The sequence below is a fragment of the Scardinius erythrophthalmus genome, assembly GCF_964197995.2.
Source record: "Scardinius erythrophthalmus genome assembly, chromosome: 4".
Classification (NCBI taxonomy): Eukaryota; Metazoa; Chordata; class Actinopteri; order Cypriniformes; family Leuciscidae; genus Scardinius; species Scardinius erythrophthalmus.
In genome coordinates this window covers 9,411,938-9,519,490 of record NC_138224.1, presented here as the reverse complement: position 1 = coordinate 9,519,490, position 107,553 = coordinate 9,411,938, and the positions used below count along the sequence as shown (strand labels likewise).

The 107,553-nt window shown below is 38.6% G+C and overlaps 5 protein-coding genes across 8 annotated transcripts; all 5 read right to left on the bottom strand.

Moving 5' to 3' along the window:
* Window positions 1-27,777: 27,777 nt before the first annotated feature.
* Window positions 27,778-33,885, bottom strand: asb13a.2 (ankyrin repeat and SOCS box containing 13a, tandem duplicate 2). Of its 2 annotated transcripts, XM_081363118.1 has the most exons (7): window positions 33,841-33,885; window positions 33,697-33,754; window positions 33,107-33,294; window positions 32,845-33,001; window positions 31,887-32,021; window positions 31,498-31,689; window positions 27,778-29,182 (listed from the first exon to the last, which is right to left on the bottom strand). In XM_081363118.1, the coding sequence occupies exons 2-7, from the start codon at window positions 33,737-33,739 to the stop codon at window positions 29,055-29,057; spliced, it is 843 nt and encodes a 280-aa protein (XP_081219244.1). In that variant the 5' UTR covers window positions 33,740-33,754; window positions 33,841-33,885; the 3' UTR covers window positions 27,778-29,054. The 2 variants fall into 2 exon arrangements, with proteins under 2 accessions (XP_081219244.1, XP_081219243.1); XM_081363117.1 differs by having other exon boundaries at window positions 33,697-33,841.
* Window positions 33,886-33,907: 22 nt separating this feature from the next.
* asb13a.1 (ankyrin repeat and SOCS box containing 13a, tandem duplicate 1) lies at window positions 33,908-36,316 on the bottom strand. Its single transcript, XM_081363119.1, has 6 exons — window positions 36,080-36,316; window positions 35,735-35,922; window positions 35,080-35,236; window positions 34,869-35,003; window positions 34,596-34,787; window positions 33,908-34,516 (listed from the first exon to the last, which is right to left on the bottom strand). Exons 1-6 carry the CDS (start codon window positions 36,120-36,122, stop codon window positions 34,389-34,391), a joined length of 843 nt encoding a protein of 280 aa, XP_081219245.1. The 5' UTR covers window positions 36,123-36,316; the 3' UTR covers window positions 33,908-34,388.
* Window positions 36,317-36,561: 245 nt separating this feature from the next.
* On the bottom strand, window positions 36,562-45,548 carry gdi2 (GDP dissociation inhibitor 2). The gene is made up of 11 exons (XM_081363558.1): window positions 45,287-45,548; window positions 41,025-41,132; window positions 40,843-40,942; window positions 40,448-40,582; window positions 39,673-39,871; window positions 39,440-39,571; window positions 39,197-39,296; window positions 38,943-39,114; window positions 38,115-38,259; window positions 37,952-38,006; window positions 36,562-37,868 (listed from the first exon to the last, which is right to left on the bottom strand). The coding sequence occupies exons 1-11, from the start codon at window positions 45,329-45,331 to the stop codon at window positions 37,713-37,715; spliced, it is 1,347 nt and encodes a 448-aa protein (XP_081219684.1). The 5' UTR covers window positions 45,332-45,548; the 3' UTR covers window positions 36,562-37,712.
* A 998-nt stretch (window positions 45,549-46,546) lies between these two features.
* On the bottom strand, window positions 46,547-49,257 carry ankrd16 (ankyrin repeat domain 16). Its single transcript, XM_081364516.1, has 7 exons — window positions 48,790-49,257; window positions 47,657-47,877; window positions 47,528-47,570; window positions 47,338-47,446; window positions 47,086-47,247; window positions 46,909-46,987; window positions 46,547-46,794 (listed from the first exon to the last, which is right to left on the bottom strand). Exons 1-7 carry the CDS (start codon window positions 49,122-49,124, stop codon window positions 46,640-46,642), a joined length of 1,104 nt encoding a protein of 367 aa, XP_081220642.1. The 5' UTR covers window positions 49,125-49,257; the 3' UTR covers window positions 46,547-46,639.
* A 352-nt stretch (window positions 49,258-49,609) lies between these two features.
* pcloa (piccolo presynaptic cytomatrix protein a) lies at window positions 49,610-100,667 on the bottom strand. Of its 3 annotated transcripts, XM_081364491.1 has the most exons (26): window positions 100,570-100,667; window positions 96,484-97,588; window positions 94,240-95,316; window positions 83,000-83,323; window positions 75,882-80,124; window positions 74,038-75,590; window positions 71,293-73,345; window positions 69,865-69,933; window positions 68,738-68,826; window positions 68,571-68,646; window positions 66,870-66,995; window positions 64,598-64,706; window positions 64,283-64,344; window positions 63,995-64,188; window positions 63,841-63,891; window positions 63,377-63,507; window positions 60,579-60,672; window positions 59,160-59,231; window positions 58,721-58,970; window positions 58,047-58,235; window positions 56,726-56,887; window positions 54,577-54,718; window positions 54,354-54,409; window positions 53,504-53,638; window positions 52,663-52,808; window positions 49,610-52,571 (listed from the first exon to the last, which is right to left on the bottom strand). In XM_081364491.1, exons 1-26 carry the CDS (start codon window positions 100,623-100,625, stop codon window positions 52,428-52,430), a joined length of 12,708 nt encoding a protein of 4,235 aa, XP_081220617.1. In that variant the 5' UTR covers window positions 100,626-100,667; the 3' UTR covers window positions 49,610-52,427. The 3 variants fall into 3 exon arrangements, with proteins under 3 accessions (XP_081220617.1, XP_081220615.1, XP_081220616.1); XM_081364489.1 differs by lacking the exons at window positions 49,610-52,571; window positions 52,663-52,808; window positions 53,504-53,638; ... (9 more) ...; window positions 63,995-64,188; window positions 64,283-64,344 and adding an exon at window positions 64,933-65,019; XM_081364490.1 differs by lacking the exons at window positions 49,610-52,571; window positions 52,663-52,808; window positions 53,504-53,638; ... (10 more) ...; window positions 64,283-64,344; window positions 69,865-69,933 and adding an exon at window positions 64,933-65,019.
* Window positions 100,668-107,553: the final 6,886 nt, after the last annotated feature.

Sequence of the window (107,553 nt, the reverse complement as noted above, 5' to 3'; positions counted from 1 at the left end):
CATCATTACTACAGCAGAAGGCAGAATAAATGTAGTTTTAAAGATCAGTCTCCACAATCAGGCAGTCAGGTGCAGATCACTATCATCACAATTACAATGGAATGAGTAATCTAGTTTTTAAGACCGAGGTGATAGAGAGCACTGTATGCTCCCTCTAGCAGAGGACTTTTAACAGCTCAAGTCATTCACACACACTCACACATGTCTGGTTCCAGCTGTTTCAGTAACAGCTGGCGAGTGCATTACTGCCATCACAGACACAACAAGATCGAAGAGTAGCACAGGAAGCCCTCGATTAAAGCACTTCCTGTCTCGCTGCCTGGAGCATTGTGGTATTTGCGGTGTCGTTTTTCTTCAAGTGTGAGAGTATGTCGCCAGATTAACTTCCTCATGTAGTTTATTAGAGTAATATGAAACCAGTTCTTCTTAGGCCACGTAGAAGCAATGATGTAGAAACACTGCAAATATCAGCTCTTTAAGCCCAGTGCACAGACCAAGGGTTATTGCTGTATATGAAAACAGAGGAAAACTATTGTTTAAAGCGAGACGCTAGTAAGGCTAATCACACTGATAACAGATGGAGATAAATATATGAAAAGTCAGTGGCCGTGGGCATCACATGAGTGTGACGACTCCATACATTTTCTGAAAATTAAACTGCTATTGTGTATTCAAAAGTTCTGACTGTTATGCAGCATGAATAAATATATAATTTTAAGTTAGTTTATACTTCTACAAGTAGAAGATAAATCGATTTGATACGTTGTTTTCTTTGTAGGCCTATTTATCAAAATCAGTCATGGCTTCCTATTTTGGATTTAAACTCTGGCCATGTTCTATTTGGTTCCTCAAATTATGAATTACTACAACTAAAGTGTTTCTTTAAAGTAACATCGCCAACTACTGGCCATGAATAATACAGCGTTTTTATTCGTTTTCGCATAATCCGTGTAAACAGGGACCGTTTTGACAATGTTGTCGTTTTTACGCAAAACTTTTCAAAAACGCAAAGGTGAATACTCGATTCTGATTGGCTGCAGGGTGTCCGTTAAAAAGTGATAATGTACACCTAGGAAAGGCGTCCCGTCAATTTGCCTGATGACAGTTCTAAATGATTGCGCTGGCTCAAACTCACTGATCAACTGCTGCGGTCGGGTCGCTGTGGCCACGTTGCTTGGCAACGCCTGTATACGGGAGATATTAAATAGTGCGCTCGACTTAATAAATAAAAACCCTCACGATTTTTACTCTATAACACATTAGAGTATTATTAATTGATTAAATATTTCTTTCTTTCGTAAGTGACCATGGTATAACCGGGTTAATGCCCTTCGAGGTGTCCATTGTCAGGTATTAATGGACTTCGGCGGAGGCAACCGTCCGACGCGCACGCCTCGCCGTCGTCCATTAATACCTGATAATGGACACCTCGTCGGGCATTAACCCTTACGTAAACACCCAAATACTTAAACTAAAATGATAAAATTGTTTTAAAAAAAAGTCAATCATTCAAATCAATCATTTAATAAACCAATGCATCACAAAACCTACTGAACTAAAACATTTAAACATTAAAATAAAGCATTAAAATAAACCTTACTGCAAACTGAAAGTGTTTTTAAAGATAAAGGATTCAATTGAAATGTCTGTGGAAAGAGCGGTGTCAGTTTAAAAAGGGGGAAACAGTAAATTGGATTCAAATGCAACCTGAAAGGCGCCTGAAACCATATAAATGTCATGTCATAATGTGGTGTTCTAGGCGTTGGACTGCAGCCAGCATCGTCTTTGTCTTGACTGTACGAGGAGCAGAACATCTGGGGAGTCTCGGTCTACTTTATAGTGGTGTCTGTTTTACATTTTGAGTCATTGTCAGATCAGCAGATGTTATCGCAGTAGTGACTCAAAATCTATATCATAATGTCTGCCAGGCAGGAAACCTCTGTCTCTGTTTCTACACAGAGGAATTGCTGGTGTGATCAACTAAATGACTCTTCCCTGTCACTCTCTTTTTTCCTTTCACAGCCTCACAACATTGTCTTACTCAATCCCACTCTATAGATAACTTCATAATTAGTTGAGCTTCTTGCAGTAAGATAAACAATATTAACATATCTGGGCTTTTCACTTTTAAGATTAACAGTCCTGTTATCTTGTCAGTGTTTTATATACTTCAACCCAGATTTGCAGTCTGACATCTTTAATCCCGACTACCTAAAGTGATATTAGACAAATATAGGTGACTTTATTTTGATAGTCCACTTTAGACATAAACTTTGCAAGTACATGTCATCTACCAGCCATCAGAGTATTAGTAGTAACACTTGATTGCTCCCCAACAGACATTCTACTGACTAAGTAGGTTGAAAGTAGGCCTACATGTCAACTTATTCTACTAAGACAAACCTAACAGTCTATTGATACTCTAGTTAGTCGACATGTAGTTGTTATTCAAGTTACTCATAGTTAGTAAAATGTCTAAAGTGGACTCAGTGTAGCCCAAAAATATGCAACTGCTTGTTCATGTGAAAATGTCTCCACAAAATGTTTACTCTGGCTGTATTAAGTCTACTGAAATGCACAAAAACAAATAAGTCTGCCTTTGGATATTTTCACTCGTCTCAGACACTGGAATCAAGCTGCATGCAGAAGTTTCTGTGGCTGTACAAACCTCATGAATATTTAATGAGCTAAATGCTGATGCAGTTTCTGATTGGTTGTCTGACCTCCTTTCAAAGTCTGCTGTTTTAAAAGACCCAAGGTTGAACGTAGTGAGAACCTTGAAGGGACAAAGCCTGTTGATTCACTACAAGGCTCAGTATTGACAATACTGGGTCATGTTTATTTTATCTGAGGGAAAGCTGAAGCCTTGCATTTTGTAACCAGACTGCTCTGTTATTACTTACCAGAGCTTTCTAGGACTCAAACACTGTTAAATAACAGATCTAACCCTGCCATACTCTACCCGCTGTCAATACATCACAGCAACAGAGAGCGAGACAAAGATATTGATGTATTGAAATTGCCTCATTTTGGAAATGAGGTCACATTGGTTTATTTAGACGCGCATTACATGATCATGTCTGGGTCTGTGCTAGGTTGCAGTGCCGTAGGCCTAATTCTAGCCAGCCACTACAGCTGTTCCAGTAAAGTCATCTTAGGTGAATCAGAAATATAATCCATAACCAATTTCAGCTCCCCATGAACCACCTTTGGCACACATATCCGAGCAGAAAGTCTACTAAAAAAAAAAATCCACCCCCCACCCCAGCGATTGGATCTTTGTTTAGATTAATTCTCTCCGTAACAAGCAGGCGACAGAGATGTGCGCTTTATCTGTTTTGACAGTTTCACCGTCATGACATCATACTTTGTTCTCGGCCGGTTTGGTCACCCGACAGGATGCGCCAATGGGTTTTCCTTCCAACTTTGTACGCCTTTCTCTCTGTTTACTATCACTTAATCTTTCTGCTGTCTGGCACACAACAATGAGCAGTTTTTTTGCCTGTATTTTAGCACATACCACTGGGGCCGGTGGACCTGCGGACCGCTTTGTTCCAGGTTTAGCCCTCATCACTGAATGTTCAGAAAGATACAGCAAACAATAGGGCTAGTGAGAAAAGACTGTTAAAGTTGTGTGTCAGTTCTGATCTAACAGACAAAACGCTTGTTAGCCAATTTGTTATTTGAACATGATAGTCAGATACGACACTTGTATATACAAAGGTTTGCTAACCTGCTTCTCCTGTTTGGAGTACAAACAAGATTTACAAGACTGAAGAAGCTAGCATTAAAAACCATCAAAACACATCAAAGTTTGTGGTTTGCATTTGCCTTTTCTTTTGGTTCATATACCTAGCAGGAACATATAGGCTCACTGGAAAAACGTGCCTCTACCTATATTTACCTATAACTCCAAAAACACACCTAGAGACAATTCATTGCAGATTCCAGCCGTCCATAAACTCCACAGTTACAACTGTAAAGAGGAGCATTTTGATAAATATATAAACTATATTCTTCAATATTTAATGTATATTTGAATAAATGCATCATGAAATGAACTTTGTCAACTAACTCTAATGTAGTATTAGGGAAGCTGACGTACTTGCAAACCTACTTATGGTCAGTAGAATTGTTTAAAAGTTCTCTCACACACACACACAAATCTGTTAATACCCAGCCTTATTATCAATTGTTAATAAATACTTATTTTTGCAGAGTTCTTTGCAAAATATATGTGACCTAAAAACACATTTCTAAACTAATACATTGACATTTTTCAAGTAATGTCTTTGCTGTCAAATTATGAGTATGTCGTCTTAGTCTCATCTCTACCTGTCAGTAGGGGTTGCACGACTACTGATTTCTACTAGTCGATTTCTTATCAAAACAATACTCGAGTTACTCGACTACTCGTCGTTTATGCTACTGTATATGAAAAGACATGAAATAGCTAGATCTTATCAATAAACATTTATTAATTCATAGCCTAATGCAACAATTACATAAGTAAACTCTCAAAACGTTATAATTATGACATTTCATTTTTAAATTTTCATGTAACAGTCTAAAGCCAAATAAATAGCCGTTCTTGCCTTTCATTTCAGACGTCTACTTCTAGGGGCCGTTCACATATCGCGTCTTTTCCGCGCTCAAGGTCGTTATTTCAAATGTAGGCGCGCGGCGAGCGCGCTCATAATGAAAGCAACGGACGTGGTGCGCTAGTTTGTCCAGTCGGGTTTTTCCTTCTCATCTCCAGAAATATATCTAGTAGTAAAGCTAATGCAAGGGCTAGAAATAAATTAATCCTTTGCTGAATGATACTTCTTCGTCATCATGTAGAGCGCAGTTTGGTTGCATAGCAACGACAGACGCCACGGGAGCGCAAGCGCTTGTAGGAGACAGCGGCACGGCCGCGCGCGCTTTCCACACGTTTTTAGAAGCAATATGTGAACGGCCTCTTGCAGAGTTGGCCAAATTACAATATTTTTGTCATCCTTGATGCAGTTCCTCCACACATCTGACGCGTGGTGTCTGTTGGTGGCGTTCGCCATTTTTAATTCATTTATGTTTAGGCTAATGGACGCTCGAGTAGTCGATTGTTTCCGACAGCGTCGACTACTGGTTGAAGTAGTCGATCTATCGACTACTCGACTAGTCTATGCAAGCCCTACCTGTCAGGCACTTTCATTTAAACTAACGCGGTAAGATCCAACAACTTCATTGAACTTCTTTCTGCCTCTATACCTGCATGTGACATCCAGTCTGCATGAAGCAATTGTAAACATTATCAGTATGTAAGAACAAACAAAAACACAAAGCGAAATTGAATTTGTTTTCATACAATACAGTACAGCATGCAACTGTAAAAAAAAAAAAAAAAAAAAAAAAAAATGTATAGACCAATAAGAGATTCAGCCTTGCTTACACAGCATCTGACAGACATGACAATGTAGAACAATTTAATTGCTAGATGTTGTTAGCTCAGGTGACAGAAAGTGGACCAACAGACAATGGCAAAGCAGATGGTCTGATCTTTCTTCCACATTTCATGTTGAACTTCATGATTATGGAGTGATGATTAGATATAAAGAACATGAAGGAAAGGGACAGTTGTCCAACAGTTTGTTACATCCTGTTCATCGCCGCATGATAGATGCGATAAGATCAGTGCTGGGTAGTAACCAGCTACAATTACAGAAGATAACTACATTTTATACAGATTGTCCAGTCTGTCTAAAAAGAAACGATTTGTGGCAAAATATGTTGTCGACTTAATTGTATTGTAGGGTTTGTTTTGACGAATTTAAGGAATCTTATTATCTTTGGAAATCTAATGATGATATTGGAATCATTAATGTACTTTTACTTAAATTATATAATTTAACAGTTTTAAGAATATAGTGCTTTAAATCGTTTCAAAGTAGTTAGCTACACTGTTTTAGTAGGAGCTGAAAGTATAGCTTGGCAAACTGAAGTAACTTCCCCCACTGAACTGTGGTTTACCGTAAATGCAGACTTCATGCACATTTGTCGACTTTTCTGTGCACACACACACACTCCACTGGCACATAATCACACTAAAACTCCAGTTCCCAGGCAAGGTCTTGGGAAACAAATGCACATACACATACACAAAAGCAGTAATTTGCATTTATCGAAATCTCCCATGCAAACTGATGGTATTGTGGCAGGACTTCCCTAACAGTGCTCATATCACACGTGTCTTTGTCACACGTGTCCCACACTACAGTTACATGGATCAAGGCTTATGTTTGGCCCGGTCACCTCTGTCATCAGTAACCCAACACTGCTGCTGGTCTGCAAATGGAAAACACACATGCCAGTCTTCTGAATGTTTGCCTTCCATCTTTTGTGTGTGTGTGTTTGACGGGATGTTGTTCGATCTGTTTTTGTTTCATATTTGACTTATAGTTTGAATGAAGGGTTTGCTTTCAATAATTTGAAATTTGTATGTGTATGTATGTGTATGTATGTTTAGAGTCTCATGTCAACTTCACAAGGTATTGAAAGTCCCACTTGAGCATTATTTGTGAAAATGAATCCGCAAAATCTGTTTTTTTTTTTTTTTCAAAATTCTTTCAAAAAAAAGAAAAACTAATACCCATTGAGGAACGGCTTCAGAGCATTAGGTCACATTCATGCACTCACACCAAAAGATGTATTCCTGATTCGCTGCAGTCACACACACAAGAGTGATGTCATTCATGTGTGGTGTGCGTGTTTGCTTGAACAAAGACACTTTTGTGCAGCTGCGAACATTCGCTTACACAGCTCACGTGCCAAAAGACCTGAATAAACACGTTTTCAAATCAGAATTGGATTTATGATTGTATGATGAGCTACTTTTGTTTAGCTAAATGAGTTTTATTTTTTATGAATTGAACAAATCCCTATAGTATCTAGGATTGTATGTATTCATGATTTCCTCCAAAGCCTTTTCATGACTGGATCCCTGATACCTTTTCTGTTACGCAATAATATGGCTTACTTTAAGCCAATTAAAAAGATATAATAAAAACAAATAATAATATTGATGACATTAATATGTACTATTATTAACATGCTAATCATAAGCTGTAATGAAAAATAAATAAATACACATACACATATATACACACACATACACATTTCCTTGTTAGCTGCTGTCCTGGAAACTCACGATCTCAAACAGTAAGTGAGACCTTTGAACCAGTTACTCAGCCAATGTGATATGGTTTAGTGTTATCACCATATCACACCATAACACTTGATTATTATGGTGTACTCAGCGTTACGTGCCATCAAGCACATACAAAAACTCGATGTGCCCTTGTATTTATGTTAACATTGATGCATTACGCGTTATGTTTGGTTCTGCAAGTCACTTCAGATAAGTGCAGACAGAACATTGAGGAGCAGCCAGTCAATGCACATTTATCAGGACCCTTGTACACAAACCCTGAAAGACAAAAGACCCGACAGACGCCTGCGAGCGACTCTTGATGATTACTAGAGGCTGATTCAATAATGATCGAAGACTCGTGAGAAACTTAATTTAATAGTATTTCACGCTTTAGTAAATAGATGAGGGCATGAGGTTGGACTCCAAGAGATATTCAGCATTGGCCCACGCAAGGAATAAGTCAGAGTTGTTGTGGCCTCGGAAGGCCAAGACAGATGTGGCGTCACTATATGAGAATGTCTGTGTGTGTGTGTGTGTGTGTGTGTGTGTGTGTGTGTGTGTGTGTGTGTGTGTATACGTGCCAAAGTGTGCAAATGAAGAAGAGATTATACAGGCTCCATTACATGCTAATTTAACTTAACCTGCTGCTCAGGAGATGGACGTATGCAACAAAGAGAAAGCGCTCTGGGTGTCAATAGAGTTTGGCAGATGCCCAATAAAAAAGAATAAAGATGTTTTACATTACACCTCTTTTCAACTGTCAACTGTCAAAAGTGTTAAATGATAAATGATGCATTAAATTAATGCAATGTATAGTTATTCAGTTAGAAAATGACCGCACTTAAGAGAGTCTCAAAAATAAGTTGAGTAAATAAAGCATATAAAACCGTTAAACTTAATTTCATGGGGTTTTTTTTAGTGTATAGTTTAAAACAAGTGCGATTGACACCTTATTTGAGAGATTGCTTGCTTGTTGGTGACTGAATTAGTAAACCTGAGTTTCTCTTTAAACAATGTTTCAAGCTGTTTTGAAAAGTCTTTTTGTAGTTATAACATTCAATATGGAGAAGGCGAGTTCAAACAGCATCATCTTAGAAAGAAAAGGAACAACTGACGTCACTTGTCCTCATTGGGCCAAAGTACAGAATAATATCCATTATCCGTTTCCTTAAAAGGTGTCATCATTGCAGTTCCCAAACAACCTCAAGCATTTTGCACTGAGATCATATGTTTATTGACTGATTGTACATTAACTCAAGAAGCTCAAAGCATTCATACCTTCATACTCACAACCACAAGACTTCTACTGATCCTTAACCACACAGATCGAGGAACCTAAAATCATAAATGTCATGAACTCTCATATTATGACCGGTGTGTCAATAACACTTTTCCCAAGTGTGTCAGTGTTTGCAAATAAAAGATTTTTATATGCATGTTTGTTTAAAAAGATTAAGTATTTTGTAGCTCTGGGTTGAGCACCTGAGGCTCATAAAGTTCACATCATGCCTGTACCTGCGTCTGTGACAGTGTTGGAAGTTCATTGTTCTGAAAGGGAAATGCTTTCATGATTTCATAAATCATGGCTAATATGCAGCCAAAAAAAATTGTAAACATAGTTCTATTTTTACATAACATTATAAATAAATAACTTAAAAGTAATAAAAAACAAAGTGTAAAAAATAAATACAAGCATTAAAAAGCATCAATAATAAATAAAAAGCATAAAGGATTAAATAAGCATACATGCATAATTAAGAAGCATAAATAAATAAAAGCATATAAAGTACAAATAAAAGCATAAATAAAAGCATAAATAAAAGCATGAATAAAAGCATAAATATAAAGCACGTATAAAAGCATAAATAAAAACAAAGCATAAAAACAAAAAACAGGAATAAAGGAAAGTATAAAGCATAAAAGCGTAAATAATTAAAAGCATAAATAAAAGCATAAATAAATAAATAATTGGACAGAGTTTGCTAGATTAATGGGGCCGACACAGGTTACCCACAAAGCGCCATTCTGAAGTGTTGGTCTGAGCTCTCTGTATTTTCAGCATGAGCTTTTGTCATGTGATTGGAAAAGATAGAGCGATCTGACGTTTTTGTTATGCGTGATAGTAATAGCACTGTACAGCCAACTGTGAGAGTCTAAATGCAGTAGTCACAGTGCTAATGCCACATGACGGCAGGCTGTTTGTTTCTGGCCTAATAGAGCCTGCACTGTTAGCTAAACATGGACACGTCCTGCGGCATCTCAGAGGACAGTGGTTTGGCTTGAGGGTGAGAACAGTTACTTAATACCACACTAATCTAGAACCCACTACGCCAAACACAGGATGACAAGAACAAATGGGTGACTGAACAAATTTATCGCCACATGCAGCAGGGAATTATGGGAGATGCTAAATACATGATCTGTGCATGTGATAGACTTTGCATGCTTATTAAAGTGTGGTATCGTGTTGCAGTAACTTGCCCTTTTAGGGGTCCCTGCTGCTCTCCATAAGCCCTCATTGTTATGTCCAGTCATGTCAACCCAAAAGGACATCCTTCTCTCCTTCAAGTGTCTAGAGTTTAAACAGGGGATGATAAAAGAGAGAGAGAGGAGTAGAGAGAGAGAGATGATTTTTGATGTTGAACTCATGAAATCCAAGCTCCCCTGAGGATCAAACTCATAAGCCGCTGGCCTGAACTTAACCGGTCGCTCCGACTGACTTTAAACACAGCCAGAGTGGTTTTGCAGCCCTCATAAAGAACAAAGCCACCCATGAAGGATGGTTTGTTTTCATGGTGCTTTTAAACATGGGCAATAGAAGTTGTTTTTTTACCCTCTCCTGGACACGAAACAGAGACCAGACACTGTCATGACAAGGGTTTCCCTCTTTCTCCAACTCTGTCTCAAAAGCACCAGACAATTCACCGCCCAAAATGAATTTTACAGTCAGAGATATGGACAGATTAGTTTTTGCAAAAATAAAATAAAAAATACAAAATAATAAAATAAAATAAAATAAAATAAAATAAAATAAAATAAAATAAAATAAATGTATAAATAAATTAAAACTATTCATAAATAACATTTCTATTATGAAAATATAAAATAAACAAATTTGTACTTATAAAATAATAAATAAAATGTAATAATTAAAATTGTATAATAGGTGAATTTGCATTAAAAAATAAAAATAGTATAATGTTATGTACTAAAATGATAAAATCATAAAAAGTGGCAAAGAAATAAAAAGTGCATTTACTAATCAAATGGTATAATAAGTGAATTTGTATTTATACAATTTGTATAGTAGCCTAAAGCTATACAATAAAACCATATTTAATTTGGATTTACAAATTAAATTGTATAATAAGTGACTTTGTATTTATAAATAATATTTGTATAATAAAAGTATAAATTATAATAAAACCATAAAAAGTGGCAACAAAATAAAATTTGTATTTACAAGTTAAATTGTATAATAAGTGAATTTGCATTTAAAAAATACAATTTGTATAAAAATTGTATATTTACATTTGTAAAATTTTTAAATAAATACATTTATAGATACAATTCTAAATTATAATAAAATCATGAAAAAAATTATATAGTAGCCACCTGCAAAGGGTCAGATGTCCCGAGTCCAGTGGTACCAAAGATGCAAATTTTCATTTTCTATTTCTGTAAAAACCTAACTGATCAAAAATCCTGCAACACAAACATATGTTAAATATCAGATATGTTCTGATTGGCTTTGGAGCGTCACATTGCTGTAAATTTCACGCATTGCATCTGATATAGGACACAGTTTAAGTTGTTTTCTAGGGATGCACCAATATGAACATTTTGGCCAATACCGATAACCGATAATTCTTTATATCTGAAAGCCAATAACCGATATATTGGCCGATAAATCTAAATCCAAATTTTACGTAATTTTTGAGAGCCTTATTACAAAAACAACTTTCATCATCATAATCCATGTCTAAAACACACAATTATATATAATTTTATGTAGCCGATATGACAGACTTGTGCTTCACATGTTGCACTTAACTGTATTTTTCTTTTATTTAAGTGACTCCAATCATATTATTTCAAGCAATTCAAAACCATCATGTTGAACAGTGCACATCTGAAGTGTCTCAGCTGAAGGAAATAACACATTATTTATTAGCTTTAATATATCTGACACATTTTCTTATCAGGCCGATAACAATAACATTAAAAATGAACATATATCAGCCGATACCGATATGGTGGCCGATATATTGTGCATCCCTATAGTTTTCTTATTACTGAAGCGTACAACACCATATTTATTAACTGATCTGGGTCAGATAGAAAAAACAAAAACGAAGAAAAAGATTCTGTACTTTCTGTACAGAGGAAAATATAAACTTGCTGAATCCAAAAGAGGGGAAAACTCAACCTCATCACTCTTTCTCCTGTTCTCACACTCTCTGTAACAGGGAGTCACCTCATATGTTTGTAGAGTAACCTGTGGGCTGTGATCGCTCACCACAAGGTTCATTTGTGCTCGAGGCTGAAAGTGTGAGCTGAACAAGTCTTTGATGGGCGTTCATGAGGAAAGGCTGGTCCCTCTGCAACCCATCTGTCATGGCCACTATTAACACTTCATCTCTGTCCATTGCCCTCATTTTTTCACTCCCTCGTTCGATCTTTTCCCTCAACGAAGCCGTTTCCTCAGGAAAGGAGGGGTGAGGAGGGTTTTCCCCCCTGTTTTTTTTCCTGGCACGTTAATGAGGCTATATGAGGCCCAGGACTGTTCTTAGATTACACCGTTCCAGACAGAACCAATACTGGCTAGACCAGTCTCTTAAAAACGCTAGAGACTGAGAAACACTTCTAAAAAGACTAATATCCATTTCCAAAATTAAACAACAATGACATTAAAAATATACTGTACACTATCACTCAAAATGATGGAATCAATTCATTAAAAAAACTGATACTTTTATTCAGTAAGGATGCATAAATTTGATCAAAAATGAAAGTAAAAGCATGGATAATATTACCAAAGGTTTCGATTCATCAAAGAACGCATCACTGTTTCCACAAAAATATTAAGCTGCACAACTGTTTACAATTCTGGTAAAAATAAGAAATGTTTCTTGAGCAGCAAATGAGCATATTTGATTGATTTCTGAAGGATCATGTGACACTGAGCAATGGAGTAATGATGCTGAAAATTCTGCTTTGACCACAGGAATAAATTACATTTTAAAATATATTAAAATAGAAAATAAAAAATATTTAAAAATGAAATATTATATTTAAATAAATGTTGCATTGGTGAACATGAGACTATTAAATAAATCTTTTTAAAAACTTTTGAATGGCAGTGTATATCTAAAACATTATGTGTAAAAGTTCTTTAGTTAACATCTAACATTTTGCATTTCACATTACACGCACACACACAAAACATTTAAACTGATTGCCATATATCAATCCTGTCTGCAATTGGCTGAACAAACATAGTCCCCGCCCCAAAAATCACACCATTGGTTGACCCAGTGTTGCAATGTTGTTCCTTTGACTGACTAAAACAGTTTTATGCTCTTCTCAAGGTTGCAACCTTCCACATGATACATCATTTGTGGAGTCAAGGTTGTGAACTTTTGTGTAGAGTTTTTTTTCTTCTTCTGATTTATCCCCGTTTAACGCTCATATTACTTTGAATGGTGTCAATTACAAAACCTAGAAGAACAAGGTTCCTCGGGCATAACAGGGCCTTACCAGACCTGTAAAACGGGAACCACGTCTGATCATAACGTCATTCTCTGCTCTGCTAGGCTTAAGTGTAATTACCTGTCATCAAACGCCAAGCTTAGCTCAGTCTCACTTAATCTCCCTCTAATACTCATAAACGCTGCTCTAGTTTTTGATGGAAAGGCTGAAATTATGCGTTGTGATGGTTTTTTTTTTAGGTTAGGAAACAGTTTGTAGCTTAAAAAGTTTTTATGCATGTGCCAATTCAGTGCTTGCAAAATGGAGTTACAACATGAGGCAGTAAGTGTCTGTATCAATCCACTTTTCTTATCAGATCAATATGTGCTACATTACACCCTGCTTACATCATAACTATCCGCTTATCTCTTGCTTATTACAAGTCTATCTTAGCATTTAGCTGTCAAACTTGGCTGCGTTTCATTTGACTTATAGGCTAACTCTGTGCAAGTACAAATCATGCGTCAATGAGAAAGACTTTGTGCCTAGGGACAAAAGGTGTCATCGTAGGGTCACCGTTGGACAGATAGCAAAGCTGTTAGCGAAGCTATTTACTACATTTCTAAGTAGCAAAGTGGTAACAGTTTTTAAATCAAGCTTTTCAGCAGTGAAGCTATTTTATAAAGATAGTGTTGACAGTGTTACACTGTCCCTGAGAAAATTTCAGAAATTAAGTTTCAATTATTTCAATTATGATATTAGAATATCATATATTATATGATACTATTGATAGTATCAAGTATCGGTAGTAGACAAGCATCCTGTATTTTTAGAACTATCATGCCTGATTCACAAATGAATCACTGAGCAAAAACAATGGTTCACTATTCAGACAACCTACTTATACACTGAATCGTTTGGATTTCTTACCCAATAAAATATTAATTTTAATGTAATATGAAGTAATACATAGCAGCTGAAATTGTCATAGGCCTACAGCAAGCATTGTAACTAGCTACTTCTGAAAGCAAAAAATAAAACTAAATTTTTTTTTTATTTTTTTTTTTATCTAAAAACAAATATTGTATAAAAAAAGTGCTTAAATTAAAATAATATTATAAAGGGTCAGGTGACAAAAAAAAAATTTGTCCTAACCCTATCCCTAAACATAACCCGACCCATAACGTATTCCTAAATTCAGAGAGATGACAAGTAAATAATACTGTAGCAGCGCCTAACCCTGGTTGTAAGCCAAAACTTGACAAACTGTAAACTTGTCCCTCAACTCTGATTGGTTGATTGGAATGTTGTTCCATGATCAACAAAGTTGTTGATCCAGGAACATGTTGCATTTGGTTCATCGCTTTGCAAGCAGTCTGCTTCTTCAGGATATGCAAAACTTCTCCAGGTTTTCCCTTTTGCAACTCTCTCCATCAATTTTGCTTTAACATTTCTTCACACACCAGTAAAAAAAAGAAAGAAAAGAAAGTACACTCAACTACCGTTGGCCTGATTCCTGCCCCCCCCGCAGTACAGCGAGTACAGCTCATGGAAGAAACAACAATATCTGGCGCCCACCAATCCCGCTCTAGTTAGCTGGACGTGATGCTAACAGTAGGTGAAATGTGTCTAAGCGCTCCCAGCCGACTACTGTTTACTAGGCAGGAAATGGGAGATATGGGGTGAAAAGAATGGAGAAATGGTCCAGCGGCCTCCTGCTGACATGGCCAATGCTAGTGGGCATTATGATCACGCCGGTGTGGAATTCACACTCTGGGCTTTATTGCGCTTGGACTTGGACAACAACAGTATAACACCTCGACAGAAACTCTCAACTCTCATTTTTGTTTTAAATCATTCCGAACTCAACATAACGTGCGCACTCACACGTGCACACTATAGTTCATGCACACTGTTAAGGTCAGTTCTGTGGGTACGGGCTGCTTTGGTTGGATTGGCGGTTTGCCTGAGCGCTGGTCCCTGTTTGCTGCTGATGGCTGCAGTTTTCCTTGCGCTCTTTGTTTTCTTTAGCACTGTGTCACTCGCTGTACAAACAACACTAAAACGGCCCACTTTAATTACTCTTCATTTCCTCTGCTGCACCCACAAAACAGATGATTATCCCAATTTATGAGAACTCACACTGAAACTTGTACACGCGAGGACCTCCAATAGGCTTTCCATAGGACAGAAAAAAAATCACAAAGGAGATTCTAAATGCTTTCTCCTAGACTGCAATGTGACTAAATAGAGATCAAATTGAGACTTTTGCACCTCGGCTTTTTTTCCCTTCTGAAAACCCGTGAAATGTTAGCTTGTTCATGAGTCTTTTATTTCTCCTGAGGAATTTTAAGACAAAGACAAAGATGATCTATAACTACTTTGGCTCCTGAGCTATAAAAGAGCAACTTTTGAGAAACAAATTGCTCCATTCGGTTTGGTTTCATCTTAACAACACCAGCACCACCCAAACAATAAATCAGAGGTAATTAACAAACCGAGGTCTAGATCTAGACCCAAGATAAGTTTCACCGGGACCACAAATCATTCCTAGCAAATTAATGTAATTATAGATTGCAGTTGAATGTCTGTGTGGAGAAAAATGCTAAGGCAACACAAAAGCTGAATCAATATATAAAGATAAAGGTTTTTTTGTAGTAAAGTATTATACATGAATCACACCTTTCTTTCTTTCTTATACCCCTAAAAATCTATATTTTTATTATTATTATTATTATTTATTATTTATGTTGAAAAATAACTAATAATAATAATAATAATTATAATAATAATAATAATCAAAAATAATATACATTTATTGTAATCATTCAATTAATCTTAACAGTTTTGGTATTTATAATTGTATTATACATTTTAAATAGTAATAATAATAGTAATAATAGTAATAATAATAATAATAATAATAATAATATCAAAAATAATATACATTTATTGTAATCATTCAATTAAGCTTAACATTAGTTATAGCTATAATAATAATAATAATAATAATAATAATAAACAATATTATTGTAATTAATTGAACATGTTTTGAACATTAATTGAACATGTATACTAATAATAATAATAATAATAATAATAATAATAATAATAATAATAATAATAAATTTATTTAACATTAAAATTGACACCTAATATTAAACGCTTAATTAATTAATTACAATTAAATTCTGAACCAACTAAATTCAGACGTAGATTTAACACACGTGTATATCTGGCCACTGAACGAGTAAGTCCACACTGAATGAGATGGTGGCAGCACTGGGTGAATCTAGCTGAAATGCTTCTAACAGATGTTTTTAAATTGTCAGCGAGGCCAGCCACAGATGGTTTGGGCTTACGGGCAGACATTAAAAAGAGCAATTTTTTTTCCTAGGGAATGCTCAGTTTTCCGTCTGTTGGCTCGCTGCTTCGGTACAGGCACAGACGTGTAATGGGTCTCTGTGCGCTGGCACATCACGCGTGGTGATCAGCTCACTTATAGCAGTGGCCCTCACGCTTTCTTGCCTTCAGTTTTTTCCGAGAAGCGGTTAACCCCAATCACTTGGCCCTGAAGTCTCTCTTCCTTGGAGCAGCTTGGATGCAGACCTTCGAGGCCTCATGTGCACTTTTCTGTGCTCGGCTAGTTAACAAAAGTGCTTTATTGCTCTAACATTTCTAAAACCTCCATGTTATTTTGCTAATGCAAATGCTCCGCTCTCCATGTTCTAAAGAGCAGCATGTATTTTGTCACAATCAAGGTTGTTTTAAAGAGAAGCAAAAATACACTGCAACAAGTTAGATTGTAGGCCAGCGATAGGTTAATATTCAATGATATGAAAATCAAATAAACAATATCGCACTTAAAAGTACCTATTTTGTCCTTCTCAACAGGACTAATCGTATTTGTACTAGTATTTAACCACTGGATTTATTTGCATTTACCAGTTTGCTTTCTAAGGTTTTTCTCACAGTCAAAACTCTTCCCATTTACACAGAATAGCTGAAGAACAAAGTCAAACTTTATGGTAGGCTATGCTGATTTTTGTTATGGGACCAAAGACCGTCTGGCAGTCAGAATTGAAAACTGATGTCACAGTGAAAGGCTTCTTTGTCTGAAAGTTGCCGACGTAGGAGCCCGGACACGGAGTTTGGTCTGAGAGCATGTGTGTGTGACGCAACAGCTGAAATTGAATGTCTAGCCATAGCAGATGTCAGGAGTAAAACGAAGGCAGGCCAGCCATAAATCCAACAAATTACAGTCTACTAGTATATTACAGCAAGTCAGCGGTACTGCCGTGGTCTCCACACCAGCAGCAATACAGATTTTTGTTTTTTTAAATTGGTCCCATAACCCATTTAGCCTTTAATGAATGGACAAAAAGTACAACTATACATGTTATAATGCCAACTAGCACACATAAGTATTGTTTCTGTGCCAGAAATGTTATGTAATACAATTGAATATAAACATCCAGAGAAATCTGAAATCATGTCTAGATTTGGTTGGAGTAACACAGGCTGTGACTTTTTACTGCATTTTCAAGTTAGAAATCTTATGGCTATACTGAATGTGTATCATTAGTCATATGATTAGGTCCCTCCCTCATCATGTGTCTTTTAAAAGACATGAAAAGATCAATATCCAGATCTTGTGGTACTGCAAAAACACAAGTATCATTAAGTGCAGGCCAATGTATGCTGGTAACAGACAACTGCAAATGAACCAAAAGGCACTGATGGGAGAGAAAAGAGAGTCAAGGGTTCTTGGAGTACTATCTAAATGTTCAGCCTTAATGAGAAAAACATGATGTGCGAAGAACATGGTGGCTTACTGTAATTAACCAATTATAAAATTACTTAACACTAGTTAACCGCATCAGAAAGCTCTAAGAACATTTTTCAGTTTCATCATCACTATAAATGCTCTCTCAAAACACTTAATTTATCTATCTTCAGGACATCTCTGGGCCAATTTACAATTTTCACACAACAGTTTTTTCTGTAAATACATGTCTTATAACAGAAACATAATGCTGAAATGCTAGAGTCCTTGGGAAAATGTATAGATACTGTATATATAGGCCACACACACACACACACAATACTGATCATTACAAAACATTACAAAATGGCTGGTAGTTGATTTTTTACAGTTTACGAGTATGGAAAAGTTTACAAAGTGTGAGGGAACTTTGACTAGCGTATTATGGGAGGTCTACATTTGCTAAACCTAACTTTCATATATTTACATATAAGTTCTGGTCTGGCTAATTGTTTAACTAGCAAAGCCATGTGATTCAAACAAAAGAGCTAGTGAAGCTCAACCAGCATGGTGATAACGGTTTACAAAAGTGGTTTATCTCACAGGTTATGGTAGTTAATCTGCCCTGAAGAGAAAAAAACCTGTTTGTCGGTTTTATATGCGTTGAAATATATTACATTAAAAAACTATCATGTAGGCCTACATGAAAACATGTTCAACTCTCTTCATCTGGATGACGTGCACAAAACAAAGAAAGAGGTAAATGGAAGGAGCTGGTGACAGTTGAATTAAACTGTAAAAAACTAGAATACCTTAGTAGTAGTTACACATGTAGTCGAAAATATTCAGCCAGTTTGAATTTAATTATTGACTATTCACTATAAAGCAGTGACAACAACAGCAACAACAACACAAAGTCCGGACACAGCAAACAATAATCATATAACAGTAACCGCATAATTAATCGTTATTGCATACTGAGAACATTCAAAACCCTTAACAAATCAGCCACATTCTCCAATGTGATATTGTTCAGACAACAACATTTGAAGGCATATTGTAATACACCTGTCTTAGTGATTTAAAAAGGCCTTTTGATGCAATTACATTTTTAGAGAGTGGCCAGCTGTCAACAATGAGAAGCCTGAATGACAGGTACCAATCTAATTACCCACTATGAATTGAATTATTTCAACCAAAACAACATCTGCTCAGTTCATATAAAGTATCAGGTGAAACATCCATCCAACAGTAGACGACTACAGCTGCGACTGACTGACACATAGTATGTTAATCAGCCTGGATACACTTAGACATGTTTGATTAAGAGTCCATTATCAGAGTCCGACCTGGAATTTAGATGGTTGGTTTGAAGGAGTGGAAACGGGGTTACATAAGAAGACGACCAAAAGAGATGAAGTGAAGGGGAAAACAACATGGCACTCTCATCAGCTGTGAAATCCGAGATCAGAGCATCAAAAAGCATCATTACCTTGAAGAACAGTGATGAATGGGGAGTGAGATTCATTGGCTTCGCTAATACAGCCTTACATACAAAACGCAGTGCTTCACTGATGGTAACAGACTGTAAAGGCATTAAGGTTATGTTAAAATATTGTTTCCTGGAGATTAGACCTAGTCTAGACTGGCGCTGTTTTTTTTTTTTTTTTGAGTGTACCAGCACGAGCGATGTATTTTTAAGAACGTTTAATTGTCAAAAGCACAGAGACCGCTGCGTTCAACCTCATTCTATGGAAAAGTGTTGATGGAAAGTACAACTCATTCAGATGGTTCATGATGCACATGAACTGATTCAAAAATGTAAGTGACAGTAAAAATTGAGTGCCATTTTGGTTTTTAGTTTATATTTCTTATAGTTAATGTTATCACCCCATTTAAAATGTATTCAGATGGTTATATATTAACGCATTTATCTATTTTTAGCTGGTGGCTTATAGTGTTGCTAACTACAGTTTCAAAGTGAAGCTTGACTATAGTTTACCGGATTTAAATGAAAAGTAAGTTATAGCTTACAAAGCTACATTTCCAAACAGTGATCTGATCAAAGATGAACCAGTTAAGATGAAAGAACTTAAATTTGGGGTCTCCAGGTTAACCCATCATCTGGTCATAATGGTCAGAGGTCAATGCAGAAAGTGCCATGTTTGCACCTTTAAACCTGCTGCTGAAATGGCCACACACCTGACCGCTTCATTCACAGCTCAGCCTCTGACCTCTGGTTACCGTTTCTGAAAGCATAAAAGAGTCACACCTGCCCCAGTTTCAAGGCCATGCGCCCACCCGCATGAGCTCATACACACACACACACACACACACACACACACACACACACACACACACACACACACACACACACACACACAAACAAACAATCTCTGTCATCAGTATCATTGTGTGAGTAAGCGTGTAAAACATTAAGGTGAAACCAGAAAAATCTCTGACTGCCCATTTGGGCACACACATTTAATAGCAATCTGTCAGGAATATTTTAACAGTCTCTGTTAAATATTTACTTGAAACTTCCCACCTAAAAACTTTTAGCCGGGAGCCCCTCAGGCTAAGACAGCGAGCTTGCCCATGCTAACATGGCAGAAGTCTTAAAATGGCATTTTTAAGTCCACACACACACACACACACACACACACACGAATATCTACTTACAGTTGTCTGGTTTGCTGACATGTTCAGTTGATGCAGGCAGAGTGCCTGCTATGAAAAAAAGGAGAATCCTTTTTTATATTTTCACACTTTGGATCCAGAGAATATGATTCCTCTCACTAATATGACATTTATTTTTCACAAAGGCAGCATATGTACATTTTCTCCCCAACCACAACGCGAGCGGCCCAGACATTACGCAAGTGTGTGCCTTGAAACCAAAAGAAGCTATGTTGTAAATCAGCCAAGATGTCAGTCAGTCATTTGGAAAAGTTTACAAAATGTGAGGGAACGCTCCAATAGTATTCATAGTATAAGAGATTTACATGCTAACAACTTATATTTACAGATAAGTACTGGTCTGGCTGAGCGGCTAACTAGCATAGCCATGCGCAATTCACCAACAAAAGATCTAGTGAAACTCGACAGCATGATCTTTCTGTAGATAACAGTTTACAGAAGTGATTTATCCCACGTGTTATGATGGTTAAGATGCCTGAAGAGAAAACCAGCACATTAACATCTCACGCTAAGCGCTAATGACCAGTATTATTGCAGAATGAAGGTATTTACAACTAATGACAGGGGTCAAAGCGGTTTAAGTAAAGTCTAATGCTTTTATTCTTGAACAATAGTAAAAAACTGAGCTTAATCTTTCAAATTTGCAATCTGAAACGGCTTGATTTTATTAGGATCTTGTAAGGAGAGACAACAGTTTAACGTTAGCTCTTTGAAGATTATATTACAGAGGGGGATAGATGTTCAAAGCGAGAAGAAAAGCCATGGTTTGATCGTACCATATGTCTGCTTTTACGAGAAGGTTTCGAATTGATCTCAGGGTGCATGCATGCTAATGCTAAAGGGCTAACACATGGAGAAAGCAGGTTTACAAGGGTCATGTCCCCAAGGTATGTTCTAGGTGACCTCTGGGCCATTGTGAGACTTCAGAAATTAAAAGAATGTGGGGTGGTGTCCTAAAGCGTGACGGGATGGCTAGTGATGGGCCCAGCAGCTGTGTCAAGCAACCGTTCGGCTGTTTGTCAATGCATATCAGACTAGGCGCATACCAATTCGCATACTTGCGCACTATTCTACGTAGCAAGTGTGTTCACACTGAAAATTTCAAAAAGAAAGTGCACTTTAAATACCCAAATGATACACTTAATTATGAAAAAAATTACTGTCATAGCTTAATTACAAAGCAGAAAGGGAGGGGCTGGAATGGTCAAATAACCTTATAGAATTCATACACTACACAGTTGAGTACACAATGCATAGCATGAGTGCATAGTGTATAGTGCATCACAACTAATGATTCAAAGCCAAACAATAAAACAAAAACTTCAGCAGTACAAAAGTGCAGACAGGTTAAACTGATACAGGATTTGTTATATTGGTGAGGACAGATGAAGTATGGGAGGTGTAAGGTCCTCTCTGGGTCAGTTTTGAGACAGAACAGATCCACAAAGCCTTAAAAGAGCACTGAATATTGCACTAAAAGCCATTCCAAGACCCACGATGCAAACAAAAGTACAGACAAATGACTCATGACTCCATTAATGTGAATGCAGCACTTAAATAAGAGGCATACGCTGCAAACACGTGCCTTCTGAGTCTAACAAACCTGGACAGCACAGACATACACTCATAAAGCAGCCAAAGGACAAAAATGCTTTATTCACCCCATAGTTGATTGTTTGATTTAGCTGACTTAAACTGAGCCAGAGAAAGAAGGTGAGCTGTGAGGAGAAGAATGGATGCAATGAAATCTGGAATTACCATCTCTGAATACATTAAGTGCAGCATTGGCTTATGCACATAAACATTAAAATACATGCACATGTACACTCTGCTACACTATCATGCTGGCCTATTAGATCATATATAAAAAGCGTGCTGCAGTCCAGACTGAGAGCGCGGCATGGCCTTTCTCAGGTGGACTTATTTCTTGCCAGCTTGGCATCAAACAGCGTTTTATAGAAATCTCTTATCTCAGTGCTAATCCAACTTTTAAACAACCCTGTGCCATGCACACAGCACGACATTGATTCAAGCCGATTTGGTTTATGCTAAATCAACTTGTTGGTGTGCATGTTTTGGCAGGCATGCATGCATGAAGTCCAGTATAATACAAACATTGAGAGATAGCTCTCTCTATCCCTATCTCTGACTGTATTTTTAAATCATAAACAGTTTCTTGTGGATGCCAAAGGGTTTATTTATTTTCTAATTATTTGTTTAAATCTCCACAACAACATAAAACTTTATAGGGTGATGTCTGGGGGTCTGGTAATATTTACCTTGAGATGAATTGGTACCGTGTTCATGCCAAACTTCATCAGTACGCTGATGCAGCAGCCAACAAGTCTACAAAGTGTCATTTCCACATAGACAGCACAACACCTGATTCAGATTAGCATGACTCTGCTAATCAGTAGGCCAAGAAAAAAAAAAAAAACTACAGCTATGTTCAGAATTGCTATCTTACTACTTACTGTCCATTAAAATAAACTGAAATTAAGAAAAACACACTATTGCTGTGTACTATGTACTTTAAAATGTTTTTTTTTTTTTACAGCACTTTTTTTTGTCAGCATCAGCTGTTATATGTGCTTTAGAAATGTAAAAAAATTTGCTTAAATCACCTCTTAGAGTTTAGAGGTAATTTATAACACATTCGTTTTTGATCACATGATAGCCTACTATCGCCAAATGTCAAACAAACAAAAATAATTTTTGAACTTATTTTGTAACAGGTAGCAAAAACATATTGTTGAACACTTTGTCTCACCTCCGCCTCAATTTATTGCTAAAAAAGAACGGGTGAACTCGAAAAGCCAGATCTGGAGGACATGGCTTGGGGCGAGAACGCAATCTCAAACCTTAAAACTACTCAACCTGCTGACACACCTTGTCATTACTGCGGAGGCCAAACGACTAGTCGGTTTGGCGGAGTGAGAAGAAGCTACCTGGAGCACACAGTGTTCTTGTTTTGTCTTTCGGCATGCGATCCACAATAAAAAAGTCTACAGTGGAGCCTGTGGCAAATATGACCTCGAAACTGCTTATGCAACCAAATAGCTGTGCTCTGCAGTGGCATCAGAGTGCTAATAGACTCCGCTATCATTCCTCTGCCATCACACAAACATTTGCCTTCAAGCATCCATACTTAAGCAGTTCAAATTACTGCATATGTTTTTAGAAAGCCTGAATCCTTGTTTACATTTGAATGTGTGCTAATTTACCTTGCGTGCATGGAGAACTAAATGTAAAACATGTAAGTGGTTAGGCATGCCTTTGTAGATGGTACTTGCGTTGCCTTTTCATGCCTCAAGAAAAGAAATCCCCCAAAATATGTTGACTACAAAGCAAGCTTGTAATTGAGGGTTGATGCAAAAATGATAGACTGAGATTTAGGCCACAAAGAAAACAAGAACACAGACAAAAGCCAGCGAGTTATACACAGTGAAAAACAACTGGTGTGCAACACACAAAGAATGATATTATAATGAAGTACATTTAATTTAGATCAAATAAGAATGTGCAGTCAGGTGATTGCTGCCCTCAAATTATTTTAACCAGTGTAATTCATTTTCAGTGAAAGATCAAAAGAGAAATCATGCATGTGTCTATGTGAGGCCTTTGTTCTCAGTATGACATGTGCTGTGACCCCTGAAGCCATGAGGAAACGCTTAATCAGATTTACGCTATGGAGCCACAGTATTTTTCTTCAAAAGGCACTGGCCACATTATAACCAACGTGTGTGATGTCAAATAACCATATCAGAAAAAAAGATCATATGGGGCTATCAGTTGATTAAGGATATGAAAAATTCATTATTGGCTTCATAAATAAATATAGTGTTCATTTTAAAATGTGAATCACTGGTACACAATCCATAAAATTAGCCATTGAAATGAATGGTAAAAAAATTACATTCAAATTAAATAAAATGGCTTAAGAAGTTAAAATATTGCTCAATGTAATATGTGAATCACTGGTGTTCAATCCATAAAACCAGTCATTGAAATGTGAGGTAAAAAACATTAAAATAAAATAAAATAATAAAATAAAATAATTGTCTTTACAAGTCAATATGTTGTTCATTTTAAAAATGTGAATCAGTGGTATACAATCCATAAAACCAGCCATTGAAATGAATGGTAAAATAAAAAATGAATGGCTTTAGAAATCAATATTATCGTTAAAATCAGCCAAGCAACTGCCACTGAAATGAATGGAAATGCTAATGAATAAAATTAAATAATAAAATTAATATATATGTTTTTATATAATATATATATAGTGACAGAGAGGAGCTAATATAGAAAGTTGCTGAGGCCTCTAAGTTGTGTATTGCCTAAATATCCAATAGGGAGTCCCTTTAAAAAAAGAAAAGAAAAGAAAATCACATGCACATGCACAGATGGTACGATCATTTAGAGGGAGAAGGGGAAACAAAGACAGATGACGTGTATATGTGTAGTCTATCCTACGCTGCTTCTACTCTCAGCTGGACAAAAAACAAAACACATATTTCTGACTAGACATACAGTATACAATGACTTTGAATGAGTCTTGTCTACTGTCTCAACTCTGAACAGTTCTGTAGACAGTGCATTAAAAACAGACGAGTGGCCTAGTGGTTAAAGTTTGATTTTAGATAGGGGCAAGACAAACTCCAGGTGAAGTACTTAACCCCGTGTTGCTCCAGGCGGGCTGTGTCTGCAATTACTGACTTGTAAGTCACTTCATGCTACATGACAACCAAGATAAAAAAAGATTCAGGCCCTTTTCTGTCCTAGCCCTTTGGCTTTCTACAAACATGACATGTGATTTACTCCAATATGAAGATTCTGAGTAGTTTTTCATAATAAAATACAGTGATAGAATAGTAAGTAACATCACCAGATCATGTAAATGTTTCACGGGCACAAAACGATGCATCACAACTATAAGTTTGTCTTAAGCAAGACTGCAGCGTACAGTTTTCCAGCTGAGCTTGTCTTTCATGGCTGCGCTTCGTACACACACATCTGTTTCTCATTGAGACGGAATTCCTGAGTGGATCTGAGGTGATTTGTGCCTGGGAGACACTAAAGACAAGAAGCGGACCGTCTCAGAACCAGAATCTGCTTCCTTCCAACTTTGGGTTACAATCTTTTTCTTCAAGTACGTTTGTTTTTACAACTTTCTGAAGCCAGTCTCTGGCAGAACAGCAGACCTTTGTTCCAGCACAAAAGCTGCTCACTTGTGTAATCAGGCATGTGCTATTTTTCTTGAATGACAAGGTTCAGTGTCAACATGCAGTAGCACAGCAGCAACCAGCAGAAGTCATAATACTAATGAACGGTCTCCTTTCAATTATGGGATGCTCAGGGGTCAATAGTCAGTGAGACATTCACCAGAGTGTGATCAGGTGCTTTTAATCAGAAAGAAGCATACTTTCAGTCACAAAGAAGCAAGACTGTCTAGAAACAAAGAGAAACAGACTAATGGCTCATATATAAAAACTGCAGAGCCCCCTTGTTGCAATAAAGAGAAATGCAACTGAGAAATAAGTGAAAACATGAAGTTTTTAGCCAAAATTAGATGTTAAAATATGATTAATACAATATCCTTGTCAGTTCTGTTGTTTTCTTAATGAGGAAGAATGATTATGTTATTTCGGAAAGAAATTAATAGAAAGTTCAAAAGAACAGCATTTATTTGAAATAGAAATCTTTTGTAGCATTATAAATGTTTTTTTTTTACTGTCACTTTTGATCAATTTAATACAATATCGCTTAATAAAAGTATTAATTTCTTTCAAAAACAAAACATGATCCCCGAACCCAAACAGTATAGTGTACATGCAGCAATTTATCTGCATATGCAATTCATAAATAGGCCTGTGAAGTAATTATAGATATTCATGAGGGAAATTATAAGATATTAAAACAATATCCTTGTTTGTTGTTTTCTCAATGAGGAAGAATTATAATTGTTTTATGGCTTATTACTGAATATCTTGATGGAAGACAACAGGATGTAATAAAAAAAAACTTTCTGTAAATATTTACTTCACAACTTAAATAATAATAACCAGCAACAGTATTAAAACCTTATAGCACCAAATATTTTAAGCTTGTGTATTCATGTCGTGGAATAACCCATCAAAAAAAACCAAGGAACGTTGGCATATCCAAATTTAGGTTATCTAGTACAGGACATCCATGAATTTCAAACAATTAAGACTGGTGAAGATAAATCAACAATCCTTTAAAGGCTGTTTTAAGATGAGAGTCGGATAAGAAGAAAAAAGAGCAGCATTCTTTTAATAGCAGCTGTCCTGTTTCTGTAAGCTTAATATCAGAAAAGGGTAAGCACTCTAATAACAACATTCCTGCCGTGCCTCCATCCCGCTCTGCTTCAGGTCAGATCTAGTGCTCACGGGCTCGGGAAGAGGAACTCAGTGCTTGGACCTTGATCTATTTCTGGTCTGGCTGCTATTTATAGAACATTCGGTACTTTATAAGAGGAGGCCGGAGGAGGAACGTGGGATGTGAAGGGATCAGATGGATAAAGAGAACTTGGGAGAACTGTGGGTCAAACTCACAAAACTAATCCTGACACCCTTTAAATGAATTAAGGGAAGGAGCAGCTGAGCGAGAAATCAATGGAACAAATCACCGAATCGCTTTGGCTAAAAATAAAACTGTTTGGTAATGATAAATTGAAACTTAATAACAGTTTTCTCTCTTATAGTGACAACATGAAATCTGTCTTTTTCGTGTATATTTTATATACATGCAATACTGTTCAAAAGTTTGGGTCAGTAAGATTTTATTTAATGTTTTTGAAAGAAGTCTCTTATGCTCACGAAGGATGCATTTATTTAATAAAAAATACAGTAAAACAGTAATATTGTGACATACTGTATAATTGTTTCTATATTAATATATTTTAAAATGTAATTGATTGCAAAGGTGAATTTTCAGCATCATCACTTCAGTCTTCAGTGTCACATGATCCTTCTAATATGCTGGTTTGCTGCTCAAGAAACATTTCTATTATCATCAATGTTCAAAAACAGTTGAGCTGCCTAATATTTTTGTTTTCAGGATTCTCTGATGAATAGAAAGTTCAAAAGAACATCATTTATTTGAAATATATATCTTCTGTACCATTATAAATGTCTTTACTGTCACTTTTTATCAATTTAATGCATCCTTGCTGAATTGAAGTATTAATTTCTTTCAAAAATAAGCTTCTATGAAAATATTACTTTACCTCTGAAATATATTTAATTTCTTTGTGAGGTATCCTAATTCAGGAAAAATACAATTAATAACTAAAAAAAATTACATTTCATGATCCATTCAAATCCTGATGGATCATATCAAGTCCAGCCTAATGGAATATTCTGATTAATTACATTTTTTTTACATTATGGCACTTCAATAAAAGTCGTTTCATGTTCTCTTTAATATCTTTTCCTCACTTCAGACAAAATCTGACCTGTAAGAACACCAATTAAGAATATATACAGATTATAGCAAATCCTTTAGAGGGAATTTGAAATATAATTTTCGGTGTACTAATACAACGGTACTAAAATACAACACGACTTAAACTGGTTTCTGTCAGTGTCAGCGTGGCGCCACTATAACGGAACACAGACAACGAATGTGGCAGAGCGGTGGTATAACTCAAGCTGCTCATGTCATAATATGAATGCCCATGCTTCCCTCAGGCCTGTGCAGGAACACTTTGTTCAAGCCGTTGTGTTCCCCTATGAATCTCTAAAAAGATCATGAGGATGTTCACACGCTACTATCCAGCAATCCAGCAAAGCATAGTGACTAAATATGCTGCTGTTTCCCTGGACTTCATTTAATGGCCAGAGGAGTTCCTGAATGTAGACAGCTGCCAGATTAAGTGTTTCCTCTTTTTCTGTGTCTCCGTCTCCCGCTCTTTCTCTATGGCAATATCTTGCATGCATTTAATGGTTTACATCAGTCCTAAATTGACCTCACACACAATAAGACAACATATTTTACAGCCAAGGCCAGAGTGTTGTGATGAGAAGTGCTATAATAAAGTGCTCCGTATTTACTGTAATCCGCTGTGCTTCTGTTCATTAAAAAGGACAGTCCACCAAAAACTGAAAATTCTGTCATCATTTACTCCCTAAAAAGATATTGTTTAAAATTTGTTTTTATCTCTCCATATAATGAAAGTCAATAGGGACCAAAGGTTATTTTGTGCCCCATTGACTCTCATTGTATGGACAAAAACATTAAGAAAAAAAGAAAAGAAAATGACTTTATTTCTTTATGTTATACAGGTTTGGAACGAGTTAATAATGACAGAATTTTATTTTTGAGTGAACTATTCTTTTAAAGGTGAAGTGTGTCATTTATGTGCCAATAGTTGCACCGTACAAAATTGTAAGAATAATTGTAAGACTTTTCTTCCCTATTGTGATGTGAAATGGCTTCACAAACAAGAAAAAATGCAGAGCAGGCCTTGAATTTATCCATCGGGATTTGATTGGATCGTTGGATGGTTGTGGTTTGCTATTGGTCGATCTCATGTGAGTGACAGGTTACACACTTCACCTTTAATGCTCGACAGTACTGATATAACTCATATTTGTTGTTGGAGAGTTCTTAATGTTTCAAGTTTTTGTACATTTGAGGTAAAAAGTCCATCTTTCCACTGCATCTGCGGACCTCTACGGAAGGAGCTCATTGGTATAAGAGATAACGGATAATACGGTTGGGAATATCCAGTTTGGTCACCACGTCCACAGCTTTGGTGCCCAGGACGGTCCTCAGGGTGATACGGCTCAGCTGCTGCAGGGAAAGAGGGTTACCTGCAAAAACACACAATGCAATGCAACATTTAACACTTACATCAATAACATTTCAACGCAATACCAGAGAATGTCTAATAAGGGGAGAAGTTCCACTCTCAGTAAACTTCCGGCTTCTGAACTGGTTGCAGTTCCACTCTGATTCCATAAGAGGGTGCTCACAGGACGAGTGCAGAATGAATGGAGGTCTATGGCGCTATACCCCTCAAAATCCACTTTTCTCAGGATATCATTTTTTGTCTAGTAATTTGAATGTTGTATTCGAAAGGAGATGCAAAGAAATTACACATTGCTGGGTGTTAGATTTTTTAGAGTCACTTATTTGCTTTAAAAAGTCTTTTAAAATGTCAATGACGTCATACACATCGTACGACCAGAGATACTGCTTTACGGCAATCCTTCAGTCACTCTGGTGCGTTCGCGCTCTGCACTTTCTTTTCTCTCGAGGCATCGACAACACAGCTGACACAGGTAAACACACGTGCTAGACGAGTTTTTGTTTTGTTTGTTTCTGGTCCCGCTTCGGATGCCACGATGCCATCAAGTGGTATCTCTGGTCGTAATCAGTCCTTCACTGACCAATCAGCGTTCATTAGCAGAATGCTAGCGTGTTATGGGCAACAACAACTCAACCTGTAAGAAATCGAAAGGACATAAGTACTCGTTCATTCAACTTTTGACCTATAACCCATGTTGAACTTGCAAAACCTACAATCAAATCTGAGATTTCTCAACGGCAATCGGGTGAAAGAGACAAATTTAGCCGTCCAGCTCCATAGACTCCCATTCATTTTGCACTCATGGGCGATTGCCCCCAGTGGAACTCTGGTGGAACTACAACCAAAATTCAGTACAATAGGACTTAATAGGGAGTGGCCAGGCTCTCTGTAGACGGGCTCTGGCAATACCATTCATTTACACATGAAGAAGGTTTCGAACATCATGAGCGTGAGTAAATAATGATAGACCCTTTTAGGGTGAATATAATATTGGGTGGCAACCCTTTCACAACCACATAACATCCCCTGTATGTTGACATTGCCCTCCATAGAAACCAAACAAAAACAGACAGATGAAAGAGAGCATTCTAGAAGATAAAACCTTGCTTGATAACATTCAAAATCAGGACCTCCTGTCATATCATTTCTGAATGTTTGCATTCTCAAATTCTTTTATTTCAGTCTCTAAGTGGCCAGGAAAATATTTATATGCTCCTAGGCCACGGATTCTCATTAATGTGGTTTACATTCTGAAGAGGGGCAATGGCATGTCGTGTATGGACGGAGTTGCGGATGAACCTTGCGGATGAGACTAATGATGGATTCCAGGCCAACACCAGAATCCAACTTTTAATCTCATCATCATAAACTTCATGTATTTGTTTACATCACACACCAAAAACATCCTGAGCAGCACCTAGGCAGCAGACCTGGCAGTGGATCACTGGATCCACAACACTTAACATTAACATAACAGATTTTATTTTTAGGCACATTTTAAAGATCATTGAAAGCATAGTGAACATACCAAACTAATAAACTTTGAATTGATTCCTCATGCAACACAAAGGCAGTTTTTGCTTTTATATTAAGCCATGAGCACCATCTGCTGGTCACTTTCACTACTGGTTTTATTTTGCCTTTAAAAAAAAATCACATCTACTATATAATAACATATATATAGTGACCAGAATAGAGCAGAATATTACATTTTATGTCAAAACATTTTGTTTTTTTATTTGTAAATTTATACATTTTAAGTTTTATTTCCATATTTATTCTTTTTTTTTTTCAATCCTGTATATTCAGTCAGCCTGTCTTATAAAGTAATGAATGTAAACCATATAACATATCCTACAACAAATGTAATCCATTTCAAAATGCAATTTGAAGTGCCCCTATTATGCTTTTTCAGATATTACCTTTCATGTAATGTGTAATATAGCTGTTTGTGAAAGTAAAAGGTCTGCAGAAGTTTCAAATGGAGTTAAAATAGTCTCCCAGATGGAGACAATTTAAATGGTAAATGGAGTTATTGTCTCCCAAAAGAAAGAACCTATTCTGAACTGCCAGTCTTACTTACTGCTTGAACCCAAGTATGTTTGCAACAAATTTGCATAATGCCAGGGTATGGTCTTTATTGGCTGCCCATGAACAAGGATGCCATTGTTACTGTTTGTATCACAGCTTCAGGGGCTTAAAATCAGATACGGTAATGGGTGTTTCGTTTCTGACACATGCTGTAGGTGGTCAACCAATCACAACAGACCTGAACCTTCAAAATAGCATACAATAGCTGTTTTGATTTGAACTCACTCTCATAAAGCTGAAGGCACTGCGCTGAGGGCGTATCTGGGCTTGTGTAGTCGACTGGCTTCCTATCATATTTGTCTCTGGCATAAATGTTGGCTCCGAACTCCACCAGCAGCTCAATCATGTCCACATTGTTGGACTTGGCGGCGTGATGCAGAGGCGTCTTGTGTAGCCTAGCGGCGTTCACTCGCACACCTGCACACAGGCATATCATACAGGACGGCTCTTCTGACTTTTTTCATAAAGATTTCAACACACCACACCACTGTTCATGAAAAGCCTCACTTTGGTGATGTCAGATTTAAACTACCTTCTATAGTAGCACATTCTTCAATGTTTGCACACATGACAGAGCTCTTCACAGTCTCACAGCTCATGGGATCTGGTTTTACCTGCATTCAGTAGCACCTTGACACACTCCAGGTGTTGCTTGGCACACGCCACATGTAGAGGAGTACCATAGTACAGGTCATAAGCCTCCAGACTGGCTCCTTTCGCAATCATTAACCTCACACAATCTGCATTACCTGCAAAATACAGAATATTCTTACGTTATATGATGCATAGACAATTATATCACTAAGAAAGTTTAGTTTATCAAAACAATTCTTCCTCTGTGAATGTATAAAATTATCTTAATGATTCTTTGATACTACATAAATAGTAAAAGGTCAATATAATATATCAAATTATATATAAGCAAATCATATATATTATATAATATATATGAGGGCATTATTTTGATGATATATATATATATATATATATATATATATATATATATATATATATCATCAAAAACATCACAATAATGCTGGAATAATTCACGTTTTAAAGTCTCTTAATACCAAGGCTGTATTTATTTGATCAAAAATATAGTAAAAACAGTAAGGTTGTGAAATATTTTTAGATTTTAAAACAACTGTTGTTTATATTGTATTTATATTTTAAAATATTTTTTAAATGTCATTTATTTCTCTGATGGCAAAGCTATCCTTCAGAAATCATTCTAACATGAGACTTTCAAAAACATTAAAAGTACAAATTATTCCAAACGTTTGACAGGTAGTGTTTAAAATGACTTTACACATTCTGTAATACTACAGAGATTATATATAAGGTCAATAAAATACAATTTAAAGTTAAAAATGTAAAAAAAAAAAAATAATAATAATAATATCGACTTACTCTATGAATTTGTGAAATTACCTGACAGATTCTGCAGTAATACTACAGAAAAAAAGTCAAAATCTAATATAAAAATGTTTTTGATAGTCAGAACTATACACTTTAAAATAAAATATAAATGAAATGAAATAAACTTTAAATACACTACAATTCACACCAAACCTCCCATGCAGGCCTCATGTAGAGGGGAGGTGGTACGTGAGGTAAGGGTGGGGTTGATTTTTGCTCCATACTCCAAAAGAAGCATCACACACTCGAAGTTCCCGATAGAGCAAGCATCACATAAAGGAGTGCTACCATCCACGTTCCTTGCATCAACCTGCAACACAACCCCAGACAGAGGAACCTTTCAGATGGCAGTACTTACAATACACCTGTTTGTCTCCCAGGCCTTCAATAAGAACTGTATGTGTGTGCCTGGTACCTGAGCCCCTGCATCCAGCAGCAATCTCACACACTGGGTCTGTCCTCGTGCAGCTGCCTCATGGAGGGGAGTGATGGAGTCCACAGCCACAATATTCACTGAAGCTCCACTCTGAATCAAACTCTGCAGCACTGACACCTGACCCTGATACGCAGCCTTATGAACCTCTGTCCTCTCTGCCCAGAAACCTATAGATCCACACACATGTATCAAATAAAGCTGTTACGAGTCAAGTCACTCAACAGATCTCTTCAACTCTCATATTCTATTGATGGATGATATATTGATATGGTACTAATTTCAGTTTATGTGCTAAAACTTAAATATTAAGCATTAATATGTTGGTCATATGGAGAAAAAACATGACAGGTGAACTGGTGTGACATGGCTCAATAATCAAGATATTCATTCCTTAAATTCTTACTAATATATATATATATATATATATATATATATATATATATATATATATATATATATATATATATATCTCAAGAATAACACTACGGTGTAAAATAAATATAATAATTGTCAACAGGACGACAGGCTGTATGGACATTGCGGCATACACGCTTTCCTTGTGGACTTACCGATGTCACCGAAAAAATATGGTCGTGCTGTCTCCACTTCCATCTCTGCTTTAGTACACTGGTGGACAGTAAAATTTAAACTTAACAGTTCGCTAGTCATCAAATTAAAGCAGGAATCATGCTGTTTAGAAATGCGGCACATACATCACGTGGTCTGTTCTGTTTTGGCACTTGCTGTGACGTTTTACTGTGAATGCTGGGAGTTGTAGTTCAGTGTAAATGTAGAGGGCCCACAAAAGTATTTGCACACAAATGTATCAATGTCTGTTCATTAGAACATGAGTTTTTAACCTTTACAGACCAAGGGGCACGGCATACCAGATAACACTTTACAATAATTAAGAACATTAACAATGCTTATTAGACAGAAATGAATAGCTAAAGGTTTTAATGGGATCCACTTTCAGGGGCCCTGGTTGATAATCGAAGGCAATATGACTATATTAATAGTACATTTACATTTCAAAATATTTCAAGGCAATGTAGCACATTCATCATTATTAACACAATTAGACTTAGACACACATACACACACACACACACACACACACACACACACACACACACACACACACACACACACACACATAAAGTTAAATGCGTCACTCAATTCACGAACTTAAGACTTTTCAAACAACAGTCCATTATAGGCTTTTTTTTTTAATAAAATGGGTCTCTGGGGAATATATTTATTATTTATAAGTGAGGTAATCAATGATGCGCTGTGAAATGTCCAGTTTGGTGACCAGCTCTAGAGCTCTGGTGCCCAACACAGTCCTCAAGACGATACGGCACAGCTGCTGCAGAGACAGAGGGTTACCTGCAGAAACACAGAGAACAGCAGATTAACAATATGATATAACAACAGTCATATAATGTCTATGCAGATTGTTACATACTCTCATAGTGCAGCAGACAGAGATTAGCAGGAGATTCGTGTTTTGTGTAGTCTCTAGGTTTGTGACCAATGTTATCGCTTATGTTGACATCTCCACCGAACTCCACCAGCAGCTCCACCAGGTCCTCTCTCTCGGCTCTCGCCGCATGATGCAGTGCCGTCTCATGGAACTTGGTGGCATTCACCTTTGCACCTTTAAGAGTTTGAAAAAATAACCATGCTGAATGATCTAAAATTGTGCAAAATAAAATAAACCAATAAAAAAGAGCCTCACCTGCATTGAGCAACAGTAGGGCACAGTCGAAGTGAGCTTTAGCACAGGCAGCATGTAATGGCGTCCCAAAATAAATGTCAAAGGCCTCCAGCAGTGCTCCCTTAGCTATCATAAGCTTCACACAGTCTGGGTTACCTGCACAGAGATACACTCTCCGTAACCATCATGACAAAACACACAAGTCTAAACACAAAGCAATCCTCCTCCTGACCTCGAATACAGGCCTCATGGAGGGGGGAAGCCGTGAGGGCGGTGAGGGAAGGGTTGACAGACGCTCCGTGATCTACCAGTATCTTGACACTTTCTATGCTGCCAGCAGCGCAGGCGTGACAGAGAGGAGTACTTCCATGGATGGTGCGCACATCCACCTACACACACACACATGCTTTTATGTGGCTAAATGCTACACTTTTTTATAATTATTTTAAAAGTTAATTTTAATTCCTATAAATGTAAGCCTATCAGTAAAAGAAAACTTTAGCATTTTTAGAATTCAAATAGATAAATAAATAAATAAATAAGGAAGCTTATTGTGTAATTGTTTATGAATCGTTTTTCCAAATAAGGGCATGCCCGGATATACATGCGCTCATTAAAATACACCTGTGGTTAATCTATAAAAAGTTAGTGAATATAAATAAATGTTGGAGTGATATTAGGTGTTTTCTAGCTGACTGTTTGGTAAAAAATAAAAACAAAACAGTTAATTTTCCACAAGTTAACATGTTTATTTCGCAGTACCGAAACCATTTGAGCCCCATCCGTCGAGCATTTGTTTTTAAAACATTGGTGCCATTTTAATTAATAAATACAATTTAAACAAACACACAGCTGTATCGTTTTCTGGAAATTGGAGCTCAACCCACCTGAGCTCCTGCCTCCAGCAGTATTTGAACACAGTTTGGATGGGCTTGGATGCAAGCATCGTGCAGAGGTGTGAAGTTATCCACAGTTACGATATTAACTAATGCTCCTGCTTCTATCAGCTGCTTTAACTGCAGAGCTCGACCCAGAGACGCAGCCTCATGTACCGGCGTACGGTCAGCCCAGTGACCTAGACATGCACTTCGTTGTCATTTATTTTACCTTAGGTGTGTCAATAGATCTTATAGTAAATATAATTTCACACTCTATTACAAAAAAATGTAAGCAATTACAAGGACAAGGACTAAGTTATGTGTCAGACGCAATATTATACGACACATACTCACCGATGTCACCATAGAACGTTGATCTGGCAGCGGTAATTTCCATAATTGCATAAACTTACCTGAAATTCAACAAATATTATTTATAAAGCAGGCGAACAACACGCTGACAAGGTAAAACTTGAGCTATATTTAGAGAAGCCGCATCTGTGGTTTATTATGATTTGCGACACTACGCATCGAATACGGCAAATAATGCTGGGAGATGTAGTTCCGCCACCGTTACCACTCACTCCGTCCCATAAAATAGCATTAACTCGATATAAGGTAATACTTTTTGACCTCTTCTGCAATGTCTTTAATATTAATTAAAAAGGCTCACAAAAACCCTTACATTTTATATCATTATTCTTCGCATGCTTTTTGAAATGTTTTTTACCATTAATTTTTATAAAAAATAAAACTATTAATGAATATAATGGATTTTGGAGTGATATTAGGTATTTTGCTTCATGATGTATTTGGTAACAATAAAAACACACAGTCAGTTTTCCACAAGTTAACATTTTTACTTCGCAGTACAGAAATCATTTGAGCCCCATCCGTTGAGCATTTGTTTGTTTTTTTAAAACATTGGTGACATTTTGCACAGGGCCCCGGTCATGTCAATACTGCCATAGACATTTTGGTCCTTGCTAACATGTCAGAGCCGTTGAGAAGAACTCAGCAGACACTGGCACTGCTCCTCTCTCTGCTCTGAAGTGAGGGAGAAGGAGAGCTCCCTAACACACACTAGACAAGCAGATTCCAGACTTACAGTTAAGCAGCTTTTCCTGCTGATGTGTGATAACCTCCGTGTAGTGGCCTTAGAATCACGGATAACCCATCAGAAAAGAGATGCAAGGCAAAGCTGAAAGAAAACCCGGGCCTTCCAACAAGTAGCACAATTTACAGCTAATGGGGGGTCAGTTATGTCAAATCACATGAGCATATTGCAAAACGAATACTGTGTGGTTGGACACGGATTACATAAAAGATTATCTAAACTTTGTGTGCTTGATACTTCCCTTCGATCTGTAAACACAGGAAATTGGAGAAATATAGCCAACTCAGGATACTAATATAAGCACCAGTTGTAATTTGTAGGAAAATAGAATAATGAATAATCCCTGGAAGTTATCTCAGAAGTAAATAGCTTCTTTTAAAAGTAAAAACGTGCTGTTAAACCGGACCAAACTCGAAACAGATCAATTCGCAATTTTGCAAACCCAGTCCCCCCTCTGCTTTAAGGTTATCTTCTTTACAGCCAACACCAATACATTTTAAAAATATGCATTTCTTCATCACTTGAATACATCTGTTAATTTGGCATCTTTGGACTTTTCATATCCCATGTCTAAGCAGGTTGATAAAGATCACATGATGGAATCTAAATACAGGGCATTGATAAACAATCAGTGCAAAATGGATCTTGCTTCCTGATTATAAAAAGCAGACTGGCAGAACCTTCCCCCCCTTCTCCCCCCAAAAACGCTAAATTTGTATAACAGTTTACATGAAATTCCATTATGGGCAAAACATACAGTTGTATAGCCAGCTCGCCCAATTTGGTTGCCATTTTTTTCTTTTCTTTTTTTTTTAACATTAAGATAATGATCATCTGAATATCTGATATTCAAGAGCAGCTGGAGCTAGTTTACTGGTCAGCAGCGTCACCGAAGATGTCATTCTTCTTGCGCTCCATTTCAGCAAAGTCAAACTCTGTGCCCGTCATTCGCTTGTAGATGTCTTTGATATCGTCACAGGTCGTCTCGAAGTGAGTCGTAGCATCGTAGGAGCGAGAGATGAAGACCTGGGTGCAGATAAATACAAATGTATCTTCAAAGTACTGTAATCACTCTTCGTATATAAAGTGAGCACAATGTAAACACTTACCTGGCTGTCAGATCCCAAGTCAGTTGGTGCATACTGATCACTAATGCTCACAAATCTGCAAAAAGATCACATACAGCAAAATTATTATTTTTTATCTGATTGCTTTTACATCAAAAGTAAGCTTTAGATGTCAGCGAGCGCACGCAGACTCATGCAAACGTACTTCTGCTCAACTGGTTCCAAAAGGTCCAGGGCTGGTTTGATCTCTTTCTCAGGGTCGTTGGTCTCCACAGTGGTGCTGACGATGGCTACGTATTTACCCTGGGCTGCCACGTTGTGTGCGTAAGAGATCATGCACACATAGATATCTAAAAGAAGAATTTAAATGTACAATAATTTATTGTTTAATGTTTGAAGTCAGTCATTTTTATTCTCACCAAGACGCCATTTGATCAAAAACAGTAAATTTATTAGTACAATTTAAAATAACTTGTCAATTTCAAATATATGTTAAAATGTAATTGATTCATATGCTGACAAAGCAGAATTATCAGCATCATTACTCCAGTCTTCAAATCACATGATCCTGCAAAAATCATTCTAATGTGCCGATTTGTTGCTTAAGAAACATTTCTTATTATTAATGTTGAAAACAGTTGTGCTGAGTAATATTTTTGTGGGAACTTTGAAACTTTTTTCAGGATGCTTTTATGAATAGAAAAATTATAACATTTATTTGAAATAGAAGTGTATAAAATGTCTTTACTATGAATTTTTTATGTCAATTCATTTATTTTAAGAAAAAGTGCATTAGGCCTTTTATAAATGCACTTACTTCATTCTTTGTTTCTTGTTTTTTTAATTAATTGGAAAAAAATACATTTTTACTTAACACATTTTTGAACGCTGCATGCCATCATTTTAAATTCGGTAATATCTTAATAAATGTCACTTTTAAACTAAAAAACCGTTCACACCAGAATCTTTTTTTAATTGTGGAAATAAAATTGCTTTGAAAAATACAGAAATTGAGGCTTCCTGTCAGACTAACCGTGCTTCCTGTTGACCTGGTTCTGAGGGATGATGATCTGGCAGGAGTTAGCGTCGCTGGTGTTCTTGATTGGGTGGTTCATGATGCAGATGACCCGCATCACCTGACCCACCTTGTTGACTCGGTCCATGACATAGCTGGGGTCGCAAATCAGCTGCTTGCAGCGAGCGATCTGACCGTGAAAAACAAACAACATTAAGTCATAGAACATTTTAAAGATAAATAAGATATCACACAACTTGCAACAGACTCACCTCTCCCTCGGATTTGACGCCCACCACTTTGCCGTTCTCTACAACAATTTCCTCAATGGGTTTGTTCAGCATGTAGGTTCCTCCATAAATGGCACTTAATCTGTGAGTGACAAAAATAAACTACTAGTGCACGTACAGAGTAATCTAAGCACACTACACACAGACACATTTACAATGCTGTGAATCTATTAATGAAAATTAGTGAAAATATCAGTGGTAGAATAAGTAGTTGGAGAAACTCACCTGGCGAAGCCTTGGGGCAGCTCTCCCAGGCCATAGAGAGGGTACAGATATGGACTCTTTCCATACCTCGCCAAAGACTCACTGTACAACTTGATCCTGTTTATCGTCTCCATGCAGGGCTGATCCAGGTAGCTGGACAGATAGGAAGCACAAACACCACAGCTTTAACTTCAAGGGACAAACAGTGTTGTAAGTGAACTTTCGGCAAAAAGAAAGATGAGTTTTTGACTCACTCGTCTGTGCGGTAGAGTGCGAGAGCGTGGCCGGTGAAGTCGACAACATCCTGTCCGAGGTCGAACTTTTTGTACACATCTCGCATGGTGGTCTTTTTAGGGTCAACTCCCTCCAAGGTCTTTGGGTCGTTTTCATCGAAGTTGGCAACGAACACGAGGAACTTCCTGAATCGCCTTTTCTCGAAAAGCCCCATGAGGCCTGAGAGAATTAATACGTGTTAAAATATTTTTATATAAAAAAATAAACATTTCTCCATCAGCTCCATGACAGCACACACTATGTTTGGGTGGATGAAAAACATGCTAGCATCTCTCAGTTTTGCAAAAATTTAAGAGGAACTACAGAATTGTTATACACCCTACAATTACATCATGGTTTAAAATTAATTAAAAGGGAAGTAGGGCGAGACACCCAAAATCTGCACTTCACTGCAATTCCTCTTGCACTTATATTAACACCATGTCATCCATTCAGGCCACGGTGGTTTGGTTCAGATAATAAAACACTCCAGCCCAGTTGGCTATAGTCTCTGCCTCAGACGGCAGGACCATGGGCCGCCCACAGCCTGTTCACTGACCATCGGATGAACATTGAATACAAAAATGGCAAGAGCTGGCTTAAAATCACCAGTTTAAATGGGATCCTTTTGGCAGTCAAACAGGAAAAAAGAAGAAAACCCAGAAGAAAAATCTCTGCTGCATTTGCAAAGTATTGGGCCTTAAATCTTATTTGTTCTTAGCATTAGATTATCAGAACCGTACAAATGTCACTTACTCGATGCCAGAGCTTCAGTCTCAGTGGAGGGCACTTTATAGATGCTGCCCTTTTTGTAGACAAAGCTGCCCTCAATCACTTTGAAGTCTAGGTAACGTGTCACCTGTGTGATCAGCAGCATACGCACCAGCTGACCTATGAATGCAAAAAAGACACAAATGGCAAACAAACTGATCAAAACGGCAATGCTGACTTCTTTCCATTCATTGATGTTTTGTATTCTTGAGGTATTTCAAGAGAGACAGAAAACTGCTAAGCAACAGGATAAGTGTGGCCGAGGGATCCAGCAGCGCCTGGTGCAGAGCGATCCAGAACGTGCTGTGTATTTGGCCGAGATTACAGATTCCAAGAAGTGAAGCGTAAATTTAGAGTGGGATGTTGTTGTTGCTTCTTACCGTTGGCCATTAGAAACTTGGGAATGAGGTCCACGTTCCAGTCACGGCCCTTTCCCATGGACTCAGGTGGGCTGCCAGGAAGGCTGAAACGCTTGTACAACTGCGAGCAAACCAAGAGAAATGTTAGCATCTGTGGAGATATAGAAAAGAGCTGTGGGTTCAGAGGTCAAACGGCGACTTACATCCTCCAGAGGGGTGATGGAGGCACTATCCCCTCCATAGTAGGAGTTCCTGTCCATGTGCAGCACCTTCTTCCCCTTCACGGACATGATCCCGGACAGGATGCATTCCTAGAGGAAACGCATGAATGCAGCTTCAGTACAACACATCTCAGACATGACACCACAATGACCCCAGGCATTTCAAAATGTAGTCATGGTTTTCCTAATATAATGAATAGCAGTATTCTAGTGGTTTTGAAGCAGGCTGTATCTCCATATTAAATAAAAACATAAATTACTATCCATCTTTCTTAGACAAAGCGTGCATTATTTGTTTTACAGAACCAATCCAAGCAGGTCAACATCCAGTAGACATGCCTTTAAAACAAGCCTTTACTTCTTTTCAGTGGCAGTGTGGAGTAGGTGAAAGGGACAACAGAGGAACCTAAGCTTTACAAGAATTCCACAACTGGAACAGACAGCTTTACTCAACATAAACTGTAGAACACGTTTGCAAAAACAACTTAACCTAGTTACAGCAGTATAAATTACACAGAAGTGTAGAAATAAACTGAGCAGCTCCCAGTGAACACTCCCAACAAATAAGATTTGAGCTATTTACAACAGGATAAACATCTACCCATTTAAGGGTTGCTATTTTGGTATTATGTTTATATTATTACAATATTTATAAAAAAATTTAATTAGCTTTTATTTTTCATTTCATTTGATTTAAATTTTAGAAGTTTTATGTACTTTTGAATGTTACATACTTTTTATATATTTCTATTTGTTTAGTTTTTCCAGTTTTAGTTCAAGTAATTTTAGTAAGTCAACTTTAAATTATTTTAGTTAGTTGTCAAGACTACATTTTTAATTCTCATTTAGGTCCTTCATCTAATATTTTTTATTTCAGCTTTATTTCAAGTTCCGTAAAAAGTTATCAATAATAACACTGTTCACAACATCTTAACAACGCACATCACATAGAGCTTTGTATAGAGAAATATTATAGAAAGATGACAAACATGGAGGTTTAAGATATGCTAAAACATTTTTCTCCCAAAGGCCATTTAGAAGCAGCGAACCAACGGATCATGTGATGGTGTGGACTTTACCCGCAACGCAGGCCAATGAATGACAGTTGACAATGACATGTACTCTCAAGACGATTAACAACAGTAACTCATTTTCTGGCAAGCAATAACATTGTTTTCTTCATTACGAGCTACAAATAATTTGACTTCAAATGTCCTGATGTTGCATGAGAGACCTATCCGAGCCAAGGTCTTAGCGTTACAAATATGCAAGCAAATACCTAGACAACGGTTGCTCTGCATCAGGCTGCTAAGACAGGTTAGGATGGGCTACACACAATAGGACCTAGCTAATCAAAGTAGTTGAATACATGATGGCATTATACTACTAGATGCAGAAAACGTTTATGTAATGTTTACATCATTTTTAATTCACAAACCCCTTGCTCTATGAAGTAAAATGCATGCCTGACACAAACCCTAACTAGCAAATATGTCTTCGGACATCACCCGGTCAGTGCACGCCAAGATAGTTGTTAAAAAAGGCTTGCTTTTCAGCTTTTTTTTGGTCTTGGAGGGTATCAAAAATGCTGTTTAACACAAAAGGCAGTTTCTCATGCCCACAAAATCAATGTCCATGACTCAACTGCTCTCAGCTCAAGGGATGAGTCATTTAAAAAGGAAAATCTTAAAACAAAATGACTTTAAGCAGCAGTAAGGGTTAAATGTTAACATCCACTGTAAAGTGTACGGTTCAGCCGCATGAGTGAACACCTTCTCCTTACTAAAGAATCAGGCTGCAGTCACATGAAAGGCCCTAAGAAACCCTCATAACATTTTTATTGCATCCCTCTTTCATGGCGTTGAACACCTGCTGGGATCCAGCATTCTGGCTTTAGATAACGCTGTTATCATTTTAAAAATCATCACGCTCCAGTTAAACACTTCTCCCACTATTCCTGCAAAAGCAAACTCAATCATCCAGTAATTGATGTCCCTTTTGTTTGCCGCCTTTGCCAGTAAATCCACTGTAGATGATTCATCACAATTGATTTAGCAGAGAAAGATGTGTCTACACAATATGAGACAGTATAGCTGCCAATAACAAGAGAAGAAAACAGTGACAAAATGTAACAAGTGTTTTACTATAAATCTACTATTACAATAAGACGCCGGTATAAGAATTCCTATTATTGCATGCGATAAAATGGACAAGAACCTTGTGACATTTGTTCTATTAAATCTCGGAGCGGTTTAAGCATCAACGCTCCTAACTTCCAGCCACTACACCGGCCTGCTCAGGCTAAATGGATTATGCAATAAGCCATGTAATACCAGAGCTGTACTGTGCTCAGAGACTGTAGCCACAGGAACTGAGAGGAATTCCTTATAAAACATCCGAGACGGGAGCATTGTTGCTTTTTTATCGCTCACATGCACCCTCAGCTTACCATCCGTGTCTGATTTGCAGAACTTAAACATACGAGGTCAGTCTCAGTTCCTCTACAAAGCAAACCAACGCCTATCTGTTGCTTTACTGATAGCCTAAAGCACCTCTGAACAAAAACGTCCTCTGTTCACTTCCTATATTTCCTGTTTTAGGGGAACCACTTTAAACTCATTACACGAATCCAAACCAATAAAATGTGCATATTCAATATCCACAATCAATAAATCTTTTTTTTGTGCACACTTGAGTCTGGCAGGATTAGTATGGATGGATCACAGTTCAAAATCAATACAAACTTAATGAGACTACAAAATTAACTGAAGGCATGAAACAGAAGATGCCCCTTTATTGCCCATTGTGACGTATATTAAATTGACATGGCTTATCGAACAAGAAAAAAAATGTATGGTGGGACTTGAATTAGTTTATAGGGAATTAATTGGATTGTTGTGGTTTGGTATTGCAGTGATCTCATGTGAGTGACAGGTTGTTGCACCAAAAACATCATTAGAAAAGAGATGTCACTGTGAGGGAACGTTATTTTGATTCATGAATACAAAGGCACAGGAATAAACAAATTGTGTGAACTGTATGGCTAAATCATATAGAAATTGTCAATTTTTATTTCATGGTGACTTTAAGAAGCGAAATAAACAAAACGGTTTACTTGATCTTGCTTAAACCAAAAGGAAGCAAAATATTCAGGTACAGTCCCACCAAACAATCATTTTCATCCTGAGTTTTCCCCCTGATGAACAATATCTAGATAATTGTTTACAACAATGTATACTATGAATAGTGTAATTTTGCAGCTAATAGCGTAGCAGATCTGTTTTATCATAAGCATGCATCATGTCGTCTGTGTTATAAGCATAAAATAACTTCCTGAAGAATAAACAGGCCTTTAAAGCGTTGTAATTGAATATGCAATAAGAGTTTTCTGTTTGACTTGAGGGTGTGGTTGTTTACTGACCATTATTGACTCAATAAGTAATCCCAAACTCGGTTTATTCTGTCATTTCATTTCGAAGGAAAATATGAAATAACCCTCAACCCTTAAAATAAACCATGAAGTCAACCTCGTGTAAAAAAATAACACCTCAACATTGAGGAAGCCATTGGTAACATCATACGCTACGTTTTGAAAAGTAGAGGAAAATACTTCATGCAAACTATTTTCTATTACCTTAAAAGAATGATAAAAACACTCTACATAAGTAATTAGTGATCATTTATTAGCTAGACACAGCGCAAGCTGTCTTGTTGGCACTGTCAAAACATGAAAGCCTCAATACAAGCACGCTATCTGGTCTCAAATATCACACTAAAATAACAAAACACAAGAAGAATCTTGGTGCGTTATTTGCATGATATAAAATAACATTAAAAGTGATATAAAATACTCTTGTGTAGTCACAAGCCACCGTCAAATTTGTAACGTTAACCGAGGCCTGTGAGATAGCATTAGCCGCGGCTCTGACCGAGCGCCAATGGACAACTATAACTGATGCTAAAGTTAGCATAGAAGCAGATAAGCACATCACGCACAGTTCTAATGAATGTCTCTTAGCTCGAGGCTAACATTAGCGGTGTAGCTAATTAGCATATCCGATAGAACAAGACTGGCTGCTGATTAGCATGAAGCTAATTTTAGCATGTTAGTAATTAGCCTCCTAAAGTGAGCGGTACATTCAGAGCAACGCCTAGCAAGATCGAAACAGACTCTGATTGTTGCTTTTCTACACATCTTTACATCAAGTAAGCGTGCGTATTTGGATAAGATGATATTCTGATACCGTTAGCCCGGTTCCCAACACGATAACGTCGTATTCTTCATTCATTTTTCCTCGTCTTTAATCCCCTTTTCCTATGCGTCGGCGCGAAGAAAATGGAGATCTTGCAAAGCTGGAAATGAAAGAAGTGCGCTGTCACGTCACTCACAGAGGGTGTGGCTGAAGTGGGCAGGGCGTGCGAGTTTACGCGTTCTGAGATGCGATTGGTGGACTGTGTTGTCAATCACCGAGAGTGAAAGCGCGCCCCTGATCATCACAGTGACTCGAATCTTTTGATACGTTCACAAAAATATATCACATACGTAAAGTAAAATATATTTCAATTGTACCAGGCATTTGATTGTTTTCTATTGACTTATGTTAATAAAGCTAAGACAATAAATTCACGATATCTTGTTGTAGTAAAATATAAGAGGCATAAGATTATGCGAATATGGATGTATATGTTTTATAACTTCCCTTGTTGAAAACTCATTAAAAATATCGTTACGCCAGTAGGTGACGACTACTTGGCGTTTGAGTGAGTCATGAAATCGTTCATTTATAAATGAAACAAAAGTTACCATAATGTGTAAATTAAGGCTACCAAATAGCTGTAAAGCCAAGTTCATAGGTTTCATGTCATATGAAAAGGCACAAATAAATAATTAAAATACCACATGACTTGATAGGTCAAATTCAACCTATATTTAACCAAATTTAAATTTCTAATAATTTTAGGTTTATTAGAAATTCTTTATCAAATGAGGCTGCAAAGATATATTTTCACTCAATGATTCTTTCTCGTTTCACATATTGTTTGACAAGCTGGTCTAATACACATTTCATAGCTCTAAAACAATATTATACAAACAAGCACTTAAACATTTTAAATAATAGCTTACTTGGCTGGGAAAACCTCATTAAGTTGGGTGTTTGTTCATAAGTAGTTCATAAGATTATGTATGGTTTAGCTCCTCCTCCTCTGGCTGATTTTATTCATTTTAAAACTATTGAAAACAGAGTAACTAGAAGTGCAACTAGAGCGGATTGCATAATTCAATGTAGGAAAACTTCTTTGGTCAAGCTGTTTTTTTTCATTCAGAGCATCACATCAGTGGAATCCTACACCACAATCAATTAGAGTTTGAGTTGGTTGCTACCTCTATTATTAAAACTGATAATTTCATTTTTATTATTATTTAATCCATAACAATACCTTGTCTTTTTTTATTTTCATATAGATTATTGTACACTGTCCCTTTTTAAAATAAATAAATCAATGACTTTCATAAAAAGCATTTATTTTGTAACTTTGTATCTCCACTTTTGCTTAATATTCATTCAAAGCAATTATTTATTTAATTGACACAGCGATTACATTTCAAGACTTTCAAACACTTCTTTAATGTTAGTTTTTATGGCATACTGTCTTGCTGTACTGCCGGTGTTGTCTTCAGTATCTCTGAGTCCCAGCTGCAGTAGTGTCTTAACGGCGTCCGCATGCTGGCCAATGCAGGCCACATGTAGAGCTGCAAACATTTCAAAAATATTTTCACTATGCTTTCTAATTAAAAAGATCCCAATTATGGCATCTCCTTAAGGTGGCATGCAGTGGAATACACTGTAAAGTGTCCTCCTCCTACCTGATCTTCCTTTAGTGTCCCTTGCATGAAGATCAGCGCCCAGGGAAAGCAGTGTTTTTATGGTGCTTGTGTGACCTTCCTGAAAAGTGAGCATCGAGATTAAAGCCAGATCAGAAGAGGAAGCTTTCTGAAAGTGTTATCTTAACTGTGGTTCATGTTTAATGCAACCGATACAACCTTAGCAGCATAGTGCAATGCAGTCAGATCCAGTTTTGTGGCTCTTGAGTTTATATCCATACCAAGGTGACGCACAAGGAAAGAAAGTGCTTCTTCTTGAGCAGTAACAGAGGCCTGGTGAAGGGGCTGCGCTCCGAGAATATCTCCTGCTGAGGGACATACCTAAACCAGATAAACCAGTACAAAAACATGCTCACTTCTAATAAAGGAAAAACGACATGAGTTAATGATATGTGCAAAATATGTGCGTACCTGGTGGTTCTCAAGGAGCAATTTCGCAATAGCTATGTGTCCATTCCTTATGGCATCCATAAATGGTGTGACTCCACAACTGTCCTTCCCATCAGGCTCATAGCAACAACTGAATTAACAATGCAAACCATGTGAGCTACAGTATAAAATAAGGACCTGTGCTATTCACAAAACACAGACTCAATGTTACCTTTTAAGCAGGATCTTCACTGCATCCTCACAGCCGTGCATAGCTTGGGTGAGAAAATGGCATGGAAAAAAGATACATAAATGCATCATATGGCAATTTGAAAACACATTAATTCCTGTGCTTCCATACCAGCCGTGTGGAGGGGCGTCCTGCCAGTCTTGCTCTTTGTCTTCCAGACCTCAGGTTTGGCCAGTAGGAGGTGGTGTATGATGGCTGGATCTCCTTCTCTGCATGCAATGTGGAATGAGTTCCATCCATCCTTATTCTGCAGCATTGGGTCAGCACCGTGAGCCAGCAGCTCCAGGACGACCTCAAGGTTTCGTCGGGTACAAGCCATCATAAGAGGGGTCCTAGAGAGGTTAAAAGTCAGTTTTGTTCAAACTCAGCAAAGCTGAACAAGAACAAAGAGCAGTGTTGTTATTGTTAACTAAAATTAAAACTACCGTAAAACTATTAAAAAAAGTTGAAATTAAGATGAAATAATAATAAATAATACATATTAGATAAAAACTTCAACTTAAAAAACAGATGAAAATGAGAAACGAGAAACTGCTCAAATTTAAAATATAAATAAATACTACAATATAAATAATACTAAAATAATACTGATGTACATGTAAAGAGTATAAAAATAATCACTCAAAAATAGACTTCACTGCCCATAAATATATGTGCTCTAAACAATTTATACTTTAAGTGCAAATTTACAAAAACAGTTATTATAATTCATTTATTTATTTACTTTTCATTTTTGGACACATTTTAGCTATTCTTTAAATCTAAAAACTGCATATTCCTTAAGTAGCCTACTTTTCATTGTATATTTCATTTAATTGAATCTGTTTAAAATAAAAATAGATACAATCAAATATTTATATTTTACTATAGTAATTTTATATTTTAGCTTTGATTTTAAATTTTAGAAATTTAGGAATATGCTTTTGTAAACATTTCTACTTAGCTTTCATTTATTTTTATTTCAATTTTAGTATACTTCAACGTATTTTTTTTATAATACATTCTAATTGTTATACTTCATTGTGTACTTTACATGTGTTTTGTGAATTAGGATAAAAACATATCCTTCGAGCCGGATTCGAACCAGCGACCTAAGGATGACAGCATTTAACCTCTACAGTCCTCCGCTCTACCAACTGAGCTATCGAAGGCGTTGAGATCTATGCAGTTTCCTGATTCGATATTACATACACTCCTACATGCAAATTCGCGCATTTTTTTTTTTTATTTTTTATTTGACGTACCAGTCTGCTTTCTTCAAACTGTCTATTTTCGCTCCCCTGGCAATGAGATACCGCACACACTCACAATGACCCATGGAAGAAGCCTCATGCAGAGCTCTCTTGTAGTCGTTATTGTACACATCAATGTCCATGTTGAGCTCCTCGACCAAATAACGCAAAATGTCCATGTGTCCATTTCTGGCAGCATAGTGCAGCAAAGTATCTCCAGATTTTCCAAAATGAGTACAGATGACAGACTGCTTGTTTACGTGCTCATTGAGTTGCTGTTTAACTGTGCACAGCTCTCCATGTTGAATTGCTTTGATTAAGTGTTTTAATGTGCTTTCTTCCTCCATTTGGCTCAATCAAATCCTGTTAAATAGACTACTTTAAAGGTTAAAAATACACACGACAGTGATTAATTAATGTTGAAATGATAACAACAGAGACCTCCAGCGTGATTACTGCGTGGTCGGTCGGTTAAATTGTGACGAGACGAACATTGACATTTTCTTCAAAATAAAAGTCCCTTTATTTATATTTTTTAAAATGTTGTTTTTATCTTTGTAAAATACAATATTCGCACAGATCTCATAAAACAAGAAAAATATAAAGTACAATAGCAAAGCATTGTGACTGATAGATAGAAAGATAGATAGATAGACAGACAGACAGATCGATAAAGACAGACAAGCATATAGATAGATAGACAGACAGATAGAGACAGGCAGACGGACAGAATTATGTGATAGAAAGATAAAAAGGTGTGAAAGTGGCTTACAAATGAATTCACCTCCAGGATAATTGTACATATAGTATTTAATATTTTGACTTGGGGCATTAGCCTTTTATTACAGCACAATTTGCATAATTTATCAATACCGTTTGTGTACAACCACAAAAACCATGACAGTTTGATTTTTTTTTTCATCAGTTTACATTAAGTGGAAAACCAGATGGATTATACAAGCATATCTTTGTACAGTCAGCATACATATTTAGATTTGATTAATTTTTCATAATCTTTTTCTCTTTTTGTAAATAGAATCTGGACACAAAAATAGTATGAACAAACCACCAACAAAACATGCAACATCCAAAGTGAAAACACCATACGTTTCCTGATTCTACTTTTGAGTCAGTAAGGTCAACATCTGTTCTATATTATACAGGGTTAAACTGGTGTCTGTTGTGCAGGTCAAATCCAGTCCATCAGAGGCAAGCATGGGGAAAGCTTTTACCTTAGTGCATGTACAACATGTAACACACAGATCAAAACACAATCGCTCTGCTCCTTTCCCTCACACATGCTCTTCGTTGAACCAGAAAACTAATACAAGATCATATTTGTACAAAAAGAAAATTATTATTTTTATTTACATGGCTTCTTTTTGTTTATTTTTCTTTGTTTTGCAGAGGTGAAAGAGTTAGTGTGGCGACGTGAAATTAAGAGCATGCATGAATTATTCAAAGGAGGCTGCGTATGAATTCATGTGACAATTTGTTATATGATGCTTTTTTTTTTCTCATCTAATTTGTAAACATATATATATAATAAAAAAACACACACACATTCTGGGAGATCAGAATATGTAATGAAAGCTGAGTATTGTATATAAAGCTGAGTGCAGTGAGATAGTTGTGTTTCCAGACACTGTGTTTGAAGGGACGAGAATGACATACCAGTCTGCTATGATCTTGTAAACACGTACATAGCATGTACATAACTAGCAGTTAAATAGTTGAGTAGGATAACTACCCTAGGTTTTTGCAAACTCATTGTTACATGACCTCAATATAGCATAAAAAAATGAATAAAACAAGCATCAAGCAAAAGATACAACCAATATATTATTATTATTATATATAAACAAACATATTTACCATGTGAAAAAAAACATACAAAAATAAAAAAGTCCTCATTCGTAATGCTTTATCTGTCCTCCGACCACTAAACAATAAGTACACCAGATGCATTTTCGGTTGCATAGAATAACATACACAGAACCTGCGGATTTTGGTAGTTTGGCACAGGTTAAAGGTCGACTTAACCCTTAACGCTGGACGTTTGAGTGAAATATCTGTAAGTGCTCGACCTGTAAAATGGCTGGGTTATGTGTTGTAAAGGTTGTATCCACATATCGTAAGTTTCAAGGCATAAAAACATAAAAACAACATATAAATAACACTAATGGCATTTGATTTAAGTGTCTGCATTGCGAGGTGGCCACACTTTTCTGAAAGTACAAGATGGTGCGCTCAGCGTCTCAATGTCTCCTGTTAGACATGTAAACCGAGAAGATAATTGCAGTTAGCCAAAATGATCAGTAAAATTAAAAATGAACAGTTTGTGATATCATCACCCTGATCCTCATTGTTATCGCCTTAAGCTGAACTTACTTGATCAAAGATAAGTCAATAACATTTAAGCAAGGCCTTTTCATCGAAAACCTGAGTGTTAAGGAGTTTTTAAATTTTTTTAAATAAAACATAATATCAGCATTGTATCAGCAATATGATGACTTCAACATCTGGACAGACACTACATTGACCCATTCAAACTCTAATCCTCGAGTAATCAAGAGAGACCGATGCGTACGTGTTTGTGCGGGGGGTTGACAGTGTTTTTACTGCTGTAAATGGCAGGATGTTCCGCTTTTTTGACGAAAACTCAGAAAAAAACGATCAACCTACATTCGTAAAATGCTAGACACAAAGTGCAAATCATATAACAGTGCTGGATTTGACATTTTCAACTGATGCTGCTGCATATTGGTGATATTTCGTCTTGAAACATTCATCAAATGAGCAAATCATAAAAATCAGCAAACACTTTCTATTCATTTCTGTGTGAGTCATTAGAGACCGGCAGTTTTCTTAAACATTTAAATGCTTTGTTATTATCCACTTTTTGATTCATAGAGTCTTTCTGTATTTCTGAATTCAGTGTCGCACAGCGAAAGACAAAAGTGTTACTTCTGTGAGTGGAAATAACCTTACTGACACAACGAGTCATCACAACACCCAATAAATCCTATTTCATTCATTTCATTCTGTCTATAATATACCATAAAATACTCTTCTAATCCATCGATAATATGCTTTAAATATCAGTTCTTTCAACACATAATAATATCTGGGAGGGAATGTAAAATAACGATAAATATCTAAACTGAATTCGTCTTTATCGTACAAAAATAATGTATATGATATCTATCTGTAAATAATCATAATGTTCTCATATGAATAATGCACAAACGGGAAAGTTACTGGAAATGTTCACTCTATCAACTAACTGTCTGTTGTGGACCAATGTACACATATTATTATACATACACCAGTATAAATATGTGTGAGTGATTGTGAAAGTGCATGTACTCATACACGTATGAACATTGTGTCAATCTCCTGCTCAATTTTTTGAGCTTTTCCCAACATAGAGATCTGCATCTTGTCACAAAAGGTCAGATCTTTCCTGTAAACACCATTATACACCTGTTTCTCCTTGGCTTGGGTTAACACAATCACACGTGCCAGTGCAATCGGGAAGCTCCCTGTGTAGGCCCTCCAAATTCAGCTCAGTTTAGTCCCAAAGAGTGTGGCAGAGATGTGCGACTCCACTGCCTGTTATGTCCTCGCGCCTCATCTGACCGCCGTCTTTAGGAGTGTATCTGAGCTGTGCTGGCCAGCAGCTTGTGCCAGCTCACCACCCGTTTCCGCAGGTCTACCTTATCCAGCCACACGTAGGCTTCGCCAATTAGGGTCTTCTTTACGAACTTGCCTCCATTTGAAACAAGAAATAGCTGCAAGGATGGGAATAAACATGAATTACGATTCATTACTTTAAGTTGGATAACATTTTATGCATGTGCACAGGGTGCATCGATGCCGTACCTGAATGGAATGACCTGTGGGGTTCATGCAGAAGCGGAAAGTTTCGTTGAAAGACGGTTCGCGATCATGACGACACACTCTGGTCTTCTTCTTGATGATTCTTTTCTGAGTGGCCACATTCACCACATATAGTTTCACATACAGGTCTGTAAAAGAACATCAACAGTAAGTACTGAGCTTTCATTACATCTATGAATGCTTATTTCTTTATTATAAAGTGGTAATTTATAATCATAATGCATTGTGACATCTCTAAAGTGCAAGGGAAGCTGTCCTTTAGAACGTAAAAGGATAAGTTCAAACAATTTCAACCCAAAATATAAGAAACGGTTAATTGTACTGTATAATCAAGCAAATGATACTTTGAGATTAAACAAATGCCTGCAGGACTGCATTAAAATCTGCATCCAAAATTTACTCTAAACTTCAGAAATTGGGTTAATTCTGACAGAAATTAAATTCCTGCCTGTTAGCTTTGAGGCCAATGCTATTATGTAGCATCATGCTAGTATATTCCCCAACAAAATAAATATTATGTAAATATGCAGAGGGAAAATGGGCCAAACATACTGACGACTCATGTTGCACCCACAGGCGTTGACAAGTTTTTGTCCAATCAGATGCTCACTAGGGTTAGTCAGTCCCTCCCCCTAATGCCATCAGCTATCGATAAGCAATAGCAAGTAGCAAATGTAGTTTTTGCTGGGCTATGGTGTAAACTAAAGCCTAGTTTAGTTTATTTCAAGTTTATATCAATGAAGAAATGCGTATATCAACTGTATATCAAATCGATGTTATAATAAGCGTGAGTGAACGTGTTTGCTGTTATGTGTCTTGTTACCCGGGAGGTGGTCGGGAGATTTAAATTTGTAGGTGATGTTTCTGCACTGAAGGATCTCAAGCACCAGGTGTTCTCCCTCTGTCTTCATCTCCTTCTTCAGGGCGATCTTTATTTCCCCCATCACCTGAGTCTTACCTAAGCGCACACATACACAGACACGTCAATATCTCAGTTCTTCTTCCCATTTCTTATCTCTGTATCTTTTCTTTCCACATTCTGTGAATAAATAACACGGCATAGGAAATAGATTAAGCCACGAGGAACTATATTATTCTACACTTAGATAAGGCATAGATAAAATAATAATATAATACAATATAATGTAATGCTATTCAAAAGTTTGGGGCCAGTAAGATTTTTTGTTACATTTAAATTAATAAATTAATACTTTTGCTCAGCAATGATCCAATAAATTGATCAAAAGTGTCAGTAAAGCATTAATAATGTTACAAAAGATTTTATTTAAAAAGTTCTGTTCTCATCACAGTAATAAACTCCATTTTAAAATATATTAAAATAGAAAACAAATCATTTTTGAAAGATCATTTAAGATTTTGATTAAATAAATAATAAAATACAGCCTTGGTGCGCAAAAGAGGCTTCTTTCTAAATTTAAAAAAAAAATGTACAGACCCTAAAACTCTTGAACTGTAGTTTACATAAAACTATAATATAATATGATTTAAAACAATCTAATATATATATATATATATAATTATTATTATTATTATATATAATATAGAAGTAATTAAATTTCTTTGCTGCAGTATTATAGGCTCAAATATACTGCTATTGATACAAACATGCACAAATAATCTCCAAACCACACAACATCCCATGCAAACATTACCCTCTGTATCTCCATGAGCAGATTTCCCAGCTTCTGTGCCATTTGGAATCTTTCCACTAAATAATAAACAACATCAGGTCAGAGTACACATGGAGTGATTCATAAAATTCATAAATAAAAGTGCTCTAGATATACTGCAAATTAAAACCAAGAAATTAGATTTTCTTAAACAAAACTTGATCGATTAGCAATTATTATAAGAGTCATACAGAAAAGCACTCACAATCTTGGAACCTGGAAGATGGCGCTATCCACTGCATTGGTCCCGCCCTCTTCATCCAATAGGCTAAAGGCACTGCCACTCAGACCGCTGTCCAATGAGGCTGCAGTAACAGGAGCATCACCAGATCTATGGCTGCGGGATGCTGTTTTTGAAGTGGACTATGTGAGTTGCACAAGTCACATACACTACTTACGACTGGCAACTATCAATTATGGGGTAGATGTCCACATATCCACTCAAAAACATACTCACACATACACACAAATATATACTGGCACTGCTGGCAACATTTAAAGAAAGCATGACAGCACTCCATAAATGAAAGGAAATATCACAGACAGAGATATGCTAAGCAGACATCAGATGACAGAAGCAAAAGCACAGACAGAACAAATTAAACTGTTCATTAGTAAACTGTGTGTTTGAGTTTTGCACATTAAGTATTTTGCCTGAGTAACTACATTATGCTAATTCTGTTAGCGTTATGCTAAGTTTATTTTAATAGTTACTTCCATTTAATCAAATTCGATTCTTTTACTGTTGTTGCATTTCGGAGTGTTTGACTGAGAGTGATGGCGATGGTGTGACGTGGGATGCATGATTTTGGCACGTAATTCATGCACACAGTCTTTTTCAAACAGATTCAGCAACGGTAACGCTAACACCAGGCATCTTACGAGACTCTTTAGGGATGGTCAGGGGGTCAGTGCTCCTTTCTAGAGTTTCCCATCACAGTCGACGCTACTGTTTTGTCCCCTGGTTTTAGGGAAGCACGTTGCTGAACTGTTGAATGAGACTGAGACTCGCTGCATGAATTTCCTGTGAAGTGGCAAAGGGCGAATTCCAGTCGGAAGTGAGCATCACTAGGCCCTACTCACTCTGAAAGCCTGTTCACCAACAGAAATGTTTGGTACAAAAATTTGGTCAGATTTTCACATGCGATTTGTCTGTTCAGACCAGTGTTGTCCATGGTTTTCACACAGAATTGGGCTACTTTTAAGTTCTTGTCATAGGTAAACGCTCCCACACCCCCAAAACTCCCCCCAGACGTACAAATTCAGTGGAGAATTCGGCCGCCCGACAAAGAAAATCGCATTGGGCAATTTTTGGGATACTTTTGACTGGCCATTGGGCTACTTTTGTTGCACAGACCTGGCAAACCTGGTTTAGACAAATACGGAAAAATAAAAATAGAAATTAACGGCAGACAGGTTGAATGAAAGTGCAATTTCACTCTCTGGCAGTAGATGGCGCTTACGGAAAAGCTTTTTTATTAATATTCTTTTGTTTGTCTCAGTATTTGATTTCTTATTTGCAACTTTTCATTTCTGACACCCACTTGTCACAGAGAAGAAACAAGTCAAACAGCAGTTACATGTTTTTAAACAGCCGTTCAGATTTTGTATGCGCTATGATGTTAATAAACGACATCAAATACAAAAGTAAAGAGAGCAGGGTCCGGATTCTTACACTGCTATTTACAGCAGCATCTCCAAGCAAATGGAGAAAATGAACTCTTATTGGTTGGCCAATTTTATTCAAAGTGCAAATGAAAAGGGATCAGAACACCTCTCCATAAAAATGTTCCAGGTAAATGTTCATGACGATCTGAATAGATGAATTACCTGCTGTTTATTGAATGCAGCATTCATCTTGGTGTGAATAGGGTTTTAACTTGATAAAAAATGCTAATGTCTGTTAAGATTGCTGATAAAACCTCAAATACTGTTACTTTGTGTCTTTAATTCAAATGTATATTTTTCGACTTGTGTGCTATAAAACCTCTACTTAAATATGTAAAGAAATATTTAGTCCTGGGGTGTCTGAGAGCAACTGAGGGTTTTAAAATAAATACATTTCTTCAGGTTTCAAAACAAATCGTAAAAGATGCACCACCAAGGTTCACGTTATCATAAACTGCAAATTAACGGTGTTGTGTAAAGGGATCCAGCTGCTCACTTTCGTTCGGAACGGCCCTTCGGATAGCGTTTCCTTCCCGCAGTGCCTTTTGCTGGCTCAAATAGGCTACGCCCTTTTCTATTTTCAGTGTCCTCAGCTAGTTCCTCTAGTTAGATGTGCGTTAGTAACTCAACATCCTCTCGCTCTCTCTCTCTTGCTGTTATTGGCAATCATACGAGACAACTCTCACCTCCGTCCGGCTGTGGCCTCTCTTCAGACATGGCTTTCCTGAGGGTCAGGTGTCGGCCTTCAGGGATCTCATTGGCCGGCGACTCGGACGGGGCTCTCTGAATGGTGAGCACACCAATTACGCTGTGCCGGTGGTGCCTCGGGTCGAGGCGGCCATTTTGGGCTGGGGCCATATATCAGCCATGGGGTGGGGGGGGGGCAAGAAGGAGGGGAGGTTTGAAGAGGGGAGAAGGGGGGCGAGATGGAGACTCAGAGTATGAACTCGTCACAACATGGACACCACCAGCTTTTACTGTAGGTCATAGTCACATGCAGCCACAGTGCGCACGGCCCGGCTCGGGCTTACAGCGTCGACTGAGGTGCAGTGTAGGCCAGCGAGAGACGCAGAGAGAGTGGAGGCAGGGTGGGATGGTGCTTTAAGGAGCGGGCAGCCACATGCACGGCCATCTTGGTGGACTGGGGTAGCTGCTGAAAAGCCGGCCGTCTGGGACAGAAAACAACTCAATGGGATAAATAAAAGAGGAGTTAAAAGAAAGGTTGTTGGGCTGCCGTGAAGGGCTCAAGTGGGCAAAACATGGTGCTATGTGTTGATCAGGGATGATTATTTGCTCTCTAACTTTAATAAAGTGGTAAGTTAAGTCAGTTTTACCTAAAATAACCCCAGAAGCAAGGTTCTAGCTTGTCCCTGTGGGGTAAATGGACAAGTCTACATGACTAGGTGCCTGACGTGTGCAGTCAGATCTCCTCACAGTGATTGACAGGTCTTAGTAATCTTAGTTGTTTTTGTTTTTGTCCCTTTACTTTTTTAAGCTGGACTCTACATTATTTTATGCATATGCATATTGTGTTTCCTGGCAATCAAACATGACCTTGGCTAGCACCATGCTAGATGCACTGCAGGAACACTTTCAAGGTTTAAAGCATCCATTTTAAGGATGCTATAGAAAAATATATTTTTTATTTCACATATATTTACCAATAGATGGTTTATAGTTTAGCTCTGTTACTTAAAATTATTATATACTTATATACCTCTATTTATTATTTAAAACACTAAGTTGTTAAAAGTGTTAAAAAAACTTGGAAAAAGAATAATACTGTTCCTATATAATTGTGTGTACGACGTGACGTGTTCCCAACACACTGGTGAGGAAGTGAAGTGACAGACTGTGACCACAAGGGGACCAGAAAAATAAAAAAGGGAGAAACCAGAAAACAACAAAGGGAGGAAAAAACAAAAGAGGGCAATGAAAAAGAACAGGAGGAGGAACAGATGAGAGCGAAGGCAGCCATGCTGTGGAGGTTTTATTTGCGTCGTTTACTTGGTTGGAGACGGGGCTGCTGGCCGGCAGCTTCGGCCGTTGATGAGGCATCGTCAAGGTGTGCCCGGGCCGTGCCACTTTTGCCATGAGCACGAGGGCCTCCGTGGGGGCGGGATTGGCCCTCGGAGAGGGACGGCTTCGACGTGCTGGGGCTACTGTGAGATTTCTCAATAGTGGGGACCTGCGTGTCTAAAACAACCAAAACCAAATTACCATTTCATTCCCTACTTTTGCCTATTTACTCATTTTAATTCTCCAAAAACCCATTCTTATTTAAATTCTACATAAACTACAATTATTATTTTGTTAGGTTACTTGTGTCCTACTGACACAACTTATGTGATACTTAAGGTCCAACTATTGTGCCCTAGTTAGCATCTAAGCAGGCTGCTTCCTGTCTGAGCGGCCCTGTCACACCCTGCGTGAGGTGGCTGGAGTGAAGCGCTGGTGAGCTCAGCGCCGTTGTGAACTGAACACATATATATGGAGAGCAAGAAGCCAAAGCTAGGAAGCTCGAGAAATACAGGATGGAAAGATCAAGTGAAAGCAAGAACAATACAGAGAGAGGAAGAGAAGACAGAATGTATAGAAGTGACAGCAATAGAAGAATGGAAAAGACATCACGACTGGAAATGAAAGAAGTGGCAGAAGTGGCATGCGGCTTGCGGTCCTACCCTTGGCAGGGTCAGGGAAGATTCCGTGACTACGGCTCTTGATGACCGAGGATTTGGGTGAGTCCTCCTTGCTGTGGCCGGAGGTTTTTGGGGAATGCTGGGTCCCGTGTCCTCCGTGGGGTTTGGGCGAGTGCTGGCGGCCCTGTCCCGAGTGAGAACGCCGGTGATGCTCGCCCTCGCTCTGCTCCTTTAGAGGCAGCCAGCGTGGGACGTTGTCCAGTTGGGCCGTATTGGACAGGTCCATTAGTACCTAGCCCCATACATGCATAATTTCATTATTTATTTATTTTTTGCACCAGATATTCACACCTGAAACATTTTTTTAAAGTTCAGACACCTGAATATACAGTATATATATACACACTTCTGTATCGTTTAGACACACTGAACCTGGTGTTTAATTTTTCAAAGTGTGTTTAAAGAACTTGTAGCTCCTCACCTCTCCCAAGAAGTCATTGGCAGAGCTCTTGTCGTAGTCCCACACACTGACCTCCAGTGTCTTCTTTCTTAGCTAAACACACACCACATAAACACAGAGTGGAAGATTAGATTGAGCAGATTCAGTGGCAAGATGATTTATTTTGTGACTCTATCACTATACATTATTTTAATGTTGTAATTCTATGGAACTCTATAACTCCCATTGATCTCTAGATTAGGGGAAGGAGACACCTCATAAACACTCCAAAAATATTTTCTACATTAGTATTTTGCCATGTTTTCCAGTAAAAACATATTTTAAAGATCCTTAAACAAGATACACTTTCATGAGAATCAATATTTCATTTAAACGTGGGGTCAATACAATTTTCTTTTTTTAAAGAAATTTATACTTTTATTCAGCAAGGATTATAAAATTGATCAAATGTGATTTTTTATTTTTTTTTATCAAAAAAGACATTTATAATGTTACAAAAATATATATTTTTAAGTAAAAATGTATAATGGTTTCCACAAAAATATTAAGCAGCACAAGGTTTTGCATCTGACAAAAATATGTCTCTTGAGCACCAAATCAGAATATTAGAAAGATTTCTGAAGAATCATCATATGACACTGAAGACTGGAGTAATGATGCTGAAAATTCAGCTTTGTCATTTTTAAATATATGAAAATAGAAAATATTCCCCAAAATTACTGCTTTGACTGTATTTTTGATTAGATAAATGCAGCCTTGGTCAGCATAAGAAACTTCTTTCAAAAACATACAAAAATCTTACAGACCTCAATCTTCTGCATGGTAGTATATTAAAATATATACAATTCATAACATATTCACTTGTTTTAGGTATGGATTTAACTACATTTCATACAAATAAAGTCAGTTTGTTCAGAAAAATAAACTGAACTTTGCTTCTGAAGTAAATTGATTTTGTTTTTAGATATTTTTACTGGAAAGCAAAACAAAAATACTGACTAATAAAATATATCTTTTCTGTTAAACCAGCAAACACATCAAACACGATATGCAGCACTACAGCATTTAATCCAGATGGTTTTCAATACAAGCCTCACCTCCCTACATTCTTCCTTTCTCTCTCAATTAAGAGCTGTTTGCCTTGCTTCAATAGTCCAGTAAAAACATATCAATCACATCTGTCAGCAGCTGCCTCAGAGAGCTCAACAAACTCAAGAAGCTCTTTGGTCTTAATTAGACTAAAGTACTTCTGGGAGACAACAGACTTTTCGCTGTTTGCACCTAAAGCCCGAGATTCTCTCTGAAGAGCTTTCATATAATTGAAATCTCAAAACTGACATGGCATATTCCATTAAAGTAAAATCAGATTTTTCTTTTGGTTTTTCAGACATCTGAAACGCAACCTAGATGTATGCAAATGCCTGCGAGTTTGTAGTTCACCTGTTCAAGGTGGATATTTTTGTAGATGACAGTCTGGTTCCACTCTGGGTTCAGGGTCTTCTGAACGTGTTTGGACCTTCTTTTGTTTTCAGCACTACAATTAGATAACATACCACAAGGGGTCACCATGAGGTACAGTTATATCAGTGTGGCACAAACCATCAGTGACCGAAACATGAAACAACCCACACTGGTGACAAATGGTTTGCACAATGGAGGACATCTAGTATAGGTCAACTTGTGTTGCTGCTGTGACCACATACTACATTGAGAAAATGATCAAATGAGCAACAATGATAAAAATGTAAAAAGAGCAAAACCCTACATTATTAAGCCATTCATGTCCAAGCATGGCCAAGTCTTGTATAATGTTCTGTAGGAAAGAATCACATACCTGGCATTCTGCACAACCATGACCTGACTGTGAAGATCCAGCATGCAGCAAAAACAGACAACAATCAGTGATGAGTGCAAGATTGCAAAAGTGTGTGTGTTTGTTTGTGTTTTTGTAGTAGCTCATGCATTCATGCCCATATGGAGCAGAGAAATGGAGAGCTCCTGTTTCTGTAGGTTCAATCCAAGTACTGCATGATCAGATGAGAGCCAGAAATGATCCGATGCACACACACACACACACACACACACACACACTCCAACCTACAACCATCAATCAGCGCTATCATTTTACACACAAATTGAGCTGCCATTGATTTTCCTCTTTTGCTGAGTCACTTACTGCACTCATAAATGCGTTGACAAACACACACACACGCACACACACAAAATCATTTTTTTAAAAACAGCTAAAAACTAGGGCTTACAGAATATGCATAATCCTTTCCAGGTCTTTCCCATGGACCTGGTGCTAATCACAGCTGGATAAGTGATTTTCTGTTTCGTTAACTCTTTGAAAGTAGCAGCTAGGATTGAATAACAGCTCTAGGAGTCTTAATTTCCAGTGCCAAGGGTGAAAAAGGAATTTATCTAGTTTAAGTCAAGAATCCAGGTATTAAATTAACACTTTCTGTCGTCTCACATACTGTAGCTATATAGGCAGGCCGACTGAATGACATGTAAAGTGACCAATTACAGTTGTGTGTTAGTTTTTTAAGAGTAGCTACTGTCTTTTTCTCCGTTAAAAGGTGCGCTTAATGAATTCGTTATACATGTCTCACTAAGAGAAACAAATGGACTGCAAATACATTACCAACCAAACAAAAACACTTATTATTTCAATGAGTGTTGTTGCGAGTCGCTCTCTTGCTGATATACCTGATGATCAGTAGCGGTCCACTAAATAAAATAATTTAATAAATGCCATTTTACAATAAGCACTTAACTCAAATAACTATTAAATAATCAAATATATAACAAGAGGACTGAATTTGTACATGGAATTATTCAACATACAGAGATGGATCCTTAAAGGGTTAGTTCACCCAAAAATTAAAATTCTGTCAGTAATTACTCACCCTCATGTTGTTCCAACCGCGTAAGACCTTCGTTCATCTTCGGAACACAAATTAAGATATTTTTGATGAAATCTGAGCCATGTTTCACTCCTCCATAGGCTTCTATGTGACCGAAACTTGCTGGCCCAGAAAAGTTATTAAAGAGATTGTTAATATAGTCCAAGTGACTCCAGTGGCTCAATCTTAAGTATATCAAGCGACGAGAATACTTTCTGTGCGCAAAAACAAATAAAAATAACGACTTTATTCCACTTTTCATTTCCTTCTCTCTGGGCCTCTAGTTGGTTCGCGTAGTGTTTTTGCGCACAATGCGTAGCGCGTCTGTGTTACACGTCACCACGTAGGCTCACTATTGGCCGACGCCGGTCATGTGTGTGTTGCGTGATGACGTGCAACACAGACGCGCAGCGCAAAAACACTACGAGGCCCAGAGAGAAGGAAATGAAAAGTGGAATAAAGTCGTTATTTTTGTTTGTTTTTGCGCACAAAAAGTATTCTCGTCGCATGGTAAACTTAATGTAGTGCCACTGTAGTTACTTGGACTATTTTAACGATGTTTTAATAACTATTCTGGGCCGGTGAGTTTCGGTCACACTGGAAGCCTATGGAGGAGTCAAAATTCTGTCAGATTTCATCAAAAATATCTTAATTTGTGTTCTGAAGATGAACGAAAGACTTACATGGTTGGAACAACATGAGGGTGAGTAATTACTGACAGAATTTTCATTTTTGGGTGAACTAACCCTTTAATTTCTTTACAATTTAAAAGTGTTATTTCATCAGTCAGTCTTGGAAGTCTGATCGTTGATAGCTTCTGGCAACATTAAATCCAGGAGACGAGAATTCTAGAGAAAGAGCACGTAGAGATTCGCAAGTGCGCGTGACAAAGTTTGAGCATGTATGCTCATCAGCAATCACTGCTGATGATTATAGAGTAAATTACTTAAAATGCAATTTATCATTGTGCAAAAAACAAACAGAAAGCACAAGCTTTTGTGTCAGGTTGTTATGTTGCAAGGCTAAATATAACGGTAGAATTGTGTGTATTACGACCTGCTGGAACCCGATGTGAGATCCACCAATCAGAGGTTTTCAAATCTCAATCAGAGAGGTTCTCAAATCTCAATCGATTTTTTAATTGGTTAAAATAAAATGAAAATGTATTTATTATTTATTTATATTATATGAAATCTCATGTTTTTTGTAGGTGCTCGACCATTTCGAGCCCCCGAGCACCCACGGAATCAGAGCCTAATGGTTCACACTGAGGCTGAATCCATGAGAGACAACTCAGTTCCAGTTAGTTGAGTTTTACAAGCTACTTACCCTCTACCCGGCAGCAAGTAAACTTTAACGAATGGATCCGAGTAGCCGTTATTGTCCCGGGGTGCCAGATTTCGAGCTTGAAGAACATGGACGATGAGATTTCCCAGCTGTTTGTCGTAATTTATTTGAAGCTGCAAAATTGAAGCAAGAAAGAAATGGTTGTTCTACTTTTTACTACTGAAAAGGTGAATGAATATGGCATAAATACATTTTGTTAATTAATAAGCAGGGTTTTGACACGATTCGCACGATTTTGCCGATCTTTTTATAGAGATCGCACTTATAAAGAGCAATTTCTAGCTGATGAAATTTTTTAGAGCATAAGTAGAAAAGGTCATACTGACTATGGAAATTTCCACATTTGCAGGTCTGTAAATCGCAATTTTAAAATTCCCTGGTTTTCAGGTTTTCCGTGGCCTGGATAAGCTACTCATATAGCTGAGTTAATGAGAGCTGAAATCTACCTGGATCTCTCCTGACACTGGGTGGGACTGAGTTTTTGCAGCCTCAGAGGTCTAAGAAACAAAACATCAGCAGTAAGAAAATACATAGTTTTGCATTTGACTCTTTGTACACAAAATAATAGTGTGTGTGTGTGTGTGCATGACATACACATACCTTGCTGTGGCGTTTCTTGCTGACAGAGGGTGAACCAGGCTGGCCAGGGCTGGGAACTGCACTGGAGCCAGCGGACGCTGAGGCTTTATCCAGTGTTGACGCAGAGGAGGACGGCAGCTGCTGCTGGGACACTTTCTGCAGCTCCGCAGCCAGTTGCTTAGGGTCTACACCTGGTGACCGCGGAGGTCTGTCTCCTAAATAATAAGTGCAAGTTAGTGGTCAAGTGTCTTTGAGGTTAATTAGGACATTATCATTTGATTGTCTTCTCCACTGACTGATGGTTCCCACCTTTGTTCTGGTCTTGAAGGTCTAGGTGGGAGCTTTCAGAATCAGACAGCATATTTAGGTCTCTGAAAATGACAGATAAGAGATAAATTATGGTCAAAGGACAAAAAGTTCAGTTAAGCCAGCATGGAATCAAAATGTACCCCATTTGCTTGCTTAATGTACATTCCTGGACTTAATGTTCCTTTGAAAAATGTACTTTTTTGGCTCTCCTATTTGGTTAAAGTCACAAACCCTTCCTAGTTTTTCTTTAATTGTACATCTTTCTAGATAGATAGTAAAAGTAAAAATTAGTAGCTATGCAAATCTGGCACTCACAGTCTGATACATAACTCCGCCTCTCCAACCTGGTGACCAACCAGACCCTGCACTTCCTCGTACGTCTTACCAGTCAAGCAAACGCTGTTCCACTCCAGAACTTGCATTCCTATGAAAACACACACACACACAGACACACAAAATCAGCCACTGGATACATTTTATTCACTATCTGAGAGACCAAATACGCTGTAAACAACACTGCAATGACACACGTGATCTCTTTCAATTAAACGAACCGTGCTGTAGAAACCCTGTGAGAAAGGAGAGGAACACATGCAGCAGAGTTCACTCCAAGTCACAGCAAACTGAAACCACTCTGTTGGTGCACTTACACAGATGAAAGCGTGTCTTCAGGTAGGCCAGGTATGCCCTCTTTGGGCGTTTCGAAGTTCCCACTTTACGGTGGATGCTTGGGGTCCCTGGAGGTGAATGTGTGCTCAATCATGCCATGTACTGTATATGTACACACTCACAGATTTTATACTTTAATATGAGAAGGCTGAACAGCAGACTCGCATTACTCCACTGCTTAACACCAGCATGTTCTGTTGGTGTTACTACGTGTGTGCTTTCACACTGCTTTTGTAACCATGCCGACCGCATTCATAATCACATTTACGCCATAGAAACATTTGACATTTCTCCCTTAAGAAGCTTCATCTGCTAGTGGGGCATTATGTTGGAAAGAGACAATACAATACGATACAATACGAGAAGAGAAGAAGAGACAAGATGAGACGAGACAAAACAAGGAGACTATGACACCCGAAGCGATGAGAAGAGACGAGATGAGATGAGAAGAGAAAATGTGAGATGAAAAAAAGAAAAGAGTAGAGACATGATAAGATGGAATGAAAGAGTAGATACAGGAATAAAGAAGATCAGAAGAGATTAGATGAGACTAAATGAAATGAGATTGATATGAGAAGAGATAAGATGGAAAGAGAAGAGAAAAAGTGAGCTGAGATGAGACAAAAAAGAATAGGGAAGAGAAGAAAAGGGAAAATGAGAGTAGAGACAAGAAGAAATAAGATCAGAAGAGGAGAGATGAGAAGATGATTCTAGAAGAGACTAAATTTCATGAGATAAGAGTTCGACATGAGAAGACAAGATCAACAGAGAAGAGAAAGGACAAGATTAAAGAGAAAAGGTGAGATGAGACAAAACAAGAAGAAAGTAGAGGCATGTTAAGATAAAAAGAGAGAGTAGATACAAGAAGAAACAAAAAGAGAAGAGAAGAGAAGAAAAGAGTAGAGGACACAGCTAAGTAATCAGATGTCTAAATACAAAGTTATATTTGATCGAGTGTGAGAGAAGGAGGAGGAAGAAGACAGATGCGAAGTGTCAGTCCCAGTCAAAGCTCAGAATGTTCTTTCACAAGGCCCAGCTGTAGTATATAGCCTCATAAATAAGCCTGTGCACAGACAGATCCACTCCCTCCGGCTTCACTCTCCCCCTCGCCACCTATTCTGGCCCCTCGTAAATTATGACCGCGAGAAAGCAGCACAAAAGCCGGAGCCCAAGCAGACCTAATTTACAATGTTCCGTGCTCACCCTCATCCCTGGAGAAAGAGAAAGCATTAACGTCTCAGTCACAACTGAGATCAATAGGGCTTGTAAAATTCAGCTCCATCAAATTGGCTGAAATAGTCCATCAAGACAGTCCAAAGCAGTCATAATATTCTGATTTCACTCTGGGTTTTATTTCAAAAGTCTGTGAGGATTCTTCCAAGTCAACGAGAAACTCTAGCCTTCAGCAATCACTGGGCAAATCTGTCACAATGAGGTCAATTCTGACTGTGTAAAGAGCACATTAACATAACTGCACTGAAAAAAAATTAAATAAACTGTGTTAAAGCAGTAAAACCTCAAACTTTTTTCAGCTGAACTCTCCAGAGACATCTCAGTCAAAGTTTCGATGTAAATTTAACATTCAACTCTCATTTGATCTGCACAACACCTACGCCGCCGGTGTACACCGCAGAGGAATCACAGTCATGAACCTGAAACTTCAACTTCATTTTCTTCTGTTCTATCTTTATCTCTCACATCAAGAATGAGTCATTCCCGGAGCTTGGAGGCGAAGAACCGTGCAGATTAGCATCATTTGTTTTTCCTGTCTCCTATCACGTCACTTTGTGCCCTTTAACGCCAACAGATGTGTGTCTCTCCCTGCTCTAAGAGACAGTGAACATTGATACACCTCTTCAGCTTAACCAAACCAGTGAACCCACTCAGAGACAGGACTTAAAGCAGTAACCGTGCCTACCTTCCACAATCTTCCCCGTCTGTTCTGCAGCTCCTCCTGGTAACACTTTGGCAACATACGCACCAATGTCCCCATTGCTTCCCGGGACCTCTTTTCCTCCAACCACACGGATGCCCAGTCCGTTTCCTGTGAGGAAAGAGTTTTGTATTAACATAAGGTGGCACAAACACCAACACTAGAGGATAACAAGCCTGGAAGACTGGCTCATTTTATTACAATTTATTTCAAATCAATACATCTCCATTTGTTTCTGACGTACCAATCTTTGGAATGGGGCTAGCTGTCACACGGGTTATATCCCAGTAACGTTACTCAAAAATGTGTACATATTGCATATTGTTTTCCAGACCCTCTCCTCATTTGAAAACTCTTTTATATTACACTCCTAAAAATAAAGGTTTCAAAAGGGGGTTTCACAGCAATGCCATAGAAAAACCATTTTGGGATCCCCTAAGAATGATTTAGTGTAACAAAAATTAAATAATTCTTAGTGTGAAGAACATTTTAATAATCTGAAGAACTTCTGAAGAATGATTTTTCCTCTATAAACCTTTTGTGCAATGGAAAGGTTCCATGGATGTTAAAGGATCTTCTAGGAACCATAGATGCCATTAAAGAATCTTTGATTTTAAGAGTGTAAAATAATTATTGTGAACCTAATCAAACTAAAATACCAATATCATCACATTCTGCTATATATGTTGGGTAAAAAAGTCAGTAAAATAAAAGCCACACTTCAAATCATGGTTATGATGTGACTTATGATGTCTACACAGAAACTGGCATTCAAAAATAAAACTACCCTAAGAAATATTCACTGGAGCAAAACGTGACGACTAGACCCTCTTTAATAACCACAGAAACTTCAATAGCTTTTAAAAGGATAGTTTATCCAAAAATGAAAACATTTAATATTTTTTGAGTGAACTATCCCTTTAAGATTGTATTAATTTGTATTGCAACTCCCAATTTTACATTTCCTTAAATTTCCAATCTTTCTAGGACAGCATTTGTTCTGTGACATACATCCCGTATTCAGAATCACAGACCCTTCCATCGGACTAACTACCAATGTACACGCAAATCCACCAGTCACACCACAGTACACTCACTATAGCCTTATTCATTGTCTTTTTTAAGTCGCTTGTTTGTTCATCAGTTTCTAATTAAGAAGATAATCCAATTTGTGCATTACACGCCATTTTGAGCTTTGATGACTGACGAAACTGGAGGGATGCCAATCTGCCACATTGCTGCGTAATGTCTGCCCTTTTCTAATACTTAAAGGAACAGTGACACAGGAAATCAAGGAGAATCAACCAAACCTATGTGAAATGCCAAAGCACGAGGATGGGCTAGACCACTGATGTGCTTTTGCTCAGCGGTTTTGTCTGTTGACATTTTGTGTGCAATGATGTGGCAAAATAGAGCACCACAAGAGGACGCTAAAGGGAAATTAGAGGAGAGATAATGTGTTGTTTAGTAGTAGGCATAAAATAAAACTGTGCCAATGCAATCTCAGCATGGAGAAACTAATGTTTGCATAGACATAAGCCTCGGGCATCTCTCCATGATGGCCTGGTAAGTGAACAGATCCTCTTTTACCAGGGGCAGCTGTCCTAAACGTCTGTCTACATTGTTGGAGTATGTCAAGAAGCCAAGCAGCAAAGCATTAAGTATTTGAGAGGTTGCACATCTTACCTGATACACTACGATCTTTGGGATCCCTCTGTAGCTTTATTCTGGTATGAGGAAATGGGTAGTGTGCTGACTTTCCCTAAAGGGACATAAAATAAGCAATCAGAATTCATTTTCATATCATTCTAACATGCAATGATATGTTTCTAAAATACTGTGATAGAAGATACCTGTCTTCTATCCACCCCTTGTCCATTTTCTGTGCGTCCATCTCGTGGTTTATCAAACCAGTCAGTTTCCTCCCGTCGCAGGTGGTACGCTTCAGATAAACAGATGGAAATTATAACGTTAAAGTCTTGCTTGCCAGTCTGTTACAAACAAACCAAAAAAGACACTCCGGTGATATCAGGTACTAGAGACAGCTAAGGTACGTATGTGGTCTCAAATTTTAACAATATAGAGCCATCTGGGGCAGAAAAGGAAATGGTTATACAAAGTAGAGCAGTTATTTTTGCATGCAAACCTAAAACAAACCCGGAGGACACAATTCTTCAGTTTTTTTCTATACATAATTCACCATAATTCTGTAAAAAGATTTAGAGCAAGTCTGCTCGTTGCTGTACCTACCCCTAAACATCTTAAGTTTTCATGAATAGGGGTTAAAGACAGACAGGGGTACTAGGAAATATTTTGCCATACTATCATGGGTCTTTCAGCTATATTGTGGGGGGGGGGGGGTATAGGGAGCATTTATTTTTTTGGGAACATTCAAAGGCTATATTAGATGTATTTTGTCATGGACAAGTAAATAACTGACTTTCAACTTTCAAGAGGAATCAACATTTAACAAAAGACAATTCTGGTGTTTACAGACCTGACATTCAGATGTAAATGACATGACAGATGTAGATCCTGTTACATGATAAAACACTCACTAACGCGGCTCTATTATTGTGTACAGTATACAGTATCTGTGGTCATTTTGCTTTATGAGCGCAACCAGTTTTATCAGGAAGTTAATACTTTGATATGCAAACTATTACTAATATTAAATTAATGATTTTTTGTTCACCAAATTGGTGAAATTGCAGCAGCTTAAACTGGGAAAATTTGTTATTTTTGGAGAGAAAGGAGTGTGAAATTCCAATTTAATCACGGATGCAAGAGCTGTATTCACAAACACAGCATTACGTTATTGTGCAAATTCATCATACTTCCTGCAACATGTTATGGAGATGAATTTGTGGTCAGTTTGGTTGCCTAACAGCTCATGGGTGATTGGCAGGTGGGTGGTCATGGTAGCAGGGGTGTGGGGGAGACGGGAGACGTGCAGGAGTCTAAGGTGGTTATACTCTACCGTTTGTGACATTCTCATGTGAGTTTCCTGGATCGTCTCTGCACAAACCCACCAGGGATTCACTTAGTGCTGCAACCAAGGCAAATGCATTTACTTCCAGATGGCACATATGATGAACACATCATATGCTGTTACATGTTTGGGGTTAGTTACTACATAGATAAACGAAAAAAAAAAAAAACTATAAAATTGGTGAGTATTTTCGGTATGAGCTTCAGTTTTGTGGTTATGTGTTTGTTAAACCATATATTGTGTATAAATTATAATATTCATGTTCTTTTGCAACGTACAGTGCACTGAAGTTCATGTAATTTCATCCATTTAGCAGTTAATGAGGGGAAGGGGCATGCAATGCATATCAACTACTACAGTATGTTTTGATCTCATCAGTCTTAAAAATACTTTAAATTTCATTATAGACAGAAATCAAAAGACAAATATTAACACAAAGCTGAGAAAAAGCATAGCCCTTTCTATTTGAAGGCATTTATTAGTTCCTGGAGAGCAAAAGAAAGCAGATCAACATGCAGAAAAGTTAACAAGTTTATTTAAAACCAGACAGGAAGAGACATGCAAATCACTTGTGCTATTTATTAAATGAACATCAAACATGCAAACAAAAACTGGCATGATAATTACTCCAGGAAATACTAGCAACATGCATGAAGAGTATCATCTACCGTGGATAAACAGATGTATGAGCTATGACATTTTCACTATGGAAGGAAACTAAAACTTTTTAAAAATAATTTTAAAAATGAATGCCTGACATTATACAGAGCAAAATAAAAATATCTCATCAATAGTATTTTATGGTTGAAGTTTTAAATGAAATTTGACATATCTATAAAGCAAACAAGAGGAAGAGATATTCTGTTTAGTTAAATTATGAATAATGCTAAGAAGCTTTTGCTAGAAGGCACTTTAAGATAGCTAAAAAGATGACTAAATCATAAACATATGCTGCTCAATTGTTAACAAGCAACTTAATGTTGAGGGTCATAAGGCTATTCCTCTGCTACTGAAAAGAGAGATTTATAATAGATAATTTTTTTCCCATTTATACCACTCAGACAGCACATGTACATATAAACTGAACTTGCAGAGACTGAAAGCATGCACTATAAGTATTCACACAGAAACAAAAAGTCAGTCTGCGAAGAAATCACATGCAAAATGTTTACTTCAACTGTTACTAAACCATAGAAATGTTACTATAGAAAGACAACTGGGACATTGTGATTTTTTCATTGATTAAGCATAGGGCAATGAAGCTTGAACAAGACAGAAAAACATAAATATTTATAGAATTGATGCCTTCATATAGACAGGAATGGGCACTTACAGGATGAGACACAGAAAAATAAAAAGCTAGAACAGTGTATAAAGAGTCACTCCAAGTAGACAGTCTGTGGACAAACAAATTACCTTCACTATCAGACATGGTGCCCTGCAGATCATCCATTAGCACATAGCCACGTCCTCTTGAAGTATCTTCTCTGAGATGTTGCTGTTGAGGGTCTTGGAGGGACATACATGACCCAAACTGATCACGGGAGTCGGCAGATATGGGTGGGAGCGGACCTGCAGATGCCCGTGCCATACCCATTGGCTGACCCACCGGACTCAATGGGCTCTCTTCCTCTGAGTTCTGTGCCACAATAGGGATGCGTCCACGCCCACCTTGTACAATGGGCAGGCTTGTAGGTTTTGTCCTCCCCGATGGAGTCTGGAAAGCTGAGGTCTCTGAGGAAGGATCACCTTCTGCTTTGAGCCTCAGAGAAGAACTTGAGATGTCCCTTTTAATGGACAGGTCAAGGCCATAAACAGAGGAGGGTCTAGAAGAAGGCCGTGACCTGCTTCCACTGGGGTAAGCAGAGTCTTCACCCAAAGAGGACCTCATGCCTGGGCTCAGATTCAGGCTTTGGCCCAGATTAAGTGAACCTGCCAAATTAGCTCCAAGTGTGGAGCCCAGGTATTTCTGCTGTTCAGCAATATTCTTGCGAAGCCCAAAGGTGATCTCATCCTGTAAAAGTCTGCTTGACCTGGGAGAAGCACTACTGGACCCCAAGTAGCTACTATAGTCTGTTTCTAGACCCCTGCAATCCTGGATTGAGGAATACTTGCCAATGTTACTGGTGTTTTTGTGTTTCTGGTAGATCATAGATGTTGGCAGTTGCTTGGCAGCCTGTTTTTCTAAAGTCAGTCTACTGATGCTGTACTTCTCAGTTTTAGGGTAGGCCCTGTAGCCTCCACTAGACACTCCAGTGCTGGGGGTGTAGTGATGTGAGAGTCCAGCAAGCTGCTCTAAACTATCAGAGCCCCCTGTGCTTCTCCTGAATTCCTGCTTCAGTTGCTGTTTTAAAAGCTTCAGTTCAAATGGCTCTTCCATTGGGTCCTCTTCATCCTGGGCCTTACCATAGGAATGAAGTCTGGAGGAGCTGCCCAAGTAGTCTGTACCAACATCTGCAGCAGCATGTCTCAGAAGACGCTCTGCTTTAGCCAGCTCCCTCTCAGCTATGCCATAGCTGGTGGATGAAAGGCTACCAGTGCCCTTTGCAAGTTCTGCTGCATCTTCTAAAAGCATGTAGCTCCTTGGTGTTTGATGTGGATCTAAGTCCGCATAGAAGGAGTCAGCAGATACATTGGACATTGGACTGACTGCCATGCTGTCAGCACGCTCTTCTAAGCTATGCATGTCAAGGTGGTTGCCATATTTTCCTCCCAAGTAAGATGAGGTGTCATAGTTGGTGGCAATCTTGGTAGAATCTAATTCAGAGAGAAGAGCAGCTTGTTGTCTGGCTTTCTGCTGGAGCAAGAGCATTTGGTGGTAGCTCTGTTGTTGTGAGGCAGTCAGAGAAGGAACAGAAGAGTAGATGGACTGGGATTGGTATGGCGACTGAGGCTGGTACAGGGACTGCTGGTACTGTGGGTACTGGTACTGGGAATACTTTCCGTACTGGTCGTGCTTGGTCTGTGGAGGAACAAACTCATCAAGTTCTGACTGTGGTGCAGTACGTGGTCTCTCAAGCCCATGTCCACTGGCCTCCTCTCCACTTCTCGTCTCACGAATGTTACTCACCTCACTGTCAGACATGTAGTCACGGTCCTCTGCAACACTCTGCAGATAGGCCCTTTCCCTCTTCTCCCTTTCTTTGAGCAATGCATCCTTTCGTCGGTTAATTCCCATCTCCAGGTATCGCAGCTTGGCATCAATCTCCTTTTCTTCCTCATCCAGTTCAGCTTGCTTTTTACGCAGTTTGGAGGACTCTCTCTCAACCAGGTCAAGCTCACGGTCAATATCCTGCAGAATTTTTGCCCGTGCCATGTTTGTGCTCCGGCAGAGACGCCGACGAGCTGAGCCAGAGGTGTAGGCTGTTTGTCCAGCATTGACAGCTTCTTCCTCAGAAGGTGGGTTAGGAAGGGTTCTTTTAACTTTCTTTTGGGTGCCAGATGGAGTTCCACTTGGAGATCCCTTTGCCTTTGGAGGACAAATAAAAATAGTGTTAAATGACAAAACAGTATTTGTATTCAGACTAACTAATTTTTAAGCTGAATTGTTCATAGGAACAAATATAATGAATTAAATGCCTTAAAGATGGTTTCATAGAAGCACTATAAAAACAAGTAAACACACAACACTTGTGTTTTACAGTTTGACTGAGAATAAAGGAGAATAGTAAAAAAAAGTCTCTGGGGAATATTGTTCACTCATGACAGATAGGCCTTGAGGATAGAAAAAACACACACACACACACACACACACACACACACACACACACACACACACACACACACACACACACACACACACACACACACACACACACACACACACACACACACACACACACACACACACACTCTCTCTCTATATCTGCAGTGCTGCTGCTATGCCTTTAAAAGGGCATTCAGTAAACACTGAAAATATTAAACAAGCTAACATGTCAGTCAGGCCATGACAATAAGGCCTGACAATAGGGAATAAAACAATAAATCAAAATCAATTTATACAATTTATCAAACTACTTCATGGAATTCAAAATTTGAAACCACAAATTGAGAAACAATTACTTAAAAAAGCAAGCAAATATTCAATGAAATTTCAGCATTTTTTCAGAGTTGAGATGAAGCAGAGATGAATCAAAAACGTATAAAATCATGTATACTCACAGAATAACCCTCAGAAAACTGGAAATTTGCTGCTGCCCTCTCTTCTGCAGTTGGGCTCAAGGGTTTGGGGTCAGACATTGACCTTTGTATGACCTTGGGTGCCCTAGGACTTGTTGGTGGACCTTTGGATAGATCTGTGACAGAGCGTATTCTCTGTGGGCTTGTGTCTCCCAGGGATTTCTCATAGGACAAATACTCAAGGGATTTGCTAGGGGATACACAAGGGGAAATCGGAGAGTACAGAACTTTTGGGGATTTGGGAGGACCTGACACAACCTGGAGAGTGGAGGCATCTGCTTTGAGGTGAGGGGACTGGCTTATATCAAGTGGAGTGGGGCGTCTCTTTGGAGAGGAAGTTCTATCAGAGTCAGGATAATCTACTCTAGCATCTACCTGCACAGAGTGTCCCCTTAGTGTTCCAGAGGAATCTGTTTGTACAGAGATTTCAGTAAGGGCCTGAACTGAAACAGCTCCTCTTTCGCCTATGCCATTTTTACCACCACGTGGTCTACTGCGCCTGCCTCGAGTAGGAACTTCCCAATCATCCTGGTCTTCATCATCTGTCTGTACACAGCTGTCAACACTTTTCTTTGTACTTTTCTTCTTCCTTCCTGCAGTGTAGGCCTTTTCAGTGTTATCCTCTTCATCAGTCTGACAGCCACTATCCATCTTTCTTTCTCCCACCACAACAAGAGCCTCTGGCACGACTTCACTTGGATACATTTGCCTGAACTTCTGTTCCTCCAACTGTTGTCTGAGCTGTTCTTGGAGTCTTTGGATCTGCTCTAACTGTTCCTGTTGCTGAGCATAAGTCTCCTTTTGCATCATCAGGTGGGCCTGTCTCTCCTCTTCTTGCTGACATAGTATTTGCTGTTTCATGGCCTGGAGTTCTTCCAGCTCCTTCTGCACAAGAAGCTGTTCCTGCTCACGGAACCGTTGTATCTCATGCCTCTCCCACTCAAGTTCTTCAGCCAAGCGCTGCTGCTTCATCTTCTCTAGCTCAAGAAGCTCACGTTCCATCTGGTACTGTCCATCTCCTGGAACAACAGGTGAAGACAGAGCTTCTAAAGAGGCTGCAATTGCCTCAAGTGAAGCATTTGTGTAGGTGTCCAGTGCTGCCACTGTGGTGACTGTAGAAACTACATCTGAGAAAGGTGTGGAAAGGCCAGCCATTGAAACACCAGTCTCCAGATTTAAGGGTAAGTTGATTTGTTCTTCTGCTGTGGTTATAGCAATGGTTGAAAGAAAGCTGTGTGATCTAGTAAGAGGTTGATTCTGTAGAGTTGACAATGATGGCATAGTATCACTTGTGTGCATGCCTGATAGAGAATTGTAGGATGTGCTGAAGATAGAACCAGGCTGGGTGGTTATGGCATAAGTAGAAGGAACTGGTGCTGCTACAGAAGAATAGACAATGCCATTGGAAGATCTTAGGACACTAGAAATCCCATAGTGGGTTCCAACTGCTGAAGTAATCCTGGCTTGTGTGTACTGTGGAACTGTCATTCCAGTGCACACTCCAGATGATTTGCTTGAATAGTCCACAGCTTCACCTGTTAAAAGTTCATTTTGTTAGATTAAAGCTCAGCACATTAAAATAGTGCAATGGTAACAGCATCAAGGCATCCATGCACCATCCAAGGGATGAAAAATTAAAACAGCAAAAGGTATTGAAAAGCATGCAGCAACATGCAGACACCCCCCCCCTCAAAAAAGAGAGAGCATGCAAAATCTCTTCCCAAAACAAGATAGAGAAAAAACAGGCATACAAAAACATCAGCTGGGAATAAGTAGAGGTAACTCAAAATGAAATTGAGAAGAAAGATCTTCAATGTCGTACTGACCTGTCACTAACATTTTTCCAGATGTCAGGTCTACAGCACCATCAATGGCCTCCTTGTAATCAAAGCTATGCTTACTTTTATATAGGAAGAGACCAGCCTCTGCCAAGTTTGTGTCAGACATAGAGGGTTTAATGCCACCGAGACCTCTCATACCATAAGGAGTACGATCGTATTGATAATGGTCATCTCTGTAGCCAAAACGATCCTCTGGTAAAGGAGCTGAAGGCTGCTGAGTTGTACAGCTACTTGCAAAAGGAAGCTTGTAGACTACATCACAGCAGACTGCTCTTCTTCCAGCAGTAAGATCAACTGGTTTTCCATCTTCCTCTGTAATTACAGCAGTGACCACCTCTGTAGTGGATCCATTCATTGCAACCATGGTCTGTGCAGGTTTTACTGTGGTGAGATCAACTGCACCTGATAAGCCTGTTTCTAGGCGAGGAGGTAAAGTTGCACCAATGCTATTGTTTGCAATCGTAGGAGCTATTGTTACAGGAACAGAGTGAGTTTTACCCATTGTGGTAGAGAGATTTATGGGTTTTTCTGGTTGATAATCCACAGGCCTGTAAATAATTTGAGTCACAGGCTCAAAGGATTTTGCTGTTGTAAGTTGGAGTGGCATTGATGTAGACAGAGATGCATCACTACCATAAGCTACAGTGGCTGTGCATGTGAGGATGGTGATGTTGTCAGTAACCACTGAGACTAAGGAAGCATCAGTGCTTAGGTTTACTACAGATGGCTGCACAGCACTTTGCTGACGTCCACCACCATCAATAGCAAGGGACTGTCGTCTTGACTCAGAGGAAGACAGATCCACACCTTTCATGGATGTCTCTACATCTATCTTTGGGGTTCGGAGATCCACAATCTCACCAGGATGGTAGGCATGGCCATTCTGTACTTGAACTGGTTCGGGTTTTGTGTTTTCTTGAACAACAGAGATGCCAGTGGCTCTTAGAATGGGATGTGGAGGGGGTGTTCTTTCATGCACAACAGACACTGTGGTTCTTTGGACTTCAGTGGTAACTACCTGAACACCAGCATTTGGAGTAATTGATTGAGGCTGCGTTGAGGCTGAAATAGCCTCGTATACGTGACTCATGCTAGAAACTACCTTCTCTGGACCACATATTTCTTGACTTTCAATAGATTCAGTAATTCGTGTGAATGCCAAAGGTACTCTTGTTGTTTGTGACTGTGGAGGTGGTTGAGGTGGTGTAGGAGGCAGTTTCTGAGGGGATTCTTGGCTAGGACTTATTGAGGCTTGAGTTGTGATACTTTCTGTAGGTGAACCGGGCTGAGATGGCAAAGTAATAACAACATAAGTGTCACGTAAAACCTTTCCAAACCTGGGTGATGTAGGGGACTTGAGGGGAGATGTGGTTCCCATTCTACTCTCTGCAGAAGGACTCAGATTAAGGACACTGTCTGCACTGCTTGTACTCAGTATGGTAGGTCTTGAAGGGGTGTGGCCTGTAAAAGGTGGCTGAACACCAGCTATGGGTTTAGGAGCTATGGGAGGTTTAATAGTCTCTCCTGGTTTGTGACTAAAGGTTAGGCCTGCAGGGATGGAGGATGGCTTTGGTGGTACAGGAGGAGGAACATGGGGCTTGTAGGCTGGAGCAAGCGGTTGTCTAACTGGTACACTGTCCCCTGTGGTTGGCATGCCAACTGGAGTAGTTCTTGGGGGGACCTGAGGTGGAGTTTTTTTGGGATACACAGAGGGTTTGGGGAGTGTTGGAGGAGGGAGGGGTGGAGGAACTGGGATGTCTGTTTTTTCCAGAGACGAAGCCCTGCGCAGTACTATGGGTTTGGGAGGAACTGGTGGAGCAGTTGATACGACACCAGGTATAGTAGATACTATATATTGCGGTACAGTGGACAAGGGTGATACACTTACAATTACTGGGGCTGACTGTCTTGAAATTACACTAGGAACTGGTGCTGTAACAGAGTCAATTTGAGTAGGGACTGATGACTTGGACAAGTCAACAACACCTGTTTGCTCAATTTCTGCATCTTTCTCTGTGGCATCCAGTGAGTCACTTGATATGACAGGCAATTCTACATCTCTTTGTAGTGACAAATCATCTACAACTGTCTCTGAGACTGATGTTTTCTGGAAAGCCTCATCCACAAGTGGTTGTGGTTCAGTCTTTGTAGCTGAAACTGTAACTTTCTCAGAGTCCTGTGTTTGATCAGAAATGCTCTCTTCGCCAGATTCCTCTTCACCTGATGAACACTGTGTCACTCTCAGATCAGGTATAGGCAGTATTCTTCGTAGGGGTGTTGTGTCAGTTTTCTCAACTTGGGCTACTGTTGACCCTTGTGCCATGCCAGTCAGATCAGGACCTGCTTGAGTTGGACTGGTTCCTGGAGTCAGCACTGCTCTTTGCTTCAGAAGTTCTTCATAGGCTGCCTCTGCATCTAATAATGGTTTTCCATCCTTCCTAGACTGGCCTGTGTTGCTTGATGACATAGTGTCTTTGCTTGAGTCAGTATCGGGTAACACAGTTTCTGGTTTAGAAATATCTTCTTCTGGCTTATTGTATGTTTGCTCCTGTTCTTTAAGCATTATCTCTTTCTTTCTTTGCATCATGTCCTCATAAACCTCATCAGGTGATCTCAGTTTTTTTTTTGGTTTCTCTGACACAAAAAGCTTGTCTGGTTCTTGCTCACAGGATGCATCATCTACAAGAGACTCATACGCATAATCTTCTATCAGCATGCCTCCATAAAGAGATTCTTTACCAGGTGGGGGTTTGTTTCCCTCGTTAGTTGGAGATTTGGCTTTGAGCATTATCTCTTCATATACCTCATCTGCACTTTTTAATGAATGCTTTCCCCTTTCTTTGAACTGATTATCAACATGTTGCTCATCTGTTGGAGAATACAGCGAAACTGAAGTTGGTAACTGATACACTTTTTGGACAGCAACAATCTTCTCTGGGAGTATCTCAAAGCTCTCTGGTTCTGACTCCATGCTTGGGGAGAGGTCTGAGCAGGAAGACCTGCGGATTTCCTCCATCTCTGCTTCCTGTCGTAGCTCTTCTGTGGGAGAAGCATCCTCAATAGGGGAGAGGTTGCTTGGTGGAGTTTTGGGCCTTTCTCTTCTTCTCTGTGCACGTATCTCTTCTTTGTCTTTCTTTGATTTTTTTCCTGTACCCTTTTGCTTCTCCTGTTCTCTCAGAAGCTCCTCCTCTTCTCGCAGCTCCTCTTCCTCTGATGAATCCTCAATGGTAGGAAGCGTCTGACCTGGCTGCCGGTGCTTTGCTTTTCTCTGCTGCTTGCCCTCACCACTAGACCGAACATGACTTGGGCTGCTGCTGTCACTGTCTTCATCAAGAGAAGACAAAGATGTTGGAGATGTTCCTGGGGTAAAACTGGATGCATGTAAACTGGAAGAGCCTTCACCTCTTGACCTGTCATCAGGAGAGTCTGTTAGGCTCTCTAGCTCACCGTCATCTGATGTCTGACGTACAGTTGCTGTACTGTTAAGCTCAATTGTTTTGAAGTGCCGTATGCCAGCTCCACTGTCTACTGAAGGTTGTTCTCCTTTAGCTAGTTCCTCAATTTTAGTTACAGAGATAATACTCTTTTTTTCAGGCTCATCTTCTGGACTGATACTGCTCTTTTTGAGTAGACGTCTGGCCTTGCCTGATTCACTTTTGTCCTTAACACCTTTTTGTGCATTCTGTTCCATTTGCTTCTTCTCTTGATCTTTGATTTTACGTCTGGCAAGGTTTTCTTCATCAGACGGAGATGCATCTTCATCTGCGCTCATCTCTATGATCTGCTTCCTGATAAAATCCTCTTCATCCATTGGACTCTCCATTTCTACTTCCTTATCTCCAAAAGTATTTTTGCTATGTAGTTTAGGTGAAGGTTCTCCCTCACTACTTTCTTCAAAAGAATCACCTTGAATATCAGTTGGAACCAGAAGCTTTTTCCGCTCTTTTTTTGGAGCATCGTTCCTTTGCTCTTTAGTTTCTTCATGTTGGTCATCCTCCGAGCTGGGTGATACTGGAGACATTGGCAACACCTCCAGTCGACGCTTGACCTTTGGAGTTTCAGTTTGTGATTCCTCTTTAGATGATGTCTGAGCCTCTAGGATTTGAAGGACAGTACTTTCCAACTTGGCCAGGTCTGAAGGACTCGTGGGGCTGCTTTCTCTATCTTTCTCGCTAGGCTCCTTCAGTAGCTCATAGTCTTTTATTGAGACAGCAGCCTCTTCTTTTTTCTACAAAACAGAAAATTAATTAGAATTTGAGCTGTTTTCAAGGCATAATAAAAACAAATTTTATTAAAAAGGAGAAATGAAAAATAACTACATTAAAATAAACTTTGGGGTACTATCTAGACACTGATCCTACAATATGTACAAGAAATACCTCTACAGCTACATGTACAGTTACCTCTCCAGATTCATCAATTTTAATAGGCTTTATCAATGGCTGTAGCACATCATCCTGTTTCTCTTGTGCTTCAGAAGCCAACTTCCCCTCCTCTGATTTGTTTCTTTCCTGTTGGCTAAATGTAGAGGATAGGGAGGCTAGTTCTACATCATGTTCTAGACTATGGGGCACACATTCAGCTGTAAATTCAAGTTTAGTTTTTTTGGTAATATCCTGGTCAGTTACAACCAGTGCTTTTTCCATCAGCTCCTCACTGGGTAATTTATCTTTCTCTCTAGATAAGGTAAATGTTACAGCAGGGGTTTGGGCTTGTTGTGTAGACTGCATCTCTTCAGACTTAATTTCAATTACTGCTTTTATGTCTTCCTTCTTACTAAACACAGGGGATGAGATGACTATTTGCTGGTCAGTAAGACCCTTTGGTATGGCAGACTGTTCTAGAGCCTTTTCAGTCATAGAGTCTGGAATTTGCCCATTATCCTTCTGTTCTGGCAATACTCTTTCTACCACCTCAGTTACAGAAGGAGTTTGGGTTTGTTGTGTAGACTGCATTTCTTCAGGCTTAATCTCAATTACTGCTTGTGCATCTTCACTCTTACTAACCACAGGGGATGAGGGGAGTTCTTTTTTTTGGTCAGTAAGACCACTTGATATGGCAGACTGTTCTAGAGCCTTTTCAGTCATAGGGTCTGGAATTTGCTCATTATTCTTCTGTTCTGGCAATACTCTTTCTACCACCTCAGTTACAGAATGAGTTTGGGTTTGTTGTGTAGACTGCATCTCTTCAGGCTTAAACTCAATTACTGCTTGTGCATCTTCACTCGTACTAACCACAGGGGATGAGGGGAGTTCTTTTTTTTGGTCAGTAAGACCACTTGATATGACAGACTGTTCTAGAGCCTTTTCAGTCATAGGGTCTGGAATTTGCCCATTATCCTTCTGTTCTGGCAATACTCTTTCTACCACCTCAATTACAGAAGGAATTTGGGTTTGTTGTGTAGACTGCATCTCATCAGGCTTAATCTCAATTACTGCTTGTGCATCTTCACTCTTACTAACCACGTGGGATGAGGGGACTTCTTTTTTTTGGTCAGTAAGACCACTTGATATGGAAGACTGTTCTAAAGCCTGTTCTAGAGGGTATGGAATCTGCTTAATTTCCTTCTGTTCAGGCAATAATTGTTCTACCATCTCTGAAACATTTTTATTATTATTAACAGAGGACAGTTCATCTCTAATGACTATACATTCTTTCTTATTCTCTGTAATAACAGCATCTGACTCTGGTTTTTCCTCATAGACTTTATCTCTGTCTGATGTTTTTTTGTCTGGTTTGGGATCAGCCTCTTGAGAGGCTGGAGAGCATATATCCCCCATCCTTTTCTCTTCTCTGTTTGTATCTGGACTAATACCTTGTTCAGAGAAAGTGCTTTCAGGATCAAATTCAGAAATGTTGTTGTCACAAACAGTCTTGATAGTGACTTTCTGTTCTGCATTCTTGGACATCTCTAAATCTCCACCTGCTTGATCTGGCATACATTTTTCCAGCTTTGTTTTATCTGTGCTCATCTGTTCCTTTTCCAGTAGCTTATCCTCTTTTTCTGCAAATAGCTCTTTATTGCACTGCTCCTTTGCCAATATTTTTTCTGTGAAGTTGATCTCAGTAACTGGAGATGGTGAGGGGATATCTAACTGTATCTGTGATGTGTCCTCTACCTCTATCTTATCTTCTATTAGACTTTTTTCAGAGATCTCATCATTTTTATTTACAGAAATATAATTTTCCATAAGACTAGAATCTTTGCTAGTGACTTCTGACTTCTTGAATGGGTCTTTCATCTCTTGCATTTGTACAATAAGCTCTTCTGTATCACATACATTTAAATTGTTTTGGGGGGTTAACTCTGTATGGTCTTTAAACTGCTCTGCTGTTAATTTGTTTGCTAAATTGGCCTCCTCTATGAACACATTTTCCATATTTTTAAGTTGATCTGCTTTATTTTTCAGCTCTGTAGATTCTTCTTGATTGGTAAAATTATGGGATAGGTGATCATCACTGCACTCAATCCTTGGTGCCTCAATTTGTACAGAGGCCTCAGGTTTCCTCTCTGGCACATTCCCTATGCTACTCTGATCAGGATCAGTAGTTGCTGTTTCGATAGAGCTTTCCTTAACAGACATGTTATCTACAGCATCTACATCTAAGGGTAGTGTGAGCTCTTCAGATTGTTTCTCTCGAGTCTGACTGTGTGGTTCCTTGCTTATAGGAGAGCATGCATTGGGCTCTGTCATTTCAGTCTGTGGGGCTGTCTCTGATGTCTCAGTGGATTGTGTCTCTATTTCTTTCTCTGGAATAGCTTCCATGTCACTAATCGGAAGGGTCTGAGTAACATTATTAAATATAGGGACTTCCTGACTGTTTTCAGGCTCCGTTTCAACTCTGTTAGCATATTCTGGCTCTTGGACCTGGCACTGTTCTGGCTCACTTTTCTCTGCTTTCTGTACCTCTGCAGGGGCCTCAATTTGTTGTACAGTTTCAGCCTGTTCTACATTTGCCCCTTTAACATCTGCAGTCTCTTCTGAAACATAATGTAAGGGAGGGGCATCTTCCCTAACTATTTGCTCAGGTGGAGTTGTTATGCCCTCTGCATTTTCAGTCAGGGTGCCAGGAGCTTGTTTTTTGCTCTCTTCTGGTACTACCTGTGTACTCTTCGGTATTGGCTCTGCTGTAACCCCTTGTTCTGTCTCTGTATTTTTGACATCTTTAGCATCAACTTTGGCTGAGACTGGCTCAGACTTGTCATCCAGGGCCTGAGTAATGCTGGGCATCCGTGTTAGCCCTTTGGCAGGGGTGGCAGTGGGGGCAGGAGAGGAAGGCGTGGAGGATACGGCACGGGCTGGGGAGGAGGGAGGGGTGGGTTCATGTTTGGCTGGTAGCTTGGATGGAGAAGGTGGAGGTGGCATATCCCCAAGTTGCCCAGAGAGAGCCCTTTGTGTCTGGCAGTTTAGGCAGAGCCATTCTTTCTGTAAAAAAAAGAAGGAATAACAGCATATTTGAGATGAAGTATTGAAGATGAACTGCTATATCCATCCTCTGATTCAGTGATTTTTCCATGTTGAACAACACAGTTAACTAATAAACCTCTAATGCTACAGCAGAAGGATAACTCATTCTATTTCTGGAGTGCTTTTTAAATTTATGTAACTTAAGAGATTATTCATTTATTATTAATAGTAATGGGATGAAGCTTTATCAGCTCAATGTCAGAAAAAACTTGTTCAGCAAAAAACTGCACCTCAACTACAGTTTAAAGATGCCAATGAATGTGTGAGGTGAACACATATACATTTGTACGTGTGGAGGTGGGTGTATTTGTCTTTCTGTTTAGGCAAATGCCCATTGATATTGTGGAGTAAAACAAGCTAAAAGATTAAGCAGGTTTAGGCAGTGCTGTGGGGATATATGGTAATTCTCCAATTTAGGATTGACAAAGTTGATGTTTCTGATGGAAAAGATTTACAGTAAATGTGTCTATTTGAAGCTAATTAAATCTTCCACAAAACACATTTGAAAATGCAATAAAGGAAATGCGGTCTATAGTTGTTTGTGGAAACTATCATCCTTTCACCTTAATTTACTTTGAGAGACCACATGGGAAAAAATTCCATCCCCACTTAAGCCATGACTGTGTTTTGAACACAGCTCAATTAAAACTAAACAACTGTTTATAATGGCTGTTTCCCCTAAATGATTGCAGCCCACAGGAATTTATTTAGAAAGATTTCAAAGATATATTTTCTAAAGAAAAACACTGAACCTTGTGACATCAAGAAGAGCACTCCTTAACACTGGATGCACCACAAATGGTAACGTCAGAGATGAATATTACATGTTCGTGGGGGATGTAGATGCCACATGCAGGCAGTCCTCTCATGAGGAATCATGCCCCACTGGCTGACGTAAATCCAGAGCGATGTATGTTAGGCTTCAGTGCTGAGGCATGCTTAGCTACGTTGTGGTGCTTCAATGGCTTAGCTGCAGGGTTTAGTCTAATTCTAGAGGAGGTCTGGGATCCCTGTGCCATGCGAGGGCAAAGACACTCTGAGAAAAGGATATTTCATTCCACACACAATGGGTTGTATGGCAAGGCTTAATACTGTATGTTGTCATGTACAAAGACAGTTCAAGGACAAAAACACAATCCTAATGAAACCATATAAGATGATAGATAGATGTGATTGTAACTTGTATTTCAGCATTATGTGGTAAGGTACATCAGAAGAGAAGGAAATATTATTCTTATCCTATCTAAGGAAACATGCCCAACAATTAAAGAGCAAGGAGATGGAATGTTAAGTTCATTTTTATTATTTTTTTTTTTTTTACTTCTGATGTTGAAGGGTTTAAAATTGTGAAGAAAACAAACCAAACATTTTTTTCAAAGACTTTCAAACAGTCAGGTCAGCACTGCATTAATATGCCCTGAATCGCATCATTGCCAGTCATAAAAATTATGAGCAAAAACAGATGTCTGCTCTCGCTTCTAATGCAGCATGAAAATAAAACATGGACTTGAAAATTAAAAAAAAGTTGCACTCAACTCCTTTTCATGTAATTTATCAGCAACAAAGCAATCTGCCCATGTGCCAAATAAATTACAAATTACAGATCAGATGGAGGCAATGTACTGTAGACGGAACGGAAACACATCTGTTTGACTTGCAGGTCACAGACTTCAATTATGAAACATCAATTTTGAGTCATTTTGTTTAATCTCTGGCCACTAAACACCTCTGCATGATCTGGCTAGCATACTCATCATGCCTCACAAACTGAGGCATTAAATCCAGCAGCCTTAGAGGTGAAGAGAATGTGACTGATGCAAAATAATGAGAGCTCAGGCAGTCACATGATTTGTGGCTTGGGCTGAAAACGCTGCTTGTCTCCTCACCACTCATTCTTTCATATTTGCTGAGTTTGTAGACAGGGATATCAGACACAGCTAAATGAAGTTTTTATGAGGATCTATATAATATATTTCAGAGCTTTAGAGCACCTCAGGCTGCTGATAAGGGATTGTGTCTCAGATTTATTACAGATTATTTGAAAGGGATATTTACCACACTGGATGTACAGCAGATAAAAATGGGTATGGAAGAAAAATGCATGTTAATGCAATTGCAAATCATAATTTTATAATTTTTTAAAAAGTGTAATTATATCCCATGAAGTTTGAATAAAAAAATACAATCACAGCACAGACCAACTTGATAAAATAACTACTACAACAGAGCAGAATTCATGAAAATGAAAATTTTAAAAAGTACAGTAAGAAAAAAAAAAAACATCCTATCCTTTCGAAGAAATCCATCTCTCTTTTGTAATGTGATGCCACTTCAACAGGGATTTTAGCTGCTTAATTACAAAAGCTGCAAAAAAGGTTTTCCCACATCAAATTAGGCTATTCCTTCTATGGCACAAGAAACCTGACTAATTCAAGAAAACTGTGCTTGAAAATCCTTATCCAGTGAGCACAAGAGAGGTGGGTGTGCTCACTCTCAAAGCCAGAATTTGTGTATGTGTGAAATCCGTCAATAAAGGTGTGAAACAGAGCTAAATTTACTAAAAGCCAAAAGAGTACGACAAGCTTATTTTGCTAATGTAATACACTCCCTTACAAAATGTAGCATGTCAATTATAGAGTCTGTCAAAAATTGTTCTTTACAGTTATTTTTTACAACTGTAAAAGAATATTAAAGTAATACCCTCAGTATACTGTAAGCATATAATCAGTATAAAATGCTTACCAAATCTGTCAATTTAAATGATTTTTTGATGCCAGTGGCCCAAATACAAATTTACCACAGTTTTACTGCCGTGACAATAACAGCGTTTTGGTGAAATCAGTGGTTACCATGTAGAATTATTTAAATGATCAGTTATCAGTACACAGTACACACAAAACATAGATACTCCAGTTGTACTGTAAATATATCTAGACTGGGATAAACGGAATTAGCCTTTCTTAATTTATATATTTTTTAATGTGACCAAATTAAGTATTCAAGTCAATTTGTTTGTACTTCTGTTGTACACACAGAAAAAGCAAACAGATATGAAGTCATATTTTCTCAATAACCTTTCCACACACTTCCTCCTCCAAAGTCTAATATCATTCACCGCCTCCTCTCTCACTCTCAACTCTTTCTTTCTCTCCTCCTCTCACATCCGCTACCCCTCTTCCTCTCCTTATTAGCTACAGTAGGTCTGTGTGTGAGGTTCATACTTCCTGTTAGACTCTGTGTTGGCATCATACTGATTTCTTGGTGCTGTCTTCATGGGTAAACTGTGCCAGTTAACAAGCGTAGCGTCAGTTCTGGCAGGTCATGTTAGTCAAGCTCGCATCAGCTGACGCCTATTACTGTATACATATATAAGCTTCTTCAGTATTATCAGCAATTATGGTGTTTCTCAGGAGCTAATTACCCTCCTCCATCCCCAGCTCCCCCTCTCCTCCAGTCAGTATGGCATTCTGATTCCCCCTGAATCAGAATAAATTCTTGAATCATGTTGTACTTTAAAATCTTGAATTAATGATATCTGCATACATTCATGTTGGTTCTGTTCTGTTTACCCTAAGGGGGGTTACTGCTGCTTTCCCTGCTCTTATCCATGCTAGGCTGCATGTATGCGCAGGGAGTTCTCGCCCAGAACGGAACCATACCGCCAATCCAAACTGTATGCTAATTGTCAATCGTATTTGACGATAGTGGTCCTGACAGAAATGATTATACTAAGCATCTGATGTATATTGAGACTAACACCTTAACACATATTAAAATAAAATAAATAAAAGACACAGTCTAGATAGTCTTGCATAGCAAGACCTTCAGACTGACGGCTGCAGGTCTGGACTTCATCGCTGCTTTTATTGGCCAAGGGGCCATCAAATACCCCTTTTCCACCAAAAAAGAACTGGTTCGGAACTGGTGCTGGTTCAAAGTTGGTTCAACTTGCGAACCTTCTCAGAACCTGTTTGTTTTTCCACTGACTAGAGAGCCCAGCGAACGACGTCGTCACGTCACTGTGTACGTTGCCATACGTCTTCGCTTTCGCCAACTTCAAGCATAACGATTACAATGGCAAAAATAATGACTTTCTTCAAATGTTTCTCCTGGCTTTGCGATCCTATATTGGGGTCAGAAGAAGACGTTTAGAACACATTTGTGCTGCTCGTCTGGATTACTATAGACGGAGGTTACGTTCAAGAAGAAGTTCAACAATAACCCCGCCCCCAGCCCCCGACGTAAGCATGACGAGGTAAAAGAACGGTTCTAGTCCAGCAAAGAGTTGGTGCTGCTTTGGAACCAATTTTCCTGGCCGAGAACCGGTTCTTTAGCTGTCGAAACACAAAGAACTGGTTCGCGAGTAGGCACCAGCTCCGAACCGGCACCAGCACTGCCTTGGTGGAAAAGGGGTAAAAGTGGACACTCACTGACACTTAAAAGCAACCAATCACAGTTTTGTTCAGCATCATGTTTAGAGGCGTGAAAATATAATGTCGATCTCCTTACAATAACAGACCTGGGTGTAAAACCAAAGACTTATTTATATAGAAAGATGGTTCACTCCTATTACTTATGAATGGGAGAAACTGCAATGCGCAATCTGGCGGAATACATCCCGCCTTCTAAGTAAAAGAGCCAATTGCTGATTGGTAAAGTCATTGCATCACTGCAGCTGCCGTTAGAAGAAACCTGAAACTCGCGCTTAGGACTGGACATGCGCATTGGCTGGTCTAGCCTGAAAACTAAGCTTTTTTTAACGCTATTAGAGCATTAGAAACAACATTTGACAGTTCAAGTCAGATTTTGTTGCTGATTTGAAATATGTTATTTAATTGCGAGTTCGGCAAGCAGTTTTTGAGATTTCAGGATTCCCCCATTAAAATAGATAGCAGGACATGGTCTTGGATGTCCGAAAAAGCTGCCTAGAGGCGTTGCAAATATGCCCACAGAGTGAACAGACTTTTCTTGAAAGGGACTTTGGTAAAACTCTTGGACATATTTAAAAAAACAAGTCTATGCTGCGAACTTCACATACTTTTGAAAATCCATCATTTAGTTGATCCTGATAAGAGCTCATTGTCACAGTTGTGAACATGACGGCTTTCTTCCTCCATGAGGGGGTTTGGCATCACAACGGCTTTGTTTCCAGGCAGATCGTTATAGAACGCGACATGCGTCTCTCTGAAATTCAATAGAATTCAACAAATCAGATGATGACTTCGAAACTCCTGAAGTGCTTCCAATTTTGAGTGACTTATGCATCAGATGTTCAGCCACCGGTCCGTGGGCGTGACGTCTGAGGTTGAGACTACACAGCATGATAGATGAAACATAAATGTATTTCTCAATGGCGAGATTGCTGTCTTTGTACACCAAGAGCTTGGTTTAATGGACAGAGTGCCTAGTGGCTGTCTCTCCGCCATGCAAGCACACACAAAACACCTTCACATCTAAAAATACGACTGCTTTCAAACCTTCAGGGAGAGGATGGCACGTGGTGGACACTGCAGGAATGTATCTGGCCTAAAACGAGCCTTTCAAGCTCAAAGGAAAACACACACAGTCACATACACAGCAATAAAAACTTGCTGCCACAAAGAGGACCATCTCCCATAATGCTCTGTAGTCATTCTTGGTTCTGCCTCTACCACTCTTTTGCCACTCTGGCTATTTTTGCCTTAATGTATTGAGAGGCAAAGCTTTGTCTGTGAGACAGACAGACAAGTGGAATAACGGACAAATAGATAGGACTGAGAAAACATGCAATTTAAGTCACACAGTATGATTAAACCAAGAATAAATAATTAATATCTGAAACACCAGATAAAAATGAAGAGAACAAATATTTGGTCCCTCAGTGACAGGCCATTACTCGGACATTCATGAGGACAAATCGTCCTGTAGATTAAAAGACCCAGAGTTTCTGCTAGAAATGCATGCTAGAAATCAGAAGATAGCTAAAGATAAACAAAGCAAACATCATAATCAAACAGACAAGCGGACAGATCTCCATGGTGATGGAAGGCACACAGACACACACGTCTGTGCACATTATATAAAGTGATCAAATAGACAGATAGGGAGAAGGCGCTGTAGCTATGGGAACAGAACAAGCAGACAGAGGAAGGCTCAATATGAAGTCTTTCAAGGCAAGATGTTAACATTGTTAAAATAGTCCAAGTGTCTATTGTGGCTTAGCCTTAAGTTTATCAAGCGACAAGAATACTTTTTGTCCGCAGAAACACAAAAATAACGACTTTGTTCAACTATTCATTTTCTTCTATGTGGGCCTCTGACGTGAGTTCACGAGACCGCCACGACGCATGCGCGAGAACTGAGAAGATGACGCAGATGGGTCTCGATGTAGTGTTTAAAATGGTTCCTAAGTGTGCATTTCCTGGATGTCCGAATCGTGAGTAACCAACGAGAAAACGTAAAAGTGCCTTACCAATGTTGCAAAATGAATGGCTTACCTTTCACACTTTCTCATCAAACAACATGGAACAACATGAGGGTGAGTAATTACTGACAGAATTTTCATTTTGGGGTTAACTAACCCTTTAAGATGCATTTTGGTCGATCAGATCACAAGTAGACGAGGTGTTTTAACACATACCTGTTTACACCTGGTGTTTTAATTTTGTCCACTTTCAATAACTTCTGTCCTGATTTCTTCGAGGGGAGGGTCTATGGTAAATGTATGTTTTATTTTTAGATATTTTGATCTAATGGACAAAATAAGCTTGTGCAATTTACATACTGTATGAAGGCACCCAGAGACAACAGAAAAACACACGGAGAGCATCAGCCTTCGATTCTGCTCTGATAGACGCAAGACCACGCCGAACACTGTGAGTGTGTGTTAGAAATCAGGTATGGTGAAAGAACATTGTGCTTGGTATGTTTTTCGTCTTCAAACCAAATTTGCGTCTTCAGCCAACGAAGTTAAAATTACGTCTGGCTAGCGCACTTCCCATAATGTTTGTGCGTTAGTTCAGCAGGTGGAGAGTAGGTGAGCGTTTACACTACGAAAGCAATCCGGTCAAATGTGAACTAAAAAAAATGCACAAATTTAAGATTTTAAGATGTGTAGTGGCAATATTATTCTCTGCTGAAACTTAAACGCATCCTTTTTATCAAGCCTGATTCAAATCAGGTCAAATGCAGAATGCAATCACGCCTGCTCTACAGCTATAGAGAGACAGCACAATAGCATAAAGCAGTTCTGGCTGTTGGATGCTCAGATTCAGGGAGGTGGTGGATTATGTAAAACTGGAGTTCTGCTCTGAGGTAGGCCAGGCAGTGCTGTATCTGACCCCAGGGTGGAAATACTGAGGAAGGGGAGTCAGCTAAATCTTTTAGGCGGGTGGAGAGGGAGGTGGATGGGTCACAGTAAGCGTGAGCGCGTGGGAGCCCTGGAGGATAGAGGCATGGCAAAACCAGAGACAAGATCTTACACAATCTGCGACAAACAACATGCACTTGATTTTAATGTTACACAGGGCTGTTTGTGACTGTATGCATGGAATGAATGGGTTATCTTTGAGGTGGGGGCTCACTGTGAGAAGGGACGATACATCAGGTGGCTGGCAACTGACTCAAAGCCTAAGGCAGATGGCCAACCAAAAAAAAAAAACACACCCAAGAGTGTGAAATCTAATCCCTGGTCCAGTTCTCTGTTGGACTGTTGTGAAACTGTCAACACTGTGCTACATGGAAAAAGCATCACACCTGATTTGTCCAATAATACCTACGTCATTAGCCATAAAAGGACAATTTTATATAGCTCATTAGCTAACAGGACATGTGCAACTAAGCACAGATCTGCCAATTACGAGTTTGGGTGACTAAACACACTGATATATAATATTTAGTCTAGACTCTAGACAACATAATACTGTATATATACTGTAAGTGGGTACACCCAGGTTAAATACCATTAAGTTAAGAGTATTTCAGATTCAAAACAAGTTAAGCTAAATTGAAAGCATTTGTAGTATAATGTTGGTTTCCACAAAAATTAATTGAGATGTCTTTAAAACAAAAGGGGGGGGGGGGGGGGGTTGAGGATTTAAAATCCCAAAAAGAAAATATTTTTTAGAAGCACTTACATTAATTCTTCTGTATTATTTCACCTACAAATTGTTCTTATCATTTTATCACTGTTATAGGGTTTGAGGTGTGTAAAGTTGTAAAACTGGACACAGTAAAGCTTTTTTTCACTAAATTATGTTAAGATACATATTGTTTCCATTGGTATTGCAACAGTCAGTATTTTAATGTCAATGGATTGACCACATTTACTTCCACTGTGCATCATCATGACCCAGAATATTCGCTTTTTTGAAGAAAAGAACAGACAAATCAAAAATTAAAAAGGTAACATTTCCAACCTTCTTCAAAACAACCAGCAAGAAATGCCAAGAATGAGAATGAAGAAAGAAGAGAGATGAGATGGGAGTTATTGGAGATTCTAATGCAAGTCATATAAATCTATAGAGGAGGGTGGAATGAGGCAGAGGAGCAGCACCACAAGGAATTCCAGTCACATGAATAAGTGAAAAGCCAGATGAAGAAGGTGTGTTGCCATTGGAGAGACAGAGGAAAGAGAAATAATGAACAAAAACAGAGATAATCTTTGAAGGTCAAAGTCTGTCATATTAAAATCTTGTACATATTGAGAGATTTTAAAATATGGCCCTTAAGTGGCCTTCAGAAAAAACTCAATTGTTGCCCTTTAAATCCTGTTAGCAAAAACAGATTACTACACACACTTGCACATAAACTCTCATATGCACACGCCCCAACGTTGTCACAGTAGCAAAAGTAGTGTTGAAACCTCGGAAGAGAGAGAGACTAAATCTAATTTCAAGTGAGGATGTTACTCAAATGGAAGCACTTCAGCACTGATCCTGATAAAGCAATTTTCTACAGCCTTGAGCCGTTTTGATCAGGACAATCTGGCGAATAAACAACACACAGCACAGGCATGTAGTCACACCAATTAATGTCTACAATAATAAGGCCAGTCTACAGATAAAAATGACAGGACTGTCTTTGCTTTTTAGTTCTGGTCTCAGCTAAACTGGGATCAGTGTTGTCAGCCATCTTGGTAGGGTACTCTTGACGGAATAATGATGAGTGAAGTCATTAGCTGTACCATGTGAGGTGGAACCGGACGCACATGCTCTGGCTAATCTGTTTGGAAAACCTGAAATAGTCTCACGGGATTACAGAGAGCTTGAGCAACCTGGTGTGCAGATCCACTATCAAACACACAGGGTGGTTTACACGTGAGAGCCATCAAATGCCGTGGTGCACAGGTCAGAGCATGTCAGTTTAGCATAACCTATTCATACGGACAGAGGAACACGTGAATTTCCTTGGAGGAATGTTATGATTTGTTGAAATATGCTCACACACTTAGAATACTAATTATAGTTGTTTTATTTGAGTAAAATTTTGTAATTAAAATTTAATTTTAGAGTATAATTAAATGAATAATGAATATAATAACAACAACAAAATGTACCAGAATATACCTGATAAGCCTTATTATGCAACAATTGATTTGGTTACCAGATCAATTTAGTGGCTTCTTTCCATTTGGAAAAGTTGGTATGTCAGATAGTTTGTGTTCATTTAAAGAAATAATTTAAGTGTAGAAATGCCTTCAATAAGACAAAAAAAGCATTGTGAGATTTGATACATGTATGCAGCTCGAGGAAGACAACTTTGTGTCCCTTAGGAGACAATTATTAGCTTCGAGTCACACAAGCAGTTACCCTCAACGGACAGACTGATGTTGACACACTGATGTGAACACACTGTGTGCAAGTGTTATTCTACACAATCAAATCACAAAGAGACTAAGCAGTTTTTTTTTACTTTACCAGGTCTGGGATATATTTCATATATTTCCAGGCATTCAATGACTGTGGGAACCCTGTAATTAGCTACTGTAATCAGCTACTGCATAACATAATTCAGTAGTTAACTTTATAATATATAGTAGCTAATTATAGAAACCATTAATCAACAAAAGTCCCAGAGGTCTAGATCCTTCATCTAGGCAACTGATGTTAACATAATGGAAGATAAAGTGGTGAACTATCCCTTTAAATTATTCCCCTTGCTCATTAAAAAAAAAAAAAAATAATAATAATTCCAGTGTAGTAAATACAGAAAGTGATTAACAAATAAGTTGCAGATTTTTACCTCCCAACTATGTTAAAAATAAAAAGCAAAGGCTAATTTCCAAACAGGAAGCGAGTTGGTGAGTCATCTGAGATGGGATCAGACTATGACTCCCCTTGTCCTTAGTGCACACACATTCCTAAACAAATTCACTCAAAGAGGCTCAGAACGCATTTGATTACACAGTCAAGCTTTTTAACTGTAGCTCACCCAAACCCATTTTAAAGCACACCTCTGATCACCAGAGGTGATCTAAAAATGAGTTAGCTGTTAGCTTTGATGCTGTCTACATGCCAATTTACTTCATGAAGTTGACAAATATCCCACTTTAGTACATTTACACACTTTCTCTCTCAGACTTCAAAATCAAATGACCAAAAAAACTGACGACTCATCTCGTTCAGAGGCACATACGGCAAATTCTTGTCCAATAAAATGCCCTCTAGAATCAGAATGTCCCGTCCTCCTAAATTATAAATACCACCTGCCAACGGCAAGCAAAATAAAGTAGCAAAAGTACTCTTTTGGTGTCGTAGGCTGTGACGAAAAACTAAAAGCTCCTACCAGCTAAAAACAGAACAATCCCTTTGAGGTGTTCCACCCCAACTTCCTGTTTCAATAGGAAATAACTTTAACTCAAACACTTTAACAAGGAGTTGCAGCAGAACTCTTACCTCTGAGAGATGTGGAGTAGGGTTAAATCCACACAGGTTGCACACAGTCTTCTGGCACTCTGTACACATGCTGTAGTTGGGCGATTCTCCTGATCCTACATTCAGCTTCACTTTGCAAAGTGGACAGCAGGACTGGGTGTCAGAGCCTGAATCTTGAACTGGAGGCTCCTCTACTTCTTTAGATTTTGGAGGTGATGTATCCGCTGATGCTTTTCCTTCAGCAGTTGGTTTTGGAGATACTGGGTCTTTGGAATAAGCAGGTGGCGTGTCGGGAGGTGAATCTGAGCCTGAGTCAGGGAGGGATCCAGGAGGAGAGTCTACGTCGGACCCAATGGGAGAATCAGGGGGCGATCCCATAGGAGATTCGGGGGGAGACTTTGATTCCTCCCCAGAGATGAGATTGGTGGCAGAGCTTAGGAAGGATGAGCCAAAACCAAACATCTTTCCAGAAACACTCTCGGCAGCCTGAGGAGTTGCTGCCGGAGGCTTTGCTGAGTCAGTGAGCCCACTGAACCCGCTGAAAAGTTTTCCAGTGACCGACTCGCTAGCCTGAGCTGCGGAGCCAGCCTGAGGTTTGGATGACCCACCAAAACCACTAAAGAGTTTCCCTGTGACAGACTCTGTAGCCTGGGCGCCTGCAGACGGTTTTGTCACCTCTGTCAAACCTCCAAGACCAAATCCCCCAAAAAAGCCCCCTCCATCCTGTTTCGGGGTAGTTTTTGCTGGAGAAGGCTGGGGACTACCTTTTGGGCTCTGTGAAGGTTTTTGAAGAGGAGGAGGCAGCCCACGTTTGGCCCCTAGTTGATCAGGGTGAGGTCCCTGATGTGGTCCTGGTTTTGGTGTTGCTGGAGGTGTACTTCCTTTCCCTGTATCAGCAATACTCTGTTGTTTAGTCAGCATTGGGGGCTTCTTCCCTGGCTCATCCTTTGAGGGAGACCCAGAAGGTGGCTCTATCCTTTGTGGGGAAGGAGTTGCTGAGCCCTGCTTGGGTGGCTGTTTCATCATTGGAGGTCCAGGAGGCTCCATTCCCCCCACCGCCCGTTGCATCTGACAGTTCAGACACAGCCATTCCTTACCCTGTGGAAACAAGCAGAGAAAGTCAAGGCACATGAGCACAATATTATTTCTGTTAGAATATTGATTTGCAATTGTTTTCCTCAAGCTCATTGTATATAAAAAAAATAATTTGCAGCGAACTTGCTGTTATTAAAATCTCTTCATACTTATTGGGTTTATTAGTAAACCCTGAAAGCCACAAATTTATGATTTAATTACACTGATTTTATTTCATTTACTTTTATTGTTAGTTTGGTTGAGTCATTTATTGTAATGCACATTTTGAAATCCTTCATACAAAACAAAATACAATAAAAAACAAGAAAAACACTCTATACTTAAAGGGATATTTCACCACTGGAAAGATGAATGTGTATTTAAATTTGGTCATTTATGTAGTAGAAATGTGAAATTATTTTAGAAGTTGGTGCCTTCTAGACTGAGAAAAGCCAGAAAATGTATTTTTGGCTCATGTGGATGAAAGACAACAACTCCCAGAATGCACTTGCTTCGCTGCCCTACGAGGCCACTCCCAAGCCACGCCTACCGGTTACAGAGGGCAGTATCAAAAAAGCATCCAATGATGCAAAATGACGATTTTTGCCTCATCAGAGTTTTTTTTCAAGACACACAATACAGAAATCTCTCGTCTCAGGGGGGAGGGAAGCACGGTCATTCGAAAATACTACCGGGTTTCTACTGATACAAAGCTTAATGCTAATCGGTGAAGTATCCCTTTAACATTGTGTGACTAATAGTGTTATTCCCTCTTGCCAAATGTATGTATAATCACTGCCTTTATAACTCATGAATTTAGTTTCTAAACACAGTGAAAAACAACTTCCTCCACCTCCTGTCTGGGTGACGCAAGTAACCTTGATAATCTTCCACCTACTGTGCAAATACTTTTCACCTAAACTCAGGATGAGAGGAATTAGTGCAGGGTGACTCTCAAGCAGAACCAAATAAGAGTTATTAAAACAAACCCTGCACAGCTTTAAATAGCAGGTATGAACTGAATTAAGTCTTCAATGAAAGACTGAAAAAAAAAAAAACGAAGCCTTGTATTTTCTGTATAAAAAAATGTCTCATCACATGACATTCCTCTTATCTATATCTGGATAATAATTTAGACCAGTGTAAAATCTATGTCAGTGATGTACTAAGGGGAGCATATTTGTCTCTTACCGCTGAATCTGGTGGACTGAAGCCGCACAGGCTGCACACCTGCTGTTTGCACTGAGTGCAGGTGTTGTAGTTGGGTGGCTGGTCTTTGGCCTTCACATTCAGCTCTGTAGACTTACAAAGAGGACACATCGCTTTCCCCTGAGCAGGCCCAGTTTTAACAGACCCTTCTGATTGAGCCCCCGGCCCAGGTTTGCCCTGCTGTTGAGGTCCACTGGGTTTTCCTGCAACTCCTGTGCCGGGTTTCACAGGCCCTTGTTGCTGCGGGCCTGGTCCTCCAGGTTTGGGTCCTTGCTGTTGAGGTCCCGGTCCTCCAGGTTTGGGTCCTTGCTGTTGAGGTCCTGGTCCTCCAGGTTTAGACCCTTGCTGCGGAGGTCCTGGTCCACCAGGTTTAGGTCCCTGCTGTTGGGCTCCTGTTCCTCCAGGTTTGGAGGAACAGGCTGTTCCTCCTTGCTGTTGAGGTCCTTGTCCACTTGGTTTAGGCCCTTGCTGCTGAGGTCCTGGTCCTCCAGGTTTGGGTCCTTGCTGTTGAGGTCCAGGTCCTCCAGGTTTAGGCCCTTGCTGTTGAGGTCCAGGTCCTCCAGGTTTAGGCCCTTGTTGTTGAGGTCCAGGTCCCCCAGGCCTGGGTCCCTGTTGGGGTCCTTGTGGTTGGGGACCAGGACCTCCAGGCTTGCTTTCAGGCCCCTGTCTTTGCTGAGAAGGTCCCTGTCCTTTAGGGGGACCTTGCTGAGGTGGCTTACCCCCTTGCTGCGGAGGACCCTTCCCCGCTCCACTCTGTGGTCCAGGAGGCTTTCCTTCCTGCTTTGCAGGCTGCTCCTCCTCATCATCACCAAACAAACTAAACTTTGGAATGCTGGCAGAGGAGACAGCAGAAGAGACTGCACTCAGGGGGTTGGCCCCACTCAGGAAGCCAGACGAGAACATGCCGGTTCGTGGTTGTTCTGGGTCTTTAGGCTCCTGCCGGAAACGTGACTCAAGGAGGCTGAGGGAAGAGGGGCTCCGTCCAGGCTTTGGCTTGGGAGGTGGCCCCTCTCCAAATGCATCTACAGTCCGACTCTTACTGAGACCAGCTGAAACTCTGGTGCCACCAGCTTGAGTCTCTGGTGGCCTGTGGAGTGAACATACATAAGGTCAACTTATCATTCATTAGTCTCAAGTACACATATATTTTTCAAAATCTGTGTTGAAAAAAAATGAACAGATATGTGCTTTATATACTTAATAACTATTCTGGATAAATTTCAAAACTACATTTCAAGGGGCATTGCAAATTATTCAGACAATCAATCAATAAAAGCAAAATTTATACAGCAGAAAAATATATATATAATATATATTTTATTATTGATGTCAGTAAATAATGTATTTTATTCCTTCTAATCAGAAAACTGTATACAGCAGAAAAATATATATATAATATATATTTTATTATTGATGTCAGTAAATAATGTAAATTATTCCTTCTAATCAGAAAACTGCAGCAACAAACTACACAAAACTAGTAAAAATAGTAATTGTTTTGCTACAATTTTTAATGTGAAAGAAGAGAATATAAACTTCTAACTAAGGATGCGACTTTCGGGCCACAAAAAAAAGAAAAAAAAAAAGAAAAAAAAGAAGAAGAAGCCAAAAACCCAAATTATATTGTGCCATAAAAATATAAAATGATATTAAAAAATCCAAGATATTCCCAAAGTTACCCAGTGCATTATTAATCAGAATTTTCCCACAATTCCCTTTACATCTGTAAAGGTGTTAAGACATTTTACTCTCAAAATTCTTAAAATATTATACAATATTATACAAGTTGCTCTAGCCTATATGCTAAGTGTACTCGTTTTAGAAACGTATGCTAATATTAATATTAAAATATTTATTTCAAACAAAAACTTATTTAAAAGACATATTTTTCGTTTTTGGCACATTGTCACAATCATTTAATTTCAGTGCATGTCCACTATTAACACAGTGGCTGTTCAGCACAGCAGCCTGAACTGCTGGTTGTTTTCGTGGGCGTTCTTTAACATATATTTGGGTGTTCTGTCATTCATTCACCCAAAGAAGATAATCACGCCACGTCCAAGATGCGTATTGTTTCTGATCGAGTGGCGCTCTTTGCTGTGTGCGTTTCAGCACCAAGGACAGCGAACCAAATATAAAAATCGCTTAAACTGTAACGCGGTCCTTGTTCTCAGGTGTAATACTACCCGCACGCTCCCCAAAAAGCAAAGCGATCAATGACCATGATAGCATTTATTCTTATGGTGCTATATTTAGTCATATTAATATTTATGCACCCCCCTCCCCCCATCCCATTTGCGCTTGGGTAAAAATAACACATTTACACCTAAACAACTTTATAGACATAATTCAATCAGTTTACGAATTAGATCATGTCAAAGAGGATGTCGATCGCGTGCTTTCAAGTGATCGAATTTTCATGGACTTGTGTTATTCTCAGGCAGTGTTTTCCAAACCAGCTCATGACATCACCTACACAGCCCATAGGAAGAAGATGGAGAATGGAGAACGCAACGTCGATCTGGATACACAGAGGACGGATATTTATTAGAGAGGATCATTCATATTTTTCAAGGAAATTTTATTACAAAAAAAAGTGTACCAGTTACCCTGGTGTATCTCATGGACTGAATAAAGCGGTTTAATGAAAACTACATTCATTAAAACACTATGCACATCCACTGTGCACACATACATAGTGACCCACCATATTAACGATGATGATACCAATTATGAAAAAAAAAAAAAACGTTTTGTGCAAAGCGGCGGTAATTTTCTCAATACGTATAGCTGTAAAACAGAAGTGCACCAAGTAGGTATTGAATTGCAATCATATGCACGTCCGAAAATTGGGCTGGAATAAATAGCTCGCTATAAAACGACCGTAAACATGAAGCAAGAGCGTGAATGGGTGTGATCATATTTTGCATCGGTGATGCTGTCGTGATGTGCCAACCTGCAGTGCCTTGATCAAAACACAAGCCCATCATACCCATCAACACAAGCGCTTGGTCACTGGAGGGATGGACATCATCATCATTACGGGCATACATTTATAGACACTTCAACTTGCCTGGACTGCGCTTTGGCCATAGCGGCCACAAGCTGCTTTCTTTCCTCCTCAGACAGATTGCTGAGGTCTGCCTCCACCCCTGCGGGCATCTGAATGAAGCCACCCTTTCCGTCAGGTGCGAGTCCCGCTGGTAATCCAGTGAGCGCCCCTTCACCGCCTTCCAGGCTCGCTTCGTTCCCCATGATCGACCCCCTTTTCCTTTTAATCCCCCTCCCTCCAGCTAATTACGCGGCGATACGGATCTTAATGTACGGAATAAGGCGACAGCGTAGGTATCCGCGGTTGTTTTGGATGCATGGCGTTTTATTTCTCCATTTTATTCGAGGGTCTCTGTGGCGTTAACGCACACCCCGAGAGCGGAGCCTCTCCGTGCGGGTGTAGATCTAGAGTTGTGCGCCTCCCTCCTCCATCCATCCAACGCGCATGTCCCGCCCCTCACAGGTGATCATAAGACGTCGCCGTATGAAAAAAAACGGAATTAAAGGGACAAAGCGCATTAGAATTAACAAATCTTCTCATAATTATCCTCTTTATTTTGCTCTCAAGTCAAGCCTAATTAGCGAACTGATTTGGTGGAGAGCAACTGTAGTAACAAGACGTGGTAACACTTTACATTACATGAAGCATGTTACACAGACCTGTTGACAGATTACATGTCCATACACTTTTTTTTATTAATATATATATATATATGTATATATATATATATATATATATATATATATATATATATATATATATATATATATATATATGGAATACATTTTTTAAAGTGTACTAAGAGCCAAAGGGACAGGCTACAATATATATTGTAGCCTTATTTTAAGTGTCCCTTTGGCTCTTAGTACACTTTAAAAATGTTAAATAAAGTTGAAACAGTGCTTTACCCTATAATTAATATTGTGCAAAAGAGTACTTGCCATAAGATTTAGCCATTCAACCAATGCAAAGATCACACACTCACAAACACATCCATTCACAGTCATCCTGCTCACAGATCTCCTGCTGAATAGGAATCATGAGTCACTGCCTCAATATGTCCATAAGTCATCAATATGTCCTTGGCTCATAGCTTTGCCAATGGCCTGAAAACAGAAGGAGATACTGAAGGAGCTTGTCAGCAGTGACTTTGACAGAGTCAGAGGGAGAATCTACAGGAACACACAGACACAAAATCAAACGACAGATTTAGTAGGCCTATTTTAATTTTGCACTGCATGTTCTATGAATTGAAACCCAGACAGCCCCAGACGTGCAATTTAGAATATACTTATTAGAATAAGTCTGAGCAGCCTTGAGGATTGACAGAAGAAAATCCTGTCTCCATTAGCAACCTTTATTGATTCCCACTTGCGTGCAGAGATGAAGCTGACTGCAGGATCACTCTCACCAGTGTAACCAGATCAACACAGCACTGAACCAATCCTGAACAAAACACTGAAATAAAACATTAGGGTGTTATCCAGGGCTGCATACATCCATTTCCTAAAGTTACAGTTCTTAAACTGTTCACATCAAATACTGCAATTAAGCCTGAAGCAGCAGCAGCCAAATTAAATGCAGAAACACATATGAGTCATTCTGTACTTGTGAAGAGTCCAAAAACAGATCATATTTTACAGGAAGCATCCATTTTCATTGCTCAATCTGATACGGAGATTTGATAACCCTAGAATCACTGCTGAAATTTAAACCAGATGTGTTTCAAACACTGTCTGAACCATAGTCTAGCAGTTAGCAGACATGCAACTGACGCTTTGGGCCATGGTGATTTCCTGATGAAGAGGTTTTCCCCTCTTCTCCTAATCATTTTAAGTGCTTTCTATAGCACTTTGACAAAAAGACCACAGGGAAAACCCTGTACCAGCTAATTAAGGTCTTCCGGATCTCTTGAAAATCATAGACAGGTGTGTAACAGCAGGGTATGAACCAAACTCAGCAGGAAGGAAGATCTCCAGGAGCAGGACTGAGCATCGATTTATCTTCAGCTATGGTTTTAACAATACATCATCTCCATGACTGAAACTGATTAGGCAAAGAAAATGAACACCTATGTAAAATTCAGACCTATAATTTGTTCATTCACAGGCTTAATCACAGACTGTACCCCAAAGTATTTATTAATAAAATATAATTGTATATATTTATTTTGATATTTTCACTTTTCATTTTAAATTAATATTTAGTCATTTATGTGCTTTTATGTTTTAATATATCTATTTAGCTTTAATTTATGTTAGTTTTAGTAATTTTAGTACTTCAACTTATTTTATTTCTAATGTTGCTAAGGCAACATTTTTAACTTACATTTTAACTTTATATTTTTATATTTGACTAATTTCAGCTTCATTTTAAGAAAAAAACAAACAAATTAATACTAAACCCCCTGGTTTCACAGACAAGACTTAAGCCTAGTCCTGACTAAAACGCATGTTTGAGCTGTTTTTATCTTAAAATATGTCAGCGATATTTTTTTTTTTTGTCTCAAAATGCACACCAGAAATGTTTTTTTTTCCAAGGCACATTTATAAAAGCTACTTAAATATCCTAATTAAACTAAGGCCTAATCCTGGCTTATTCTACGACCCGTCTGTGAAACCAGGCCTGTAAGTTTTACTTTATATTATTAGTTGTAGTAAAACACACACACACTGTGGTACCCCACTTCCACATGCATCACTAATAATGAAAATAAAGCAACAGATTTGCACACACTCCTGCAAAATTTGGCATTATCATTCAACACTCAGACACAGAATCAGTCATGCTGTGCATCTTAGTCCTATAAGGATATCAGATTCCTTCAATGCTGTTTCCGGCTTCCGTATAACCGTTCACGTGTTATCCTCTCCACCCTGCTTAACATCAGAGTGAAGACTGCATGATGTGACAGGGGGGCTTATTCAGCCCAGTCCAGAGCTCCGGGGGGAATTCGTCCTCTGTGCGGCCAGCTGTTGTCCCTGGGCTATATCGAGGAGATGGACTCTTATCAAGATCCACAGATGCTCTAACGATCTCCACACATCAATTAATGAGATCAAAGAGAATTAGCGGTAAGTTAAGCTCTCTATCATGACTATCTGCTGTTGGCACCACAATCAGGATAACTACAATGACAGGAGAGTCACAGATTACGATTATTGTTGTTATGGGGTTGTCCTGCCCTTATTCCCTCTTTTTCTGTTCCTCTTGTCTACAGTGATGAACGGCGGCCCAGAACAGATAGCCTTTCCCACACAGGGCTGATCACTGGAGCGTACTCTAATGACCTCAACGCTCTGAAGCGGAAGTACACACACACACACACACACACACACACACACACACACACACACACACACACACACACACACACACACACACACACACACACACACACACACACACACACACACACACACACACACACACACACACACACACACACACACACACACACACACACACACACACACCACACCACACAGTCCTGTAAATATAGCTATGAAACCTGGCCAAACTATAAATATATACAGTGCTATTCAAAAGGGTTTTTTATGTTTTATGTTTAAATGTAACAAGGCTACATTTATTTGATCAAAAATACAATAAAACAGTAATATTATGAAATATTATTAATAATTAAAATAACCATTTTCAATTTTAATATATTTTCAACGGTAATTTATTTATATGATGGGAAAGCTGAATTATCAGCATGGTCTTCAGTGTCACATGATCCTTCAGAAATCATTATAATATGCTGATTTGCTGCTCAGAAAACATTTTTATTATTATCAATGTTAATAATGAAACTAATTTTTTTGTAGAATAGAAAAGGTCAAAATAACAGCATGTATTTGAAATAGAAATCCTTTGTAACTTTATAAATGTCTTTACTGTTACTTTTGATCAATTTAATGCTTCCTTGTTGAATAAATGCATTCATTTACTCAAACTTTTGAACAGTAATGCATATCCTATATTCTATAGCCACATATGCTCTTGACTTCCTGTAGCCCTGTCTCTCTTATGAATACACACACTCATATACAAACACTGAAGGCATTGATTATGCTTTACAATGTGTAAGTGTGTGTTGCTGTGCGACATGTATTGTATGTTGCCGGTGTGTATGGGTGACTTACAGCGCACAGAGAAGCAGAAAAGTGTAACTGAAGCCTGAAACCTAATCACACACAGTGCGTGGCTCATTAAAATTGAATATGGGCTTACAGAAATATGCCTGGCATGACCCTTCAGATGAATATAAGATAGTTAAAACATCGCCAATAAAAGATACAGACGCAGGTTATGAGCTTCATATGAACCATGACTAATCTACAAAACAAGACATTATAGTTTTAAATGCATACATGAGCAATAATTTCTACCTATGAACTCAATACTATTCCTGTCTAGACGATATACAGTGCATATATATATATATATATATATATACACTTATTGAAAAACACAACTTAGACAGGTGGCAAGAGTTTATAAGTGCTGCTGAGTTGCAAGAGGAAGTGAGAAAAGAGTGACAAAGAGATTTAAAAATTGGATCCAGAAGAGAGCAAAGGGTCACATACCTGGACTACAAGCTGACTGTCTGTTGTTGGCTCCAGTACTCGTGAGTTGGACAGGTCCTTGTGCACTTTGTTCCCTGGGGACGACGTTTCATTTGTGGTATTTTAGCCGTCCTGATCTCCACATCCTTCTTAGACAGAGTGCATGTCCCTAATTCCACCCTTAACACCCTGTTTTCCCTCCCAATGAGAACTAATAAATGCCTGGCTAAAAATACACTCTTAAAGGGACGGTGTCTTTCCCCTCTCTGGCTGCACCCTGCATCTGCCTGGACAGAAAGCACACCCCCTTTAATTTACACACACCTCTAATCAGCTTTCTTACGAGCCATCGGCCAATCACAGGGTCTGGGATAAGACACACTCAAAGAATAAGTCACGGGAACATGCACTTACAACAAGCACACGTGTATAAACAGGGGTCAAAGCCACATTGAAACTCTGTGAACCTACATATAATTTAAAGATGGACAGAAGACAAATTATTAAGTAAAATGAATAAGGACGAATTGAAGATTTCAATATTTTATAGGTCTCAAATTGTGATGAATGATGATAATATAACTTTGAATTTAAATGTAAAATTACAAAAAAACTAATATTGAATAGACAAACTTATCTTGTAAAATGTACTCGAATAATCTTGTGTAATAATGTTTTATTTACAACATTGGAAAAAGTTGTATATTATAATATCTGAAAACGCGCACACACATAAACAAAAGGGAAAAAACTGAAATTATATTTTGCATTAAGAAAATTAAGCATATCCGATATGATTAACCGATGAACCGTTCAAAAAATAAAAAAAATAAACATGATTTTAATATGATATAATTATATATCATGTCAGTATTTGTTGTACACTTATGTTGATTTCAATTTTTAAAAATGTGTTACAGTAATACAAATCAAATAAGAATGACTGTTTTTATGCATGGAATATTGCTATAAACGTCTTACCTTGAAACAAGTCATGAGTTGCTGTACAGCTGGCAAGGAAAATCTGAATTCCTGTAAAACCAATATCGTCATGTTAATACACTTTCGTCTGCATAAATTGTTAAAAATGTTGCATAAAAGACATGATCAATGACAGTTTAACTTCTCTAGGCTTAAGTTTAACAACACAGCTTTGCCAAATCATTACATAATAAGACATAATAAGGCTCAGAGTATCTCTTATTCCCTGTGTGAGAGTGGGGAGGGTGTTTTCTTCAGTCCAGACTCAGATTAAGGTTAAAGAAAATTGTTTGTGAAGGACATATTGTCGCTTTCTCTTTTAATGGGATCTTCAGGTTGTTTCTGAGATGCAGATGCTCATGTCTGCCAGCTCTATTCAGCTCACTTCCCACTGGTTTAAAAGAAGGTTCCCTAAGATTGTCTAATAAAGGAATAGTTCACCACAAATTTTTAAATAAAATTATCTACTCACCCTTACGGCATTCCAAACCTGTATGACTCACTTTCTTCTGTGAAGCACAAATGCACCATGCATACGCACCAATGAGATTTTAAGTGAATGTTTGTAATTTTGGTCTGTTTCATGCACAAAATTAATATGAGCTATTTTTCAGGTTCTTTTATGCTGCAGTTTGTCCCATGTTATGCCCTAGTTACGGTATGCAAGTTCACTGTATAGAAATGAGCAGCATAAACATTTCTAAAAATGTCTGCTTTTATGTACCAAAAAAGAAAGTCATATGATATCAAACATGAGGCTGAGTAAATGAAGCTTCCTTTTTCCTTTTTGATACTTGAAATGAAAAACCAAATCTGTGACCAAAGGTTTCTAGCAAATGGAACCATGATATTATGTGAAAGTGAAAATTATTCAGGCTGTTGAAAAGTAGAAAGGCATCATATTCTAACGAATGCAAATTGTAGATGATATCGCCTCTATCATGCTCCAAGGGTTATGCCTCCAAACTGTAAACGAGAGCGATAGAGGAGGATGTAAGGAGGAAGGAAGGAAGGAGGGGGAGGAAGAGAGGGAAATTCATTAGGTGTGGTGAAGTGTACCGTTCTCATCAAGGGCAGAGCTCATTTTAACTCTATAATGAGCCTGAGATTAGGGGCTAAGGGGGGTTGTGCCTGGTGACTGACTGCTGACTTCATCACTTGCTGTGATGCTAAATATAAATGCACAGTGGCAGTAGGGAGTCTTTTTTATTATGTAGTAAAATAAAGATGTAGCTTCTTGTCAGAAACACTTTATGGCTGCAGTTCTGACTCCTTGTGATTATCAGGCCATATATTGTTTGTTTACTATTATAGTTTTTATTAATATTGAATTAGTTTTCATTCTAGGGGCTGTTTACACGACAGCTTTCAGCTAAAAAAAAAACGTTTTATGCGTTCTGGCCGTTTATTTACACGACAATGGAATTTTGGGGGCCTGAAAACGCGAACTTTTGAAAACGGGTTTCAAAGTGCAAGTTTTTGAAAACGATACTGTTACTGTCCCAGTGTTATCTACAAAAACGGTGACGTCACGCGCATGCATATTACGTGTTTAGTCTACAGACACGTATAGTGTTTCTTTACAAAACTACTGGCCTGGCATGAATAATACAGCGTTTTTAGTAGTTTTTTCACAGATCCGTGTGAACGGGAACAATGCAAAGGAAAAACCTTTTAGTTTTTAGTATACATTGCCGTGTAAACGTACTCTTAATTTTAGTTTAAGTATTAGTAATTTTGTGCTTTTGTAGTTTTGTTTAATATTTTTATGTAGCTTAAGCTTTAGGGTACGTTTACATGACAACAATGTACTAAAAACAGAAACGTTTTCCTTTGCGTTTTTTAAACGTTGTCAAAACGTTCCCCGTTCACACAGATCTGCGAAAATGCTGTATTATTCATGCCATGCCAGTAGTTGGCGATGTCACTTTGTAAAGAAACACTACGCGCCTATAGAGCTGGTAAGTCCCGCCCCTTCCGCTAACCCCACTGGACCTCTAGGTTGAAAAATCGTCAATGCAAGTGAATGGGAGATAAATAATTATTTTCTGTTCCCGTTTGAATTTTGCCATGAATGTGAACATATGTTGTCTGTGAATTTTTTATATAATTTTTCGAGTAAAGAATGCTACAATTTAGCGGGTAGAAGTTTGATACGGTTAGACTTTGTGTGAGAGCACTTTGTGGACTACAACTCTTCGTTGCTTTCGACGCGTTTGAAACGTCAACACCACTCGCACACGGACATTAGCTCACGGATCCCGCTAAACATGGCTGTCTTTGGTGCACTTCACCGCCTTCTTTCAGGGAGAGGACAAAATCGTTGAGGTTGGCGAAAACCACGGGTAAGTCAACTTTATGGGGTGACGTCACATAGGCGACATGTAGTCTTTCTCGTTATGTCTTTTCCACAACTGCTAGCCGAAGAATCATACCATATACTGTCAA

Bases quoted from the DNA above. Each gene is read 5' to 3' on its own strand.
- asb13a.2 (XM_081363117.1), bottom strand. From the start codon at position 33,838: ATGTGCCGCATTTCTAAACAGCATGATTCCTGCTTTAATTTGATGACT. The intron at 33,002-33,106 runs GTACCAGGCACA...GTTGTGTTGCAG, and splicing joins TGCTGGATGCAGGGGCTCAG to GTTGATGCAAGGAACGTGGA. The intron at 31,690-31,886 runs GTAAAACCAGAT...GCCTGTGTGCAG, and splicing joins CAAGGTGCTACTGAATGCAG to GTGTGCGAGTGAACGCCGCT.
- ankrd16 (XM_081364516.1), bottom strand. From the start codon at position 49,124: ATGGAGGAAGAAAGCACATTAAAACACTTAATCAAAGCAATTCAACAT. The intron at 47,571-47,656 runs GTATGGAAGCAC...TTCTCACCCAAG, and splicing joins GACGCCCCTCCACACGGCTG to CTATGCACGGCTGTGAGGAT. The intron at 46,795-46,908 runs GTAGGAGGAGGA...AAATGTTTGCAG, and splicing joins GGACACTAAAGGAAGATCAG to CTCTACATGTGGCCTGCATT.
- pcloa (XM_081364491.1), bottom strand. From the start codon at position 100,625: ATGACTTATGGACATATTGAGGCAGTGACTCATGATTCCTATTCAGCA. The intron at 75,591-75,881 runs GTCAGTACGACA...AACTTTTAACAG, and splicing joins TGGAAAAATGTTAGTGACAG to GTGAAGCTGTGGACTATTCA. The intron at 63,508-63,840 runs GTAGATTTCAGC...TCAATTTTGCAG, and splicing joins CAGTGTCAGGAGAGATCCAG to CTTCAAATAAATTACGACAA.
- gdi2 (XM_081363558.1), bottom strand. From the start codon at position 45,331: ATGAATGAAGAATACGACGTTATCGTGTTGGGAACCGGGCTAACG. The intron at 41,133-45,286 runs GTATCAGAATAT...CGTTTCCTCTAG, and splicing joins TGTTGGGAACCGGGCTAACG to GAATGCATCCTGTCCGGGAT. The intron at 37,869-37,951 runs GTAAGTGTTTAC...ATCTGCACCCAG, and splicing joins ACTTGGGATCTGACAGCCAG to GTCTTCATCTCTCGCTCCTA.
- asb13a.1 (XM_081363119.1), bottom strand. From the start codon at position 36,122: ATGGAAATTACCGCTGCCAGATCAACGTTCTATGGTGACATCG. The intron at 35,237-35,734 runs GTGGGTTGAGCT...GTGTGTGTGTAG, and splicing joins TGCTGGAGGCAGGAGCTCAG to GTGGATGTGCGCACCATCCA. The intron at 34,517-34,595 runs GTATGTAACAAT...GTGTTTCTGCAG, and splicing joins CTGTCTGCTGCACTATGAGA to GTAACCCTCTGTCTCTGCAG.